General features: G+C 40.0%; 1 protein-coding gene across 2 annotated transcripts; it reads left to right on the top strand.

Annotated features, from left to right (window-relative positions):
• Positions 1-39,187: 39,187 nt before the first annotated feature.
• Positions 39,188-122,908, top strand: CNOT6 (CCR4-NOT transcription complex subunit 6). Of its 2 annotated transcripts, none has more exons than XM_019963697.2 (12): positions 39,188-39,572; positions 58,334-58,447; positions 95,600-95,786; positions 97,743-97,828; positions 109,782-109,871; positions 109,968-110,036; positions 111,309-111,466; positions 112,241-112,395; positions 113,128-113,282; positions 114,177-114,407; positions 116,155-116,357; positions 118,411-122,908. In XM_019963697.2, exons 2-12 carry the CDS (start codon positions 58,336-58,338, stop codon positions 118,621-118,623), a joined length of 1,659 nt encoding a protein of 552 aa, XP_019819256.1. In that variant the 5' UTR covers positions 39,188-39,572; positions 58,334-58,335; the 3' UTR covers positions 118,624-122,908. The 2 variants fall into 2 exon arrangements, with proteins under 2 accessions (XP_019819256.1, XP_019819255.1); XM_019963696.2 differs by having other exon boundaries at positions 109,782-109,886; positions 118,411-122,861.
• The last annotated feature ends 21,271 nt before the right edge of the window (positions 122,909-144,179 follow it).

Here is a 144,179-nt window from a genome sequence, read left to right as displayed (position 1 = left end):
TTGTGTAGAGAAGATAAAAAAGTCTGCACTTGCAGTTTATTTCCTCCTGCCGCTTGGGGACCTCTGGCCTTTCTGCCTGTTACCCTCTCACTCTCCATCCCTATAGGAGTCTGTGTTGGCTTCATTCACTCATACCAGCTTCTCCCCTGGGTGGAGACATGACAGCCTCAGTTGTGGGGACAAAGGGAAAGTTACTTTCTGAGCTCTAGGTGAAAAGAGCTCCCATTTATCTAGTTTAGGTGCAAAGTCCCCTCCCCACCACACACACACACTCACATTGCTGCTGCTGCTAAGTTGCTTCAGTCGTGTCGGACTCTGTGCTACCCCAGAGACGGCAGCCCACCAGGCTTCCCCGTCTCTGGGATTCTCCAGGCAAGAACACTGGAATGGGTTGCCATTTCCTTCTCCAATGCATGAAACTGAAGTTGCTCAGTCGTGTCCGACTCTTAGCGACCCCATGGACTGCAGCCTACCAGGCTTCTCCATCCATGGGATTTTCCAGGCAAGAGTACTGGAGTGGGGTGCCATTGCCTTCTCCACTCACACTGCAGACGCCTGCAACTGGGAGTGGGTACTGTTGGCTGAAAAAATATATGCAATCTAACCGTTGAGAGTTAGGTTTATTTAGTGAGAATTATGAGGACTCCGAGCCCAGGAGACAGTATCTTGGGCAACCCCAAAAGATCTGTTGCAGAGGAGGCTGGGAGTGGGGGGTGGGGGTGGGGGGGGGAGAGCCAGGCTATATACAAGTTTGCAACAAGGGACAGGTAACCTGAATATTAAGATTACTATTAATTAAAGAAAATCAGGTGTCTCGCACAAAGAGATTTAGCATTCTTCATGTTTGGGAAGATGCAAGTATCCAGGCCTACTGAAATCATTCTTTCATATGCTTCTCAGCTATATGGGGCTAAATCCTGCTTTTCAATTATTTACGTCTGAATTCCTCATTTACCATAAGGGGTGGCAGAGGTGGTGGATGGCTGCCTCTGGAGTCCCCCCAGATCCTCAGTGCTTACTGGGGAGGAAGTAGTTAAGGGCTGTTGAATAGCTGGTATTGTTCCTCCTGAGCTCAGAAATTTGCATTTGGAAGGCTGGAATCCCTGATAGCTGTGACATGGCTTGTTCACTGGTAAAGCAGAAAATATTTCATTTCACAGAAATTTTCACTTCACAGTCCCTCCCAATGGTCAGATGTTCGACCATATTGGGAGACATTTCATGACCATTTGTTGTTGTTGCTCTTCCCATGGTCCTAGGAGGCTCATCCCAGATCAGGTGAAAGCTCTCATTGATATGTCACCCTGGGTGTTAATTTCTGGATTAGGCCCATTGATAGATCATAAAAGATTCTCTGGATCTTCTATCATCTAACCTAATAGGATCCAGGAGGTATTTCCCTTGTTGCCTCTTCCCATACCTAGAACCAAATTACCCTATGTCATAAATGTGGTCTATTTCTTCAAGATATTTAGCTATCATTAATTTGGCCAGGGGCCTGGTTATACATTGTGTGATACAGGAGACAATAACCCTATGAAACAAGCAGATTACAAGTAATGCAGCTAATAATGTTATTAAAGTTACAAGTAGGGACTTAAGCCATGACCAAACCATCTTCCCAAAAGATCACCAAGGCTACAAAGTGGATTATCTAAGGCGGCAATCTGATTTTTCATGTGAGCCATTAAATATGTTACATTAGGGGGTTCATCTGTTATGTAAACACAATATTCAGTTTGAATTATAGCACAGGTGCCCCTTTGAGATGATTTTGTAAGACAGCTTTTCTCATCACAGAGACCTTCAGAATTTAGTAGGCTCATAGCCTGTTTGGTATCATTTCAGGCCTTTTGAGTGAATTCTGTTAAGGCTTCAATGTGAGAAATAACATCTTCCAATCCTGCTAAAGGCACAAAAATAGCTGCTAAGTGATCATACTGTTACTGAGTCCAAGTTTGCTCCACTCACCACATGACAGACCAGTGAATCCAAGAAATGATGTGTTGAGGCAAGGAATATGACTTTATTCAGAAATCCAGCTGACTTAGAAGATGGCAGACTCATGTCTTAATTGGAAAAGCCCCTGATGCTGGGAAAGATTGAAGGCAGGAGGAGAAGGGGACAAAAGAGGACGAGATGATTGGATGACATCACCAATTCGATGGACATGAGTTTGAGTTAGCTCTGGGAGATGGTGAAGGAAAGGGAAGCTTGGCGTGCTGCAGTCTGTGGGGCCGCAAAGAGTCAGGAAAGCCTGGAGTGCTGCAGTCCGTGGGGTTGCAAAGAGTCAGACATGACTGAACCACTGAACTGAATGTCTCAGAGTAACCATCTTTTGGAGTCTGGATGCCAGGTTCTGTTATAGAGTCAGAGAGAGAGAGAGACAATGAGGGACTGAAGTCAAAAGGCAGAATAGAGGAGAGGCAGTGAAGAAATAAAGTAAAAAAGGTCTGCAGTCTTGCAAAACGTCTCCAGAAAGGGCCAGCCTTTGGAAGCAGTGTATTAATTTCTTCTTTTTGTTGTAGCTATTCACAAGTGGACAGGGTCAGCTCTATGAGCTGAACAAAGGCTCTTTAGCTTAACAATCAGGCAGAGAGGCAGGGTCTTTTGAGGCACGCCAGTATGTATAATTGCAATAACAAAAGCAATGAAAAGCAAGTCAGAGAAAGAGTTTCCAATATGGAGTCAGAATTGGCTTCTCCCTGCAACAATTTCCCACTTTCAAAATCCATTCCACAACCCTGTGGGAAAAAGGGGATGACAGTCATTCTGCTTCAACAGATGGATCTTTCTGGGGGCATCTGCCATTAGTGCCCGTGTTCCAAATGTTAAGATATATACTTAGAAATACTGAACTTCAAACTCAGGAGGCAGCATTTCAAGTCAAGGAATTTAGTTCTTTCCTGTGTGTGGGAAGATGCAAGAGTGAGAACTCATTAAAATCATTCTCCTGGTGTATACCTAGCTACCTGAGGCCTGGAGCCCTGTATTCTCAGAGTTCTCTCTGTGCTCACCATCGAGAGTGGCTGCGGTCTGATGGCCGCTGGCAGGTAGACCTTCCTCTGCACTTGCCAGCTCACACTGGAGAGCTGGAATTGCTGATTCCATTTTTCAGCTCTTCCCATCATGGTCAGGAGTTTGACCATTATTTGGGAGATATTTCATGATCAACTTTTGTCCCATGGTGCTGACAAGTTCATCCCAGTTCAGGCAAAATTCTTGGTATGCCATTCCAGGTGTTAAGCTTTGGACCAAACTCCATCAATAATTAAAATTCTCTGGATTCTGTCTAACTATAATCCAGGAGATATTTTCCTTGTTCCTTCTTCCTATGCCTACAATCACACTATTACAATTATTTTATGTCATAAATTTGATTTCCTAAAAATGTTTAGCTATAGAAGTTTTGTTGGAGGCCTGATTACACATTGGTTACTGCAAGAGACAACTAATTAGAATATAAGTAATGCAGTTAGTAGCGTTGACAATGACATAGAGCAGAAGGAAGACAAAAAGCACAATTTGAAAACAAAGAACAAATTTAAATAATGATTAGTGTAACTAATTGCAATACAGTCACGATAATCAAGTGACCAAAGGAACCCCAACTGATTTAATGAGCTACCTACATTTCCATTGTACCAGCCATGCATATTTATGCATGGCTTAATCTTATGAAAGTGAAAGTGGAGAGTGAAAAAGTTGGCTTAAAGCTCAACATTCAGAAAACGAAGATCATGGCATCTAGTCCCATCACTTCATGGCAAATAGATGGGGAAACAGTGGAAACAGTGTCAGACTTTATTTTGGGGGACTCCAAAATCACTGCAGATAGTGACTGCAGCCATGAAATTAAAAGACGCTTGCTCCTTGGAAGGAAAGTTATGACCAACCTAGATAGCATATTCAAAAGCAGAGACATTACTTTGCCAACAAAGGTCCGTCTAGTCAAGGCTATGGTTTTTCCTGTGGTCATGTATGGATGTGAGAGTTGGACTGTGAAGAAAGCTGAGCACTGAAGAATTGATGCTTTTGAGCTGTGGTGTTGGAGAAGACTCTTGAGAGTCCCTTGGACTGCAAGGAGATCCAACCAGTCCATTCTGAAGGAGATCAGCCCTGGGTGTTCTTTGGAAGGAATGATGCTAAAGCTGAAACTTCAGTACTTTGGCTACCTGATGTGAAGAGTTGACTTATTGGAAAAGACTCTGATGCTGGAAGGGATAGGGGGCAGGAGGAGAAGGGGACGACAGAGGATGAGATGGCTGGATGGCATCACAGACTCGATGGACGTGAGTTTGGGTGAACTCCAGGAGTTGGTGATGGACAGGGAGGCCTGGTGTGCTGCGATTATGGGGTCGCAAAGAATTGGACACAACTGAGCGACTGAACTGAACTGAATCTTTGAGATAAGCATATGTTACTGGCAGGATTAATCAGGTAGACAGAAGAAGATAAATGCTACATTTCTGCTCATGAAAGGCATAATCTACCAAACTACTGCAAGTTATAAATAGTTGAAGGAGAAGGTTCTTCTTACACCTAGAAAACACAGATTTAAACCAGTAATTTTTACATAGAAACCATAAAAGTTATAAACATATTCACTAGTTAATTCAGTTATTTTGTTAGTCTTTGTGAAGCCATCAGATTTCACATTAGAATCTTTTAATTTCTTACCCAGTTCAGAATTATGGCCTGAAAGTCAGAAACTTGCATTTATTCAAAGGTCCTTTTTATAAATCTTGAAGAGGAGACATTTTTGCAGAGACCTTAGAGAGAACCATAACTGTCTATAAAAGACTTAAGAAGGCACATTTAAATCTGATTACAGTGCAATTGACAAAACAAACTGGTTGCTGCTGTGTCATATAACACTTTCAGAAAACAACTAGAATTATGACTGATAATATTCTACTAGGACATATCAGATTTTTAGGAACTCCATATGATCTCTAGAATATCTGTATCATTTACCACAGAATATAACTTAAAACATTACTCATTTGACAACACTCCCCTTATATTATAACATACCAAGTGAACCTAATTAGTTTAATATCTCCTTTTGGGGTGTTTCAGGGTCCTTATGAAGCACCCTGAAGCTGAAACTCCAAACTTTGGCCACCTGATGCGAAGAACTGACTCATTGGAAAAGACCCTGATGCTGAGAAAGATTGAAGGCAGGAGGAGAAGGGGACGACAGAGGATAAGATGGTTGGATGGCATCACTGACTCAATGGACATGAATTTGAGCAGGCTCTGGGAGTTGGTGATGGACAGGGAAGCCTGGCATGCTGCAGTGCAAGGGTCTCAAAGAGTCAGTCACAAGTGACTGAACTGAATTGAACTGATGAAGCACCCTAAAGTTAGATAGAGGTCAAAGGAATTTTATTAAAATTGAATTGGGAAGCCTTGTCAAAAGAACACTTAAAAAAAATTTTAAAAATACAACAGGACCATAGGTCACTGTGAAACTTAGCCTAAGTGATAATTAAAGATTTCAAAGGCAAATACAGATTGCTTAAAAGGTAAATAAACAAAATCTGTTATAAAAGGCAGTTTAGCATTTTCAGAAAACTTGTCTGTTTTAATAGAGAGAAAAGCCAAATTTATATTTTGCACTAGCTTAATTTTAAGGTTCATTTACTCAATTAAATTTGTTTTAAACTTAGTCAGTCCTAACTGATCATATACAAAACCCTTTTGGGGTTCTATTTTCCATAAACCTTTCATTATTTAACATACTTTAGCACAATTTTAATTTTTAAGTTGTAGAATATCTAAAGATCATTAAACATATTTCTAAAGGTACACGCAAAACTCTTGTCTCATTTGTACTTTCTTTCCTCAAAAGTTTCTTCACACTGAGTTACTTTCCCTGCTGACAAATTTGTAACAGATGTAATACCTTATTTACCTCATGTTAAACCTAGGCACAATTAAAGTACTATACTTAATATTATATTTAATATGTTGATGACTCACAACATGTCTATATTATATATAATTAGATCAACAAGCTTAAACATTAATAAAATGAAAGTGAAAGTCTCTCAGTCGTGTCCAACACTTTGCAACTCTGTGAGCTATACAGCCATGAAATTGAAAGATGTTTACTCCTTGGAAGGAAAGTTATGACCAACCTAGATAGCATATTGAAAAGCAGAGACATTACTTTGCCAACAAAGGTTCTAGTCAAGGCTATGGTTTTTCCAGTGGTCATGTATGGATGTGAGAGTTGGACTGTGAAGAAGGCTGAACGTCGAAGAATTGATGCTTTTGAACTGTGGTGTTGAAGACTCTTGAGAGTCCCTTGGACTGCAAGGAGATCCAACCAGTCCATTCTGAAGGAGATCAGCCCTGGGATTTCTTTGGAAGGAATGATGCTAAAGCTGAAACTCCAGTACTTTGGCCACCTCATGTGAAGAGTTGACTCATTGGAAAAGACTTTGATGCTGGGAGGGATTGAGGGCAGGAGGAGAAGGGGACGACAGAGGATGAGATGGCTGGACGGCATCACTGACTCTATGGACGTGAGTCTGGGTGAACTCCAGGAGTTGGTAATGGACAGGGAGGCCTGGCGTGCTGCGATTCATGGGATCGCAAAGAGTCGGACACGACTGAGTGACTGAACTGACTGACGGAACTGACTGAGCTATACAGTCCATGAAATTCTCCAGACTAGAATACTGGAGTGGGTAGCCATTCCCTTTTCCAGGGGATCTTTCCAACCCAGGGATCGAACACAGGTCTCCTGCATTGCAGGTGGTTTCTTTACCAGCTGAGGCACGAGGGAAGCCTTAAATATTAATGCCAGGTACTAATTTGATGTTAAATATTTCCAAGTTCATGTGAGCCCGAAACTCATTTTGTTGGGGCCAGTGTGAGTAAAGCAGGAGAGACACCATCGTGAAGCCTGTCATCCATCTTAAAGACAGGATGTGAACTGGGCCTGAACCCTGCCCAAGAGTGAGGAAACCATTGCTAATGAATACCAGGTCTCCTGGAGACTTCCCTCCCTACAGATGGCAAACAGAGATTGTAGTTGAGGTCTGGCTGCCCCTATTAGATTAACCATGGAGACATCCCCCCTTGATGTATAATCATTGTCCCCCCATCACCAGCCTTAACTGTTTGTTCTCCTAGCACCCACTTGTTGTAAAACTCAATCATATACAACATACACAAAGAGTTTGCTAACACGTAACCAGTCACATAGCAGGGGGCGTGGGGGAGCAGGAAGTGGGGGCGGGTATAGAACTGGGCCTTTCAGAAACACCAGGGTCCTTGTTGGGTACTGATTTTCCTTGGACCTGCAGGCATAATAAACTGTACTCCATTGTCTTGAATGTCCTCTGAGGTGTGTTTTGTGACTCCAGATTCCACAACATTTCAACTTCTCTTTTATTTAGAATTGTTTGGTTTGTAAGCACTTATTACTTTTATTTAAGCTAATTAAATAGAGCTCTTTTACAAATCAACCATGACAGTGCTATCCAAAGACAAAGACGCATACAAATACAGGGAGGCCTCAATTCTTCTTTCAAGATTTCAGTCCTGAATCAGGTATAGCAATGTAAACCCATCAGTTTACAAAAGAGGTTGGGTTAAAATTGGGTTCTGACAGTTGGAACAAATCAAACTCACTTGGCTAGATAGCTAAATATTTACCAAAAAAAGCAATTTCTAATTACCTTGGACAAGCCAATTCTAAAGTACTTTACCCTATCTAAAATTTGCATTTTAAAAAGACAGCAGAGATAAAGGTTCCTGAGAAGATCAGATAGGACATTTGCATCTCAAAGATACAGACAAGTTTTTCCTGCTGTTGTTCATTTGTTTAGTCTGTTCAACTCTTTGCAACCCCGTGGACTATATCCCGCCAGGCTCCTCTGGGCATGAGATTTTCCTGTCAGGCATACTAGAGTGGGTTGTCATTTCCTTCCCCAAGGGATCTTCCCAACCCAAGGATCAAACCTGAATCTCTTTTAAGTCTCCTGCATTGCAGGCAGATTCTTCAGCACTGGGCCACCAGGGAAGCCCAAGTTCTTCCTAAGATGACTTTGTTACCCTTTGTTTAATATCTACAAGCCTCTTAATATAAACAAAGGAAGGTTTGGGGAGTAGTAAAAGGATTTTTGGAGCCACCCTTCTGGTCTTGTAAAGACTACATTTGTAAAAACAAGGACAATTTTGTTTTTCCTTTTTGTTTTGAAAGAATTGGGTGGCTACTTTAAAACTGAAGGACTGGCATAACCATTTACCTATGTTGAAAAATTTTACTTTTCCTTCTTTGGCTTAGGGGAGAAGGCCTCTTGGGAAGACTAAGAGGCAACACCTTGGCTCCTGTAAATCAATCTGGACTTAAAGGGAAAGAGGTGAAGGTAACAGGATTCTTCAGACTGAAGAATCCACCTCATAGTCCTGCTGGGAAGGCAGTGACCAGGAAAGTGGGCTTGAACCAGTATGTGCCTGACACAGTGCACGGAGTTTTCTTGTTGGGACAGATGCTCTAAGAGCCTGGTCTGTTCTGTGACCCTCTTATCCTGTCATGTTACTACTGCTGCTAAGTCACTTCAGTCGTGTCCGACTCTGTGTGACCCCATAGATGGTAGCCCACCAGGCTCCCCTGTCCCTGGGATTCTCCAGGCAAGAACACTGGAGTGGGTTGCCATTTCCTTCTCCAATACATGAAAGTGAAAAGTGAAAGTGAAGTTGCTCAGTCGTATCTGACTCAGCGACCCCATGGACTGCAGCCTACCAGGCTCCTCCATCCATGGGATTTTCCAGGCAAGAGTACTGTCATGGGAGTCTTCAAATGGCAGGCGCCCTAATGGCTTTTAAGTGTCTGACCCCATGACCTCACCATATTGATTGGCCTGGTCCTCAGTTTAAGGGAGGAAGAGGAAAGGAGAGCCCTCACCCACTTGGGTGGCAGCTACCAGGGCACAGTGGGCTGTGAGCCTTTAGAACACACAGGAGAGTAACCTCAGCCAGAGTTCTTCAGTCACTCCCACAGCTACTCACCTGTTCACAGAGGGTCTAAAGAAGAAAGAAACAAACTGTAGAGGAAGCCTTAGAGGAAACAGTTAGTACCAGATGTCCATGCATCACCAAAGTAGCCAGAATAAACCAGAACCTCGCCAGCCAGAAAGTCACATTAACTAACATGATTTCCCAGGCTCATTAGACTTGTGACCTTTCTCTAAAAGGTTGGAGTTTTCCTTCACAAGGGAAGCTCTCTAAACTGGAGCTGAAACTCCCCATTGTCAAATTTAACAGGGACTCCTGTAGGGGAAATTAGAATCAAATGTTTCAAGTCCAGGCGAGCCTGTAGGGTTATTCATTATCACAGTGTTCCTCTACTTTGCAAGGTGCTTCTAATTGTGAGACTGTAACATGCACTCCAAAGAGCTTTCCTTTCAGTTCAGTACAGTTCAGTCGCTCAGTCGTGTCCGACTCTTTGCGACCCCATGAATCGCAGCACGCCAGGCTTCCCTGTCCATCACCATCTCCTGGAGTTCACTCAAACTCATGTCTATCGAGTCGGTGATGCCATCCACCCATCTCATCCTCTGTCGTCCCCTTCTCCTCCTGCCCCCAATCCCTCCCAGCATCAGAGTCTTTTCCAATGAGTCAACTCTTTGCATGAGGTGGCCAAAGTACTGGAGTTTCAGGTTTAACATCATTCCTTCCAAAGAACACCCAGGGCTGAGCTCCTTCAGAATGGACTGTTTGGATCTCCTTGCAGTCCAAGGGACTCTTAAGAGTCTTCTCCAACACTACAGTTCAAAAGCATCAATTCTTCGGCACTCAGCTTTCTTCACAGTCCAATTGTCACATCCATACATGACCACAGGAAAAACCATAGCCTTGACTAGACGAACCTTTGTTGGCAAAGTAATGTCTCTGCTCTTCAATATGCTATGTATGTTGGTCATAACTTTCCTTCCAAGTAGTAAGCGTCTTTTAATTTCATGGCTGCAGTCACCATCTGTCATGATTTTGGAGCCCTAAAAATTAAAGTCTGACACTGTTTCCACTGTTTCCCCATCTATTTCCCATGAAGTGATGGGACCAGATGCCATGATCTTAGTTTTCTGAATCTTGAGCTTTAAGCCAACTTTTTCACTCTCCTCTTTCACTTTCATCAAGAGGCTTTTTAGTTCCTCTTCACTTTCTGCCATAATGGTGGTGTCATCCGCATATCTGAGGTTATTATTTCTCCCAGCAATCTTGATTCCAGCTTGTGCTGCTTCCAGCCTAGCGTTTCTCATGATGTATTCTGCATATAAGTTAAATAAACAGGGTGACAATATACAGCCTTGATATGCTACTTTTCCTATTTGGAACCAGTCTGTTGTTCCATGTCCAGTTCTAACTGTTGCTTCCTGACCTGCATATAGGTTTCTCAAGAGGCAGGTCAGGTGGTCTGGTATTCCCATCTCTTGAAGAATTTTTCACAGTTTATTATGATCCACACAGTCAAAGGCTTTGACATAGTCAATAAAGCAGAAATAGATGTTTTTCTGGAACTCTCTTGCTTTTTCAATGATCCAGCAGATGTTGGCAATTTGATCTCTGGTTCCTCTGCCTTTCCTAAAACCAGCTTGAACATCCGGAAGTTCACGGTTCATGTACTGCTGAAGCCTGGCTTGGAGAATTTTGAGCATGACTTTACTAGCGTGTGAAATAAGTGCAATTGTGTGGTAGTTTGAGCATTCTTTGGCATTGCCTTTCTTTGGGATTGGAATGAAAACTGACCTTTTCAAGTCCTGTGGCCACTGCTGAGTTTTCCAAATTTGCTGGCATATTGAGTGCAGCACTTTCACAGCATCATCTTTCAGGATTTGAAAGAGCTCAACTGGAATTCCATCATCTCCACTAGCTCTGTTCATAGTGATGCTTTCTAAGGCCCACTTACCTTCACATTCTAGGATGTCTGGCTCTAGGTGAGTGATCATGATTATCTTGGTCATGAAGATCTTTTTTGTACAGTTCTGTGTATTCTTGCCACCTCTTCTTAATATCTTCTGCTTCTGTTAGGTCCATACCATTTCTGTCCTTTATCGTGCCCATCTTTGCATGAAATGTTCCCTTGGTATCTCTAATTTTCTTGAGGAGATCTCTAGTCTTTCCCATTCTGTTGTTTTCCTCTATTTCTTTGCATTGATCGCTGAGGAAGACTTTCTTATCTCTTCTTGCTATTCTTTGGAACTCTGCATTCAGATGCTTGTATCTTTCCTTTTCTCCTCTGCTTTTCACTTCTCTTCTTTTCACAACTATTTGTAAGGCCTCCCCAGACAGCCATTTTGTTTTTTTGCATTTCTTTTCCATGGGCATGGTCTTGATCCCTGTCTCCTGTACAATGTCATGAACCTCATTCCATAGTTCATCAGGCACTCTATCTATCAGACCTAGTCCCTTAAATGTATTTCTCACTTCCACTGTACAATCATAAGGGATTTGATTTAGGTCATACCTGAATGGTCTAGTGGTTTTCCCTACTTTCTTCAATTTAAGTCTGAATTTGGCAATAAGGAGCTCATGATCTGAGCCATCGTCAGCTCCTGGTCTTGTTTTTGCTGATTTACAGAGCTTCTCCATCCTTGGCTGCAAAGAATATAATCAATCTGATCTTGGTGTTGACCATCTGGTGATGTCCATGTGTAGAGTCTTCTCTTGTGTTGTTGGAAGAGGGTGTTTGCTATGACCAGTGCGTTCTCTTGGCAAAACTCTATTAAACTTTGCCCTGCTTCATTCCGCATTCCAAGGCCAAATTTGCCTGTTACTCCAGGTGTTTCTTGACTTCCTACTTTTGCGTTCCAGTCCCCTATAATGAAAAGGACATCTTTTTTGGGTGTTAGTTCTAAAAGGTCTTGTAGGTCTTCATAGAACTGTTCAACTTCAGCTTCTTCAGTGTTACTGGTCGGGGCATAGACTTGGATTACTGTGATATTGAATGGTTTGCCTTGGAAACGAACAGAGATCATTCTGTCGTTTTTGAGATTGCATCCAAGTACTGCATTTCAGATTCTTTTGTTGACCATGATGGCCACTCCATTTCTTCTAAGGGATTCCTGCCTGCAGTAGTAGATATAATGGTCATCTGTGTTAAATCCACCCATTCCAGTCCATTTTAGTTTGCTGAGTCCTAGAATGTCGACGTTCACTCTTGCCATCTCCTGTTTGACCACTTCCAATTTGCCTTGATTCATGGACCTAACATTCCAGGTTCCTACACAGTATTGCCCTTTACAACATCGGACCTTGCTTCTATCACCAGTCACATCCACAACTGGGTATTGTTTTTGCTTTGGCTCCATCCCTTCATTCTTTCTGGAGTTATTTCTCCACTGATCTCCAGTAGCATATTGGGCACCTACCGACCTGGGGAGTTCCTCTTTCAGTATCCTATCATTTTGCCTTTTCATACCGTTCATGGGGTTCTCAAGGCAAGAATACTAAAGTGGTTTGCCATTCCCTTCTCCAGTGGACCACATTCTGTCAGACCTCTCCACCATTACCCACCCATCTTAGTTTCATTGAGTTAGACAAGGCTGTGGTCCTAGTGTGATTAGACTGACTAGTTTTCTGTGAGTATGGTTTCAGTGTGTCTGCCCTCTGATGCCCTCTTGCAACACCTACCGTCTTACTTGGGATTCTCTTACCTTGGACTAGGGGTGTCTCCTCATCTTCGCCCCTCCTGACCTTGAATGTGGAGTAGCTCCTCTAGGCCCTCCTGCGCCCGCACAGCCACGGCTCCTTGGACTTTGGGTAGCTCCTCCTGGCTGCGGCCCCTGGCCTCAGGTGGTGGGTAGCTCCTCTCCACTGCTCCTGTGCTGTCGCAGCCTGGCAGTCTCGGCTGCCGCCCCTGACCTTGGATGCGGGGTTGCTCCTCCCAGCCACTCCTGACCTCAGATGCAGGGTAGCTCCTCTCGGCCACTGCCCCTGACCTCGGAGGCGGGATAGCTCCTCCCGGCCGCCACCCCTGACCTCGGATGTGGGGTAGCTACTCTCGGCCGTTCCTGCGCTGTCACAGCTTGGCACTCTCGGCCGCTGTTCCTGACTTGGACGTGGGGTAGCTCCTCCCGGCCGCTGCCTCTGACCTCGGACATGGGGTAGCTCCTCTTGGCCGTTCCTGCGCCATCACAGCCTGGCATTCTCGGCCATTGTCCCTGACCTCGGACGTAGGGTAGCTCCTCTTGGCCGCCGCCCCTCGGGCATGGGGTCCTCTCGGCTTCTACCCCTGACCTTAGACGTGGGGTGTTGGAGTTTTCTCTCTGGGACTTGGAAAAGGCGAACCTGAAAGAACAACACTTGGACAGTCTCTGCAAGGACTGACAAGTTTATTTTTGCAGTAGAGCCTTTTTATAGGAACAAGGAACAAAGAGCTTAGAGCATACGGCCAGCAGAGCACTTACAAGGCTAAGACATAATCAGTAAAAGATACTTCAAGGAACAGCACATTCTTAACCACCCATGTGTTTATCCATGACCCATTTTCTCAAGCAACATCTTTAATGTTTAATTGTTAAATCTTGGCAGGGAGCATAGCCAAAGGCAGGAAATGTTTTTCAGCTATCAGAACATAATGCCTGGGTACTTCTGGCCCTTTGCCATTTTCCCAAGGACCTTCTCCTTCAAGGCTATTTTGCACTGTGCCTCCCAACATGGGGTATCTCCCTCCTCTCGGCCGCGCTTTAGTGCCATCACAGCTTTCCTTTAGGATAGATGAAATATGTCCCATTTTTATAAGTGTCATAATATTAAAACAGAAAAGATATAGGCAAATTTCAACCAAAACCAGCACAAATAAATTGTATCAATGCTCAGATGATCTGATTCCCAACTCAGGTAAATAAATTTACCTTACAAAAATGAACTAGTTTCAACTAGGGTAGGCTTACCCCCATAAGAACTTTTCCAATGAACGAATTCCAACTCAGATAGTCCAACATCTCCCCCATCCAACAGGGTAGCCCGACCAAATTGGCTTGTCCTGTAAAAGAAAAAGCCCAAGTTGAGGGTGAAAGATGTTCTTGGTGTGCACACCAGAGTGATCTACCCTACAGAATCAAGCCCATCAACTCATAACACAAAAAGCACACACAAAACCACAAGCAAATGAACTGCTATTGTATTGGGTAGATTTATTCTAAAAATAAGTTTTTTCAGTTCTGTTTCACAACTGCCAAGCACTGGGACAGTTGGCATTGTTTCAGGGAACCTTGAAAGAAAGATCCTCAGGACAAATGGTCCCAACAGCTGCTTAGGGCCGTGTCTCAATACTTCCTAATAGGGGCTGGCTAGCCATGAGCAGCAAGGCTCCTGAGTTGGCTCACCAAACTTGTTACCAAGTCCAAGCTCACTCTGCTTGTTGCACGATAGGCCAGTGAGATGTTGAGGCAAGGAATGTGACCTGAGAATCCTGAGAAGAGGAACATGAGCCCCTGAGTACTTGGGAAGCAGATGCTGACCAGGGACAAGGACAGATGCGGAACCAAAAGTCATGAATGACATCACTCCTAGTCCTCTGCCCCACTTGGTCCTGGCAGTGAGGTGGGCTTTAATCCTTGCTGCTCTAATGAGGAGACAGAGGGGCTCAGTCCTAAACAGACCCATCCCCTAGAAGGCTACTCCCCGGGCCCAGAGATTTGTCTCTTTTGTTCCCAGAAGTGTCCTGAGTACCCACTGCAGGGCCTGGCACAGGATGGACCACTCATCAATACTTGTGGAACCAGGGGAATACTTGCTGGTCACTAAGCAACCACTCTGAAGGGACAGGTGAGTCTCCTTTGGGGTGGCCCCAAGGCTATAATGTGGCTACTGCATTGTCTTTACAAGGAGACTGTATTAAGCATCAGAGATACCCAGGAGTGGGAATAGCTGTGAGGACCAGGCCTTTCTCCTTTTCCCATTATGGCCCTAAGGGCAGGATCCAGCCTGATTGGGCTCCTGCACCCACTAACTCCAAGGGATGGGGTGAGCCTGAATGTTTGTTGAATGGACAGTCCTTCAGACCCTAGGAAAGCTGGTTTATGCAGGAAAGCATCAAGGCTGTATACCCAATCTCAGTCCCCTCCCCACCACTGCCTTCAGCAGCAGGTCTGGGCACCAGCAAGAGTGGAAACCCTGGAACCTTAACTCTGTGAAGACTCCCTGGACCTCCCTAGCACTCTCCTCAGGTGTTCTGGTCCTATCAGCAACTCTCCTCATTTCTGGGCTCAGGCCCATGACTCCTCCTGCCAATCTTTAACATCTGTCTCACATCCACACTTCTGAAGCCACCCTTATGCCCACTCAGCTGGATTCCCACAGCTGTGCTCCATGCTCCCAGCAGGACATCAAAGCTCTGGCTTCAGCCACTGGACTCTGAGCCCTGCTGTGCAACTCCAGGAAGAGGTGGAAACCAGTGCTCTCTGGGTCCAAGATGAAAGACACGAGTTGCTTGCATCAGTTGAAACCTGAGGGTGGGCTACAGGCATCCCTTGGCCAGGGGCTGGTCCCATCTCCAGGTCCACGCATCTCCTCAGGTTCTCCTGCCTTCTTCCAGCTCTGTGCTGACTCTCAGGAAGGTCCCAGCACTTCAGACTTCCACGTGCCCAGCTTAACAAACCTACAGGAAATAGTCCCTACAAAAGTCTTCAGATAGTGTCCTCTCATTCTGGGTTCAACGGCTGCCCACCTCAGAACCAGTAGCTTTGTCAAGGAATGGAATTCTCTAAATCAGTCTTTGGGCCTTGGCCCTGTGCTTAGAGTGGAGGTGCTGGGAGAGGTAATCTTGCTTGGACCCCATATACTGAGAGTGGGGCAGGGGAGATCTCCAAGGAAAACCTACGAAAAGAAAGGTGGATGCTGAGTGGGCAGAAACAGCCAAGAGCTGTTTCACCAAAACACATTGGTGTCCGCTGTGTCCTCCAGTGGCACCCCTCAGCACGCCTCATGTCTCTACTGCTGATGCTGCCCAGACATGGCTATGGAGCTGTGTCTGGCCACTGGATATGCCATTTGGGCTTCAGGGCCTCTCTTCTTTGTTCCCTCTGCATGCAAGCACCTGCCCCAGTCCCAGCCCAATAGGCCCTTTTGTGGGGAATAGCCTGAACCAGCTGAGTCCTGCAGTGGAACCCTCCCCACATTCCCCATTGGAAGAGTCAGTGAGGAGCATCAGGGCAGGGAAACATGCCTGACACTTAATATTCTAGAGGACCGAGTCCCAGCCTCTCTGATCTCTAAATGGAGATTAGTGGCCCAGGAGTTATCAACTGAATTCCACTCAGAGGCCTTTGTGGCTTCTTGGGTCTGGCATGGTCACCTGATGTTTGAGGCCCCCTATGTTCACATTCCCAAACCCTTCTACTCATTACCACGATTCTGTCTTTAAGGATGAGGATATCTTCTTAAATTAAGGGTGAGGATAGCTGTGGGAGGATTATTCTTTGCAGAATAAGTCATTCTTGAATATAAGCTGGCCAATGTGTCTCCCAGGCAGTGCTTCTAATGAGGCAGTAAGCTTGGAGAACATGCCTTAGACATCCCTAGATGAGCTACTCCAGGTTGGAGTGGTTTAGGCAAACCAGATTATTGTTTTCAGGGACATAAACAGTGGTTCCTAAAGGTCATCCACAAGTAGAGGGTCCTCTGGAGTCTGGAGCAGAGGTAAGGGGTGAGAATGGTCCGACTGAATTCAATGACTGAATTCAGGGGCTGACCCAGCTCCTCCTTCCACAAGCTTCTTGCACCATCTCCCCACAACACCTGTTAAGAACACAGCGGTGAGGGGCAGGCCTGCTCAGGGCCTTGCCTCTTGCCCTCTGACAGGGCTAGGAGGGACAGCATTTGCTTTGGCTTCATTGGCTGATCAACACCCAACTCAAACCTGTACATTCAGAGTGTCAGGCCTATTCCACTCAGAAGAGAGCAACAGTGAGGGTGGAGAGAGTTCCCCAGTCCTTCCCTTGGTGGGACTGTACCTGATCCTTTCTGAGAGCAAGAGAACCTGGAGGGCTTGGAGCATATCAGATCTAACAGTATGTGTGCATGGGGCTCCTGGCAGCCCTTGAGCACTGGGAACTTAGCCAAGGCACAAAGGGAAGACTTGGCACAAAGCCCCAAATTGATGAATGAAGTTCTGCATAAGGCCCAACATTGTCCATTCCAAGTACTATCTTAAGTGGCACAGACAACTGAGTTCAGTCCGGAGGAGAGCACTAGCGGGTGGGGCTCATCCAGGAAGCTCCTCAGAGAAAGAAGCCTGAAGTTAAGAGAAAGGGGAGCAGCAGGCAGTGTGTGTGGGTGAGGTCACAGTGGTGAGAAGGTAACAGGCAGGAAGGCCAAGGGTCTACAAACAGAAGAAATAGGCTGCAGGTGTCAGACATTTTTTATCTCTCCCTTAAGCTGCAGGAGGAAACAAACTACAAGTGTCAATTTTTTTTCCTTCTCTATACAAAATTAAAAGGAGGTTTCTCTTAAAATTCTGTGTTGCCGTGATGACACCTGGTTCCACCTGAACTTAACTTTTCTCAAACCTTGAACTAACCAATGTGTTTTTCTTATAGAAATGTTTTTCTTAACCTATGTTAATGAAACTACCTATTTTCTTTGGAATTTGCCTTTCTTCAAAATCATTCCACCTAAGACTAACTTTTTTTTCTTTTCTCAAACCCTGGGCTGATAATAGCTCAGCCAACCAGTATTCATATCAATTGTTTTATGGCTGGGGGATGACACACCTCGTGCCATGCTATGTCAAAAATGCATATTGTGGGAGAGGGGCCTGGTGAAACTCCCTCAGCCTTAAGGTGTCTTTCCTATCTGATTAATAGCTTTCTAACAGACATAAACGGAGAAGGCAATGGCACTCCACTCCAGTACTCTTGCCTGGAAAATCCAGTGGATGGAGGAGCCTGGTAGGCTGCAGTCCATGGGGTCGCTAAGAGTCGGACATGACTGAGCAACTTCATTTTCACTTTTATGTATTGGAGAAGGAAATGGCAACCCACTCCAGTGTTCTTGCCTGGAGAATCCCAGGGACGCGGGAGCCTGGTGGGCTGCCATCTATCAGGTCGCACAGAGTCGGACACGACTGAAGCGACTTAGCAGCAGCAGCAGCAGCAGCAACAGACATAAAACATCTGTCTAAAGACTAAGGGCAGCACCCTGCTAAGGGGGGCACTCTTTCTGCCCTCTTCTGATGTCTATGTCAAAAGCTTTGTCTATCTCTTTTATAATTTAATAAAACTTTGTCACACAAAAGCTCTGAGCAACCAAGCCTTGTCACTGGCCCCGGACTGAATTCCTCTGCTCTGGAGGCCAAGAATCCCGGTGTCTTTCACAGCTCAGCAACAACCTTACAGTGGTACTGGGAGGCAAGAAACGGTGACTCAGGTTAGCAGCAGTAACAATCTTGGAACTCCCCAGGGTTTTCCAGAAGTCAGGGAGCAAGGGTGGAAAGGGTTATCCCTCCTGTCTTGTTTTTCCTGCACCAGCTCCAGCTAGGAAGCTCTGGGCAGATACCCAGGGGCAGCTGGCACACTCTGCTTTTAGCAGAGATTCGAGGTGGGCTGGGAGGACTAATAGGAGGGAGGAGGGCCCGGGGCCCTGAGCCAAGGCCCCGCCCTGCACTCAAGATAAGAATTCAGAGAGCTAAGGGGAGAGGGTGACAAAGGGGGCCAGCCCATCCAGCTATTGTGCAAGAAGAAAGGAATGTTTCTGGTCAAATTTCAAGGCTTGTGGAAACTGTTTACTGGTCCTGGGTTAGCTCCAGCAGACCCCCTCCCCACTGACCTAGATCTGAAGTATGGAAGATAAGGGAAGCATTTCTCATTGTCAGGGAGAAGAGATTCTCATCCCAGTTTACAGACAAGAACATTGGAACTCAAGGAGTTGATAAAGCAGCCAAAGGGTCAGGCAAGTGGGAGCAGGCTGGGAGAAGCCCAGGGTTTCTAACTGCTGACACTGGGCTGTGGAAGGAGGGGCTGGATGGGCTTATGCTGGGAAAGGGCAGACCTCTGGGGCAGTTGTGATTACTGACTTGGAGAACAGGAGGGTGAGAGTTGGGAAGACTGACAGGAGTCAGGTTCAGAAGCCAAGGCAATCTTGGGTCAGCAGGGGCAGAGCCATACTGTGGACTGATCCAAAGGGTATGGTCAGGTCAGGAGGCAGGGCATCAGGAGCGGCCCAGGAGTATCACTTGGATCCTACTCAGAGGCCTCGGGGCTTCCTGGACCCAGCATAGTCACCCAGTGTTTTTGTGTTCACATTCCTGAACGCTTCTAGTCAATCCCATGATTCTGTCTTTCGATAGGTCTGTCTTTTATCTCACCGTAAGCGCTTTCAGTCCCATCTCACGATTGACTGCCTGAACTAGTCTGTACTTACAAACTGCAGCTTACCAAAATTCTGAGCTTCTGCCCCCACTTCCAGTTTTATCTCACAAACGCCTTCCAGGAAGCACTCCTGCACCCGGAATTTCTCTGGGTCCTGGAACATATCAGTGAATCACTCAACACTGGCAGAAAAACTAGTGTGTGTCAGACACTCAGGGAGAAAAGAGTACCCACCATCCTCACTTCTTGGAGCTGACATCGTTGAGAAGACAGCCAGCCAGGGGAAGAAGCAAATACACAATGGCAGCTTTGACATGGACTAGTGAAGGGAATGATCAGTGTGTTGAGAATGGAGATGAGAGGGGAGGCCTCTCTGAGGTGGGGAGGCAACCTGCTGGCATTCCTGCGTGGACCTGAGATGGAGCAGGAGGGCAGGAGGCTGGCGCTGCCTGTGGGGGATAGAGGCCCCGGCAGAGTGGACAGATTGTGTGCACTGAGGGCCTGATGGCAGGTTTGGGCTTTGCTCTTAGGTCCATAGGAAACTACCATAAACTCCTGGGAAGTGTGTAATAATGATAATAACCAATTTGAATTTGGGAAACTTCTCTGCCTGCTGTTGTGGGATGAACTGGAGAGTTCAAGGTTGGATCCTGGGACATATTTGAGGCCATGGAAGTCGTCTGGTTCAAGATGATATTCTTGGACCAGGGTGGTCGCAGTAGAAATAAGAAATAAATGGATTTGGGAAGCAAATCCTTCACTGCTACCCACCCTTCCAGACGGATTTCATTTGTACTGGGGACAGCCATCGCAGGTATGTTCCCAGTTCCCAAACCAAGCACTTCTTGCCAGATCTGGACCAACTCCCAAGCTCCTTCCAAACACTTCACCTCAGGGTCCTCAGGCACCCCAAATCCCATAGGGCCAAACGAAACGTACATATCTCCCACCCTTCCCTCAACCCCTGATTGCCCCTGGCTCCTGTTTCTCCTCCTGCATACTCTATCAGAGCAATGTCACAACAGTCACCACTCTAGACCAGGGCCTTCAGACTTGAAGGTACATGTGTGTGTGCGTGTTCAGTCGCTTTAGTTGTATCCGACTCTTTGTGACCCTATGGACTGTAGCCCATCAGGCTCCTTCTCTAGGCAAGAATACTGGAGTGGGTTGCCATGCCATCCTCCAGGGATTCCTGGCCCAGGGATCAAACATGAGTCTCCTGCAATTGCTAAATTGCAGGCAGATTCTTTACTGCTGTTTACAGCATCAGACCTTGCTTCTATCACCAGTCATATCCACAGCTGGGTATTGTTTGTGCTTTGGCTCCATCCCTTCATTCTTTCTGGAGTTATTTCTCCACTGATCTCCAGTAGCATATTGGGCACCTAGTGACCTGGGAGTTCCTTTTTCAGTATCCTATCATTTTGCCTTTTCATACCGTTCATGGGGTTCTCAAGGCAAGAATACCAAAGTGGTTTGCCATTCCCTTCTCCAGTGGACCACATTCTGTGAGGAAATGGAAAAGTTCAGTTTTCATTCCAATCCCAAAGAAAGGCAATGCCAAAGAATGCTCAAACTACCACACAGTTGCACTCATCTCACACGCTAGTAAAGTAATGCTCAAAATTCTCCAAGCCAGGGTTGAGCAATACGTGAACCATGAACTTCCAGATGTTCAAGCTGGTTTTAGGAAAGGCAGAGGAACCAGAGATCAAATTGCCAACATCCCCGGATCATTGAAAAAGCAAGAGAGTTCCAGAAAAACATCTATTTCTGCTTTATTGACTATGCCAAAGCCTTTGACTTTGTGGATCACAATAAACTGTGGAAAATTCTTCAAGAGATGGGAATACCAGACCACCTGACCTGCCTCTTGAGAAACCTGTATGCAGGTCAGGAAGCAACAGTTAGAACCAGACATGGAATAACAGACTGGTTCCAAATAGGAAAAGGAGTACGTCAAGGCTGTATATTGTCACCCTGTTTATTTAACTTTTATGCAGAGTATATCATGAGAAATGCTGAGCTGGAAGAAGCACAAGCTGGAATCAAGATTGCCGGGAGAAATATCAATAACCTCAGATATGCAGATGACACCACCCTTATGGAAGAAAGTGAAGAAGAACTAAAGAGCTTCTTGATGAAAGTGAAAGAGGAGAGTGAAAAAGTTGGCTTAAAGCTCAAGATTCAGAAAACTAAGATCATGGCATCTGGTCCCATCACTTCATGGGAAATAGATGGGGAAACAGTGGAAACAGTGTCAGACTTTACTTTTTTGGGCTCCAAATCATTTCAGATGGTGATTGCAGCCATGAAATTAAAAGACACTTACTCCTTGGAAGGGAAGTTATGACCAACCTAGATAGCATATTCAAAAGCAGAGACATTACTTTGCCAACAAAGGTCTGTCTAGTCAAGGCTATGGTTTTTCCAGTGGTCATGTATGGATGTGAGAGTTGGACTGTGAAGAAAGCTGAGCACCAAAGAACTGATGCTTTTGAAGTGTGGTGTTGGAGAAGACTCTTGAGAGTCCTTTGGACTGCAAGGAGATCCAACCAGTCCATTCTAAAGGAGATCAGTCCTGGGGGTTCATTGGAGGGACTGATGCTGAAGCTGAAACTCCAATACTTTGGCCACCTCATGCAAAGAGTTGACTCATTGGAAAAGACTCTGATGCTGGGAGGGATTGGGGGCAGAAGGAGAAGGGGACAACAGAGGATGAGATGGCTGGATGGCATCACCGACTCGATGGACATGAGTTTGAGTGAACTCTGGGAGTTGGTGATGGACAGGGAGGCCTGGCGTGCTGCAATTCATGGGGTTGCAAAGAGTCGGACATGACTGAGCGACTGAACTGAACTGAACTCTTTACTGCTGAGCCACCAGGGAAGTCCAAGGTACACATAAACCACCCAAATACAGGTACTGATTCAGCAGGTCTGGAAGGTCCAAAATTTCGAATTTTTGATAAGCCCCCAGAATGTGGCTTGTGGTCTTCCCTCTCCCTCACCCACCCACCTCCACATCCTATATACTTTTTGAATCTGCCGTCTCCTTTCTTCCTACCACACCTACTTTCAGGTCCCATGATCGCTAACTTGGGCTGTTTCAACACCTGCTGATCACTCTTCCTTAGGTTCATGTTGCTAAGGGGTGTCCCCAGGAGAAATCAAATGTTCCATGAGAAGTACTACTTGGTCAGGCATCTTGACCACAATTGCCAACAGGGTTCTTGCCAAGGGCAGGCTGCAGAGTTGAAGATGTTCCTCACCACCAACTCTGAGCAAGGCTGGAGGCTGTGCACAGAGTGGAGTCCTGCAGGGGCATCAAGATCCAAGCCAGCAAACGGGCTTGAACGGAGTCATCCCATCAACCCTGGGACCCATCGGACAGTGGACCCAAAGGTCCTGGGCTAAGGAAGGACACTACATAATGATCAAGTGATCAACCCAAGAAGAAGATATAACCATTGTAACTATTTATGCACCCAACATACGAGGTTCTTAGTACAAAGGTAAATACTAATAGCCATAAAAGGGGAAATCAATAGTAACACAATAAGAGTAGGGGACTTTAACATTTCACTTACACCAATGGATAGATCATCCAGATAGAAAATTAATAAGGAAACAAAGAGTCACATTTTGGGACAGCAAATTTTGCTCTTTTATGATATATGGACACACTGCACAGGAAACATCCCTAGGTCCTCCATAAACTAGTAGTGAAAGTTAATGATGTTTCTGGCATTATCATCTTTCACTTGATTTATGATAATTTTACAGGATAGATTTAAAGCAAAATTTTTTATTTTACTTTTTAATCCTAGCAAATTTTTAAATAAGAGATTATATTAGATGACAATACATTTTGGTTTTTTCTCTTTTTTAAATTTTTATTGGAGTATAGTTGCTTTACAATGTTGGGTTAGTTTCTGTTGTACAGCACAGTGGATCAGTTATACATATACATATATATATAGCTAATCTTTTTTAGATTCCCTTCCCATTTAGGTCACCACAGAGTACTGAGTTCCTTGTGCTATACAGTAGCTTCTCATTAGTTATCCTTTTACATATAACAGTATATATATGTCAACCCCAATTTCCCAGTTCATCCCACCCCCTCTTCTCCCCTTGGCAACTGTCAATTTGTATTCTACATCTGTGACTCTGTTTCTGCTTTGTAAATAAGTTCATCTCTACCAGTTCTCTAGATTCCACATATAAGAGATATTATATGATATTTGTCTTTCTCTTTCTGACTTACTTCATTCTGTATGATAATCTCAGTATGGAATTGGCATTCTTTTATTCCTTTGAACAAAATAAAATTCCATTGTATATATGTACCACATCTTCTCTATCCATTCCTTTGTAAATTATAATACATTTTGAATTGGGGAAAGAAAAGAATTAAAAACCCCAAACTTCTATCAGTCTCCTCAAAATAAAAAAATATATAAAATTATATAAATATAGGTTAACTCTTCCCACTATGTAAATTGATGCTGCTGTTTGAAAGGCTTGAAAATTATTTTTCAAGTTTTTAACGTCCATCTCAATCCCTCAATAAAGTATAACTATATTTTCTGAATGCTAGTTTCTGGGAAGGCTTCCTTGGTAGCTCAGCTGGTGAGGAATCTGCCTGCAATGCAGGAGATCCCAGTTTGATTCCTGGGTTAGGAAGATCCCCTGGAGAAGTGATAGGCCGCTGCTGCTGCTACTTCTGCTGCTAACTCGCTTCAGTCGTGTCCGACTCTGTGCGACCCCATAGCCGGCAGCCCACCAAGCTCCCCCATGCCTGGGATTCTCCAGGCAAGAACACTGGAGTGGGTTGAAGTGATAGGCTACACACTCCATATTCTTGGGCCTTCCCGGTGGCTCAGGCAGTAAAGAATCTGCCCGCAATGCGGGAGACCTAGGTTCGACCCCTGGGTTGGGAAGATTCCCTGGAGAAGGGAAAGGCTACCCACTCCAGTATTCTTGCCTGGAGAATCCTCATGGATAGAGGAGCCTGGAGGGCTACAGTCCATGGGATCTCAAAGAATCGGACACGACTGAGCGACCGAGCACAGTTTCTGGGAGAGAAACTACTCCACGTGCTCAATCAGCGGGTCTCAGATTTTCATAGTGTGTGCTAAAAATCACTTGTTAAAATGCAGATACCCTAGCCCCAATAGAGACTGTGATTCTGTCTCCTCTGGGGAATTAATATTTTATAAGAAAAAAACAACAAACCAAAAAAACCGTTCAGGAGACAAAGATGCGCATTCAACTTTGGTTCTGGCTGCTTTTCTTCCCTGATGCAAATGGCCCCACCTGGCGGTCTTAAGGTGAATTACAGGCACTCCTAAAGGAAGGTTACCAGACGAAAGGTTACCCTTTCTAGGGCAGGGTACAGGCTCAGGACATACAGTATCTCTTCTAATTTTCCTCAGAACTCCTTTCATGAGATAGCCTCATCCAATATCACTGATGGAAAAACTGAGACTCAGTAAGTAGAGGTGACTTGCCTTATTGATTGCTTTGCAGTTTCTACAAATATCATTAAGCCTGAAACTAATATAATGTTATTTGTTAATTATACCTCAATAAAAGTAAAGAGGAAAAAGAAAAGGGAGTATTGACAGTTAAAGGTTTCCACAGAGAAATGGGGAGTGGGTGAATTGGGTTGCAGCAGAACCTCCTGAGGTCCTCAAGGTCACCCAGCCCAAAGGGAGTTCAGGAACTATTGCCAGCTGCCCAGGGGGCCCAAAAGTACCAGGCTTGCCAAGGCCAGGGGCACCTACTCTCTCCCAGGACAGCTCTGTGGTGGCAGCTACTAGCCAGCAACCCTGCCTGGTTTTTCTTCCCTGTACATGCAAACAGAAGAACAAGAGCCATTTGGCACTTAAGGAAAGACTAATAGAATCCCCATATTGCATATTTTACCCTCACCTAAATGATGTCCACAGGCTTCCCTGATGACTCAGACAGTAAAGAGTCTGCATGCAATGCAGGAGACCTGGGTTTATTCCCTGGGTTGGGAAGTTCCCCTGGAGAAGGGAATGGCTACCCACTCCTGTACTCTTGCCTGGGAAATCCCATGGATAGAGGAGCCTGGCAGGCTACTGGGGGTTGCAAAGAATCAGACACAACTGACTAACACTTTCATTTTTTTTTCCAAATACATCCACAACTTGCTTTTTCTTTCTGTGTGTTTTTTCAGATTCTGTTGCTGTTTAGTCGCTAAGTCATGTCTGACTCTTTGCAATCCCATGGACTGTAGCCCACAAGGCTTCTTTGTCCATGGGATTTCCTAGACAAGAACACTGGAGTGGGTTGCCATTTCCTCCTCCAGCAGATCTTCCTGACCCAGGGATTGAACAGATGCTTGAGAGGTGGATTCTTTACCACTGACCTTCCTCTTGAGAAACCTGTATGCAGGTCGGGAAGCAACAGTTAGAACTGGACATGGAACAACAGACTGGTTTCAAATAGGAAAAGGAGTACATCAAGGCTGTATATTGTCACCCTGCTTATTAACTTATATGCAGAGTGTATCATGAGAAAGACTGGGCTGGAAGAAGCACAAGCTGGAATCAAGATTGCTGGGAGAAATATCAATAATATGATATTTAATATCATCATAATATCAAAATTATAATATCAAATATCTCAGATATGCAGATGACACCCTTATGGAAGAAAGTGAAGAAGAACTAAAGAGCCTCTTGATGAAAGTAAAAAAGGAGAGTGAAAAAGTTGGCTTAAAGCTCAAGATTCAGAAAACTAAGATCATGGCATCTGGTCCCATCACTTCATGGCAAATAGATGGGGAAACAGTGGAAACAGTGGCTGACTTTATTTTTCTGGGCTCTAAAATCACTGCAGATGGTGACTGTAGCCATAAAATTAAAAGACGTTTACTCCTTGGAAGGAAAGTTATGACCAAACTAGAGAGCATATTGAAAAGCAGAGACATTACTTTGCCAACAAAGGTCTGTCTAGTCAAGGCTATGGTTTTTCCAGTAGTCATGTATAGATGTCAGAGTCGGACTATAAAGAAAGCTGAGTGCCGAAGAATTGATGCCTTTGAACTGTGGTGTTGGAGAAGACTCTTGAGAGTCCCTTGGACTGCAAGGAGATCCAACCAGTCCATCCTAAAGGAGATCAGTCCTGAATGTTCATTGGAAGGACTGATTTTGAAGCTGAAACTCCAATACTTTGGCCACCTGATGTGAAGAGCTGACTCATTTGAAAAGACCCTGATGCTGGCAAAGATTGAGGACAGGAGGAGAAGGGGATGACAGAGCATGAGATGGCTGGATGGCATCACCAACTCGATGGACATGAGTCTGAGTGAACTCTGGGAGTTGGTGATGGACAGGGAGGCCTGGCGTGCTGCAATTCATGGGGTTGCAAAGAGTTGGACATGACTGAGTGATTGAACTGAACTGAGCCACCTAGGAAGCCCTCTTTGAGATGTATTCATTGTAAATAAATCAAGTAGTTAAAATTTTCAAAATTCCTATGTATGCATGTTTCTCAATTTATTAAATGACATGTAGGTTGATTTGGTATGGCTTTGTTCTGGTTACTATAATTACAAATAATGCTTAATAGCCCTGTGGCTTTGAAAAGTTACTTCGAACCTCTCTGAGCTTTTGTTTACAGAAGCTCAGTTTACAGATATTGATCTGTAAAATCAGGGTAACATTAGGTTTGCAATTAGGAGTAAATGAATTCATAAATGTAAACAGCATGTCTCAATCAGGATAATTTTGTGCCCAGGGAAAATTTGGCATTGTCTGGAGACAATTTTGGTTGTGACAACTTGGGGAAGAGGCTGCAGCTGTTACTGGAAGGTAGGTTAGAGACTAATGTTACTCTGGTAGGCAGAGGCCAGGGATCCTACATTGTACAAGACAGCCCCCATGCACAAAGAATTATCCAGCCCAATATATCAGTAGTGCTCAAGTTGAGACATCCTGGAATAGTGCATGGTACAAAAAAAGCACTCAGTAAACATTAGTTTTGAATTGGTGTTGGAGAATACTCTTGAGAGTCCCCTGGACTACAAGGAGATCACACCAGTCAATCCTAAAGGAAATCAGTCTTGAATATTCATTGGAAGGACTGATGTTGAAGCTGAAACTCCAATACTTTGGTCACCTGATGCGAAGTACTGACTCATTGGAAAAGACCCTGATGCTGGGAAAGACTGAAAGCGGGAGGAGAAGGGGTCGACAGAGGATGAGATGGTTGGATGGCATCACCGACTCAATGGACGTGAGTTTGAGCAAGCTCTGCAAATTGGTGATGGACAGGGAAGCCTGGCGTGCTGCAGTCCATGGGGTTGCAAAGAGTTGGACATGACTGAGCAACTGAACTGAACTGAAACATTAGTTATTTTTCAAGAGCAGCAGTGAAGATTCTCTTATTTTCTGTATACAAGCATAAGAATCTCTCATAGAAATAATCACTGCCTACAAATACTCATAGAACATTTACCAAAATTATTTTACTCAGCCATAAAGAGCACCTCAGCAAATTCTGCTGCTAAGTAATTTCAGTCGTGTCCGACTCTGTGTGACCCCATAGACGGCAGCCTACCAGGCTCCCCCTCCCTGGGATTCTCCAGGTAAGAACACTGGAGTGGGTTGCCACTTCCTTCTCCAATGCATGAAAGTGAAAAGTGAAAGTGAAGACGCTCAGTCGTATCCGACTTTCAGCGACCCCATGGACTGCAGCCTTCCTACATCCATGGGATTTTCCAGGCAAGAGTACTGGAGTGGGGTGCCATTGCCTTCTCCGCAGCAAATTCTAGAATATAGCAATTGTGCAGAATATTTTCTTACCAAGAAGCAGTAATAGGGAATTCAACTACAGAAGGAGAGCTTCTTCCTGCCCCACCATTACCTCTCACACATACTAGAATTCCAAGGCCACAAGAATTTTTAAATTTTGTAAGTAGCTCTTTTTAAAAAGAGTGACATAGAGTGAAATATTAATTTATAAAGTACTATCAATAATATATCATATATTAAAAGCTATTGAGCATAACCAAAAGAAAATGCAGGAATAAAACACACCACAATCTTATGAAATTTTATAAAATAAACATTTTTTAACTTTTTAATTGAAGTATAGTTGATTTGCAATATCACATTAAGTTTCAAGTGTACAGCACAACAATTCCACTATATACGTGTGTGTGTGTGTGTGTGTGTGTGTGTGTGTGTGTGTGTGTGTGTATATATATATATATACTCTTTTTCAGATTCTTTTCCCTATAAGTTATTATATGATATTGAGTATAGTTTCCTGTGCTATACAGTAGGTCCCTGTTGGTTCCACACTTGGTTTTGATGTAACAAATGTTATCTTTCTTCTTCCCCTTCTTTTCTCCTTCTCCTCCTCCTTCTTCTCCACCACTGCTGACACCATCGCCACCACCACCATCACTCAGCCCCATCCTGGGCTACACACTTCCATGTGTTGCTTCTTAACCGTTTTCACTGCAACTCCAAGAGGGAGAATTATTATTTTATAGAGGCAGAAACTGAGGCACAGAGAGGCAAAGCCATCCACCAAAGGTCCTAGAGTCCCAGTGTGGTTGGGACTAGAGGGCAGCAAGTGAGCTGAGTCATACATGTGGAGGGTCTGCTTTGGGCTTGATTGAATGAAACAAAGAAAATTCAAAATAAATGAGTTAAGCATTCACTTCTATAAAGATAATAAGTAGTAAATACCAAGATAGTAAGAAGAGGAAATTAATAACAATAAAAAATGAAATAAGAAACAAAAACAGCCCCAATAAATACATATTTTTGTAGCCCACCAAGTTCCTCTGTCCTAGGGATTTTCCAGGCAAGAATACTGGAACAGGTTACCATTTCCTACTTCAGGGGATCTTCCTGACCCAGGGATCAAACCTGAGTCTCTTGTGTCTCCTGCATTGGCAGGTGGGTTCTTTACCACTAGCACCACCTTGGAAGAGAGGTAAGAAACCCACAAAACAAAAATGCAGAGAAGAGGGGGGAAAACTTTCTGTTTTGGAGTACTTCCATGGTAGTCCAGTGGCTAAGACTCTGCACTCCCGATGCAGGGGGCCCAGGTTCGTTCCCTGGCCCAGGATCTATATCCCGCATACCGTAACTAAGACATGACACAGCCACATAAATAAATATATTAAAAAGTTTGGAAGCTAGAAAGCAGATATTGACACATAACTGACTTAGACTCCAGATAATCCACATAATAAGCCAATGAGGAAAGCTGAGAAACTCAATTAAAACCTTGGATTAAACCCCTGAACCACAACCTGAACCACGTGATCCACCAGCAGCCACAGAGCAGCAAAGTCCCTGGCTACCACAGTTCTCACTCCAAAAACAGTGCATGGGTGGTGGTGGTATCTGCCTGCAGCAGCAGCCAAGTCTCGGAGTGTCCCAAATCGCACAGTATAATCAGGGACTAGCAGGCCCTGCAATGGCACCAGCAGGAAAAATGCTATGCTTCCCTGACTTTCAACAGTGGCCAAAGGAAATCCAGCCCCAGTATCTTCTGCTGTAGACATCAGTTCAGTTCAGTCACTCAGTCGTGTCCGACTCTTTGCAACCCCATGAATTGCAGCACGCCAGGCCTCCCTGTCCATCACCAACTCCCGGAGTTCACTCAAACCCATGTCCATCGAGTCGGTGATGCCATCCAGCCATCTCATCCTCTGTCGTCCCCTTTTCCTCCTGCCCCCAATCCCTCCCAGCATCAGAGTCTTTTCCGGTGAGTCAACTCTTTGCATGAGGTGGCTAAAGTACTGGAGTTTCAGCTTTAGCATCATTCCTTCCAAAGAACACCTTGATCTGATCTCCTTTAGAATGGATTGGTTGGATCTCCTTAGACTGTGAAGAAAGCTGAGCACCGAAGAATTGATGCTTTTGAGCTGTGGTGTTGGAGAAGACTCTTGAGAGTCCTTTGCAGTCCAGGACCCAAGGGACTCTCAAGAGTCTTCTCCAACACCACACTTACAAGACTGGAGCAGTCTGTGGCTCAGATCATGAACTCCTTATTGCCAAATTCAGACTTCAGCTGAAGAAAGTAGGGAAAACCACTAGGCCATTCAGGTATGACCTAAATGAAATCCCTTATGATTATACAATAGAAGTGATGAATAGATTCAAGGGATTAGATATAATAGAATGCCTGAAGAACTAGGGACAGAGATTTGTAACACTGTACAGGAGGCAGTGAACAAAACCATCCCCAAGAAGAAATACAAGGCAAAATGGTTGTCTGAGGAGGCCTTACAAATAGTTGAGAAAAGAAAAGAAGCAAAAAGCAAAGAAAAGGAAAGATATACCCATCTGAATGCAGAGTTCCAAAGAATAGCAAGGAGCGATAAGAAAGCCTTCCTCAGTGATTAGTGCAAAGAAATAGAGGAAAACAATAGAATGGGAAAAACCAGAGATCTCCTCCGGAGAAGGCAAGGGGAAACCACTCCAGTAGTTTTGCCTGGAAAATCCCATGGGCGGAGGAGCCTGGTAGGCTGCAGTCCATGGGGTCGCTAAGAGTTGGACATGACTGAGCAACTTCACTTTCACTTTTCCTTTTTACGCATTGGAGAAGGAAATGGCAACCCATTCCAGTGTTCTTGCCTGGAGAATCCCAGGGACGGGGGAGCCTGGTGGGCTGCCATCTATGGGGTTGCACAGAGCTGGACACGACTGAAGCAACTTAGCAGCAGCAGCAGCAGCAGAGATCTCTTCAAGAAAATCAGAGATACCAAGGGAATATTTCATGCAAAGATGGGCACAATAAAGGACAGAAATGGTATGGACCTAACAGAAGCAGAAGATATTAAGAAAAGGTGGCAAGAATACACAGAAAAACTACACACTAAAGGTCTTAATGATCCAGTTAACCATGATGGTTATGATAGTTAACTGCGATCACTCATCTAGAGCCAGACATTCCGGAGTGTGATGTCAAGTGGTCCTTAGGAAGCATCACAATGAACAAAGCTAGTGCATGTGATGCAATTCCAGTTGAGCAATTTCAAATCCTAAAAGATGATGTTGTGAAAGTGCTGTACTCAATATGCCAGCAAATTTGGAAAACTCAGCAGTGGCCACAGGACTGGAAAAGACAGTTTGCATTCCAATCCCAAAGAAAGGCAACGTCAAAGAATGTTCAAAATACTGCACAATGCACCCATCTCACACGCTAGTATAGTAATGCTCAAAATTGTCCAAGCCAGGCTTCAACAGTTCAACCATGAACTTCCAGATGTTCAAGCTGGACTTAGAAAAGACAGAGGAACCAGAGATCAAATTGCCAACATCCACTGGATCATCAATAAAGCAAGAGAGTTCCAGGAAAACATCTACTTCTGCTTTATTGACTACACCAAAGCCTTTGAATGTGTGGATCACAACAAACTGTGGAAGATTCTTCAAGAGATGGGAATACCAGACCACCTTACCTGCCTCCTGAGAAATGTGTATGCAGGTCAAAAACCAACAGTTAGAACTGGACATGGAACAATGGACTGGTTCCAAATTGGGAAAGGAGTACATCAAGGCTGTATATTGTCACCTTGCTTATTTAACTTACAAGCAGAGTATATCATATGAAATGCCAGACAGGATAAAGGACAAGCTAGAATTAAGATTATAGGGAGAAATATCAATAACCTCAGATATGCAGATGACACCACCCTTATGGCAGAAAGTGAAGAGGAAGTAAAGAGCCTCTTGATGAAAGTGAAAGAGGAGAGTGAAAAAACTGGCTTAAAACTCAACATTCAAAAAATTAAGATCATGGCATCTGGTCCCACCACTTCATGGCAAATAGATGGGGAAACAATGGAAACAGTGACAGACTTTATTTTCTTGGACTCCAAAATCACTGCAGATGGTGACTGCAGCCATGAAATTAAAAGACGTTTACTCCTTGGAAGAAAAGCTATGACAAACTTAGACAGCATATTAAAAAGCAGAGACATTACCAACAAAGGTCTGTATAGTCAAACTATGGTTTTTCCAGTAGTCATGTATGGATGTGAGAGTTGGACCATAAAGAAAAGTTGAGCACCAAAGAATTGATGCTTTTGAACACTGGTGTTGGATAAGACTCTTAAGAGCCTTTTGGACTGCAAGGAGATCAAACCAGCCCATCCTAAAGGAAACCAGTCCTGAATATTCATTGGATAGATTGATGCTGAAGCTGAAGCTCTAATACTTTGGCCACTGATGCGAAGAGCTGACTCATTGGAAAAGACCCTGATGCCGGGAAAGATTGAAGACAGGAAGAGAAGAGGACAATAGAGGATGAGATGGTTGGATAGCATCACCAACTTGATGGACATGAGTTTGAGCAAGCTCCAGGATTTGGTGATGGACAGGGAATCCTGCTGTGCTGCAGTCCATGGGGGGTCACAAAAAGTCAGACACTAATGAGTGACTGAACTAAATTGAACTGGCATAAAAACACTTCAACAATCAATTACAAATTGTCTCAAAACACATGAAAAAAGTTTCAGCAAAGAAAAACATTTATAAAAAAAGAATCAAATGAAAACTGTAGAACTGAAAAATACAACATCCAAAATTTAAAACCTCACTGAATAAACACAACAGTAGGTTGGAGACGACAGAAGACAGAATCATTGAACTTGAAGACAATCTGAACTACAGAGAATAGACTGAAAAATAATAAACAGAGACTCAGGGACCTGTGGGTCTATAATAAAGGATCCATATAATCAGGGTTAGAGGAGCAGAGGAACATGTGGGACCAAAAAGATAATCAAAGAAATAATGGTTGAAAATCTCCCAACCTTGGTGAAAGACATAAACCTACAGTTTCAAGATTCAGAGAGAATCCCAAACATGAGAAACATGAATAAATCCACATCAGGACACATCACAATTATACTTCTGTAAACTAAAAACAAAGGGAAAAAATTGAAAAAGCTAGAGAGAAATAATGTACTATTTACAAAGCAACAGCAATTCAAATAACAGTGGCTTTCTGATTTCTCTTCTGAAACCATGGGGCCAGAAGGAAGTGGCATAACATTTTTCAAGTGCTGAATGAAAAACTGTAAACTCTGAAGTGTAAATCTGTTGAAACTATCCTTCATAAAAGAGAAGGCAATAAAAACATTCTCAGATAAAGGACTTCTAAGAGAATGTACTGCCAGCAGATCTATTCTTAAAGAATGGCTAAAGGGAATTCACTAGAAAGAAAGGAACTCATGACAGAAGAGACTGGGCCCTCAGAAAAGAAAGAAGAATGATACAATTAGTAAACAGAAGTAAACACAACAGATTATCCATTACCGCATGAGTTTAATTATATTTTATGGATGAAGCCAAAAGGTGCTATAACATTTAATGTATTGACAGTATAACTTTAACGGGGGTGCTTTCCTGGTGGCTCAGCTGGTAAAGAACCCACCTGCCAATGCAGGATATGCAAGAGATGTGAGTTTGATCTTTAGGTTGGGAAGATTCCCTGGAGAAGGAAATGGCAATCTTCTCAAGTATTCTTGCCCGGAAAATTCCATGGACAGAGGAGCCTGCCAGGCTATAGTCCAGGGGGTCAAAAAGACTTGACTCATTGGAAAAGACTCTGATGCTGGGAGGGATTGGGGGCAGGAGGAGAAGGGGTCAACAGAGGATGAGATGGCTGGATGGCATCACCGACTCAATGGACATGAGTTTGAGTGAACTCCTGGAGTTGGTGATGGACAGGGAGGCCTGGCGTGCTGCGATTCATGGGGTCGCAAAGAATCAGACACGACTGAGCGACTGAACTGAACTAGGCTGGTCATAACTTTTCTTCCAAGGAGCAAGCATCTTTTAATTTCATGGCTGCAGTCACCATCTGCAGTGATTTTGGAGCCTGCAAAAATGAAGTCTGACACTGTTTCCACTGTTTCCCCATCTGTTTGCCATGAAGTGATGGGACCAGATGCCATGCATGACCTTAGTTTTCTGAATGTTGAGCTTTAAGCCAATATTTTCACTCTCCTCTTTCACTTTCATCAAGAGGCTCTTTAGTTCTTCATCACTTTCTGCCGTAAGGGTGGTGTCATCTGCATATCTGAGGTTATTGGTATTTCTCCTGGCAATCTTGATTCCAGCTTATGCTTCATCCAGCCCAGCGTTTTTCATGTTGTACTGTGCATATAAGTTAAATAAGCAGGGTGACAATATACAGCCTTGACGTGAAAGTGAAGTCGCTCAGTCGGGTCTGACTCTTTGCGACCCCGTGGACTGTAGCCCACCACGCTCCTCTGTCCATGGGATTTTCCAGGCAGGAGAACTGGAGTGGAGTACTGGAGTTGCTATTTCCTTCTCCAGAGGATCTTCCCGACCCAGGGATCGAACCTAGGTCTCCCACATTGTAAGCAAGATGCTTTACCGTTTGAGCCACCAGCGAAGTCCTCCTTTTCCTATTTGGAACCAGTCTGTTGTTCCATATTCCATGTCCAGTTCTCACTGTTGCTTCCTGACCTGCATACAGATTTCTCAAGAGGCAGGTCAGGTGGTCTGGTATTCCCATATTTTAAGAATTTTCCACAAACTGTGGAAGAGTGGATTAAAAAATAACAACTCAACTCTATGTTCTTTATAAGAACCAATGCAAAGTTTGTAAAGTTTGTAAAGTTAAAAAATAAAGTAAAATTAAAAAAAATATATTCACTTCAAACATGATGACAGGGGTAGCTTCAAAGTAAAAAGATGGAAAAAATATCTCCAAACCCAGATGGCTTCACTGGAGTATTTTACCAAACATTCAAAGAATTAATAAATGATTTTAACCTATTTCAGAAAATAAGAGAGGAAGGACGCCTTCCAACTAATTTTATGAGCCTATACTATTCTGATCCCCAAATCAGACAAAAATAGCACAACAAAGAAAACCACAGACCATTATCCCTCATAAATTTAGATGCAAAAATCCTCAGAAAAATTTAGCAAATTAAAGAACATATTAAAAGATGATATACCACAACCAAGTGGGGTTTATCTTTCCAGTTATAAAGGTTGGTTACATATTTCACAACCAAGACTGAAGGTCATATGAACATTTCAAATTACACAGGAGAAACATTTGACTAAATTCAACAAGTTCATCATTCATGATAAAAATTCTATGGAATAAAAAGGGACTTAATCTCATAAAGAACATTTACAAAGCCAATAGAGAACATCATACTTAATGGTGTGACTTTCCCCATGAGACTGAGAAAAGAAGGCAACAATATCTGCTTTCACCGCTCCTACTCAACATAATACTGGAATTTCTAAACACTGTCACAAGTCAGTTCAGTTCAGTTCAGTCGCTCAGTCGTGACTCTTTGCAACCCCATGAATCGCAGCACACCAGGCCTCCCTGTCCATCACCATCTCCCGGAGTTCACTCAGACTCACGTCCATCGAGTCGGTGATGCCATCCAGCCATCTCATCCTCTGTTGTCCTTTTCTCCTCCTGCCCCCAATCCCTCCCAGCATCAGAGTCTTTTCCAATGAGTCAACTCTTCGCATGAGGTGGCCAAAGTACTGGAGTTTCAGCTTTAGCATCATTCAGACAAGGAAATGCAAAAAAAAAAAAAAAAAAAGAAGAAGAAGAAGACATCCAGAGTGGAAAGAAAGAAATAAAACTTTCTCTACTTGCAGACAACATGCTTGTTTATGTTGTAAACGCCAAGGAATGTATAAAAATCATCTAGAATTAATAAGTGAGTTCAGAAAGATGGCAGGATACAAAGTTACTGTGCAAATGTATTTCTATACGCTGATGACATTCAAGTGGAAACCAAAACTAAAGATACCACCTAGAATTGCTCCAAAGAAATGAAACAGGTATAAATCTAACAACACATGCCCAAGATCAATATGGTAAAATTTATGAAATACTGATAAAGAGACATAACTTGTTCAAGATTTGAAAGATTCAACATAGCAAAGATGCTAATTCTTCTCAAACTCATTCACAGATTTACCACAATCCTCAACGAAATCTCAACAAGATCTCTTTTTATAAATATAGAACGGCTTATTCAAAATTTTAGATGGAAAGGCCCTAAAACAGCCAAAACAAATTAAAAAAAGAAAAGCGGGAGTCATCATTCTTTTAAATGTGAAGCGTTTGCTACTAGCTACAATAATATTAATAATATCATATTAGCAGAGGGATAGTCATATAGATTAATGGAACAGATAGAAAATGAAGAAATAGATCTATACAAATTTGTTCATCTACTTTTAACAAAGGAAAAAAATCATTCCAGTGAGAGAGAGAGAGGGTTTTCAGTAAATGGTGCTGAAGTAGGTACCTATAGCAAAAACAAAAAACCTTAAACTAATCCTTCAACTTTATACAAATTTTAACTCAAAATGGTGAGTTTTTACAAGTATGTAAAATGTAGAACTTCTAAAAAAAATATGATAAAATAGTCAAGACCTATTAGGCAAAGAGTTCTTAACCAAAAGTATGATTCATAAAAGGAAAACTTGATTAATTGAAACTTATACATTCTAAAACTTTTGCTCAGCAATTGACCCCATTAATGAATATGAAAAGACAAATTATGGACTAGGAAATATTTGCAAATCACATATTTGACAGAGGATTTGTGTGTGGAATTTACAAAGAACATCTCAAACTCAAGATTTAAAAAGACAAACAATCTAACTTTTAAAACAGGCAAAAAATATGCATAGATGTTTTATGAAATAAGATATGCATATGGAAAATAAGCACATGAAAAGACATTCAACATCATTAGGAAAATGCCAAATAAAACTGCATATCAAATAGAACTACATACCATTCATAATTACAGAAATAAATACAGTAATAACACAAATGGCGGTGAGGATGTGGAGAAACTGGATCCATGATAAATTGCTGCTGGGACTGTAAAATAATACAGAGTAATATAATTTTTGTAAATGCTATCTTGACCCCTTTTTGATGCCCTGGCTAGAGGTTGGTCAGTTTTCCTTCTTGAGCACCCAATTAAGCCCAAACTCCCAACTATTGATTTACTGGGCTCTCATACTCCTAGCCATTATTTGTTGTTTTTGATGTCAGTCACTAAGTCATGTCCGACTCTTTGCGACCCCATAAACTGCAGCAGGCTAGGCTCCCCTGTTCTTCACTATCTCCCAGAGTTTGCTCAAATTCATGTCCACCGAGTTGGTGATGCCCCTTCTCCTTATGCCTTTAATCTTCCCCAGTATCAAGGTCTTTTCCATGAGTTGGCTCTTCACATCAGGTGGCCAAAGTATTGGAGCTTCAGCATCAGTCCTTCCAAGGAATATTCAGTCTTGCTTTCCTTTTAGGATTGACTGGTTTGATCTCCTTGCAGTCCAAGGGACTCTCAACTGTCTTCTCCAGCAGCACAATTCGAAGCAGCAATTTTTCAGCGCTCAACCTTCTTTATGTTCCAACTCTCACATCTGTACACAACTGGGAAAAACCATAGCTTTGCCTACAGGGATCTTTGTCAGCATGTGATGTCTCTGCTTTTTAATATGCTATCTAGTTTTGTCATAGCTTTTCTTCCAAGGAGCAGGTATCTTTTAATTTCATGACTGCAGTCACCATCCACAGTGATTTCGGAGTCCAAGAAAATAAAATCTGTTCCTGCAGCCACTTTTACCCCTTCTATTTGCCATGAAGTGATGGGACCAGATGCCATGATCTTCGTTTACTGAAGGTTGAGTTTTAAGCCAGCTTTTTCACTCTCTTCTTTCACCCTCATCAAGAGGCTCTTTAGTTCCTCTTCACTTTGTGCCATTAGAAGGGTATCATTTGCATATCTGAGGTTGTTGATATAGCTCCAGCAACCTCGATTCCAGTTTGTGAGTCATCCAGCCCAGCGTTTCACATGATATATACTCTGCAAATAAGTTAAAGAAGAGGGTGACAATACACAGCCTTGTCCTACGCCTTTCCCAATTTTGACCCAGTCCGTTGCTCCATGCATCTTTATTGGATTTTAACAGTCTGCAGGACGTGCCTCTCGCCCCTGTGCTGTGACCTTACTCCTGGCAGGCTGGAGCCTGATTCTTCTCTCGGCCCTGGTTGGAGCACAGGGCCTTGACCACTAGTTAACTAATGCACCTTCATGCAAACATCATCTATCAGCTCAGTCCTTTCTCTGCTCATTTTCAACCACCTTAATAGAACATCTTGATCTTTGAACACAGCTCAGGACAGTTACATCCGGCTAGGATCCCACCACCAGAATTGTCCTTGAATTTACTGGACTGAACGACCATTTATGGACTGAAACGGGCCATTAACTATTATTTTCTGTATATCTGAGGCCAGAAGAATCATTCACGACTAAATGTCTTGTCTTTATAGAAATCAACATACTGGCTAAGCGCTAAAGTCTGAAAGCTTGTCCTGTTTCCAAGTAACTGACAGGCCAAATGAAAGAGAGGGACAAAAATGAACAGCCTGAGACAAAAAAAGAAGAAGAAGAAGAAGAAGAAGAAGAAGAAGAAGAAGAAGAAGAAGAAGAAGAAGAAGAAGAAAGAGTTAGTTGGAAAGAGTAGGAGCGTCAAGAAGATGATAAAGTAGAAACGACAGGCAGTAACAAGCGAAGAGAGCGAGAAGAGGAGAACTCAGACCCTGAGAGGCGGGCACTCATCACTGAGCCCCAGGGCCCGGGATAGGGAAGAGAAAAGGCGGGGCCTGCGGAAACTGCGAGCGGAGAGCGACCGCCCCGGATGCTGAGTGGTCGCGCCCTGCGGCGGTGGCCAATGGGCGCCCGGGATGTTGGAGCGGCAGCGTCAGTCGCGGCGCTCTCTCGCTCGCTCGCCGCAGAGGGGGTGAGCTGGGGGAGGGGGACGGCGGCCGCCGCCATGATGCTTGTTTGCTTTCAATGAAAACAAGGGGGACGCGGAGGAGGAGGAGGCGGCGGCGTCGGTGGCGGCGGCGTCGGCTGCGCGGAGGCGAAGGCAGCGGTGGGTGCAGCGAAAAGGGAGAGGCCGGAGGCCGAGAGGCCGAGAGGGCGTAGTGGCGGCCCGTCGAGGAGGCTGAAGCGGGCGGCTGACGCGGTGGATCTCGGAGGGGGAACAAAGAGCGGCGGCTAAGGCGGCAGAGGAGCGGCGACGGCGGCGCTGCAGCTGCGGGCGGGACTGGTATGGTGGTTCCACAGGTCAGACCCCGCTGCACTCACAGGGAGGAGGCGGCGGCAGCGGCGGAAGAAGGCGGCGCACCCCAAGAGGTGAGCGACACCGGCCCGAGGCCCAGCCGGGCGCTGCTCCTCGCACTGGCGGCGCACGGGCCGCTCTCAGTCGTGTCCCGGGGACCGTAGCGCGGGGCACTCTAGCGAGAGCACCTTAAGTTTTGTGGGCGGCGGGCCTGCAGCTTGGAGGAGATGCCGACTGTTGAGGGGTCCCTAGATGCGCATCTGTCGCGACCCCGCTGATTCCGGGACCGCGCCCCCGCGCAGAGTACGGGGCTGAGGGGTGTTGATTGACGGCGGGGGTGGGGGCGCGCAGAGGGGCGCCGGGGTTGGGGGGAATGCCCTGGCTCTCGACTCTGGCTCTGGCCACTCGCAGGAGGAGAGTTGATGTCTGGGACTCTGGGCCAGGATGGGTGGCAACTTTGGAGAAGAGGCAGTGTGGGATTGCGCGAAGTGTAGTATGGAACTTCGCAGTTAACCGCAGAGCGGGAAACTGTTTGCCCCAAATGTGTTTAAAATTAAGTTTTAGGCAATTATTTTTTGGGGGGGGGCGGGGAATGGATTGGGAGGATGGGAATGACATGGTTAAAGAAGCCCTGAGCAGCAGATGGAGAGATTAGGATATTGCTGAGGACTCAGAGATACAGTTACTTGAAGCTTTTATGTTTAATAACCTAAATCTTATCTTTCCTCCTTTTTTCTAACTACCAGTAATTATTTTCTCCGGAAACTTTTTTCCTTTTGACTCTTCTCCTTCTATCCCTTTCTTGAAGAGTTTGCTAAGCAATACCTGTAATCGTTTCTTGAACTGTTAACTGTAAAAGACCGCGTTGTGAATGGTTATTTTGCTTGTCCTTTTTGGATGTGTTATTGTGCTAAACTGACGTTTAAATAATCTCCTTGAATGTGAGTTACCATACTTATTTCCAGGTGGATTGCCCCATTAGTGGTAGTCCAGAATCTTCTTGCCTCTTTGTATCTGGGGATTTTAATTTTGGGGAGGAAGAGAGTGAATATGAACAAGTGAAATATAAAATGGCATTTAATTACACTTTGTGTCTTTCTGAATGCACTAGAGTTTATCATCCCAAAACAGTTTTGTAGGCTATAGGAGCTATGTCCATTGATCAAAAGGGTTTGAAGGCTTGTTTTGTAATTGCTATCAGGGTAATTATTACAGTCTTTAGAATATGATGACTTTTAGAATAAAAATTGCTTAATATTTTTAGATCAGTGATCTGGTCCAGTCGACTTTAAACAAAAATTTTTTTGAATAGCTACTAATGAGGAAACAAACTTAGAAAGGTTAAAGCGACTTGCCCAAGATATTACAGTTAAGAGGGAAAGGACTAGGTTTTGTGTAAGTGTGAGAGCACATGAGAGTGATGTACTTGCCAAAGATTAGTTCTTTGGGGAGGGCAGAGTGTGTTTTAATAAATGGAAGTTATTTGAGGTAGTTGAGTCTGATCAGTTTCAGTAGGTGAAAAAGATACTTAATGAAGTGGTCAAAAAGGGAGGATGTGACAAAAGACAAAGTTTCTTGTGAAGCTAAGAAGATTTTGCATAGTTTCAGAAGTGTCTTCATCAGTGGTAGTGTGTTAATAGATTAAGAAGCTCTTCTGAATGCTTATTTGTTTGTAGGGATTTTTAGTTTTCTTAGACCTTGGTGGCAAGGTAAAACTTTTCAGACTCTTGAATAGACATGAAGTTGGTTATAGAACTTAGTCCTGACTACAGATATTGGCATTTGCTTCTGTACTTGTGGTTTATAAATAATGTATTTTGGTTAGTGTTTAGGCATTCCACTGTGCCCACATTAGCCTTTTTTTAATGTTCTTTAAAGCATAAACCTTTTTCATGTTGCAGTGCAGCAGAAAGGGGTAATGTGTAAGGCATACTGGAATAAATGGTCAGGGCTGCTCACAACTTGTAGCTTTTGGGTCATAAAGCATGAAGACTCTTTAGCACCCTTGTAACTTTCTCATACTTAAGGTGCACTGGTTGAAAAACTGCTTTTAAAGTGTTTATTTGCATATAAGGTGGGGGCTCATTTAGGCTGCCTTAATCTTACCCTTCTCTGGGCTTTACCTCTCCCTCATCCATTTTAATTTTCTTGGTTACTAATGTGCAAGGAATAGTATATGCTGGACATAGTGTTGGACCCTGAGAATTAAAAAGTGAATAATAGTTGCTGTCTTCTTGTTGCTGTAGTCTTAGTAGGTGTAGAGAGCTGTGGGAGAATAGGAGAGAATGATTAAATTTGTAGAAGGTGTGGGAGCAGTTTACAGAAAATAACATGGAATTAGGTTTGTCAAACTGGGGAGACGGGTCTTTTCAAACGTAAGGAACTCTGGGTGCACTGAGGCGCCAAATGTTGGGGTAAGGCCAGTGGTGACATGTTACTGAAAAGGAGAGTGACGAGATGAGCCTGCAAAGGTATGTCCATCCTAGATTTTGAAGAACCATGCTTATTAAGCTAAAAGTGAGGTTTATATCTTTATCCTATAGGAAAGGAAAGAGCAAAATATTTTTCAGAGGGGAGCAATGTGATTTAGAGATCATTTAGGCATCAGTGTGGACAACTAAGTGGAGGCCTTACATATAAGAAAGTCACATTTGAGATACTGTGAAGTTAGTGAATCTGAATCTGTTTTAAACTTAGATATATAGGGTATTTTGTTTCTGTGATCCCTTTTGTAGTGGGCTTGAGGACTCGGTTCAGTTGCTCTGTAATAACAGGGTAATTTAAAATGTTTTGAAGATTAAGAGCAATGAAAACAATGAAACCCATATAGTGTTACTGTAGGTAGGCATTCAGGCTTTCAGAACTTGTCTTCTCAGTTAGGCTGAGGCAGATTGTAGTAGTTAAGCTGGAAAAATCAAGCCTTTGCCCACCAGAAGTGAGAGCCACCAAGCTCAAAGGTTATGGCTATCCTGATGGTCTGTGAGGATATGGACTGTAAACATTTTGTGAAATTGGGTGGAGGACAGAGTTTTCCCTTCTGTATGGTGGTGGTGGTTTAGTTTCTAAGTTGTGTCTGACTCTTGAGACCCCATGGACTGGGGTTCCTGCCAGGTTCCTCTGGGATTTTCCCAAGCAAGAATACCTGAATGGATTGGCATTCCTTTCTCCAGGGAATCTTCCCAACCCAGGGTTTGAACCCAAGTCTTCTGCATTGGCAGGTGGATTCTGAGCCACCAGGGAAGCCCAGAGCAACATATAGGTTCCTAAAAGTCACCATGGTAGGCAGAATTGTGCAGTAAAAACTATAGGCCTTTTGGGAAAAATGGTGCTGGGACACAACAGTCAGAACATTGTCAGTGACTTTATTTTTTTAAAAAGGAACCTGATAAAAATGGTAGCATAGTTTTAATCCTAAATGATTAAGGAATACATAAATACCACAGGTGCTGGAGAAGACTCTTCAGAGTCCTTTGGACAGCAAGGAGATCAAACCAGTCAATCCTAAAGGAAATCAACTCTGAATATAGATGGGAAGGACTGATGCTGAAGCTGAAGCTCCAATGTGAAGCTGATGTGAAGAGCTGCCTCACTGTGAAAAGACCCTGATGCTGGGAAAGATTGAGGGCAGGAGGAGAAGGGGACGACAGAGGAGATGGTTGGATGTCATCACCAACTCGATGGACAAGAGTTTGACCAAACTCCTGGAGATAATGAAGGACAGGGAAGCCTGGGGTGCTGCAGTCCATGGGGCTGCAAAGAGTTGGACACAGCAGCTGAACAAATACCATGATAAATGTGACACTTTACCTTGAAAAAGACCTGGTTTGCTTGTGGAAATGGGCATCAGAAGGGTTGCTGCTTGTGAGTTATTGTAAGGTGATGGAAAGAGGGTTACCTGAAATCAAATGGAATGTTATAATAACACCAGATGTGGATGGGTGTGGCTCAGCATATGTGTACACACAGACTGAACTGATGGAGCTGATAGGTGTTTTCAGGTGTGTGTATTTTGTAAATTTCTATGTAGCTCTGTTCAGCCAGGGGCAGGTTTCTGCCTTTTTCAAGTGTTTTTCTCAGACAAAATCGTATGTAAGCAAATGGCAATTTTGTGTTATGCTCAAATTTTCTAATATATTAGTTACGTTGGAACAGATTATTTTCAGAATAAAGGATACAGCAGAACTAATTACGCTTCAACATAGCATTTTAAAGTAGTGCTAAAACTCAATTCCAAAAATACCTGAAACACGCTATTTTAGACTTGATACTGTAATCGGGATGGTTGGAAAGCGTCACCGACTCTGGACATGAATTTGAGCCAACTCTGGGAGATAGAAGAGACTGGAGGAGCCTGGTGTGCTGCAGTTTATGGGGTCAAAAAGAGTCAAGACTTAGCGACTGAATAACAACAACAGTAGTAGGGCTTATGCTCTTGTATTTCAAGTGGGCTTATAATGGTGCAGAGAGAAAAACAAATGAACCAATAAAGCGCTCATCAAGTTACATGAGGAGTACACACAGTATTTGGGGGATGCTAAAGAAGGAACAGAGGCTTCCCTGGTGGCTCAGATGGTAGAGAATCTGAAATGCAGGAGACCTGGGTTCAGTCCTTGGGTTGGGAGGATTCCCCTGGAGAAGGGAATGGCTACCCACTCCAGTATTCTTACATGGAGAATTTCATGGACAGAGGAACCTGGCCAGCCGCAGTCCATGGGGTCGCAAGAGCTGGACGTGACTTAGCAACTAAATCACCACCGCCAAAGAAGGAGCATCTAATTCTGCTTTGGAAACGGGGGAATTCATCTCAGAGGTCTTTGGGCTGAATTTTGAAAGTTGAATAGAGATTTGTTAGACTGAGTGGAGGCATTTCAGTGGGAAGAAAGAGTATGTGCGAAAACAAGTTACGTACAACTTGGACTGTGAAACAGGTTGCAAAGATGTAAGGGACAGGAGGAGTTGCCAGAAATAGTCTATGAATGGTCTTAGGCTCTTTCTTAAAGTGTTGGGATGTAAGTTTGTATATAATAGGGATTCATTGAGAGTTTAGGTGGATGGGGTGGGGAAGTTGTATGTGTGATATACTTTTTCAGGAGACATAGTAAAAATGTGAAGGCTTGACGAAGAGGGTCAAGAAACTGGGGTCAGAAAGTCCTTAGGACTTCACTTAAGTCCTTATGAGAGAAATACTCTAGAATTGTTAAAGCCTTCATGATTTATATGGTCAGCATTTTTTGAATGATTTTCTGTCTTAGTTTTCAGGGGGAAAAAGGACTAGAAGGTCAAAATTGATTTCTAGTATACTAGAACTTCCCACAATGATTGTATGTATGACTTAGCAGCTAGAATAAATGTTGAATGTCTCAAAAGGCCAAAATTGCAGTGAGATATGGTGTGGTCACTCACGTAGAGCCTGACATCCTGGAGTCTGAAATCAAGTAGGCCATAGGAAGCGTTACTACAAACAAGGCTAGTGGAGGTGATGGAATTCCAGATGAGCTATTTCACATCCTAAAAGATGCTGTGAAAGTGCTGCACTCAATAAGCCAGCTAATTTGGAAGACTCAGCAGTGCTCACAGGCCTGGAAGAGGTCAGTTTTCATTCCAATCCCAAAGAAGGACAGTGCCAAACAATGTTCAGACTACTGTACAATTGAGCTCATTTCACAATGCTGTTAAGATGTTGCTCTATATCCTTCAAGCAGGAACTTCAGATGGACAAGGTGGATTTAGAAAAGGCAGAGGAACTAGATATCAAGTTGCTGACATTTGTTGGATCATAGGGAAAGGAAGGGAATTCCAGAAAAACATCTAGTTCTTCTTCATTGACTATGCTAAAGCTTTTGACTGTGTGGATCACAGCAACTGTGGAAAATTCTGAAAGAGATGGGAATACTAGACCCCCTTACCTGCCTCCTGAGAAACCTGTATGCAGGTCAAGAAGCAACAGAATCTTACATGGAACAACTGACTGACTGCAAATTGGGAAAGGAGTATGACAAGTCTGTATATTGTCACCCTGATTATTTAACTTATATGCAGAGTAAGTACATCGTGCAAAATGCCAGGTTGGATGAATCCCAAGCTGGAATCAAGATTACAGGGAGAAATAGCAACAACCTCAGATACACTGATGATACCACTCTCATGGCAGAAAGTGAAGAGGGCTATAGAGCCTCTTGATGAGGGTAAGAAGAGAGTGAAAAAGCTGGCTTAACACTCAGCATTCAATAAGCAAAGATCTTGGCATCTGGTCCCATCACTTCATGGCAAATAGAAGGGAAAAAAGTGGAAGCAGTGATAGGTTTTATTTTCTTGGGCTCCAGAATCACTGTGGATGGTGACTGCAGCCATGAAATTAAAAGATACTTGCTCCTTGGAAGGAAAACTATGACAAACTTAGACAGCATTTTAAAAAGCAAAAATATGTTGCCAACCTAAAGTCCATATAGTTAAAGCTATGGTTTTTCCAGTAGCCATGTATGAATGTGAGAGTTGGACCATAAAGAAGGCTGAGTGCTGAAGAATTGATGCCTTTGAATTATGGTGCTGGAGAGTCCCTTGGACCACAAGCTGTTCAAACCAGTCAGTCCTAAAGGAAATGAACCCTGAGTATTCACTGGAAGGACTGATGTTGAAGCTGAAGCTCTATCTTCAGCTAGAGCTTTGGCCTCCTGATTCAAAGAGCAGACTCATTAGAAAAGCACCTGCTGCTGGGAGAGACTGAAGGCAAAAAGAGAAGAGGGCAGCAGAAGAGATGGATAGAGAGCATCACTGAGTCAGTGGACATGAATTTGAGCAAACTCTGGGAAATAGGGAAGGATAGGGAAGTCTGGCGTGCTGCAGTCCATGGGGTCACAAAGAGTTGGTTGTGATTTAGTGAATGAAAGACAACAAAAAGGGGTAGCTATAATAATGTGATCGTAAGAGAGGAAAGAGCAATTAGATGATTGAAAATCTGGCCAAAGATAAGAGATGAAAAGGTTTCTGTTGGCAGCCATCATTGTTGGATTGGTTGTTGCTTGTCCTATGCTAAGAGAAAAGATTTAGATTTAGTACTGGTGGTTGGCTCTCCTTACCTTTTTGATCTCAGTGATGTTTCACCACCCAAATTTTGACTCAACGCCCTTCATATTAGTTGGCATTCAGCTTTGTTGATTAGATCATAAATCGTGATTGTCTTAATATATTCTCTTGCTCTGTACTTCATATTTGACTTAAAATATAGAAATTAAGATTTCTACACTGAGAAATATTTGTATTTTAAATTGAAATTTGTGGATGACCTGTATTTAGTGTACCTTTGTAGTTATATTTTGAATTGATTTATTGAGTTGAATTTGCTAGTATTTGTCCATTTTTGACCTTCAAAATTGGTAGTTTCCTGTGGTGTTGCAGTACACTCTCGCTTCTCTCTGTATTTTATATTCAATCATGTTATTAGGCACAGGCACATGGTTAGAACTGCATTTTATCAGCAGTCTGTCATGGTGGTTAGTGGTTTAGTTGCTAAGTTGTGTCCGACTCTTGAGACCCCATGGATTGTAGCCTGCCAGGCTCTCCTGTCCATGGAATTCTCCAGGCAAGAATGCTGAAATGGATTGCCATTTCCTTCTCCAGGGGATCTTCCTAACCCAGGGATCAAACCTACACCTCCAGCATTGCAGGCAGATTCTTTACTGCTGAGCCACCAGGGAATCCCCCTTAATAGCAGTCTAGTAAACTCTTATAGGCAGTTGGTTATTGACTGGGCACTGCAGATGCAGACGGGTATGCCAGTCTTCTCCTTTGAGAAATTAGACTACTACGTCTGCTGTTTGACTCTGTATTTGGAGGATTATTTTATCATAATTTAAAAATCTTTTTTGCAGAGGTTTTACTGGTTGTAAGTTTTAGTTAAACCAATATGAACTTAAAATGAGAAGTGTTAGTTGGTCAGTCATGTCTGACTCTTTGCAACCCAATGGACTGTAGCCTGCCAAACTTCTCTATCCATGGAATTTCCCAGGCAAGAATACTGATGTGGATTTCCATTCCCTCCTTAAATTTATTTTTATTCTCCATGAGAAAAGGATTTAAGGAATTGAGATTTTGGGACGCAGGAGAAGGTAGTTACTGAAACCTTAAATTTTTAGAAATACCACTGCAATGTTCTTTGCCTTTTTCATTCTCATCCTCTTATGAGTATACTGTGCAGTTTTTCATAGACTAACAAATGTGTATGATATCTGATTAATTGAATTCAGAGTAGACAGGCTGTCTTCCAGCATGTTAGACCTTAAAGATTTGTAAAAATGTAAGACAGTGTCACTCTTCTTGCAAAATTTTGCTTTGTTTTTGAAAGTAGTTACTCTTCATTAAAATGCTGTGGTTAACATGTGCTAGGTTTATTATATTTAGTGAGTTAATACATGCCGGAGTCCAGCTCAAGCAGCCAGGGAATCAGCCTGAAGAGATGAGTGGTGTCGGCGGAAAATGATGCAGCCTCCAACCCACTCCAGTGTTCTTGCCTGGAGAATCCCAGGGACGGGGGAGCCTGGTGGGCTGCCGTCTATGGGGTCACACAGAGTCGGACACGACTGAAGTGACTTAGCAGCAGTAGCAGCTGACTCAAGGTGCGGGACTGCATGTTTATTTCAAGCTTCAGGTTTTCTTTTATACTTTGACAAAAGCATTAGGTCAGAGGTTTGACATTTTCAGTTCCTCTTCACCCAGATTATTGTCTCATTGTTGTCCTTCAAACAGAGTTCCTGATTACATTATAACTCATGCTTATGTCTGGGCTGCATACCACATTCCTCAGTTTATTTCTTATCTTTCTAAATCCTGCTTGCCCCTAGTATCTTAAGCTCACTATCTCCTAAAAAGGCTTATAGCTATCTCTAAAATTCCTAATCCCTACAAGCTATAGTAAAATATGCTAACACTACAACATTCCTTAAACTTTTAGCTTCTAACTATTCTTAATTATTCCTAAACCCTAAACTCTGCAGACTTCCTTTGCCATAAACATTCCCCTCACAAACAGGTCTTAGATAACAATCCTTCCCATGGCCTCGAGCTGCAGCCTGCGTGCTCATCCTGGAACGTTCTTTGTAAAGATCCTTGAATGAATGTCAATAGTTACTTTATAGATTATTTTCTGGGCACAACTGCAGAAGGCTTTATGCTTTCTCATGCTTCTCTCAAGAACAATAAGCACCTTAACATTCTTTCCAGCCAACTCAACCGAAGAAAGGAAAAAACAAGTCAGAATCACAAGGCCTAACTCCTTCATCCTGGGACCGTGCCTGCGGGACAAGGAGAGGGGGTTGGGGCCATGCCTCCATTTTGTCAGTAATGCCTAACATGGCTCCCGACAAATACACTTTTAAATTCCTTAGTTCTTATTTCTAATACAGTAAATATTGATAGATAGAACTCACATACAAAAGGTCTTTGAGGTACTTGAGTATAAGGATCCTGAGATGATAGCATTTGAGATCTGCTGGAGAAGGCAATGGCACCCCACTCCAGTACTCTTGCCTGGAAAATTGCATGGACAGAGGAGCCCGGTAGGCTACAGTCCATGGGGTTGCTAAGAGTCAGACACGACTGAGCTACTTCACTTTCACTTTTCACTTTCATGCACTGGAGAAGGAAATGGCAACCCACTTCAGTGTTCTTGCCTGGAGAATCCCAGGGATGGGGGAGCCTGGTGGTCTACCGTCTATGGGGTCGCACAGGGTCGGACACGACTGAAGCGACTTAGCAGCAGCAGCAGCAGCAGTCTTAAGTATTAGGCAGAGTTTGGGAGTAGAGAATATGAGTGAAGAGTGGTTTGTAAAGATGATATATCTGAGAAGGCAACTCAAGGACTCATGGTCTTAGTAACATAATATTTGAAGAATGAACCCAGAAGATCTTGGTTTCATCAGTGACAGAATTCTAGAGTTGTATGAGGCATTGGTGTACCGCTTGCAACTATATTGTCCCAGGTTCAAATCCTAGCTCTACTATTAGGTTGGTGCAGACACAATTGCGGTTTCAGACTGTGAATCATTGTAACTAGGCTGAAACACAAATCTTTATTAATCAAAACTGTTGACCACTTCTGGCTGCAGGCCTTGCAGTTTTTGGTACATCTCATTGATTTGTTGAGCATACTTCTCAGATGTAATGGTTTTGCCCTGATTCAGAAAGCTGTAGTGGATCAGACTGGCAGCAGACCACCAAGTTTGGCTTTGGGAGAAGCTTTGGAGCTTTTTGGTTCAACCACTGTTGCCAGTTGTTGTCTAAAATCCACGTTTCGTTGCATGTTACAATCTGATTGAGAAATGGTTCATTGTTGTGTAGAATAAGAGAAGATGACACTTCAAAACAATGATTTTTTTTTAAAATTTTCGGTCAGCTCATGACCCACTTAACCAAGCTTTTTCACCTTTCCAATTGCATCACACACTGAATGACTGTAGAAAGCTGGACATTGAAGTCTTTGGCAACTTCTTGTGTAGTTGTAAGAGGATCAGCTTTGATGATGGCTTTCAGTTGGTCGCTGTTAACTTCTGATGGCTGCCCACCACGCTCCTCATCGTCAAGGCTCTCGTCTCCTTTGCAGAACTTCTTGAACCACCACTGCACTGTATGTTCATTAGCAGATCCCCAGGCCAAATGTGTTGTTGATGTTGAGAGTTGTCTCCCCTGCTTTACAACCCGTTTGAACTTGAAGAAGAAAATCGCTCAAATTTGCTTTTTGTCTAACATCTTTTCCATAATCTAAAATAAATATAAAATACATAGAAAGTAATGTCAAGAGCACGGGAAAAAAAGGCAAGAAATGTGTATTAAAATGATGTATAACATAATCACATTTATTTAAGAATGTATTCCAATATCAAACAGCAAATTTCAACAGTGCTAAAACTGCGATTACTTTTGCACCAACCTAATACTAACCAAGTGTGTGTGACTTTGGGCAAGTTACTTAAATGTAAGAGCCTCAGTTTCCTCATCAAAAGTAAAAAGAGGATAGCGCCTACTTCATGGGCTGCTATGAGAATTAAATCGAGATAATACAAGGAAATTATTGCATAATGGTTGAAAGCCAGACTGTTGGATCAGATTTGAGTTAAAGTCTCAGTTGTGCCACTAGTACCTGTGATCTAGACAAGTGACTCTCTGACCCTTCCTTTCTTTATGTATGAAGAGAAGTAGTATTTATTTCTAGGAGTTGTGAGGATTAAATGACATAATGTATGTGAAGGGGCAGCCAGTTGGTGAGTGCTCAGAACGTGTTAGCTGTTATATGCCCTGTGCAGAGTGTGGCAGACAGGCACCCAGCAGTTTTGTCATTACTGCCACCTGTTTGAGGTTTGCTCTCATTTTGCTCTAGTATGTCACTAAGATTATACAGTTTTTACCTTTAAGTTTGGGCTTTCCTGGTGGCTCAGTGGTAAAGAATCTGCCTGCCAGTTCAGGAGATGTGGGTTTGATTCCTGGGTTGGAAAGTCTCCTGGAGAAGGAAATGGCAGCCTACTCCAGGGCTGTAGCCTGTTCCCATGGACAGAGGAACCTGGCAGGCTACAGTCCATGGGATCGCAAAAGAGTAGGACACAACTTAGCAACTAAACAACAACATTGACTGAGCACCTACTATTTGCCAGGCTCTGAAAATATAAAACTATTTAAAATGTAAGTGCAAGGATCCTATAGTAGAGTAGGTGAATGAGATGTAAAAAAAATCAAGGTGGGGTTAAAGAGGCAACATTAGAAATACCTTCAAGGTTCAGAATAGCTCAAAGCAGGAAATTATAGACTCCTGTGTTGGTGAGGGATAGGGAAGGAGTCCTAAATTAATGTTTGTAAAAAGAAAGGTTTGTAGTGTGATTACACTGTTGTAAGGTTTTTGTTTGCAACTCCCTCCCCCAACCCCGTAGATTAAGATCCAAGATCATGTACATGTTTCCTGCTTATTTTTTCCCAGCACCTGACAGAGTGCTTGAAACAGAAGCAGAAGGTGCTTAGTAAATATTTGTTGAATGAATGATTCTGTAAAGAAAGCTTCCTTAAGGAAGCATGATTCAGTTGTATTGAATTGCCCTTTTTTTTTTATTATTATTTTTAGTTTTCTTTGAAAACCTGATTTTGAGTTTGAAGGAAAGAATGTTTAGACCACTTTATTAGTGTAACATGCTAGGTCTGACACAGGACGCTGGGAGATAACAATTGGACTGATAAATGCTGAGTAAATGTGTGGTGTGCAGAGGAAAGAGGAGTGGATTTGTGCCTTTGTTGGGAAGGGCTTACAGGGGCTCTGATGTTAACTTGAGTTGCTGTGAAGGGGATGAGTAGGAGTTTCGAGTGAAGGTTGTCTGGTGAAAGGATTAGGATGTATCATTGAAAGATTGTCTTCGAAGTAGGTATGCTTTGATCAACTTCGGACTTGATAGAATGATGCACATGTAAGTGGCTGAAGATGAGTGAGAAAATAGTGCCCTAAATCCAGGTCGTAAAGGACTTTGATGTTAGGGTTTTAACTAACTAGGTAGGCAGAAAGGGCCATGTTAGAGTTTTAAGCAGGAGAGTTACATGGGCAGGCATCAATCAGGAAGATATAGAGAAGGTTGTTTAAAAGTTGTAGCTGATAAATGAGGGTGTGAATTAACTTTAATAGCTGTAAAAATGGAAAAGACAGGTTTAGAAGTCCTGAAGAGGTAAAAATTAGTTGGATTTAGTGAAAGATTTGTTAACACCTAGTGAAAATTTGGATTGGAAAAAGTCAATGGGCACCAAGGCTGGTGGCACTACCTTTTGTATATTCCCGAGCTTATAGTTCTTTGAGGAGCCTGATCAATAAATAAAAGGGTCTTTTTTTGAGAAATGAGTCTATTTCTCCTTTTTTCCCTTGCCTGCCTTTCCTCTGCCCCACTCACTCTTTTTCTTTGTGTTTCTGAAAGAAGTAAAACACCAAGAATGGAGGAGAAAATGTAACAAACAAGAAAGGAAAAGAACTTACCTTTTTGTCTTGTCAGTTAAGATTGGCTGTAATTTGAAATTGGTCATTTGTAGTGATATGGATGAACCTAGAGTATGTCATACAGAGTGAAGTAAGTCAGAAAGAGAAAAACAAATATATATTAACACACACACACACACACACACACACATATATGGAATCTAGAAAAATGGTACTGATGAACGTATTTGCAGGACAGGACTAGAAACACAGACCCAGGCAATGGACTTGTGGATGTGGGGAAACAGATAGTGGGACACGTTGAGAGAGCAGCACTCACATACATACACGGCCGTGTGTGAAATAGATGCTAATGGGAGCTGCTGTGGAGCACAGGAAGCTATGCTCCATGTTCTGTGATGACCTAGGGAGTGGGGCTGGGGGCTGCGATGGAGGCTCAAGAGGGAGGGGATCTATGTATGCTTACATCTGATTCATGTTGCTGTAGAGCAGAAACTGATGCATTATAAAGCAATCATACTCTAATTAAAATATAAAAAAATTGGCTATGACTCAAACTTATTTCCCTTGGGAAAAAAATCTGGCCATTACAATTAAATTATTTAACTTTAGAGTGTCTTTTAACAAGTTTTTATACATTGCTGCAATAAAATCTCATAATAATTTATTAATATTTCAAAATATGAACTAGGTATTAAATGTTTCTCCAGCTGTCTGCAGAATGTTGTTGTGGATTTGTGGATCATTCATTACATCTCATTATATACATCTCTTCATTCTCTTCAAATCTGTAATAGTTCTGACCCCAGTTTGTTGAAGGTAGCAGACCAGTTATCCTGGAGAAAGTCCTTCATTGCAGTTGCTGCTTTGGTGTCATCTAGCCAGTTGCTCTGGGCTTCCCTGGTAGCTCTGCTGGTAAAGAATCCACCTGCAATGCAGGAGACGCCAGTTTGATTCCTGGGTCAGAAGTTCCCCTGGACAAGGGATAGGCTATTTACTCCAGTGTTCTTGGGCTTCCCTGGGGGCTGAGACTGTAAAGAATCCACCTGCATTGCAGGAGACCTGGGTTCGATCCCTGGGTTGGGAAGATCCCGTGGAGGAGGAAATTGCAACCCACTCCAGTATTCTTGCCTGGAAATCCCCATGGACAGAGGTGCCTGGTGGGGTACAGTCCATGGGGTTGCAAAGAGTCGAACGTAACTAAGCACAGCACAGCACAGCCAGTTCCTCCAGTTCTGAAAAGGGTAAACATTATTGGTGTGTATTTCATATTCTGTCAGATCAAAAGACCCACAGTGTCTGGTTCTGCCCCTTACTAGTGTTGAGAAGATTGATGAAGAGGTAATAGTTTATTCCTCTGTTGAACATTTTCTACCTTATAATCAAAAAACAACCTGGGTGGTGGTGTTACCTTAGCATTATGCCAGTGCCAGTGATTCATCCCAAGGTTTTAACTCAGTTTATAAGTCTTTGTTTTAGAAAGGCTCATTGGGAATTGTGAAATGATATTGTTTTTATTTTTTCATACTTCATTTATTGTCTTTCTTTTGTAAAATAGGACTTTTTTTCACCTGGGCCATTTGATGACTGAAATAGAGTACCCATTGAAAGGATAGATGCTTAAATCTTTTTATTTAGTACTAAATTTCTTAGTTTGGAAGCTGCCTCAAATGGTGTTTGACTTGCAGTTAGGGTCCCCCACCGGACCCCTTCCCCTCTCCTCCTCCCTCCACTTCTCTGTTACCCTTTCTCCTGTGTATTTTTAAGCCATTTCATAAAATCTTTAATAATGTAAGCGTATCTTTCTGTCTGGTAAATAATGTCCTGTATTTCTTCAAGGTAAATAATTATTTTATTCTAAGATAATGAAAAACCATTTCTCTGAGGTCTAGATCAGGGACAGATTTTATGCTGCCAGGATCAGTAATGATGTTTGGCATTGGATTGGGGGAGTTGAAGATTGACTAGTCTGGGGTTATATACATGCTGACTCTGGCCTAGCTATTTTTTAAAAGTCTTGTAATTTTCCTTGGCAGTTTTCCAGTCAGTTTTGAAAACCTTTTACTCTTTTCAGATAGTAATCTGCAGCGACATACTGTATTTTTTAGAGAGCAAGAGCTGCTTGTTGATTTCAAGGCCTGAGGAAAAATCCTGAATTGTTGGTGTTCTTATGTCCTTTTTACTACCTAGTTTCCAATACTGTGTTCTGTTGGACTCCAAGAAAAATGGGTGGAATTGCTTAGTGGGCAGATACGCTTCTCAGAAGGGCTTAATTGTCCAGTTTGCTACCATTTCTTTTATTCTCTCATGTTCTTTTCGCACTCTTGGGGATTTGGAAAATAAAGACTGTGCCTCTTTCAAGTTTAGAGTGATGTGCTGTCTCTTAAATTTTAAGACAACCCATCACATGTCTTGAAAACTCAGAAAGGGAGTGGCTGGCTGCCTAGGCAGAAATCATGACTCTTGATGGAATGACCCCAGGTCTAAGACCTGGATTTCAGGTTTCAGTCCGGTAATACTTTTATTTATTCTCTGAAGCATGAACTCTGGACATTGATTCACACTAACTAAGCTTGCATGAGATTGGTAAATCAGTCTTCTGAACTTTCACTAAGTCAAATGATTTAATAACTCAAAGGGAACCCTCTTACACTGTTGGTGGGAACGCAAACTGTGGAGAACAGTGTGGAGATTCCTTAAAAAACTGAGAATAGAACTGTCATACAAACCAACAATCTCACTGCTGGGCATACACACTGAGGAAACCAGAATTAAGAGACACATGTACCCAAGTGTTCATTGCAGCGCTGTTTACAATAGCTGGGACATGGAAGCAACCTTGATGTCCATTGACAGATGAATGAATAAGGAAGATGTGGTACATATACACAATGGAATATTGCTCAGCTATAAAAAGGCACACATTTGAGTTATTTCTAATGAGGTGGATGAAATTGGAGCCTAATATATGAAGTGGAGTAAGAAAGAGAAACACCAATACCGTATATTAACACATACATATGGAATTTAAAAAGACGGTGATGATGATCCTATATGCAAGGCAGCAAAAGAGACAGATGTAAAGAACAGACTTTTAGAAGAAGGGGAGGGTGGGATGAATTGAGAGAATAGTATTGAAACATGTATATTACCATATGTGAAATAGATGACCAGTGCAAGTTCAGTGCATGAAGCAGGGCACTCAAAGCCAGTGCTCTGGGACAACCCAGAGGGATGGGTTGGGGAGGGAGAGGGAGTGGTTCAAGATGGGGGGACACATGTGCACCCATGGCTGATTCATATCAATGTATGGCAGAAACCATCACAATATTGTAAAATAATTATCCTCCAATTACAGTATATTAGTTTAAAAAAATAGCTCATAGGACCAAAATACTAACCTTAGCTGAACACAGCAGCTTATCATTAAATTCTATTTGGAAAGCCAGTGAAGATCAGATGGTTGCTTTGTAAGTAAAATCTAGTCAGAACAGTGGCATTTGAGTGATCATAAGGACTCGTAAGGGATGTTGTCATTAAGCTCTGGTCGCCTTACACAGTGTTTTGTTATTACTGGTATATTCATATGATTCACAGTAGGCACTTGCTTTGCCAGCTTGTCCTCTAGATGGAATAGGAACAGTTCTTGACAGTATAGGTCTTTGTTAGGTATGTTTTGTATTAGTCTAAAAACTTCAGTCATTTCTATTCTGGAGAAATCAACATGTAGGAGAACAGTTTTATTAACAATATTTAACAAAACAAAAACTAGATATTCTGTTTCTTGTGCAGGTGGTTAGTCTCACTATTTACTTACCTTTTTCAAAAAGGGATTACTTACCTCTTCCTGTGTTTTGACTACATAGTCAAAACCATCTTTGTGTTTGAAAAATAGCTCTAGTTCTCATCAGTACAGAAGCGGCATAACATAATGAAAGTAGCTTTAGCCCTTTTCTAATTTTTTTACTGTGTAAAATATACATAACATAAAGTTTACCATGTTAACCATTTTTAAGTGTAGCATTCAGTGTTATTAGATACATTGATGATGTTATGCGGCCATCACCATCATCCTTCTTTGCAACTCTTTTCTTTTTGTAAAACTAAAACCTCAAACCCATTTAGCAGTAACTCCATTTGAGGTAAGTAATTGCTGACTGGCTCACTTTAACTTCATATGATAGTGGGTTTTTCTCCAGCTTTGTTTAGCTGTGTAAGGTATCCAGAGTAGGTGTTCAATTCAGTTGCTCAGTTGTGTCCGACTCTTTGCTACCCCATGAACTGGAGCACGCCAGGCTTTCCGATCTATCACTGTCTCCTGGAGCTCGCTCAAACTTCTGTCCATCGAGTTGGAGATGCCATCCAACCATCTCATCCTCTGTCATCCCCTTCTCCTCCTGCCTTCAATCTTTTCCAGCATCAGAGTCTTTCCCAATGAGTCAGTTCTTCGCATCAGGTGACCAAAGTATTAGAGCTTCAGCGTCAGTCCTTCCAATGAATATTCAGGATTGATTTCCTTTAGGATTGACTGGTTTGATCTCCTTGCAGTCCAAGGGACTCTCAAAGAGTCTTCTCCAACACCACAGTTCAAAAGCATCAATTCTCTGGTGCTCAGCTTTCTTTATGGTCCAGCTCTCACATCCATACGTGACTACTGGAAAGACCGTAGCTTTGATTAGACGGATCCTTGTTGGCAAAGTAATGTCTCTGCTTTTTAATATGAATTTTAAAATAACCACAAGCAAAATGAACAGTAGTCCCAGTATCAGCTTAGATATAATTCTTCCAGTTTGTCTGATTCTCATAAATGTTTTTTACATTTAATTTGGTCACATTAGACCCAGATGAGGTTTATACATTACATCTGATTGCTGTGCCTCATAAGTCATTTAATATCAGTTTCCTTTTCATATAATTTATTTGTTGAGGAAATTGGGCCTTCTGTCATGTAGAACTTTCTGTTGTCTGCATCTGGCTGGCTGTATTCTTGTGGCATTATTTTAATAGTTAAGAAAAAATTTTTTTACTCATAGTAAAATATACATAGCAAAATATGCTATCTTAATAATCATTTTAAGTGTGCAGTTCAGTAGTGTTAAGTGTATTCACATTATTGTGTCTTATGTTACTTTTACCATATTCCTCCGTCTCCTTACTTGGTATAAACTGGTTCCAGATCTAGAGAGGCTTATTTGATTCAAGTTCAGTCTTGTAATTTTTTTTTTGGATGAAGGGGCAAGAGTGTACATAGTATTGACATATAAGTCTAGTTGTCCTGAGATTGATCCTTGGGTTGAGGTCTTACAGCCTGATCTATTTAAATTTTTTCCATTGGACATTTTTCACCTGATTCCTTTATTAGCCATTAACGGTCATCCGTTTTTTTCATTAGAGGTTGTGAAATAGTGGTTTTTCTAATTACGTAACTTTCTTCATTTATTAGCTAGAATTCTGTTAAGAACATTTCCTCAACTAGTTTCTGCCAGAAATGCTGGATAAATACTTGATTCTTTCCCTTTATTTTCCAACTTCAGGTGACAGGTTTTTTTTTTTTCTTCCATCAGAGTTTTGGAGTCATAGAGTTTAAAATTGATTCGTAGTCTTCCTTTTGTTGTTCAGATTGTCTTATCTTGGCCAGTGGGACCTCTTCAGGCTAACTCCTATGCCCTTCACAGCTAGAGCATCTTTCTTAGTGTCCAGGCTTGTTTATATTTTTCCAATCCCATTCTTGAAATCTTCCATTTCTTTTAGGAGTTCCTAGTTTGTTTTGGTGGGAAATTGTGTTTAGAGATCATAATATGGATGTCTACTTTTAAAAAAGATGTTATTTTCAGTTATTTGACTCTTTCAAATATTGATTGGTTTCTTTTCTTGATTCAACAGGCATGCCCAAAGAAAAATACGAGCCCCCTGACCCTCGGAGGATGTACACAATTATGTCCTCTGAGGAAGCAGCAAATGGAAAGAAATCTCATTGGGTGGAGCTTGAAATAAGTGGTAAGACATACACGGCTAAATTTATGGTTTGGAAGTTAAGATCTAGTAATGCCAGTACACAGGGAAGCAATGCTGTATTTTACCAATGCTGATTTGTCTTAGAAGCTGAAATGTTCAGTAGGAAAAACATGGTTTGAGTCAAAGTTCAGAACCCATTCATTGCTTATTTTCTCACTGTCAGTGTCCTTTTATAAAATCAAGATGATAATATCAAAGATGAAATGAAAATAGCATATGTAGTGATTAGTATACAAAGGTTTGTCCTGTTCCTTAATTCTCTGATGACGTAGGGTAGGGATTTTTGTGTTATCCAGTTACAGGTTTCCAATGAGGTGGGGAATGCCTGTTTGGCTGTAGATTCTGGGATAGATTTGTTTCTCCTTATTTTCTGAATTTGTGTTTCAGTCTGAGTCTCTGGGGACAGCCTTGTTCAGAAACACAAAATCTTGAAAGAGTTTGAAGCAGCTCTCAGGATTCCCTTCTGCCTTTAATGCAAGTCTTCAAAAATATGGCCAAGGGGCGTGATTGCTTCTTAAGGCAACCAGGGCTAAAGAAATTTTGTGTTCATGTTGGCCTAACATGCCTCCTCATGCTTTCCTTCTAGTTTTTCTTGACTGTTGCTTTCTGAAATAATATTGACCAAATTGTCTTTTCTTTCACCTGGCTGCCCTTGATATTTTTAAAAGTTTAATGCAACAAACATACTGAGTATATGCTATGTGTAAAACATTTTCCAGGTGCTGTACTAGGCATATGTGAGATATATAGATGGGGGGGAAGGTCTGTTTCATTCTGACGCTTTTGACATATTACTGGGCGAGAGGAAGGGACTGTGCCAGTGTGAGTAACTAATAGACAAAATACAGCTGTGAAGTCTAAGTAGAAAAGCGCTGTACAGAAAGCAGAAGGAGGTAGTGACAGTAGCATCTCTCCCCTGTCAGCTCCGAAGTTCTGATTAACTATTGAGTAAACCTAAGCACCTTCATGCAGCCTTGGTAGAGGTTGGTACCTATATGGGTCTCTCCTGTTTTCCCTCTTCCAGTTTCTGGAGTGCTGGTGTAGAGTGGTGGGAGAGTGAAATTTCTCTCTTCTTTTGGCTGTCCTGTCAAATTTGATTTTCTCTGTCAGAGAGCCTTTGAAGCATAGGCAATTACCGTTCCAACTTCCCCTTTTAATTTCTGCAGGGTTGGTATTTAACTATATTTTTCTTTTTTCAGTCTGTATTAGCAGTTTTTGAATTACAAGTCGTTTGCTTCTAGGAAATTTGGATAATCTATAAAGTGCACTTAGGTTAGTGAGGTTATATCTCTGAGGTAAAGGGGATTTTTCTCTGTCTGCTCACTCTACCTTATGTTTGGAACTCAGTGGCAATTTGGAGTCATTGTTCTCTGCTTACTCTGAACTTTGGGAAGAGATCTGTGTAGAAGATAGGAATGAAAAGGAGAGATTTTTCCTTTAAAATAGCATTCTTAACAGTTTTATCTTTACCAAGTGTTGTGGAGGATAAGCTGTTGATTGAATAGGTCTGGTGGAATAAGACCTTGTAATTAACAAAACCACTATCAGGAAGGTCACTTTATTATCTTAATACATGAATATAAACTCCAGTGTGTAGAAATTTTCAAGACTGAATTCATTTCATGCTAAGATTAGAGTTATTTCAAGGCTAGAGTTATCCTGTATATTATATACTCTAGCATTCCTTAAGATCTGTGATACAAAATTCTAGGGATCTGAGGTCACTGAATTCTGGACCTGAAGTAATCTCATATATTCTTCTGGTTCTAGGGAGATGAGTGGTTAGATCTTGTGCCATTGGAGGTAGCCAGATAATCCAAATGGCTGTTAGTCATTTACTTTTTTAAAGAAGGCCATTTTTTTAATGGTAAAATCAAACACAGATAAAGAAAACCCCAGAAGCATATTAGTGAATTATTTTAAGGCCAGAAGCCTAGTAATACCCAGGTCAAGAATTAGAAGTTTTCTGATCAGTCCAATAGGCATGAAACGCATGTGGCTACTGAGCATTTGAAATGTGCTTAGATTAGTCCAGGGCTTCCCTCAGTGGCTCAGTGGCAAAGAATCCTCCTGCCAGTGCAGGGGCCATGGTTTCCATCCTTGGTTTGGGAAGATCTCACATGCCTTGGAACACCTAAGCCCTTACACCACAACTGGTGGCCTGTGCTCTAGAACGCATGCTCTGCAACAGGAGAAGCCATCACAATGAAAAGCCTCTGCTTGCAGCAACTAGAGAAAGCCCATGTGCAGCAACGAAGATCTAGCACAACCAAAAATAAATAAAAAATCTGAAAAAGAAATGTCCTTAGTCCAAACTAGGATGTAGTCCAAGTATAAAACATATGCCTGATTTCAGAGAATTATAAAAAAGAGATGTAAAACCCTTTGTTAATAACTTGATATTAATGAAATAAATGTTTTAGATATAGAGGATTAAATATTATATTACAGTTTAAAAAAAAGGAATTAGAAGTTTTTCACTTTTCCCAGAACCCCTTCCACACCACAGCCAAACACAATCCCTTCCCCACTCCCCAAAAGTAACTGTTACTCTAACTTTTATAGTAATCACTTCTTTTATTTCCTTAGGGCTTGCCTGGTAGCTCAGATGGTAAAGAATCCGCCTGCAATGCGGGAGACCTAGGTTTGATCCCTGTGTTGGGAAGATTTCCTGGAGGAGGGCATGGCAGTATGGCAATACATTTCCAGTATTCTTGCCTGGAGAATCCCCATGGATGAGGAGCCTGGCGGGGTTGCACAGAGTTGGACACGACTGATAACTAAACACAAGTGTTAAGAGTTTAGTGCTCAATTTACATGTTCCCTGTCCATCCTTTTCGTTACAATTTATCTGTTGAACTTCTTATTACCCTGCAGTATGTATTCTCCTGCATGCAGTTCAACATGTTTTTCATCCATATTTGCAAGTAGGATGCAGAGACTTGATCAAGAGTTGGATTTAAGACCCTTGACAGGACTGAAGACTGCGTTATGTGTGTGGTATTATTCTTTTTCTTTAGGAGGCACATAAGATAAAAAAGCCTTCTTTTCTACTGATGTTCAGTGCCTAGAGCCATTAATTTTTTGAAGGTTGCAAAATAGTGATACTCTTTTTTTTTTTTTAATTAGATGAGCTGTATCTGTTAAGAGATACTTTCCCTCATCTTAAAATTTTATTTTATTTTATCTTGGGCTTCCCAGGTGGTGCTAGTGGTAAAGAACCCTCCTGCCAATGCAGGAGACACAAGCAATGCTTGATCCTGGGTTGGGAAGATCCGCTGGAGGAGGGCATGGCGACCACTCCAGTATTCTTGCTTGGAGGATCCCATGGACAGAGGAGCCTGGCAGGCTGCAGTCCACAGGCTCGCAAAGAGTCGGACACGACTGAGTGACCTATGATGCACACAGTTGATTTATTCCCTCATTTATTAATTGATTGCTCAAGATATAAATTTGTATAGGAGAGGTAGAAAAGAATGCTTCTTTCTTTCCTTTTATTTACGAGTTTTCAGGATAACCTGTTGTCCTTTGAAGGTGACCAATCAGATTTTTAAAGTTTCATTTTTAAAGTATCCAGTGGTTTAAGAATCCAACTTCCAATTCAGGGAATTCAGGTTTGATCCTTGGTCCAGGAACTAGGATCTCACATGCTGCAGGGTGACTAAGGCCTTGTGCCACAACTACTGAGCTGATGTGCCACAACTGGAGAAGCCCCCGTGCCACAAGGAATAATCCCACGCCTCAGCTGAGGCCCTACCGATCCAAAAATAATTAAAGAAATAAAGTATTTTACTATTATATTTGGGTTTCAAACATATGCTGTGAGTTGTCATTATTCCTCTTTATTTTATTGCTTAAAATTGTCCTGTTTTGCCGTAGGCTTGATGGCAGTCAGATTTCTTTTCATTATTCAGTTCAGTTCAGTTTCCCAGTCGTGTCCTACTCTTTGTGACCCCGGGGACTGCAGCACGCCAGGCTTCCCCATCCATCACCAACTCCTGGAGCTTGCTCAGACACGTCCATCGAGTTGGTGATGCCATCCAACCTTGTCCTCCTTCGTCCCTTTCTCCTTCTGCCTTCAATCTTTCCCAGCAACAGGGTCCTTTCTAAGGAGTTGGTTCTTCGTATCAGGTGGCCTGAGTATTGGAACTTCATCCTCAGCATCAGTCCTTCCAATGAATATTCAGGACTGATTTCCTTTAGGATTGACTGGTTTGATCTTGCAGTCCAAGGGACTCTCGAGAGTCTTCTCCACCCTCACAGTTCAAAAGCATCAATTCTTTGGTGCTCAGCTTTCTTTATAGTTCATTATTATTTTCTCTTTTTTGCTTAGATGCTCAAAGAATTTTTTCCCTTTAAAGTCAGTAATTTTTACTTGAATATATTTTGGTATTGGTTGTTCTACTTTGATATTCTTAGGTATAGTATGCTCTTTCAATGTGTAGTTTGAGTTTTTTCTCTTTTAATTTCAGGGAAGTTTCCTTGAAATTAAAATAGCTTGAATAGCTTTAGTGTTTGTTCTGAGTCCTTTCTTCACTTTTTCTTTCAGAGAGGTTTATTCTCTGAATTTGAATATTTACATACTTGTCTCAGAATCACTTTAAAGACAGAGCACAGTAGGTTCACTCCCTTACTGTTGTACCATTCTTTTACATGTACAGTCAGACAGTCGTTCAGCCACCATCACACTTACAATATGGAATGATTTCATCACTGCAGAAAACTTCACCCTGTTCCATTTTAGGCAGACTGTCCCCCCACTTTCGGCCCCTGGAAACTACTGAGTTTTAATTTTTTTTTTTTTTTTTTGACTAAACTGTTTTAGGTTCATAGCACCTTTGATGTAAAGTACAGTGTGTGATCCTTCCACTGTCAACATCCCCCACCAGAGTGGTGCATTTGTTACATCCATGAATCTGCTTTCGCACCCCCAAGTTCATAGTTTACTTTAGAGTTCACTCTTGATATTGTAGATTTTTGGGGTTTAGACAAACATATAATTAAATGTATCCATCACTGTCATATCATACAGAGGAGTATAACTGCCCCGAGAGTCCTCTGTGCTCTCCCTGTTCGTTCCTGCTTCACTCTGCCTGAACCCTGATCTTTTTACTCTCGCCATTGTTTTGCCTTTTCTATCCTTGGGATCAAACAGTGTGTAGACTTCTTAGATTGGGTTCTTTGACTTAGTAATATGCATTTAAGTTCCTCCATGTGTTTTCAGGGCTTGATACTTCATATATTTTTAGTGCTAAGTGATATTCCATTGTCTAGATATATCACAGTTTATCCATTCACTTACTGAAGGACATCTTGATTATTTCCAAGTTTTGGCAATTATGAATAAAGCTGCTACAGATGTCCACATGCAGGTTTTTGTGTGTTTGATGTAGGTTTTCAGCTCCTGGGTAAATGGCAAGGCGCGTGATGGTGAGAATGTTTAATTTTGTTAAAAAAAAAAAAAAAAAAAAAGCCAGACTATTCCAAAATGGCTATTATTTGGCATTTCCACTAGCAGTGAATGAGAGTTCCTATTGCTCTATATCCTCTCCAGCATTTGACATTGTTCTGGGTTTTGCCCATTATAATGGGTATGTATAGTGGTATCTCATTGTTATTTTAATTTTCATTTCCCTGATGATAAATGATTAAGAGCATCTTTTCATATACTTATTTACTATGGACATATCTTCATTGGCAAGGTGGTGTCTGTTCAGTTCACCCCCCCAGTTTTTTTTTTTTAGATTTTTTTAAAAATTATTTTTAATTGGAGGATAATTGCTTTAGAATATTATGTTGGTCTCTGCCATACATCAACATGAATCAGCCATAGGTATACATACATCTTCTCTCTCTTGAACCTCCCTCCCACCTCCCACCCCATCCTGCCCCTGCATCATACAGCAAATTTCCATTGGCTGTCTGTTTTACATTATGGTAATATATGTGTGTTCATACTACACTCTCAATTCATCCCACCCTCTCCTTCCTCCACTGAGTTCATAAGTCTTTTCTCTGTCTGCAGTCCTTTGCTGCCCTGCAAATAGGTTTATCAGTACCAGACTTAGCAGCAGTAGCAGCGTATATACACATTAATTACAATACTCTTTCTGTCTTCATTCTATATAAAAAGTTCTAGATTCAGTCATTAGGACTGATTCAAGTGTGTTCTTTTCTATGGCTGAGTAAAATGTCATTTAATTTAGATGACCATTACATTACTACTGTAGGCATGAATCCCTTAGAAGAAATGGAGTAGCCCTCATTGTCAACAAAAGAGTCTGAAATGCAGTTTTTGGGTACAGTCTCAAAAATGACAGAATGATCCTGTTCATTTACAAGGCAAACCATTCAATACCATAGTAATCTAAGTCTGTCCCCCAACCACTAATGCTGAAGAAGCTGGAGTTGAACGGATCTATGAAGAACTAAAAGACCTCCTAGAACTAACACCAAAAAAAAGATGTCCTTTTCGTCACAGGGGACTAGAATGCAAAAGTAGAAAGTCAAGAGATACCTGGACTAACTGGCAAATTTGGCCTTTGAGTACAAAATGAGGCAGGCAAGGGCTCACAGTTTTGCCAAGAGAACAGACTGTTCATAGCAGACACCCTCTTGCAACAATACAAGAAACAACTCTATGCATAGACATCACCAGATGGTCCATACCAAAATCAGATTGCTTATACATTTTGCAGCTGAAGATGGAGAAGCTCTATACAGTCAGCAAAAACAAGACCTGGAGCTGACTGTGGCTCAGATCATGAGCTCCTTATTGCCAAATTCAGACTTAAGTTCAAGAAAGTAGGGAAAACCATAAGACCATTCAGGTATGACCTAAATCAAGTCACTTGTGATTATACAGTAGAAGTGACAAATAAATTCAAGGGATTAGATCTTATAGAGGGCCTGAAGAAATACAGATGGAGGTTCATAACATTGTCTAGGAGGTGGTGATTAAGACCATCCTCAAGAAAAAGAACTGCAAACAGGCAAAATGGTTCTCTGAGGAGGGCTTACAAATAGAAGAGAAGCGAAAGGCAAAGGAGAAAAGGAAAGATGTATCCATCTGAATGCCGAGTTCCGAAGAATAGCAAGGAGAGATAAGAAAGCCTTCCTCGGTGGTCAGTGCAAAGAAATAGAGGAAAACAATAGAATGGGAAAGACTAGAGATCTCTTCAAGAAAATCAGAGATACCAAAGGAACATTTCATGCGAAGATGGGCTTGATAAAGGACAGAAATGGTATGGACCTAACAGAAGCAGAAGATATTAAGACGTGGCAAGAATACACAGAAGAATTGTACAAAAAAAGATCTGAATGATGCGGATAACCATGATGGTGTGACGACTCATGTAGAGCCAGACACCCTGGAGTGCAAAGTCAAATGGGCTTTAGGAAGCATCACTATGAACAAAGCTAGTGGAGGTGATGGAATTTCAGCAGAGATATTTCAAATCCTAAAGGATGATGCTGTGAAAGTGTTGCACTCAATATGCCAGCAAATTTGGAAAAATTTGGAAGTGGCCACAGGACTGGGAAAGGTCAGGTTTCATTGTAGTCCCAAAGAAAGGCAATGCCAGAGAATGTTCAAACTACCACATAATTACACTCCTCTTATGTGCTAGCAAAGTAATGCTGAAAATTCTCCAAGCCAGACTTCAACAGTACATGAACTGAGAACTTACAGGTGTTTAAGCTGGGTTTACAAAAGACAGAGGAACCAGAGATCAAATGGCCAACATCCATTGGATGATAGAAAAAATCAGAGAATTCCAGCAAAATATCTGCTTCATTGACTACACTAAAGCCTTTGACTGTGGGGATCACAACAAACTGTGGAAGATTCTTCAAAAGAAGGGAATACCAGACCACCTTACTTGCCTCCTGAGATACCTGTATGCAGGTCAGGAAGCAACAGTTAGAACTGTACATGAAACAGTGGACTGGTTTCAAATTGGGAAAGCAATATGTCAAGGCTATATATTGTCACCCTGCTTATTTAACTTATGTGCAGAGTACATTGTGCAAAATGCTGGGCTGAATGAAGCTCAAGCTGGAATCAAGATTGCTGGGAGAAATATCAATAACCTCAGATATGTAGATGACACCATCCTTATGGCAGAAAGTGAAGAGGAACTAAAGAGCTTCTTAGTGAAAGAGGAGAGTGAAAAAACTGGCTTAAAACTCAACATTCAAAAACAAAGATCATGGCATCTGGTCTCATCACTTCATGGCAGATAGATGGGGAAACAATGGAAACAGTGATAGACTTTATTTTTGGGGGCTCCAAAATCAGTGGAGCTGGTGAGTGCAGTCATGAGATTAAAACATGCTTGCTCCTTAGAAGGAAAGCTATGACCAACCTAAATAGCATATTAAAAAGCAGAGAGATTACTTTGCTGACAAAGGTTCGTATAGTTGAAACTATGGTTTTTCCAGTAGTCATGTACAGATGGGGAACTGGACCATAATGCTGAGTGCTGAAGAATTGATACTTTTGAACTGTGGTATTGGAGAAGACTCTTGAGAGTTCCATGGAACACAGGCAGATCCAACCAGTCCATCCAAAAGGAAATCAGTCCTGAATATTCATTTGAAGGACTGATGCTAAAGCTGAACCTCCAATACTTTGGCTACATGTGAAGTAGTGAAGTGAAATCTCTCAGTCATGTCCAACTCCTTTGCGACCCCAGGGACAGTAGCCTGCACCAGGCTCCTCCGTCCATGGGATTTTCTAGGCAGGAGTACTGGAGTGGGTTGCCATTTCCTTCTCCAGGGAAGAACTGTCTAATTGGAAAAGACTCTGATACTGGAAATGCTTGAAGGCAGGAGTAGAAGGGGACGACAGAGGATGAGATGGCTGAATGGCATCACTGACTCAATGGACATGAACTTGAGTAAACTCCGGGAGTTGGTGACGGACAGGGAGGCCTGGCGTGCTGCGATTCATGGGGTCGCAGAGTCGGACACGACTGGGCGACTGAACTGAACTGAAAATGTCATTGTGTATATGTACCACAACAACTTCTTTATCCATTCATCTGTTGATGAACATCTAGGTTGCTTCTATGTTCATGTTGTTGTTTTACAGTCACTAAGTTATATCTGACTCTTTGTGATCCCATGGACTGCAGCATGCCAGGCTTCCCTGTCCTTTACTATCTCCTGGAGTTTGCTCAAACTCATGTTCATTGAGTCAGTGATGCCATCCAACCATTTCATCCTCTGTCTCCCCCTTCTCCTCCTGCCCTCAATCTTTCCCAGGATCAGGGTCTTTTCCAATGAGTCAGGTGTTTGCATCAGGTCACCAGAGAATGGGAGCTTTAACTTAAGGTTTGCATGGGTCCTTTTAATGAATATTCAGGGTTGATTTCCTTTAGGATTGAGTGGTTTGATCTCCCTGCTGTCCAAGGGACTCTCAAGAGTCTTCTCCAACACCACAGTTAGAAAGCATGAGTTCTTTGGCACTCAGCCTTCTTTTTGGTCCTGCTACTGAGTCCAGGCTAAATCTGTTCATAGCAAGTCAGTGAAAATCAGATGAGGTGTTGGGACCAGGAAGATGGGTGCCTCCTGCCTCAAAAAAAACTGTCATGTTGGGGCCTGGATGTCAGATTCTTTTATGGATCAGGGATGAGGGGAAGTGAGGAAACAAAGTAAAAAGATCATTTCATTCCTGCAAATATCTCTTAGAATGGCAATACTCAGGTAGGGGGATATATTAGTTTCACTTTTTCACAGTCATTTCATGGGTAGTATGAAATGGAATATTGCCTGTCATACAACAAAGATGCCACATTTATCTGTGATTCCAGCCTCTCGAATTGTGAATTTCTGGGGCGAGCCTGTGAGCAGAAAATGAAGGATGCCTCGTGCCGTGCCTCATGCTGAGCCATTTGCCACACAAATGATTTAAGTTGTCACAGTCCTTCACAGGTGGGCTGGGTCAGGTTATCTTCCTGAGGCACACCATTGTGTATGCTTAATAACAAAAAGGGTTAAAGTCACAGAAGCTGTTCTAGTGTAAATTCAAAATTAACCCTTCTTGGTTACAGTCCAACTCTAGTATCATTACGTGACTGCTGGTTTGACGATCCAGACCTTGTCAACAAAGTAGTGTCTCTCCTTTTTTAATACGCTGTCTAGGTGTGTAACAGTTTTCCTTCCAAGGGCCAAGTGTTTTTAATTTCATGGTTGCAGTGATTTTGGAGCCCAAGAAAATAGTCTGTCATTGTGTCTGTTTTTCTTCCTGTCTATTTTCTATGAAGTGATGGGACTGGATGCCATGATCTTAGTTTTTTGAATGTTGAGTTTTAAGCCAGCTTTTTCACTGTCCTCTTTCACCTTCACAAGAGGGTCTTTAGTTTCTCTTCCATGTCCTAGCTATATACAATAGTGCTGCAGCAAACATTGGGATACATGCGTCTCCTTCATTTATGAAAGAGAATATGCCCAGTAGAGGGATTGTTGGGTCATATGGTGTGTTTTACTCCTAGTTTTTTTAAAGGAATCTCCCTGTTCTCTTACTGTTCTCCATAGTGGCTGTATAAGTTTATATTCCCACCAACAGTGCAAGAGAGTTTCCTTTTCTCCACTCCCTCTCGAGTATTTATTGTTTGTGGATTTTTTGATGATGGCCATTCTGACCAGTGTGAGGTGGTCAGTGTAGTTTTGATTTGCATTTCTGAAGGAGATCAGCCCTGGGATTTCTTTGGAAGGAATGATGCTAAAGCTGAAACTCCAGTACTTTGGCCACCTCATGCGAAGAGTTGACTCATTGGGAAAGACTCTGATGCTGGGAGGGATTGGGGGCAGGAGGAGAAGGGGATGACAGAGGATGAGATGGCTGGATGGCATCACTGACTCGATAGATGTGAGTCTGAGTGAACTCCGGGAGTTGGTGATGGACAGGGAGGCCTGGCCTGCTGCGATTCATGGGGTCACAGAGTCGGACACGACTGCGACTGAACTGAACTGAATACTGCTTGATGTTGAGCATCTTTTCATGTGTCTGTATGTCTTCTTTGGAGAAATGTCTGTTTAGGTCTTCTGCCCATTTTTTGATTGGGTTGTTGGTTTTCCTGATGTTGAGCTGTATGAGCTTTTTACATATTCTGGAGATTAATGATTTGTCAGTTGTTACTTTTGCAATTATTTTCTCCCATTCTGATCTTTTAATTTTGTTTATTGTTTCCTTTGCTCTGCAGAAACTTTTAAGTTTAATTAATTCCCATTTGTTTATTTTTGTTTTTATTTCCGTTACTCTAGGAGGTGGGTCAAAGAGGATCTTGCTGTGATGTATGTCAGAGAATGTATTGCCTGTGTTTTCCTCTAAGAGGTTTATAGTTTCTGGTTTTACATCTAGGTCTTTAATCCATTTTGAGTTTATTTTTCCGTATGGTGTTAGGAAGTGTTCTTGTTTCATTCTTTTACATGTAGCTGTCCAGTTTTCCCAGCACCTCTTATTGAAGAGACTTTGCCCATTTTTTCATTGAGTTGTTTTCCTGTTGAGTTTTAAGAGTTCTTTGTATAAATAACAGTCCCTTATCAGCTATATCTTTGCAAGTGTTTTCTCCCAGTCTGGCTTGTCTTTTCATTCTCTTAACAGTCTTCATTGAGCAGAAGTTATTTTAATGAAGTCCAGTTTATTCTTTCTTTCACAGATTGTGCTTTTGGTATTATGTGTAGTCACTGGAGAAGAGTGAAACAGAGACCAGAAAGAGACGCCATAAGTGCCAATAGACCCACATAAATATGCAGTCAGTGCAGACTCAAAACCATGTGGGTTTTCTCCTGTGTTGTTTTCCAGGAGCTTTATGGTTTTATGTTTTATGTTTAGTTCTAGGATCCATTTTGAGTCCGTTTTTATGAAGAGTGTGAGGTTGGATTTTGTTTTACTCGTGGATGTTCCAGCACCTTTCATTGAAATGACTTTTCTCTATAGTATTGCCCTTGCTCCTTTGTCAGAGATCAGTTGACTGTATTTATGTGCATCTGTTTCTGGTTTCTTGTTCATTCTTTTGCCAATACCACAGTCTTGATTACTGTAACTTTGTAGTATTGAAGTCAGGTAGCATCCAAATTTTATTCTTCAGTTTTGTGTTGGCTATTCTGTATCTTTTCCTCCTCTGTATAAACTTTAGGATTAGTTTGTCAGTATGCACAGAGTAACTTAATTGGCATTTAGAAGTCTTATTTATGTTCATTTATCATTTCTTAATACCTTTCCAATCATTTTGAAATTGTAGGTGATAGTTTTGGGGTGTGTTTGGTATGTTTTTGTTGTCTATAGGGAGTTTTTCCTGCTCCTTGTATATATGTTTTCCTGTTCCTTATATATGTTTTTCTTATATAATTTTTAGAACTATATGACAACTTTTATAGGATTTGACCTTTTAACTTCTGTTCATTTTTATTTAAATTTAATTTTTATGAACTTTTAGGTGTGCTTCAGGATAGTTTTTCTAATTTTAGGGCTCCTTCTCCTGTGTTTTTTGTTTGCAGAGTGTTCACAATTGTGGTAATGTATTTTATTTTCTGAAACTTTCTGGTTCTGTTCCCTTCTTTCATTTTTATCTGGACTTTTCCCCCCTTTATCTCTTTTATACCGTCCTACTTTATTTTATTTCCTATTTTTTTGAGTTTTTTTTTCTTTTTTCTCAGTCTGGGGCCTTGGCTGGTCAGTTTGGAGAAATTCTGGGACCCAGGCTACTGTGAAATGAAGTTATCTCCTGCCATATCAATAAACAAGAAATGTCACAGCCATCAGCAATTTCGGGCCTCCACATGTGAGTGAGGGCTCTCAAAACGGAACACAGGGCAATCCAGCACAAGTTGCCACCTTTCCCCTGCCCCGTGTGGTGATTGCTGAGGCGCTCAGAGGAATGGAGGCAGCAGCCATCCCCACTCCTTAAGGTGAAGGTGGTGAACAAGGCATTAAAGATGTAAGCAATCAGGAAACTGGATTTGGCCCCAGATAGCTGAGATGCATATGACAGGAATGAATTCAGTGAGCCCAGAAGCTTGCATCTTCCCTTACACAGAGGAATAGCAAATTCCTTAACTCAGTATCTGAGTTTCCTTACCTCGCAGTAATCTTTGATGTTCAGACTGCCTGCTCTCTTTGTTGCAAACTTTGTTGCAAACTGACTCCCCCTTCAGTGTCCTCTTCAGATCTCCAGAGCTTTCAATCTGTGTAGTCTCTCCTCTTTGGGGCTTTGCCTTGTCACCTATAGTCACCTTGGCATCTTTGGACTCCCAGCATCATCTCTTCAATTTACATAATGTTGCCATACTCCATTTGGCAATGTACTGCTCCTTGTACTACTTTGGAAACTGTAGCCATAAAGTGGAACAGACTTAAGGGCTCACCTTGTTTTCCGTCTCATCAGTGATCACTGTCCTGTGTTGCCTATTGTCTGTCCAGTGCCTTAAACTCAATATTTCATATATTTGTCCGGTTTTTTAGTTGCTTTAGGTGGGAGGGTAAATCCAGTTCATGTTACTCTATCTTGCTGAAAATTAAGTCTGTCAGTTTTTTTCTTTTTTTCTGTTTAAGATTGTGTTTGGTAACTCCAGTATCTAAATCTCCTGGGCATTCTGTTTTGTTGTTTCTCTTTTTCTTCTGTTTTTCATTTGTTTGGTCTGGTAATTTTTATTAAATAATAGGAATTATATGTTAAATGGTAGAATACTTTGATGGTCTGAATGGTATTCTCTTTCTTAGGAGTGAATTTTCCTTTTTGTTTGTCAGACAGTTCTGTAAGGAGTGACCTTAATCTAATCAGGGATTCATTCATCTCATTTAAACTTGGTGTTGGCAGGGGTTTTAAGAGTTGACTTACTGCAGAGTCACCCCTATTCCATTTATAGATGCCAGCTGGAATCTTGATGGTTAACAAAATCAAATTCCTTGGTGGTTCAATTGCTGTTTTGCGTTCCCAGCTGTGTAAGAGGACTTAACGTTGTGCTCAACACTTCACCCTCCTGGCCCCAACTTTCATTTCATCTGCTTGCTTCTGCTGCTTGTGATTCAATGCATTCCTTTAGAAGTAATGTGGTGGGATGTGTCTCACTCATTACTTCTATATTTGCTTCCCTTTTCTCCAGGTTCTTTGTCTCTCATGTCTTGCTGCCTCTATAGTCCTCCATTTCTTTTGAACTCATTTGTGGTGGTTTTCCTCTTTTTTTACTTAGTTTTTCTTTTGCCCAGCGGGATTATTGGTCAGCAACAAATGACTCTCATTATAGTGTTGGAAATGCTCTCAAACGGTGTTGCAGGAATAAAACAGACAATTGAAAATGGCTCCGCAAGGTAGTCTTTACTTCTGCAGAAGGATGTGCTACAGACTCAGGTCTGGGAGCAAGCACACCAAATGGGAAGTCCACTTGGTCTGTTCCTAAGATGCAGATTGCCTCCCCTGGCTCCTCATAGATTGAGGACCACAGAGTTTTACAGTCTTTCCCAGACATTGCCTAAGTTTTTTATTGGACAATTGATAACTGTTTTCCCCACCCTTTTAGTTCTTTGCACATGTCCAGGGTAAAGCCTGCAAACTTAGCCTGCCAAAATGTTCTTATGAGGAAAGAGAATCAGGACATGAAAAGAGCAAAGGATTGATACCTAGCCACCATTTAGGAGTCTTATTCACAAGCTGGCTATATACCTTTCTGTTCAACTATTCTAAGAGTGAATCACTTCTTTATTTCTTATACCTTCTCCTTTGATAGAAAAGACTATAAAGTAAAAAGTGAAGTTGCTCAGTTGTGTCTGACTCTTTGTGACCCCATGGACTGTAGCCCCACCAGGCTCCTCCATCCATGGAATTTTCTAGGCAAGAGTACTGGAGTGGGTTGCCATTTCCTTCTCCAGGGAATCTTCCTGACAAAGGCATCAAACCCAGGTCTCCCTCATTGTGGGTGAAGGCTTTACCATCTGAGCCACCAGGGAATCCCAGAAAAGACCATATCTTTCTTAAATAATTGGAAACAAATAACAGATGTGTACTAATTTGAAAATTCTGCTTAAAGAATCTGCAGATACCAAATTTCTTTTCCTGTTCCTCATTTGGTGGTGGTCTTACTGTTTTTTCATTGTGTGGGGTAACACTGGTTACCTGTTTTTAGGTACATCTGTAGCCCAGAATAACTGCTTATTCCAGGCTTTTGAGGTAGCAGTGTAGGGCAAGGACAGTATACTGATCAGAGCTGCTCCCAGGAATCTTCCAGTAAGTAGAGCCTTAAATCTGCACTCCTTGGTAGTCGCACTCCTTGGTAGTCATTAAATGATCTTAGAACTAGGTGACCTGGCTGTAGGTTACATATCAGTCTTAACTACTATGTGACATTTTCCAGCATTTTGAAAGCTTGAGTTTATCACAAAGTTAATCTCTATTCAGACTTAACTGTTTTCCACTGGAAAGTGATAGACCATGTCTCCCAAATTCTGAATCAAATATTTCTGATTAAAAAAATTTTTTTTTAAATATTGTTTTTGGTTCTTTGATAATGTGGTAAGTAACTTCAGAGTCAGGTAGCTTTCATTATGTTATCAGCTTGTGCATGCCCACCCTCTGGACAACCCTGGTGTCTGCTGTATGGAAGTTCATAGTGGGGATGGGTAAACAGGAGAGGAGGGAGACCCAAGGAGATACAGCAGATACTGAATGTTGGCTCTGAGGCCATCATTAGAATCACTTATATGTCACTCATTCATTTATTGAAACTTTGGTGGGACAGAAGATTTCAGTAATCCAGCAGACTGTAGGAAGAAATTCCTTCAAGAAGGTACTTAATCAAACCTTGATAAATACAAGGGAGAAAGCTTGAACTGTTTGTCATTTTTAAGATTGTCTTAACCAGGAATCACAGAAAGCATCCTTAAAATAGCTGACTTTCGAGTTAATGATATTAGGAGAGGGTGGAGTTAACATCTTAGGAAGAGGGGACATGGAGAATATAAAGTACCATGGAAGTCTCTCATCCCCTTGTTACACTTCCTAGCAATCACAGGCACGTGACCATTCACATACAGCTTTATTAATTTCTTTTGCATGCTTTTAGAGTCCCTTTATGTATATATAAAATAAATTCTTGTTCCATCCCTTATTTTTAACTCAAAAGGTGTTGTACATTATATACAAATCTGCACTGGGCTCTTTCTTTAAACGTAACATGTTTTAGAGAGATTTCTTAACATGTATATAGATAACTCTCCTGTATGTTTTAAACTCCATATATTCTGTCACATGTATACTGTAATTTCATTGGTACAGTACTGATGTCTGACAAGCAGTGCTGTAGTAAATAAACTTGTAGGTGATTTTGTATTTCTGCTAATAAATCTATAAGTCAGAGGGTATATGCATTTATAGTTTTGACAGATGTAATGTAATGATTGGATGGGAAGAAGAATAAAACAATGATTTCTTACTATTTTACTATAGGGAGTCAAGTGTAAAAGTGAAGCATGCAGTTAAAACTGTAAAGAATAAGCTTTAATGTTTTTTAGAACTTAGCTTAACCAGAGAGGGATTTTAGAAAATCTTCTGTAGCAAAAGAAAACAAAATTTGAAGGTCTGTATTCCCATTATTTTTTCATTTTTTCTTTTATTAAATCAAATTTAAAGAAGCTTTCAGTCCATTTTCATTGCTTTTTATATTAACATATTAATGTGATACAATGGTAGTCATGCTAGGTGATAGAATTTTGGTTTTTTAAAAATGATGCTGTGTTACCACGTGGTAGAGCTACTTAGTGTTAGTTCAGTTCAGTCACTCTGTTGTGTCTGCCTCTTTGCAACACCATGGACTGTAGCTCTTAGTGTTAGAGCCAGACTAGAACGTAAGTCCCCTGACTTGAATGCATCATTCTTTTCTACATCACACTGTGGTGGTCATTTTATTTTCAACTAACATTTTCACCTTTCTCTCAATTTTTGTGTTTTTCCTAATACTTAGTTTTAGTCTTCCCATTCTCAAGTTCTAGGCTTTTTACTTTGAGCTATAATCTTTTGCTTAAATCAGATCTGTTTAATTTGAACAAGCTGCATCTTTTTGTTGCTATTAGGACATGAAAATGGCAACCCACTCCGGTGTTCTTGCCTGGAGAATCCCAGGGATGGCGGAGCCTGGTGGGCTGCTGTCTTTGGGGTCGCACAGAGTCGGACACGACTGAAGTGACTTAGCAGCAGCGGGACATGAATTCCTTCCCACAAGAGTTCAGCAATGTGTATATATACCTTGGCGATTGCGGTTTCCTTTATGAATTGAAATTTTTGTTAACTCAAATGCTTGGTGCATGAAGTTCATTTTCTCCCTCGCCAATCCTACTATTTTTAAACTAAGCATTATTACTGTACTTAATCTGCCAAGTGTTTTCCTTAGCACCCTTTGTGTATTTTAATCTGGTCTCTTTCCTTCCTTTTAATCCAATTTGCAAATCTTAAAACTGAATCTTCCTTTTGTAAGCTTGCAGTCTCCCTTGCTAGAAGCCTGAAATCCTAGTCTTGAACTTCAACAGGAGTTTTGACTGGAGAAAAATTTAAATTACCACTGTTTCCAATTATAGTTGATTCTCATTATTCACTGTAGTCATGTTCTATATAACTACCTGAATTAGCAAATACTGAACTGTTACTGTCAGATGAAATCGTTAGGTTCCTAACAACCTTTGGTGGTAATATTTCTGTCAGTTGTGATACATAAGCTGTTTGACATGTGTTTCTATTTAAAGACAACTTATTTAATGTATGTTGTCACTCATTAAACTCATGACCAGCAACACTGTAACTTGTGCCTGAAGGAAGCTTATCTAAGGCATATCACACAGCCTTGTGTTTAGCACTACACTTAGGGGCTGTTATCACTCATAAAGCAAAAAAATGCAAAAACTGGCAACAAATAGTGAAAAAGATAACTTGTTTACATTGTGAGAGCAGCAACAAGAAAGAGTATTACCTGTTGGACCTCAGCTGGAACCTTGGGCAACTCCAGTTTTTACTACTCTGTGCTTATTTGTGAATGACTATGAAATTGTAAGAATTGATTTGGCAGTTAGAAATAAATTTGAAGTGAAGTGAAATGAAAGTTGCTCAATTGTGTCCATCTCTTTGCAACTCCATGGAGTGGGTAGCCTTTCCCTTCTCCAGGGGATCTTCCCAACCCACGGTTTGAACCTAGGTCTCCCACACTGCAGGTGGATTCTTTACCAGCTGAGCCACCAGGGAAGCCCAAGAATACTGGAGTGGGTAGCTTATCCCTTCTGCAGTGGATCTTCCTGACCCAGGAATCGAATCAGGGTCCTTTCCATTGCAGGCAGATTCTTTACCACCTGAGCTATCAGGGAAGCCCAGGGAATAGGCAGATTTGCAAATACAGAATCCAGGAGTAATGAAGATCAGCTGTAATTCCCGATACTAGAGTTTCAGAGATTTAGTCAAGATTTCTTCCTTGTTTTATCTCAATCTGCAAATGGGAGATAGTGATTTCTCTATAGATAATCCTAATTATAACACCCAAAAAAGATGTCCTTTTCATTATAGGGGACTGGACTGCAAAAGTAGGAAGTCAAGAAACACCTGGAGTAACAGGCAAATTTGGCCTTGGAGTACGGAATGAAGCAGGGCAAAGGCTAATAGAGTTTTGCCAAGAGAACGCACTGGTCATAGCAAACACTCTCTTCCAACAACACAAGAGAAGACTCTACACATGGACATCACCAGATGGTCAACACCGAAGATGGAGAAGCTCTCTACAGTCAGCAAAAACAAGACCAGGAGATGACTGTGGCTCAGATCATGAACTCCTTATTGCCAAATTCAGACTGAAATTGAAGAAAGTAGGGAAAACCACTAGACTGTTCAGGTATGACCTAAATCAAATCCCTTATGATTATACAGTGGAAGTGAGAAATAGATATAAGGGGCTAGATATGATAGAGTGCCTGGTGAACTATGGATGGACGTTTGTGACATTGTACAGGAGACAGAGATCAAGACCATCCCCATGGAAAAGAAATGCAAAAAAGCAAAATGGCTCTCTGGGGAGGCCTTACAAATAGCTGTGAAAAGAAGAGAAGCGAAAAGCAAAGGAGAAAGGAAAGATATAAGCATCTGAATGCAGAGTTCCAAAGAATAGCAAGGAGAGATAAGAAAGCCTTCTTCAGCGATCAATGCAAAGAAAGAGGAAAACAACAGAATGGTAAAGACTAGAGATCTCTTCAAAAAAATTAGAGATACCAGGGGAACATTTCATGCAAAGATGGGCTCAATAAAGGACAGAAATGGTATGGACCTAACAGAAGCAGAAGATATTAAGAAGAGATGGCAAGAATACATAGGAGAACTATACAAAAAAGAGCTTCATGACCCAGATAATCATGAGGATGTGATCACTGACCTAGAGCCAGACATCCTGGAATGTGAAGTCAAGTGGGCCTTAGAAAGCATCACTACGAACAAAACTAGTGGATGTGATGGAATTCCAGTTGAGCTATTTCAAATCCTGAAAGATGAAGCTGTGAAAGTACTCCACTTAATATGCCAGCAAATTTGGAAAACTCAGCAGTGGCCACAGGACTGGAAAAGGTCAGTTTTCATTCCAATCCCAAAGAAAGGCAATGCCAAAGAATGCTCAAACTACTGCACACTTGCACTCATCTCACACGCTAGTAAAGAAATGCTTAAAATTCTCCAAGCCAGGCTTCAGTAATATGTGAACCATGAACTTGCAGATGTTCAAGCTGGTTTTAGAAAAGGCCTAGGAACCAGAGATCAGATTGCCAACATCCACTGGATCATCGAATAAGCAAGAGAGTTCCAGAAAAACATCTATTTCTGCTTTATTGACTATGCCAAAGCCTTTGACAGTGTGGATCACAATACACTGTGGAGAATTCTGAAAGAGATGGGAATACCAGACCACCTGACCTGCCTCTTGAGAAACCTATATGCAGGTCAGAAAGCAACAGTTAGAACTGGACATGGAACAACAGACTGGTTCCAAATAGGAAAAGGAGTACGTCAAGGCTGTATATTGTCACCCTGCTTATTTAACTTACAACATGAGAAACGCTGGGCTGGAAGAAGCGCAAGCTGGAATCAAGATTGCCGGGAGAAATATCACTAACCTCAGATATGTAGATAACACCACACTTATGGCAGAAAGTGAAGAGGAACTAAAGAGCCTCTTGATGAAAGTGAAAGAGGAGAGTGAAAAAGTTGGCCTAAAGCTCAACATTTAGACAACTAAGATCATGGCATCTGGTCCCATCACTTCATGGCAAATAGATGGGGAAACAGTGGAAACAGTATCAGACTTTATTTTTTTGGGCTCCAAAATCACTGCAGGTGGTGACTGCAGCTATGAAATTAAAAGATGCTTATTCCTTGGAAGAAAAGTTACAACCAACCTAGATAGCATATTCAAAACCAGAAACATTTGGCCAACAAAGGTCCGTCTAGTCAAGGCTATGGTTTTTCCAGTGGTCATGTATGGATGTGAGAGTTGGACTGGGAAGAAAGCTGAGCGCCAAAGAACTGATGCTTTTGAACTGTGGTGTTGGAGAAGACTCTTGAGAGTCCCTTGGACTGCAAGGAGATCCAGCCAGTCCATTCTGAAGGAGATTAGCCCTGGGATTTCTTTGGAAGGACTGATGTTGAAGCTGAAACTCCCAATACTTTGGCCACCTCATGTGAAGAGTTAACTCATTGGAAAAGACCCTGATGCTGGGAGGGATTGGGGGCAGGAGGAAAAGGGGATGACAGAGGATGAGATGGCTGGATGGCGTCACCGACTCGATGGACATGAGTTTGGGTAAACTCTGGGATTTGGTGATGGACAGGAAGGCCTGACGTGCTGCACTTCTCGGGGTTGCAAAGAGTCAGACACGGCTGAGCAACTGAACTGAACTGAATTATACCTAATCTGTTTGCTAATCATCCCTTTGATTTCAGGGAGCACCAGTGAGATTCTTTCTGTTTCTTGGTATTTAGCAATTAAGAATTCTGGACACTTTAGAATGAATTTGCCTATCAAAACAGGGCTCTTAACTTAGACCAGGATAATCCCAGCGTTTCTGAAGTCACTATAAACTGCTTAAAATGGAATGCAAATTTTTGAGTGCTCATGAATATGTTTAGTTTTTATAGAGAAATAAATAGATATCATCAGAACCTCAGAAAGTCTGTATTCTTCTTTGACCTCTATCAGAAAATTAGGAACCTTAGTTTCTTGAATAGCCTAGTTCTGTCAGTAGAGATTTATCTTTCTCTATAGTGTTACATTCTTTTGCTTTTATAACTGTTGATCTTTTAAACCAACATCTTTTCCCAAATGGAGTACTGTAATGTTTTGAAATTTGCTTTTTTCCTCTTTATGTTGACCATCTTTCCATATCATTGTATATAGCTCTACTACATTCTCTTTAATAGCTGCAGAATATCATTGTGTATATGAGTCATAATTTAAGTATACTGTATTAATGATCATTGGTTATTTCACATTTTTCCCTACTACCAATAGTATATATTTCTTGGCATTCTTGAATATATTTTTATAAGATAAACCTCTAATTGTAGAATTGTGATAGGGCAAAGAATATTCAAAGTTAAATTTTAGTAGCTGTTATTACAAGATTGGTTTAAAATATGGTTGTATGTTTCCCATAATGAATGTGTTTTTCCCTCTTAGCCTTGCCAGTACTGGGTATTAATCTTCTTACTTCGCTATTTGCATTGGTAGCAATGTTTTATTTAGATTTGCATCTCTTTTATTACTGAAATGAACTTTGTAAAATGACTGACCCTTTGTTTTTTATTAAGTTACTTGTTCTTATCTGTTGTTCATTTTCCTATTGCTGATTGCTATTTTGATTATGGAGCTCACATAAAAAAATCCTGAAGTTGGGAACTTTGTCTTATTACCATTCTGTTGCCATGCCACACTAGTCACTAAATGTTGGCTGAATTAGTGAATGTTGTCTCTTTAGCTGCCAAACACGTTGGCAACTCCACCATATACAGTTGAGCCTTGAACTTGCCTGTTTGAACTGCATAGGCCCACTTAGGTGCAGATTTTTTTCAATAATGTGTACTACAGTACTGCACCATCTAAGGTTGGTTGAATCTGAACAGAACTGCATATTAAGAGGACTGGCTGTAAGTTATGTGTGGGGAACTCTGCATTGTTCAAAGATCAACTGTAGAGGTTATCTCTTCACTTACTTAGGACTCCTTTCATTTTTTTTTAGCATTCTTTTGTAGTTCTTAGTATACTTGGATTCTGCACTTTTTTTTTTTTTTGGTCAAATTTGTCCCTAAGTGTTAACATAAGTTTGATAGATAATAATATATAACTGTGGATAATTCTTCAAGAGAAAGGAATACCAGACCACGTTACCTGAGAAACCTGTATGCAGGTCAAGAAGCAACAGTTAGAACCAGACAACAGACTGGTTCCAAATTGGGAAAGGAGTATGTCAAGGCTGTATATTGTCACCCTCCTTATTTAACTTATATGCAGAGATCATCATGCGAAATGCCGGGCTGAATGAATCACAAGCTGGAATCAAGTGTGCCAGGAGAAATATCAAAAAACTCAGATATGCAGATGACACCACCCTCCCTTATGGCAGAAAGTGAAGAAGAACTAGAGAGCATCTTGATGAAGGTGAAAGAGGAGAGTGAAAAAGCTGGCTTACAACTCAACATTCAAAAAACTAAGATCATGGCATCCGGTCTCATCACTTCATGGCAAATAGATGGGGAAACAATGGAAGTGATGGACTTTCTTTTCTTGAGCTTCAAAATCACTGCAGATGGTGGCTGCAGCCATGAAATTAAAAGAGGCTTGTTCCCTGGAAGAAAAGCTATGACCAACTTAGTAGCATATTAAAAAGCAGAGACATTACTTTGCTGAGAAAGGTCTGTCTAATCAGAGCTGTGGTTTTTCCAGTAGTCATGTATGGATGGGAGAGTTGGACCATATAGAAAGCTGAGCGCTGAAGAATTGATACTGTTGAACTGTGGTGTTGGAGGAGACTCTTGAGAGTCCATTGGACAGCAAGGAGATCAAACCAGTCATTCCTAAAGGAAATCAATCCTGAATATTCGTTGGAAGGGCTGATGGCTGAAATTGAAGCCCCAGTCCTTTGGCCACCTGATGCAAAGAGCTGACTCATTAGAAAAGACCCTGATGCTGGGAAAGATTGAAAGCAGGAGGAAAAAGGGATAACAGAGGATGAGATGGTTGGATGGCATCACTGACTCAATGGACATGAGTTTGAGCAAGCTCCGGGAGTTGGTAATGGACAGGGAAGCGTTGCCATGCTGCAGGCTGCTGTGGGGTCGCAAAAAGTTGGACACGACCTAGCGACTGAACTGAACTGAATTGTAAATGCTACAATTTTAAAATTTCAATTCCTCATTGTTTATTGCTAGCATACAGATACACAGTAGATATTTTTGTATATTGATCTTTGCTGTACAACTTTGCTAAACTCACTACTGGTAGCATTTTCATAGATTCCATAGGATTTTTTTACATAGATGATTTGATATTTGCAAATAAAGATTTTTATATCTGCCTTTTTAATTTCTCTTGTCTTGGAATAGCTAGAACCTACAATATAATGTTGAATGGTAGTGGTGAGAGTAGATATATTTGCTTTGTTTCTGACCTTAGGGAAAGAATTTATTTCTTTATCACTACGCTTTTTGTAGATGCCCTTCATCAAGATTGAGGAAGTTCTTAGCTTATTGAGCATTTAAAAATTTTTTTCGTGTATAAGGGGATTTATTTTTATTAAAATTTAAAAAAATTCATATGTTTATAGAGGTTACATGCTGTTTACAGTTATTGTATGATATTGGCTGTAATCTCTGTGTTGTGCAGTCCATCCTTGTGACCTTTCACACAGAAGTTTGTGCCTCTCACCCCAGTATTGCCCTCCCTTCCCACTGGTAGCTGCTAGCTTGTTCTCTGAATCTGTGAATGTACCACCTTTTAGTTATTACACTAGTTATATTTTTTTAGATTCCACATATAAGTGATACTGTACAGTATTTGTTTTTCTCTGTCTGACTTAGCTCACTTAGCTCAATACCCTCAAAGTCCATCCATGTTGTTGCAAATGGCAGAATTCATTAATGGCTGAGTGGTATTTCACTATATATATATATATTTATCCATTCATCAATTGATGGACACTTAGGTTTCTTCTGTATCTTAGCAGTTGTAAATAATGCTGCTATAAAGATTGGAAAACATGTATCTTTTGGAATTCGTGTTTTTGTTTCTTTTGGATATATATCCAGGAATGGAATTCTGGGTCCTATGGCAGTTCTATATTTAATTTTTTGAGAAACCTCATATGCGTGTTCACAGTGGCTATATCAGTTTACATTTATACAGCATTGTAGAAGGGTACCTTTTGCTCCTCATCCTCACCAACATTTCTTATTTGTGTTCTTTTCAGGGATAGCCATTCTGACAGGTGTAAGGTGTTATTTCATTGTGGTTTCAAGAAGAAATAAATGAATTATTCTGAAGATAGTTATCCCATTTTCTGAAACATGACATGATGGGGAATTCATAATTCAATAGTCAATCATTTTTAAAAGGTAATGAATACAGCTGACCATAACAGTATGCCCCTTCATCTTTTAAATTTGGCTGACTTTTCTCATTTCACACTATCTGTCCCTTACTAATCAGATAATGTAGTTAATTTTCAAATAAATCCACTTAAACCTATCTTATTTTTCCTTTTATGCTCAGTCTTTGCCCCATTAGAAATATTTGAGGGACTTCCCTGGTGGTCCACTGGTTAAGACTCCATGTTTCCAATACATGGAACTCAGGTTCAGTCCCTGGTTGGGGAACTAAGCTCCAACATGCAATGCAGTGCAGCCAAAAAAAGAGAGAGAGAAGGAACGAAATATTTGAAATGAATATTAAAGAAGGGAAAATGTAAGACTGTAAGACATGGGAAAGTTGAGACTAGTCTTATTGGACAGCTTCCTTTTAAATACCCAATCAAATCCTACATTAAAATGTGCTTCCAACTGCTCTGGTCTGAATATGTATTTCCCTAAATTCATATATTCATCCAACCAGTCCATTCTAAAGGAGATCAGTCCTGGGTGTTCTTTGCAAGGAATGATGCTAAAGCTGAAACTCCAGTAATTTGGCCACCTCATGTGAAGAGTTGACTCATGGGAAAAGACTCTGATGCTGGGAGGGATTGGGGGCAGGAGGAGAAGGGGACGACAGAGGATGAGATGGCTGGATGGCATCACCGACTCGATGGACATGAGTTTGAGTTAACTCTGGGAGTTGGTGATGGACAGGGAGGCCTGGCGTGCTGCAGTTCATGGGGTCGCAAAGAGTCGGACACAACTGAGCAACTGAACTGAACTGAATGATGAGTAATGTTGAGCTTCTTTTCATGTACCTGTTGGCCATCTGTATTTCCTCTTTTGAAAACTGTCTATTCAGTTCTGCCCATTTTTTAATCAGGTTGGGTTTTTTTTTTTTGGCTGCACTGGGTCTTTGCTGCTACCCACGAGCTTCCTCTAGTTGTAATGGGTGGGGCCGTTCTCCACTTGGTGCGTGGGCTTCTCGTGGTGGTGGCTTCCCATGTTGCAGAGCACAGTCTCTAGTGCACACAGACTTTAGTAGTTGTGGTGTGTGGGCTTAATTGCCCCGAGGCACGTGGACTCGTCCCAGACTAGGGATCAAACCCAAGTCTCCTGCACTGGCAGGTGGATTTTTCAACCACTCGACCATCAGGGAAGTCCTGGTTGGTTGTTTTTTTGATACTGAGTTGTATGAACTGTTGAATATGTTGATGTTAATGTTAATATTATGTTGACAGGCCATAACATTTGCAAATATTTCCTCCCATCGAGTAGGTTTTTTGTTTGGTCAGTGGTTTCCTTTGCTGTGCAAAAGCTACTTAAGTTTAATTAGATTGCATTTGTTTATTTTTGCTTTTATTTACTTTGAGACAAATCCAAAATAAAAATTATTGTTGTGATTTATGTCAAAGAGTGTCCTGCCTATATTTTCCTCTGGGAGTTTTTCAGTATCTGGTCTTAAATTTATTTATTTATTTTTTTAAATTTTATTTTATTTTTTAACTTTACAATATTGTATTGGTTTTGCCATATATCGAAATGAATCCGCCACAAGTATACATGTGTTCCCCATCCTGAACCCTCCTCCCTCCTCCCTCCTGATACCATCCCTCTGGGTCGTCCCAGTGCACCAGCCCCAAGCATCCAGTATCGTGCATCGAACCTGGATTGGTGACTCGTTTCATATATGATATTATACATATTTCAGTGCCATTCTCCCAAATCATCCCACCCTCTCCCTCTCCCACAGAGTCCAAAAGACTGTTCTATATATCAGTGTCTCTTTTGCTGTCTCGTATACAGGGTTAATGTTAACCATCTTTCTAAATTCCATATATATGCGTTAGTATAAGATCATGGCATCCGGTCCCACCACTTCATGGGAAATAGATGGGGAAACAGTGGATACAGTGTCAGACTTTATTTTTCTGGGCTCCAAAATCACTGCAGATGGTGACTGCAGCCATGAAATTAAAAGATGCTTACTCCTTGGAAGGAAAGTTATGACCAACCTAGATAGCATATTGAAAAGCAGAGACATTACTTTGCCAACAAAGGTTCGTCTAGTCAAGGCTATGTTTTTTCCAGTGGTCATGTATGGATATGAGAGTTGGACTGTGAAGAAGGCTGAGCGCCGAAGAATTGATGCCTTTGAACTGTGGTGTTGGAGAAGACTCTTGAGAGTCCCTTGGACTGCAAGGAGATCCAACCAGTCCATTCTGAAGGAGATCAGCCCTGGGATTTCTTTGGAAGGAATGATGCTAAAGCTGAAACTCCAGTACTTTGGCTACCTCATGCGAAGAGTTGACTCATTGGAAAAGACTCTGATGCTGGGAGGGATTGGGAGCAGGAGGAGAAGGGGACGACAGAGGATGAGATGGCTGGATGGCGTCACTGACTTGATGGACGTGAGTCTGAGTGAACTCCGGGAGTTGGTGATGGACAGGGAGGCCTGGCGTGCTGCGATTCATGGGGTCGCAAAGAGTCGGACACGACTGAGCGACTGATCTGATCTGATCTGATCTGATACTGTATTGGTGTTTTTCTTTCTGGCTTACTTCACTCTGTATAATAGGCTCCAGTTTCATCCACCTCATTAGAACTGATTCAGATGTATTCTTTTTAATGGCTAAGTAATACTCCATTGTGTATATGTACCATAGCTTTCTTATCCAAATCTATTTTGAGTTTATTTTTGTACATGGTGTTAAAGAATGTTCTAACTTCACTTATTTACATGTAGCTCTCTAGTTTCCCCAGCACCATTTATTGAAGAGATTGTCTTTTCTCTGTTGTATACTCTTTGACAGAGAAGGCCTCCTTTGTCATAGGTTGACCATGAGTGTCAGAGATTGATATAGATTGTCATGAGTGTCATAGATTGTCATGTCATAGATTGACATAGATTGTCATGAGTGTCATAGATTGTCATGAGTGTCATAGATTGACATAGATTGTCATGAGTGTTATAGATTGTCATGAGTGTTATAGATTGTCATGAGTGTCATAGATTGACAGAGCTTGTCATGAGTGTCATAGATTGACTTAGATTATCATGAGTGTCATAGCTTGTCATGAGTGTCATAGGTTGACATAGCTTGTCATGAGTGTCAGATTGACAAAGATTGTCATGAGTATCATAGATTGTCATGAGTGTCAGATTGACATAGATTGTCATGAGTGTCAGACTGACATAGCTTGTCATGAGTGTGATAAATTGACATAGTCATGAGTGTCATAGATTGACATAGATTGTCATGAGTGTCATAGATTGTCATGAGCGTCAGATTGACATAGATTGTCATGAGTGTGCCGCTTTATTTCTGGACTTTCTGTCCTGTCCTGTTTTTGTGCCGCTACCATACTGTTTTGAGTCCTGTGCAGTAGGACTAAAGTCTGGGAGTATAATTCCTCCTGCTTTGTTTTTCTTTCTCAAGATTGTTTTGACTATTTGAGAGTCTTTTCGGTTTTGATACAAATGAAAATTTCTTTGTTCCACTTCTGTGAAAAATGCCATTGGTAATTTGGTAGGGATGCATTCAATCTGTTGATTGCCTTGGATAGTATCATTTTAGCAATACTGATTCTTCTAATCCAAGAACATAATATACATTTCTGTCTACTTGTATCTTCAATTTCTTTCATCTTTAATTCAAGATTATTTAATTATAAAGCTGGATAACTGGAAAAGAATTTTCCATTAAAAATAGTTTCAGAGCTAGAAAGTAATATAATGGTTAACAGGTTATGACTTTAGTACAGTGACGTGATTGAACAGAAATGGCTTGAATCTTCTGGATGCATTAATCTACATTTGCTGTTGGTTCAGAAATTTACAAATAAATTTCAAAATAAATTATGATTCATCTTGATTTTTCTTTCCAAATCCACAAAATAAAGGTTTTCCTGATTACCAGTTTATCATGCAAGAGACAAGTAAATCTCATGGCACTACCCAGAAATGTGTACACCTTAGGAACTTCACAGCAACTGGCTTCTTAACAGGAAGACAGTGAGAGTCTGATAGTTTCTGGAGTAGTCTTTTGCCTCCTTAGGTAGGTTTACTCCTAGGTATTTTATTATTTCTGAATAAAAATAAATGGGATTCTTTCTTTAATTTCTTTCTGATAGTTTGCTTTTAGTGTATAGAAATGCAGCAGATTTCTGTATATTAACTTTATATCCTGCAAGTTTACTGAATTCATGAATGAACTCTAGTAGTTTTCTGGTGGTGTCCTTAGGATTTTCTGTGTATAGTTATGTCATCTGCAAAATAGTGACAATTTATTTCTTCTTTCCTAATTTGGTTCCTTGTATTTCTTTTTCTTGTCTGATTGCTGTGGCTAGGACCTGCAACAAGACTGTGTTGAATGAAAGTGGGAAGAGTGGGCTTCCTTGTCTTGTTCCTGATCTTAGAGCCATACTCCCCCACCTTTTTGGCACCAGGGTTGGTTTGATGGAAGATAATTTTTCCCAGACCAGGAGATTGAGGGAGATGGTTTCAGGGGGATTCAGGTGCATTGCATTTACTTTGCATTTTATGTCTATTATTATTACATTATGATGCAGAGTGAAATAATTACACAGCTTGCCATAATGCAGAATCAGTGGGAGTCCTGAGCTTGTTTTCCTGCAACTAGATGGTGCCATCTGGAATGATGGGAGACAGTGATGCCCACCGTGTGTTGCTTGTGTCCAGTCTACTCTAATCTCGTTTCAGTTGCTGTCACTGCAGAAAACCCCTTTTTACAAAGATAGGATGTTGGAAATGGAAGCAGGCTTTTCAGTGCTTTTGTGGCCATCTCAGGCTATTCCACCTTGATTTTAATCCAGAATGTATGGAGATTTGAACGTGTCTCAAACATACTTTAAAGGCCAAATCGTTTGCTCTCTCAAGCAGTTGATCCTTTTCTAGCAAGGACAAAGTCGTTTCACCTGTCTTATTCACAGATGGGTTGTGGATCTATTCCTTCCCAGTTCAGGGTCTTTTGTGGTTGGGAAGTAATTCTCAAACTTACTTGAAAGCTGAGACAGGTGATCATGCACCAGCTGGGAGAAAGAAGGCCCTGGCTCAGTCTCTTTGAAAATCTCTGCCAATGTTTGAAACATGTCAGAAATCCCCATGTTCAGTTGTCATCCCCATCATTCCAGTTTGGTGTTGAATGCAACCACTTTTTGCCATTTCATACTGTTCCTGGGGTTCTCAAGCCAAGAATACTGAAGTGGTTTGCCATTCCCTTCTCCATTGGACCATATTTTGTCAGAATTCTCCACCCTGACCCATCTGTCTTGGTTGGCCCTATGTGGCATGGCTCATTCATTGAGTTAGACAAGGCTGTGATCCATGTGATCAGTTTGGTTAGTTTTCTGTGATTGTGGTTTTCATTCTTTCTGCCCTCTAATGGATAAGGATAAGAGGCTTATGGAAGCTTCCTGATGGGAGAGACTGATGTGGGATAAACTGGGTCTTGTTCTGGTGGGCAAGGCCATGCCCAGTAAATGTTTAATCCGATTTTCTGTTGATGGGTGCGGGTGTATTCCCTCCCTATTGTTTGGACTGAGGCCAAACTATGGTGGGGTTAATGGTGACCTCCTGCAAAAGGACTTAAGCCAGCACTGTAGTATTCAGTGCCCCTGACCCCATAGCAGGCCACTGTCAACCCACGCCTCCGCCGGAGACTCCTGGACACTCACAGATAAGTCTGGCTCAGTCTCTTGTGGGGACACTGCTCCTTTCTCCTGGGTCCTGGTGCGCACCAGGTTTTGTTTGTGCCCTCCAAGAGTCTGTTTCCTCAGTCTTGTGGAAGTTCTGTAATCAAATCCCACTGGTCTCCAAAGTCAGATTCCCTGGGGATTTTCAGTCCCTTTGCTGGATCCCCAGGTTGGGAACTCTGTTGTGGGTCCTGGAACTTTCTTAACACTGCAAGGATTTCTTTGGTGTAATTGTTCTGCAGTTTGTGGGTCGTCTGCTCGGTGGCTGTATGGTGGGACTAATGGCGACCTCCTCCAAGAGGGCTTATGCCACATGCCATGTGTCCCAGGTCTGCTGCAGCCAGAGCCCCTGTCCCTGCAGCAGGCCACTGCTGACCTGTGCCTCGGCAGGAGACACTCAGACACTCAAAAGAAGGTCTGGCTCAGTCTCACTGGGGTCTCTGGGTCCTGGTGCACACAAGGTTTAGTTTGAGCCCTCCAAGAGTCTCTGGTGGGTTTGGGGTTTGATTCTAAATGCAGTTTCACCCCTCCTACCATCTTGTTGGGGCTTCTCCTTTGCCCTTGGACCTGGAGTATCTTATTTTGGTAGGATCCAATGTTCTCCTGTTGAAAGGCAGAAGAACCAGAGATCAAATTGCCAATATCCATTGGATCATAGGAAAAGCAAGAGAGTTCAGAAAAACATCTGCTTTATCGACTGTGCCAAAGCCTTTGACTGTGTGGATCACAACAAACTGTGGAAAAAGAGATGGGAATACCAAACCACCTTATCTGTCCCCTGAGAAATCTCTGTGCAGGTCAAGAAGCAATAGTCAGAACCGGACATGAACAACAGACTGGTTCCAAATTGGGAAAGAAGTAGGTCAAGACTGTATATTGTCACCCTCCTTATTTAACTTATATGCAGAGAACGTCATGCGAAGTGCTGGGCTGGATGAAGCATAAGCTGGAATCAAGATTGCCAGGAGAAATATCAATAACCTCAGACATGCAGATGACTCCACCCTTATGGGAAAAAAAGAAAGCGAAGAGGAACTAAATAAAGAGCCTCTTGCTGAAGGTGAAGTAGAGTGAAAAAGCTGGCTTAAAGTTCAACATTCAGAAAATTAAGATCATGGCATCCAGTCCCATCACTTCATGGCAAATAGATGGGGAAACAGTGGAAACAGTGACAGACTTTATTCTTTTTGGGTTCCAAAATCCCTGCAGGTGGTGACTTCAGCATGAAATTAAAAGATGCTTTCTCCTTGGAAGAAAAGCTACAACAAACCTAGTCAGCATATTAAAAAGCAGAGACATTACTTTGCTGACAAAGGTCCATCTAATAAAAGCTATAGTTTTTCCAGTAGTCAGGTACAGATATGAGAGTTGGACCAAAAAGAAGGCTGAGTGCCGAAGAATTGATGCTTTTGAAGTGTAGTGTTGGAGAAGACTGTTCAGAGTCCCTTGGACCGCAAGGAGATCAAAGCAGTCAATTGTAAAGGAAATCAGTCCTGAATATTCATTGGAAGGACTGATGCTGAAGCTGAAGCTCCAGTACTTTGGCCAACTCATGTGAAGAACTGACTGACTGGAAAAGACCCTGATGCTGGGGAAGATTGAAGGCAGGAAGAGAAGGGGATGACAGAGGATGAGATGGTTGGATGGCATCATGGACCTAATGGACATGAGTTTGAGCAAGTTCCAGGAGTTGGTGATGGACAGGGAAGCCTGGAGTGCTGCAGTCCATGGGATCACAAAGAGTTGGACATGACTGAGCATCTGAACTGAACTGAAAGAAACCAACAAGCCACCTAGTCATGGCAACCACTCTGTCCATGCATATACAGACACAAAATGACCAATTCTGTTTCTCTGATGTGTAATCATTTTTGAATAGTTCTGCAGCTGTGATGTTGTTGCCACAAAAGTGTATATAACATACCCTCATGCACGTATCACACAGAGACAAGCACTTTTGTCCTTTTGTGAACATCATAGACTTTCAACCTGGGTTGCGTGCAACAGTGACTTACTGATCCTTTCTAATAATGGTGCTGTTTAATCCATTCGTCTACTTATGTCGTTAGCCTAAAGAGGAACTCGTGTCACCTTTTGAACTGCAGCATCTCCTAAAAGTTCATTATAAGTGAACTTTAGCAGCAGTCAGGATCAACTCTTCACCAATAGTAAAGGGCTTTTAGTTTTAGCAATGCAGTTAGCCACTAAGAATGATGCTCTCAGTGCAGACACATTTGATGATGTGGTGGCCTTCAGTAATTGCTTCTGTTTTTCATATTTGCATGTTTATTTTTTAACTCTAAAGCCTTGTTGTTTAATGAAGTATGCTTGGTCTCCATATGGTGAAGCAGTTCTCATGGCTTCATGGCTTCTTGGATAACTGGTTGCCACATATTACATAAAGTGGCCTTGGAGAATGTGAATCACTTGTTGCAATGAACCCCTAATTTAAATAGGACTCTGGTATTTAAAATACAGCTTTCTTTTTGTTAGTAGTCTTGGAGTCTTCTGCTCTCTCATCATGGGTCTTTCGCTTTGTTCAAAGACACTCTCTAGCAACGTTTGTGTTTTACTCATTTTGGCTGGGATTACCTTGTGGGCTTACCAAAACTGACTGAGACAGTATGCAGTGCAGGAAAGAGGCACAGATGGAAGTGGTAAAGAAGATAATGGGTGGGCCACTCATGGACTAAAATAGTGTCGAATTCTGACTTAAAGCCTGCCACCAGATGCAGCTGTACAATTGAAGTATGTCAACTTACTTGCAACTGTAAACCCTGACACCAGATGCTGCTTAACTGTCTCTTGCCACTCACTGATAGGGATTTGATAGGAGTCTGCAAGCAGTTGATTTATTATAGTCTCTGAGAGTCAAACCTCTCTGCTGATGATAATGTGTATTTGCAGCTGCTCTTCAGTGCCAGCATCAGTGCCTCAGCTCCACCTCAGACTCTCATAAGGAGCTCAGAGTGTAGATCCCTTGCATGTAGTTAACAGTAGGGTTCATGCTGCTATGAGAATCTAATGCCACTGCTGATCTAATAGGAGGTGGAACTCAGATGGTGTTGTCAGCAATGGGGAGAGGTTGTAAATACAGATGAAGCTTTCCTTGCTACCCCAGCCATTCATCTGTGCAACCCAGTTCCTAACAGGCCATGGACCAGTGTGAAGATTGGGGATCCCTATCTTAGAGGGAATGCTTGCAGGTTTTCATAGTTAAGTATGATGCTAGCTGGAGAGAACCCACAATCTCTGGAGAGATTTTTTGTCATAAATGGATTTGAATTTTATCAGAAGTGTTTTTGCATCTGTTGAGATAATCCGATGACTTTGTAAAAGATTCATTCATTGATTCATTCATTTTTGGCTCTGCTGGGTCTTCATTGCTGCATACGGGCTTTCTCCAGTTAACTGTGAGTGGGGTCTGCTGTTCATTGTGCTCGGCTTCTCATTGTGGTAGCTTCTTCTGTTGCACAGGCTCTGGGATGTGTGGGCTTCGTCGGTTGCTGTTCTCAGGCTCTAGAGCACAGGCTCTGCAGTTGTAGCACACGGGCTCTTTTGCTCTGAGGCATGTGGGGTCTTCCAGGACCAGGGAATATTCCTGTACTCTTGAATGTTTATTCTACTGCTGTCAGATGGAATGTTCTGTATGTTTATCAACTAAGTCAGTTTGTCTAATGTGTCATTCAAAGTCTTTGTTTCCTTACTGATTTTCTCTCTGATGCCTTGTCAGTTGTTACTGTTGGTTTCTCCTTTTATGTCTGTTGACACATTATCCACCAGGGGAATTTTTACACAAACTAACGCCTGTGGCTGGTGATTTGTTATGTAAGTGAATGTTGACATGCTCATGTTTGAGTAAATACTAACAAGTTTTTTTTTTTGCACTTAATGTATTTATTTGAAACTTTGTACATGTGTTTCTAAAGCCTTCTCATATTTTGTTAGCATGTGATAGACAGTACATCAGGCATCTCTGTGCAGAGGAACAGAACATCTGTTACAAATATGCCGTTTCATTGTGCTTTCCCTGGGAAGCGCAGACTCTCCACTTTCTGGCAGGATTCTTTTTTAGTCCTGTGGGTATTATTTCCTCTAGAACATGTTCTTTTATTTTACCTGATAGTTAACAAGGTGGATCTTTGAAGGGGGCTCTTTTTCAAATGAGAAATTTTGTGATATGTCATTTCTGATAGTTTTACAGTAATAAACTTGTGTTTATAATATTTAGAAGGTTGACAAAATCTTAACGGAGCAAAATGTGAATGATAATGACAACCACAAGTTGTATAATGAACCCTTGATAAGTTTTAAGTTCTAACAACTTCGCACAGTGATGTTAATTGTACCACTCTCTAAAACTATTGATCTCCCTGGTCAATAACGCACAGGTAACAAAAGACATATTAATGTGTCATTGGTCAATACTGTGTTAGTATTTGCGTTATGTATTGAGGTGCTCCTGTGTTGGGTGCATATATGTTTACAATTGTTATAAATATTCCTGGATTGATACTTTAATCATTATGTGGTGTCCTTTTTTGTCTTTTCTAACAGTCTGTATTTTAAAGGTGATTTTTCTTTTTTTGGTATGATAAAAGTATTACTACTCTGGCTTTCTTTTGGTTTCCATTTTGCATACACTTCCTTTTTTCATTCAATCACTTTGTGTGTATCATTAGTTCTGAAATGAGTGTCTTGTAGGTAGTATATTTATGGGTACTGTTTCTGCTTCCATTCATCCACTCTTATCTTTTGGTTGGAACATTAGTCCATTTACATTTAAGGTAATTATTGATTTATATATAATCAGTATTACCATTTTGCTCATGGTTTTGTTGTTTTTTAGGTCTTTTTGCCCTGCTTTTATTCTTTGTGATTTGATGACTGTCTTTAGTGTTGTTTCAGTTACTTCCTTTTTTTTGTGTATATCTATTTATACTTGGTTTGCAGTTAACCGTGAGGTTTTTATATAACAGTCTTCATTTGGCCCCAGTAGCTCAGCAGTAAAGAATCTGTTGGAGATGCAGGAGACACAGGTTTGATCCCTGGATCAGGAAGATCCCTTAGAAAAGGAATGGCAATCCACTTCAATATTCTTGCTGGGAAAATCCCAAAGACAGAGGAGCCTGGCAGGCTATTTAGTCTATGGGGTCGCTGTAATTTTTAAAAATTATTTTTAAAATAAAAATGAAAATTTTTAGTTTGTGCTGAAAAATCAACTGATAGGAGAGGTTTTTAAAAGTCAGAAATGGATACTGATTTTGTCAAATGCTTTCTTTTCTGAGAAAACATTTTTTAAATTATATTTTTAAAATGTTCAACAAACCTAGCATTTTCTGGCACAAATCTTACTTGGTCATTATCCCTTTTAATGTATTGTTGGATTTGTTTTTGTTAAATTCACATTTATGTTCATGAGGATGTTGTTTTGTAGTTTTCTTGTCCTAGTGTTGTGTGGTTTTGGTATCAGGATGGTGTTGACCTCATAATGAGTAGGAAAGTATCCTTTTCAGTTTTCTGGATGAATTTGTATAGAATTGTTTTTAATTCTTCTTTGAATGTTTGGTAATATTCACCAGTGAACCCATCTGGTTCCAAAATACTCTTTATGGAAAAGCTTTTTAGATACATTCATAATGTGCATTTGTCACTACCATCCATCTCCATAGCTCTTTTCATCTTGTAGTTTGCCTTCACTTTTGACAATATCTCTCTGGGTTGCTAGATCGTTGCATTAATGTGGGAATTTTTCTGCCTATGTGTTTGTGTGTCTGTCTGTCTCTCTTTTGGTGGCGGCTATAATTGGTAACAGTATAATTCACACAGTTCACCCACTTAAAGTACAAATTCAGTAATTTGTATATATTTTGTTGTGCACCCCTTACCATAGTTAATCTGAGAACATTTTCATGGTTCCCAGAAGAAACCCTGAATACACTAGCAGTCATTCTCCATCTCCTCTTAACCATGTGTTCAACTTGAAAAGTTCAATATGAGCGTCTGTGCTGTCTTGTTCAGCTGTCTAGCTTTTGACAGTATGGAATATAATTAAAGTGACTTTTAACATCTCTACTAGTTGTATCATTGTTATCTCTTGTGGACTGGTCTTAATTGACTGATTTACAGTCTCTTTGTGTACCTAGTAATTTTTAATTAGGTGCCAGATATTGTGGATTTTACCTTATTAAGTGCTGTGTGAACCTGAGTGATGTGTGAACCTAGGGATTATTACCTCTGCTCCTTTTGGGTGTTTTTTTCCTCTGGCTCAGGCAGTTTCTCACATGCATCTGCTGATTAGTTGATAACTTGAGGGGGCAAGTCAAATCTCTAAACCTCTTTCTTCATCTTTCTCCTCTCTGGTACTCTGCCTTTATAAATTCTAGTCATCTTGGCTTCCCTGGACGTTCGCTGTGTATCCTGTACTTGGGGGAGATCAGTGTTCTTCCCCTGGAATCCCCTAACTGTGCTGAACTGTTCAAGAAGTAAGCTCAGATAATAGTAGACCTGACTTGTTTGTTTCCCTTCCTTAACGGATCACTCTCCTGCCTTGATTGGTGTCTGATCTCTGAAATTGGTTGATTCATGTATATTAGACTTACTACTATAAATTACTCATACTTTTTCTTTTCATAGCTGAGGCTAATTAAAGGATAAAGTCTTTTAACTATTGTGCTCTTAAAAATAACAATGTAATCTAAACACTGATATATTTCCTTAAATGAGTTGTGGTTAGTTTGCTAAGTGGAGAGTTAATTCTTGTCCCATTTTTTTTCTTTTACAGGAAAAGTAAGAAGCTTAAGCTCATCTTTGTGGTCACTAACTCACTTGACAGCTTTGTATCTGAGTGACAATTCCCTGTCCCGCATTCCTTCAGACATTGCCAAGCTTCACAATCTGGTGTATCTGGACCTGTCCTCTAATAAAATCCGAAGTTTACCAGCAGAACTCGGAAACATGGTATCACTCAGGTATACAGATTCAACTCAGTGCATAGTTGTATACCCTTAAAACAAAATATTGTTATATCGTTAGGAAACACAACTTTGTTAGGAAACACCACTTTGTTAGGAAACAACATTGTGAATTTAATGTTATTTGAACAAAATTAAACATGAGGTTTTAAACAAGAAAGTTTTCTGGGAAAATTGAATGTCAGCTAATAAATCATAAGTCACGTAGATCCATTGCCTAACACTTATTTCATTGCTGTTTTGTATAATATACTTCATATTTGAAACAAAATTTTAAGACAAAGTGGAGCAAACAGATACAAAGTGTTTGTGTTATTCCATATATGCACACACTTGTGACACAGTTGAGGTGCTTTTTCTCCACTAAATTCTGGGGCCCCTTATCCTTAATACAGGATCTAAGAAGTCATTGCCAATTAGTAATATCTTTTTGGCTGTCCCAGGGCTTCTGTGCATGATAGTAACAAAGATGGGACTTGAAAGAAGCTAGAATTAGTGATTGAATGTGGGGGACTGTAGTGTGGAGTATAGGAGGCAGATAGAATGTGGAGTCATACAGAGTTCAGATTAGAAACTTTGTCGTTTAAAAATTGTGTGATTTGGGGCAAGCTTCTTATAACCTTGCTGAGTGTTCCTTCATCTGTGAAGTTGCTGTAATAAGGACCCAGCTGAGATCAGCAGTATTTGGGATACTGACTAAAAAGCTATTAGCAACCCTGTTTGGCAAATACTGTATTAGTAAATGGTGATTCCTGTAACCTCTGTTTTCTAAGATAGATGAGATTTACTCAAGTTGAATATAAAGCCAATTTCTAGCTATTATGTTAATCCTAATGGAAAATCTTGTACCATTTCATATTATCTGCCTTAAAAAAAAAAATTACACTGACTTTTTCTGCTGCTTTCTATCATTTCCTGCATAATAAAAAAAGGTATAAGGACCTTGTGAGAGGTGTTTTTTTTTTTTTTTTTAAACCTCTGTTGTTTCCAGACAGCCCTTTGACAATTTCAGGCTTAATGAGTATATACCATGACTTTTAATCCTCTGAACCAAATTTACTCAAAGGACCTCCTTTCCTATGTGATATATGTGGAAATAACAGGTATTCAGAACAAGTTTTTCTTGTTCATTTTATGGCCTCACCAACCTCTGGTTTTACTCAGTAGTAACCAAGCTTCTTTTAAATTCTAAGAACCAAGGATTTCAGAAGTAGTTCTCATTCACATGTAAAAATTGACAAAACTTACAATTGACAAAAATTATAGGATATTACCATTATCTTCATATTGGATCTTTCTTTTTTTTCCTACTGAAGGTGTCTTTCATAGTTAAATTTTGTATGCAAAACAAATCATTGAAATAATCAGTGGTTATTAATATAGCTGCCATTATTTATAAAGTGAAACAGTAAATTTGGAAAAATATTAATCATAAACTTATTATGCAGCTACCATAAAGTATTTTGTTTCGGCATGATATGATCACTTAAATTCTATTTTCACAGTTTACATGTTAGGCGGGGTTTTCATGTCCACTTTCTGGAATATGTGTGAGAGCCTTCCATCTGTGCTGACCCGGGCAGTCTCTGGACTGTGCCAATTCAGAGTGTGTCACCAGCTTGCAGTGAGATACACAGCATGTATCTGTTGAATCTCATGCTCTTAAAAAATGGGCTTATATTTTGTTGCTCTTTTTCTTTCTCACTTTTACAATAATTGATTTTTTTCCCCCCCTGTGTTTTATAAATGTATGTCTTTGGCAGTTTGTGATTTTTTTTGTTGTGTCTTTTTTTTTTTTTTTAAACCACATGAGAAGCACTGTACTAGACATTAGCTTATAATACTAAATTTGTATTAAGAATTTATATTTTTATATTCCTAGAAATCATATTGTTGATTTTAGCTGTTAAAGTTAATATATCTTTTGACTTCCTGGAATTTTTACATCTACAGGGAACTCCATTTAAATAACAACCTGTTACGAGTTCTACCTTTTGAGCTGGGAAAACTGTTTCAGTTGCAGACTTTAGGCCTGAAAGGTATGACTTCCCGTATTTGTGCTGCTCATGGTTTATATGTATGTCTTTGAGTCTGAAGAAGGCATAAGGGAATCTTTGCCGGGATTTGCAGTTCATTCTTACCCAGAGTGCATCAGTTTGTTAGATGCAGCCCACTAGTTTTTTCTCTTTTTCACTGATAGCTTGTCTGCTAGTCCTTTTATTGTTTTTTCCTCCTAGCCTAGCATTGCTTTTCTTGCCCTTATTTCAGTCACCTCTGTTTTGGTTATACATTCTTGATATCAGACTTTATTTCATCATGCTGTAAAACAGCTTATTTCTTTTTTTAATGTTCAGATCTCAAAAAGCAGAGATTCTTACAAAGTGCAGAAAACAGAAAATTTTGATCCATTTGAATCCTCTAATATAAAGACCAGTATTTAAGCATTTTTTAAAAAATCAAAAAAAAAATTGATTTATAAGGACTTCATTAATATGTTAGAACTTGGGGACATAATTGACGTAGTAAGAAGTATTAAGAAATATTTTTTTAAACCAGCAAGGTTAAAAGTTATATTTTAAGTGTATGTTAATGCCTGTAATTTTTTTTTTAATCACATTATGATTGTTCACTAGTCTTGTACACGTGGCCAGCTTACTCTATAATTGATTCCTAAATAGAGAGCACAGGGAGACTTCCTTCTCCGTCAGGTGGCTGTGGCTCTGCCCTTGTACTGCAAGAGGCCTGCGTTCGGTCTCTGGTTGGAGAACTAAGATCCCACATGCTGTGTGTTGTGCCGCCCCTTCCACCCCAAAATCACATGGTTAGGTCTTCAAGAATTTTACTTATTAAAAATAGTTATAGAATGAGGTTTTGTTTATATAAATCCATGTCATATTATAAAATTAATGTTATTGTTCACAAAAGCAATTGGAAGAAAATAAATAATACCTTTACAAATATATGTAAACCATGTTCTCAACAGACATCACCTTTATAAATGGTTCTTTGGAAAGGTTTTATCTGTATGGTTACACTGGGTGAGGCTTCTTAAAATGGATGTCAGGGAAATGTGAGTTGCAAAAGCCTTTTTCTGTTCTATTTCCCTATGGTAAGTCTGATTTATTCTTATTTTCCTGTTTTTAAATTTGAAAAACAGAAAAATATAAAATGTAGCCAAGTGTAATCCATATAAGGACTACCAGAATTAGCAATATTTTGTCACTTTTGTGTCTTTTTTTTAATGTAAAAGAAATAAAACGTTACAGAATGTTAAGGCCCTCTTCTTTGTTCCTCTTCTAGTCTTTTTCTCCTCTCAGGGGCAGCTACTGTTGTATGTCCTTCTGGTTTAAGGTTTTTTTGTAATCTTATATATATATTTACAAACCTTAGCCTATATTCATTTCTCTAAAGATTTTGCTGTTGTTGTTCAGTCACTAAGTCATGTCTGACTCTTTGCGACCCCATGGACTGCAGCACGCCACGCTTCCCTGTCCTTCACTGTCTCCTGGAGTTTGCTCAAACTCATGTCCATTGAGTCTGTAATACTATCCAACCATCTCATCCTCTAAAGATTACAAACTTTATTTGAGGTTAGGGTCATTGGTCACAGGTTTTACACTGATTTAAGGTATGTAAAAGCCTGTGAAAGTAAATGCTGGGGATGGGTAGGAAAGTCTTTATGGCACCTTCAGTTTTGATTCCTTGGTCTTCCATTTCAGAAAGATCCTTTACCATTTGACACTTGTGCTGTATGATTCTCTCTTGGAAGTATAGTTTCACTGAGGTGTTTGTATGGCTCAGCAATTCTGTTGGACATTGTTACATATCTGTCTATAACAGTAGTCTTTTCACTTAATTTCACTGTTTTAAGACAGATCTCTGTTATTTTCCTGAGCTTTGCAACTTTGCATTGTAATGTTGTGCTAGCTACTAAAAAACAGTTACATTACCCTTTCTCTCTGAAAACTTTCATAATTTCTCATATCACTGTTCATTATTTGAAAGAGAAAATGTATCACTTTGTTCAAAAATCAAGTCTATTTGCCTATATCATCCATTCATACAGAGCCAGAGTATTTCTGCCATGTAAATCGGTTCATAGCATTTTCTTTAAAGTTGTTTGCCTAAGGCTAGCATGTGTCACTTTTTTTTTTTTTTAAGTTTTTCCATGTTCTTCAAAATTGTTCTACTGTGAAAGATAGGACTATAACCTTAGATGCACATTCATTTTTTAAAACAAATTTTGAGGTACTTAAAAGATTCACATGAACCTGTAAGAAATTATGCAGAGAACAATTCATATGCCTTTACCAATTTCCCTCCAGTGATAACATCTTTCAAACCTATAGTACAGCTTCACAACCAGGGTATTGGTTGGGAAGCTCCCCTGGAGAAGGGAATGGCTCTCCATTCCAGTATTCTTGCCTGGAGAATTCCATGGACAGAGGAGCCTGGCGGGCTACAGTCCATGGGGTCACCAAGAGTTGGACACGACTGAGCAACTACACACATATGCACAGTCAAGGTACAGAACGGTTCCATCACCAAAGGATCCCTCCTGTTGCCCTTTAATAGCCACACTTGCTGCTTCTTGCCCCAGTTCACTCCTTAATTTCTTACAACCACTGAAAAAACTTTCTGTAATTTTGTTATTTCAAAAATAATATGTAGAACTTGCTGGTGGCTCAGTGGTACAGAATCTGCCTGCCAGTGCAGGAGACAACAGGTTCGATACCTGATCTGGGAAGATCCCACATGCCTCAGAGCAGTTAAGCCCATGTGCCACAGTTTTGAGCCTGTTTTCTAGAGCCTGCGAGTCTCAGCTCCTGAGCACAAGTGCAACAGCTGCTGAAGCTCAAGCACCCTAGAGGCACTGCTCTGCACAGGAGAAGCCACCGCAATGAGAAACCCGTGCTCCGCAGCTGGAGAACAGCCCCTGCTTTTTGCACCTACAGAAAAGCCTGCACAGCAGTGAAGACCCAGTACAGCCATTAAATTAATTAATTAATTAAATTATTTTTAAAAATACTATGTAAATAGAATTATGCTGTGTCTAACCTTTTGAGATTTTTTTTTTTTAAATTCAGGTTAATTCTTTGGAAAGTCGCCCAGGTTGTTGGGTGTTTGCTTGATTATATTGATGAGTAGTATTCCATAGATATATATCTTCATGGGTTGTTTAACCATCTTACTGGGTGTTTATGGAGGCTCCATTTTGCAGGTCTAGTTGATTAGATCATTGGCTGTTGGTGTTTTGTCCCTTCTGGGGGTGGGACTGAAAGTTCCAACCTTCTAGTCACATAATAGTTCTCTTAGCAATCAGCCCTGTCTTTCAGAGAAATCCAAATATCACCTCATTAACATAAAGCATCTTTATCAATCTCATCACTTAGGAAATTTCAGAAGTTTTAGGATCTGTGTACCAGGAACACCAGACAGAAAGTAAATATATATTTCTTATTGTAAATCATACTATCACACAGGGTATTTTATATAGCAGAAGTCTTAAATTTTGATAAAGTCCAGTTTATCAGTTTTTTTGTTTCTGGAGCTTACTTCTGGTGTCAAGTCTAAGAACTCTTTAAAATAGCTCTACATGCCCAGTTGCTCCAGCACCATTTGTTGAAAAATTTATCCTCCATTGAATTGCTTTTGCACTGTTTTTGTAAATCAGTTGAACATATCTATGTAGATTCTCTTCTTTTCATCAGTCCCTGTGTCTGGCCTTCTGCCAATATCACATAGGTTTTGGAACTTGAAATAGAGTAATAAGTCTTAATAGATAGATTGATTCTTCCTCTGCAGTCTTCTTAAAAATGGTTTTAGCTATTCTAGTTCTTTGGCCTTTCCATATACATTTTAGAATGATTTTGTCTGTGGTTATAAAAAAATATTGCTGGGATTTTGATAACTTGTATCAAATTGGGGAGAACTGACATCTTTACTATGTAGTGTCTTCCAATCAAGGAATGTGCTATATCTTTCCATATATTTAGATCTTCTTTGATCTTTTTCATCAGTGTTGTATAGTTTTTGGTATATAAGTCCTGTAAATATTTTGTTAGACTTAATACTTGTCTTTTTGTTTGAGTGAATATAAATCATAATGTATTTAAATTTTGCTGTCTTTGTGTTCATTCCAATATTTGTGTGGTGTGTTAAGTGGCTTCAGTTGTGTCTGACTCTTTGTGACCCTATGGACTGTGGCCCAGCAGGTTCCTCCGTCCATGGGATTCTCCAGACGAGAATGCTGGAGTGGGTTGTTGCAGTGCCCTCCTCATGTTCATTCCCTGTATATAGAAATATAATGGATTTTTAAAGTTTTATTTTATATCCTTCTACATCATAGAACCCTATTTTAGTTTTAGGAGTTGGTTTTTCTTTTTTTTTTTAATAGGTTATTTGGTAATTACAAATTTTTTTTCTATGTAGAAAATTAGTTACTTGCAAACAGGAACAAGTTTATTTTATTTTTTCTAATATGTATGCTTTCCCCTCCTTTCTCTTGCCTTATGGCACTGACTGACTAGAACTTCCAGCGCTATGTTGAGTAAAAGCTGTGAAAGCAGATATCCCTCCTTTTACTTGATCTTAGAAAGTATTGTTTTCATTTATGAGTATAATGTTAGCAGTAGATATTTTGTAGATTCTCTTTATCAATTTGAGGAAATTTCCTTCTGTCTTTTTTCTGAGCATTTAAAATCATGAATGGGTATTAAATTTTCTCAAATATCTGTTTTATATCAGTTGATATGATGTAAAATGTAATTTTTCTTCTTTAGCTTGGTAACTAATTTTTGAATATGGAACCACGCTTGCATTCCTGGAATAAAATCTGCTTGATCATGATGAATAGTTTATTTATTGCCCATGTGTGTATCCTAATATTTTCTTAAGGATTTTTGACCCTCTATTCATGAGAGATGTTTGTATTTTTGTTTTTTGTTTGCTTTATACTCACCTTGCCTGGTTTTGGTATCAAGGTGATACTCAGTTCAGTTCAGTTGCTCAGTCGTTGTGTCCAACACTTCGTGACCCCATGGACTGCAGCACACCAGGCTTCCTGGTCCATTACCAACTCCCAGAACTTGCTCAAACTCACGCCCATTGAATCAGTGATGGCATCCAACCATCTCATCCTCTGTCGTCCCCTTCTCTTCCTGCCTTCAGTCTTTCCCAGCATCAGGGTCTTTTCCAGTGAGTCAGTTCTTTGTATCAGGTGGGCAAAGTATTGGAGCTTCAGCTTAGCATCAGTCCTGATGAATATTCAGGACTGATTTCCTTTAGGATTGACTAGTTAGATCTCCTTGCAGTCCAGGGGACTCTCAAGAGTCTTCTCTAACACTACAGTTCAAAAGCATCAATTCTTTGGCACTCAGCTTTCTTTATGGTCCAACTCTCACATTCATACATGACTACTGGAAAAACCATAGCTTTGACTGGATGGACCTTTGTTGGCAAAGCAATGTTTCTGCTTTTTAATATGCTGTCTAGGTTGGACATTAACTTTTTTTCCAAGAAGCAGGCATCTTTTAATTTCATGGCTGCAGTCACCATCTGCAGTGATTTTGGAGCCCAAGAAAATAAAATCTGTCACTGTTTCCATTGTGGCCCCATCTGTTTGCCATGAAATGATGGGACTGGATGCCATGATCTTAGTTTTATGAGTGTTGAGTGGTAAGCCAGAGTTTTCAGTCTCTTCTTTCACTTTCATCAAGAGGCTCTTTATTTAGTTCCTCTTTACTTTCTGTCATAAGGATGGTGTCATCGGCATATCTGAAGTTACTGATATTTCTCCTGGCAGTCTTTATTCTAGCTTGTGCTTCATCCAGTCCAGCATTTCACATGATGTACTCTGCATATTAGTTAAATAAACAGGGTGACAATACTCAGTCTTGACATACTAAAATTACACTTGGAGACATTAATACCCCTCTCTCAAAAATTGATAGAACCAGACAAAAGTCCACAAATGCCATCAGTCCAAGAGGTATTAGACAAATATACTGGATATAACTGATATTTATAGACCACCTACCCAATAATAGCAGAATACAACTCCTGTTCAATGCCCAAGGGACAAAAAGGTTCATGCCTGGGCCATAAAACCAAACACCCACAAATTTTAAAGAAAGGACAATAGGAAAATGTAAAATTACACTTGAAAGGACAATAGAGAAATCTAAAATTACACTTGGAGACATTAATACCCCTCTCTCAAAAATATTTTGAGTTTTGTTACTTAATGAGTACAGATTCAGAATTGCCAGTTCTTCTTGAGGATTGGCCCTTTGTCATTACACAAGACCACTCATGCTGTGGTAATTTTCTCTGAAATTTACTGTATTTGATATTGATATAATCACTTCTGCTTTTATTTGATTAATATTTGCATGGTTTTTTTCCCCATCCTTTTCCTTTCAACCTGCTTAGACTGGTATATTTGAAGTGAGTTTCTTGTTTATAGCATATAGTTGGGTCATGTTTTTAAATCCATTCTGCCAATCTCTATGTTTTAATTGGTATATTTAGACCATTTACACTCACTGTAATTATTGATTTATTGGGGCTACAGCTGCCTCTTCATTTTTTGTTTTCTATTTTTTCTCCTTGCTTGGTTTTTTGTTTTCTTTTTCTTGCCTTTCTACGGTTATTTGAGCATCTTTTTATATTACCGTTTTAATTTGTCTAAGAACATTTGAATGATCTATTTGTATATCTTTAGTAGTTGTTCTTTGTTTCTTTGGTATTTAGCTGGAATAAAGATGCTGCTATCTATGAGTTTTGTTTTGTTAGGTTGCCGTTTCCTGGTCCTTCAGCTTTTGTTGGATTTTTTTTTTTTCCTTGTTCCCATTTATATGTTCAAGTTGCTGGCTTTTTCAGTTCTGTATCTGGCGTATGTTAGGCAAATAGTGAATTCAAGGAGTTCTCTACTGTGTTCCTCAGGCCCTGATCATTCTGCCTTCTTAACCACATTTCATTCAGTCTTATGTTTCTTTACAGAGGCTTTAGTTGTTTTTGATAGGAAGAATAGGGAAAAGTATGTTTACTTCATCTCTTCAGAAGCAGCTTCTCTCAACTCACTTTTCTTCCTTAATTTTGAGGGCTCAACATCATGTTTTAATTGCAGAATTGTGTTGTACTTTTTAAGTTTACCCTATGTATATTATTTTTCCAGGCAATGAAAAGCCAGATTAATTATAAATTTAAAGGAATTTCAAAAAAGTACACGTATGTTGTGGGAAATACACCATTTGACTTCATCCATTTATTGTTGTTATTCAGCCACTCATTCATGTCTGATCTTTTGCAACCCCATGGACTGCAGCACACCAGGCTTCCCTGTCCTTTACCATTTCCCAGAGTTTGCTCAAACTCATGTCCATTGAGTCAGTGATGCTATCCCACTATCTTGTCCTCTGTTGTCCCCTTCTCCTGCCTTCACTCTTTCCCAGCATCAGGGTCTTCTCCAGTGAATTGGCTCTCTGCATCAGGTGGCCAAAGAAATGGAGCATCAGCTTCAGCATCAGTCCTTTCAATGAATATTCAGGGTTGATTACCTTTAGGATTGACTAATTTGGTCTCCTTGCTGTCCAAGGGATTCTCAAGAGTCCTCTCCAGCACCACAGTTTGAAAGCATCAATTCTTTGGTGCTCAGCCTTCTTTATGGTCCAACTCTCACATCCATACATGACTGCTCGAAAAATCATAGCTTTGACTAGGCGGACCTTTGTCGGCAAAGTAATGTCTCTGGTTTTTAATGTGCTGTCTAGGTTTGTCATAGGTTTCAAACCTTCCAAGAATCAAGCGTCTTTAAATTTCATGGCTGCAGTCACTGTCTGCAGTGATTTTGGGGCCCAGAGAAAGAAAGTCTGTCAACGTTTCCATTGTTTCCCCATCTATTTGCCATAAGATGATGGGACTGGATGCCATGATCTTAGCTTTTCTTTTTTTTTTTTAATTTTATTTTATTTTTAAACTTTACATAATTGTATTAGTTTTGCCAAATATCAAAATGAATCCGCCACAGGTATACATGTGTTCCCCATCCTGAACCCTCCTCCCTCCTCCCTCCCCATACCATCCCTCTGGTTCGTCCCAGTGCACTAGCCCCAAGCATCCAGTATCGTGCATCGAACCTGGACTGGCATCTCGTTTCATACATGATATTTTACATGTTTCAATGCCATTCTCCCAAATCTTCCCACCCTCTCCCTCTCCCATAGAGTCCATAAGACTTTTCTGAATGTTGAGTTGTAAGCCAGCTTTTTCACTCTCCCCTTTGACCTTCGTCAAGAGGCTCTTTAGTTCCTCTTCCCTTTCTGCCATAAGGGTAGTGTTACGCATATCTGAGGTTATTGGTATTTCTCCTGGCAGTCTTGATTCCAGCTTGTGCTGCATCCAGCCCAACATTTTGCATGATGTACTCTGCATATAAATTAAATAAGCAGAGTGACAGTATACAGCCTTGCCATACTCTTTCCCAGTTTGAAACCAGTTCATTGTTCCATGTCTGGTTCTGACTGTTGCTTCTTGACCTGCATACAGGTTTCACAGGAGACTGGTGAGGTGGTCTGGTATTCACAACTCTTTCAGAATTTTCCACAGTTTGTGTGACCCACATAGTTAAAGGCTTTAGTGTAGTCAGTGAAGCAGAAGTAGATGTTTTTCTGCAATTCTCTTGCTTTTTCTGTGATCCAGTCGATGTTGGCAGTGTGATCTCTGGTTCCCCTGTCTTCTAAATCCAGCTTATACATGTCGAAATTCTTACTTCACATACTGTTGAAACCTAGCTTGGAGGATTTTGAAAATCACCTTGCTAGCATGTGAAATGAGTGCAATTGTGCTGTGGTTGGAACATTCTTTGGCATTGCCCTTCTTTGGGATTTGAATGAAAACTAACCTTTTCCAGTCCTGTGGCCACTGCTGAGTCTTCCAACTCTGCTGGCATATTAAGTGAAGCACTTAAATAGCATAATCTTTTAAGATTTGAAGTAGCTCAGCTGGAATACCATCACTTCCACTAGCTTTGTTCATAGTGATGCTTCCTAAGGCCCACTTAACTTCACAGTCCAGGATGTCTGGCTCCAGGTGACTGATCACACCATCGTGGTTATCTGGGTCATTAAGATCTTTTTTGTATAGTTCTTCTGTGTATTCTTGCCACCTCATCTTAATATCTTAGAAAGTCAGATCCCTGTCCTTCACCATCTCCTGTATTTTGCTCAGATTTATGTCTGTTGTGTCGATATCATCCAACCACGTCATCCTCTGTCACCCCCTTGTCTTCTTGCCGTGGATCTTTCCCAGTGTCAGAATGTTTTCCAATGAGTCAGCTCTTCACTACAGGTGGCCAAAGTATTGGAGCTTCAGCATCAGTCCTTTCAATGAATATTCAGGGTTGGGTTTGATTTCTTTAGGCTTGACTGATTTGATCTCCTTGCAATCCAAGACACTCTCAGGAGTCTTCTCCAACACCACAGTTTGAAAGCATCAATTCTTCAGCACTCCGCCTTCTTGATGATCCAACTCTCTCATCCATACGTGACTCCTAGAGAAACAATAGCTTTGACTATAGGGACCTTTGTTGGCAAAGTGATGTCTCTGCTTTTTAATACACTGTCCAGGTTTGTCATAGCTTTCCTTTCATTGAGTAAGTGTCTTTTAAGTTTCACGACTGCAGTCACTGTCTTCAGTGATTTTTAGAGCCCACGGAAATAAAATCTGTCACTGTTTCCACTTTTTCCCCTTCTGTTTGCCATGAAGTGCTCGGACCTAATGCCATGGTCTTAGTTTGTTTTTGAATGTTGAGTTTTAAGCCAGCCTTTTCACTCTAGTCTTTCACCCTCATCAAGCATCTCTTTAGTTCCTCTTGCTTTCTACTATTAGAGTGGTAACATCTGCAAATCTGAAGTTGTTGATGTTTCTCTTGGCAATCTTGATTTTAGTTTGTGATTCATCCAGCCTGGCATTTCACATGATGTATTCTGTATATAAGTTAAATAAGTAGGGTGGACAGTATTTAGCTTTGACCACCTCCTTTCTCAATTTTGAACCAGTCCATTGTTCCATGTCTGGTTCTGTTACTTCTTGTTGACCTACATGTAGGTTTCTCAGGAGACAGCTAAGGTGGTCTGGTATTCCCATCTCTTTCAGAATTTTCTAGTTTGTTGTGAGCCACACAGTCAAAGGCTTTAGCATAGTCAATGAAGCAAAAGTAGGTATTTTTTCTGGAATTCTCTTGCTTTCTCTGTGATCCATTGGATGTTGGCAATTTGTTCTTTGGTTCCTCTGCCTTTCCTTTTTTATATCCAGCTTTTACATCTGGAAGTTCTTGTTTCACGTACTGCTGAAACCTAGCTTGAAGGATTTTGAGCATAACCTTGCTATCATGTGGTATGAGTGCAGTTGTACAGTAATGGGAACTTTCTTTGGCATTGCCTTTCTTTTGATTTGGAATAAAAATTGACCTTTTCCAGTCCTGTGGCCACTACTGAGTTTTCTGTATTTGCTGACATAGTGAGTTCAGCACTTTCTCAGCATCATCTTTTAGGGTTTTAATTAGCTCAGCTGGAATTCTGTAACCTCAGTAATTGCCTTTAAATATTTTTTACGCTAGAAAGTAGTAAAAAAGATAGTGTTAAGTGTAATCTGGTTAGAATGGGATGCTTACCTGGTACTGAGAAATTTTTAGTTGACTTCATTTTCTCAACACACTCATAGCGTCCTGGTAACTTTCAAGTTATAGCTATCTGTTTCATAGGATTATGACTAAATGAAAATTTCAGGACTCTGGTATCTGTAAAGAACTGTACACATATGTTGTAACTTGTCTTCCTGTAATTAATACTTTGCATTTATAGGAGCACCTTTTACCTTTACAGTTATTAAAGTTGTAGAGATCTTAAAAGCCAACTAATTTAGCTGTTCTTCCCACCCATGTAATCTGGCTTTTTATGAAGGATATTCCACTATCTCACAGGTCAGGGCGTGTTATCTTAAATAGTTCCAGTGCTTACCATCCACTTCTCTTCTGAGCTGGTTTTCTGTTAGATCCTGTCCCTTGTCCTCATTCTGCTTTTTGTGTCTGTTCTTTCACAAGAGAAAAGAATAAATGCAAATTGCTTTTTTTCTCTGTTTGGTGATGATTCTTAAATTCCATACTTAAAAAAAATTTCAAATGACTAAAATGTCTTATTATTTTAAGTGTCTTCAGTCTATAGAATTTACTAGTCTGTCTTAAAATGGAACATGGATAGGAACTTTGGTTTTAAACAGTGTACTGTGTTGTTACTTCTCGTATGTAAGAAACCCTTCTGAGAGATTTCAGACTCTTAACAGTACATGTAAACCATTGCATTTGCTTTCATTTTTGGCACTTATGAAACAGTGATTGAATTTGCTGTTGAAATACTGCTCTGGGGTTTTCCCCCTTTGTTAGTGAGTTAATCTTAAACCAAATCTGTCTCATTTTGCTATTTCATTCTTTAGAATTTTGAAAAATCTAAGTGCTGGACTGCATTTCTCAGTAGGATATTTCCTTATTAACTCTGTAGCATTCTTAAATTATGATTCTCAGGTTGATTATATTGGCTCTCCCCTTTCCTTCTCCTAGTCCTTCTTCCCACTCTTCCCCAATCCCGTTTTACTTGCTTTTGATCATTATGAAAGTGTTGAAGAGGCAGGGTCAAATGCAGAGCACTATTAGATATCTTCTAGATTGACATCAGTCCATTAGTAATCATTTTTGGATACTTCTATGTAATGTGGTATGAATTATTTTTACTCTTCACATCAAAAACTGAAAAAAATATTTTTTCTAGTTTGATATATTGAGTTAATATATATATATATATATTTATATATGTGCTTAATATATACAATTACATAGTTAATACACAAATGATCTGATAGTTTTGGTATATTTTTAAGTTTTAAAATATTTTAATATTTGTCTTTGTTTCATTTTGCCTATTTTAAAAATATTTCCAGGAAATCCACTTACCCAGGACATATTGAACCTCTATCTGGAGCCAGATGGAACAAGAAGGCTACTGAACTATTTGCTTGATAATTTGGCAGGTACTGCAAAAAGAAGTAAGTGGTCATTTGATTAAACCGTTTTTTTAGAAAGACGTCTAAGAATATTGTTTAATTTTGTGTTTTATGTTCAACTAGTTGCAACAGAACAGCCACCTCCAAGATCTTGGATTATGTTACAAGAACCAGACAGAACACGGCCAACTGGTTGGTAACCTGATTTTTTTTTTAATCTTATTTTTACTTTGTCTTTATAAACCTAATAATATTGTTGGTATGCTTTAGATTATGGGCAGTATTACAGTAGAACGCTTAAGATTGATTTGGTTTGAAGATAATAATAATAATAATAATAATAATAATAATAATAAAGGCTTGTGTGAGTGAAGTGGAAGTCGCTCAGTCATGTCTGACTCTGTTCTCATAGACTGTTGCCCGCCAGGCTCCTCTGTCCATGGGGATTCTCCAGGCCAGAATGCTGGAGTGGGTGGCTGTTCCCTCCTCCAGGGGATCTTCCCAATCCAAGGATCGAACCCAAGTCTCCCGCATTGCAGGCGGAATCTTTACTGTCTGAGCCACTAGGGAAACCCTGGTGTAACTGGCCTGTATATAATCATTGTCGAGGAAAGTTTGGTATAAGGCAGTACTTCTCAGCCAGGGGCGGTTTTATCCCCCAGAAGACATTCAGCAGCATCTGGAGATATCTTTTCATTGTCAACAAGTGGTAGATGTGCTCTTGGCATCTTGTGGCTAGAGATCAGAGATGCTGCTGTGCATAGCACAGCCCTCAACAACAAAGAATTACCTACTCATGATGTCCATGGTGCTGCTTTTGAGAAACTCTGCTCTAAAGTATTGATCAAATTCAGTTATAATAAACACACCCAAATCTTTCTATATTGTAATTTCCCAAATTCTACAGTATTCCAGATGTATGATAATACAAAATTATAAGATAGCGAAAACACCTACTTGAGAGAGAAATCAAGCTAATGACCTCTAATTTTTTAAAATTGTATGAAAATAGTTTGGGCACTTCTGTCAGGGGTGCAATGGTGTTCTTCTTTCATGTAAATTAATAGTTGCTTTGTAGAAGAAAAGCAGAGATGGCTGTTAAGAAAAAACTTATGTTTTCTTAGTTAAATGTCAGAGTACATTCTACATTAATAATTGATGAAGTGGTGGAGGGAGCATAGAAATGAGGAGTCTTGGTCTTAGAAGCTGAAGGACTCAAGATCTTAGTCTGTTTCCTTTTGAACCTTCTGTCTGTACTTGTGTAGTGGGAAACACAATTATTATTTATATTTGTTCATATATCTGTTCTTCCTTTATTATCTGACTTATGCCATGTCTGGCATATGGTAGCTTTTCTGTGAATATATTATTGAATAAATAAAATCAAACTTAGTTTTAAGTGAAACAAAATTAATTTTTTTTTTCTGCCACGTGTGTGAATAAGTAAAGTTATCTTTCCTACAGCCTTATTTTCTGTCATGTGCTATAATGTTCTTTGTGATAAATATGCGACCCGGCAGTTATATGGCTACTGTCCATCATGGGCACTAAATTGGGACTACAGGAAAAAGGCCATTATTCAAGAAATCTTGAGTTGCAATGCTGATATCATAAGTCTTCAGGTAAGTCATCAGAAGAATACTTGTTTAAATTGCAGAAATGCCCCTTGATCAAGCAAGGAATAGCTTGAGTATGCATTGGCTTTAGCGGTTCTTAAAATACAGACTTTTCCTGTATTGACTGAATTCCGGGAACATTCACTGCATCCTGTGCTTTTAGCACTGTGCTGCCAAGTTAAGCAAACGGGTTAAGCTGGGTGTTTTGGTGTTTGCTATTACAGCTAAATGTTTACCTGCTCCTCCCTTATGTCCCTCCACACTATTTTTAATTGGGTGGCAATGTTACTGAAACTGTGGCACTGTCAAGGTATAATTTTGCTTTACCACCAGTGGTAATTGAATAATTAGGGCCAAGTGGAAAGAACATTGAATCTGGTAGACAGTAACTGGGTTCTCAGTCCAACCCTCATAATAACACGTGACCTTCGGCAAGTGACTTTCTCTTTGTGGTCTGAAACTTGATCTGTGGAGTTCCTTCTACTGCTCTGATTTTTGTTTACCCCAGTTTTAAAATATAAGAAAATACATATGCATAGGGGTATATGGCTTTCCATTCTTTACTCCTAAACAGCAAAGAGGTACTTTATCAACTGGTACCTGTAAAATGACAAGTAGGTGTTATGATTGATTTCAGATAAATTACATTGAAAAGATGTAATTCTTCATTCTTCAGATCAGTCCTTTGAATTTATTTTAAGATCTCAAACTGTACATATAAAGATAGTGCATATGACTGGATTTTGTCTTATGAAATAACTGCTGTTTACAATTTTTCAGGAAGTTGAAACAGAACAGTATTACAGTTTTTTTCTGGTAGAACTGAAAGAACGTGGCTACAATGGATTCTTTAGTCCTAAATCTAGAGCTAGGACAATGTCAGAACAAGAAAGAAAACATGTTGATGGCTGTGCAATATTCTTTAAAACAGAAAAGTAAGTCATCTTCTTTCTTTCTTCTTTTTTTTTGGGGGGTGGGGGCGTCCATGCCATGTGGGGATCTTAGTTCCCTGACCAGTGATTGAACCTGTTCCCCTGCAGTAGAAGTCAGAGTCCTAACTACTGGACCACCAGGGAATTCCCCAGTCATCTTACTCTTAAAAAGAAAATATTCTCTGTATTTGCAGGATGAGGGTCAAGGGAATGGAAATTAGTTGGCAACTAAGAGAATGAGGCACCATATTATTTCTCAAGAAAACAGTACTGTGATTTAAAGGGTTTTGTTTTGATTCATCAGAAAAAATGTTTTTGGAAGACATGTTGAAAGTTCTGCTATTTTTTCAGGTGTCTTCTAGGGTTTAACTCCAGTTGTTAATTGAAACACTTTGTAATTGCATTCCCTCTGGGATGGTAGAGAGATTCTTAAGCCCATACTTTGGAAAAAAATTATTTTAAAATTGTAAGAGGAAATATTCCAACATGAAACCTAAATAGAAAATGACTGCATTATCTTAAGTTGTAAAAGTTTTTCAAGATGTTATTTGTATCTGTGGCAGACTGAGAGCAACTGAAATGGACATGGGAAGCTTAGTGCTAAGTGTGGAGGATTTTCTATAATGTAATTTACATGTCATCATATCTGTTAAGGAAGTTGGGGGGAAATTGCATTTACCACAAAACGAATGTCTTGGTATTCCCAATTTTATATTTGTGTGTGTTTTGTTTTAGATTTACTTTGGTTCAGAAACACACTGTTGAATTTAATCAACTAGCCATGGCAAATTCAGAAGGGTCTGAAGCCATGCTGAACAGAGTCATGACAAAAGATAACATAGGAGTTGCTGTACTGCTAGAGCTTCGAAAGGAATTGATTGAAATATCATGTGAGTGACCTTTCCACTTCCTGTAAAATTTGGCTTCCAAAATGGAATAAAAGACAGAAAGTGTTTCATATTAATACTCTTGTCTAATGCCTGAAGAAATTCAGAATTTAAATCTTTTCTAAAATCTCATATCCATTTTTCTCTACCACAAAGCTCAAGAAGAGGAAGCATTGCCTAGAAAAATATTTCAAATCTTAAAAGGCATAAAACAAGGTTTTTTTCTGCTTGAGAATTTTTCACATAAAATGCTGAAGTAAATAATTAGTTAAAATAACTGCTCAGAGAGAAGAATTCTGTACACTTAATACAATTTCTTGGAAACAGGGATATTTCTGTGTTGACTTCTCTTCCTGACCTGCTTTTAGTCATTATTTTAAAGGTCTTAAGTCTTGGAGAAATGGACCACTTATTTCAAATTAAATGTATATTTAGAGAGTGATCATCATGCTAAGAACTGAGACTTCCATCACTTGAGGAGCAGTTGGAAATGGGGATATTTAATCTGAGGGATAGAAAAGATGAAAGATGGAACTTAGTGACTGTTTTAAATGTTTTTTAAGAAAAAGGATGTCCGTTTAATTTTGTGATGCTCAGTTTAGGATATCTAGAAGATCAGAAGTTTTAAGGAGCTGGAACTATTTAAAAACCAAGCTGTCCCAAATAGAATGGGCTCTCTTTGTTCAAAGAGTGAATACCCTGTGCTGGAAGTACTCATCTCAGAGGCCAGATGTCTGTTTCTCAGGTTTGTTACAGAGGGTAGATCAGTTTTCAGATGGGAGATTTTCAACCAGATTTTAGCGTTCTTTTTTTATTCCCAGGACTCTGAGATATTACTTGCTTTCAGAGCATGTGACAATATATGGGCTTTGTTTCTTTTCTTTTTATCTAATATAGCTGGAAAGCCACATCTTGGAACAGAAAAGCAGCTTATTCTTGTGGCTAATGCTCATATGCATTGGGACCCTGAATACTCTGATGTGAAGTTGGTTCAAACGATGATGTTCCTCTCAGAAGTGAAGAATATTATTGATAAAGCCTCGAGAAGTCTCCAGTCCAGTGTATTAGGAGAATTTGGAACTATTCCACTAGTGTTATGTGCAGATCTTAATTCTTTGCCGGACTCTGGTAAACAAAACAATGCTATTTTACATAGAACACTTGCTGACTTAAAATGCTTTTGTAATGTGTTGTTTCTGATAATTCCAAATCTAGTCAAAATGAAAATTCAGTTTATAGTGGCCGCTATCAATCAGGTTAAAAAAAATTTTTTTTTTGTGGAGTAGGGAGACCATTTTGAAAATGAAATGGTATTATTACCACTTCATTATAAAATGAAATAGTAAATGGTAATGGTATTATCCTCTGGTACCTCCAGAGGAAGGATGTTAATCATCTTCAGAAAACACATGGGCATATTTTATTATCCTCATGTTATATGTATTGCAGACTCTGAAAAGGTTATTAAGACAGACTCTGGGATTCCAGCATGTGGTAATAAAATCCAGTTTAAATTTGACCATATATCACACAATCTCAAATTTTGGTAGACTTGATTAGAAACATTGTGCTCCTCAGGTGGAATTTGAGATTTTTCTATTTACAGAGGTCAGACAGTGGTTTTAACAAAAAAGGATCAAGAATGTTGATATTTAGTCACAGAATGGAAGAATACACAAAGCCTTATTCTTAAACTTTTCCATGGATAGTACAGTGAGTAACAACCATACTTTCTTGGATACTCAAGAGAACTTTTCCTTGAACTTACTTGCATGCATAAATGCATGCATTCACACACATATACACTTGGAGTAGTTAAATTCAGTGACATATTGCTGCTATCACAACAGATGAAAGAAAAGATAATGAAATTAAATTTATGTTAAAAATCTGTTTTCGGGGAAATAAAGGTGCCAAACATCCACAATTCTTTAGTCCATCTCATCAAAGCCATCTGGGGATTACTGGAAAATTCTTTGCTTTTCATCCTCTTTAGCTACAAAATATGTGAGGGGCAAAGAGAGACTCTTGTCACATGATACAGATCTTAAGACTCATTTCTGTGTTGCATTGCAATAACAAAACACATGGGAAAATGTCTAGTTTTGCTAAGTGATTAAATGAAAGTTAAATATTTGCAGAGCCCACCTTATGCCTGTGTGTGTGCTAAGTCACTTCTGTCATTCCGACTCTGCGATCCCATGGACTGTATCTTTCCAGGCTCCTCTGTCCATGGGATTCTCCAGGCAAGAATACTGGAGTGGGTTGCCACACACTCCTCCAAGGCATCTTCCCAACCTAGGGATTGAACTCAGGTCTCCCGCAGTGCAGGTGGATTTTTTACCATCTGAGCCACCAGGGAAGCCCCCTCTTATGCTTAGCACACTGGAAAAATAGTGTCCAGAGATGGTGAGATGGCTCTGTCATTCTTTCATAATTCATGTATTCATAAGCACCATGAAGCCTAATCTTGGTATTTCATACTAACCCTGAACAGAAGCCTACATACCAAGATGTTGATTGTGGTGTTAATTTTTTTAAAAAAATAGGAATAACATGAATTTTTTTTAAGAAATAGGAAACTGGTTTAACAAATACTATATGTCAGCCCTGTTGTATTACACAATTATTAAAAAAAATAATTGAGATGATGTAAGTTCATATGGTACAGTAAAGTGTAAAATATTCACTATAATTAAAACCATGGAAAAATGTGTTTATACAAGTTTTGGCAAAGGTGGAAAATAGTGAAACATTTTAAAAAGTGAGAATACGTGTGATTTAAAACTTTACTATTGAATTGTCTGTTTAGTTATGTATTGCACATTGTATATTATACTTAACAATGCAGAAAGTACATTTATATTCTTTATAGGTGTTGTAGAATATTTGAGCACTGGTGGAGTAGAAACAAATCATAAAGACTTTAAGGAACTGAGATACAATGAAAGTCTTACAAACTTCAGCTGTAATGGGAAAAATGGGACAACCAATGGAAGGATCACTCATGGCTTCAAGTTAAAGAGTGCCTATGAGAGTGGCCTGATGCCTTACACCAATTACACATTTGATTTTAAGGTGAGTCTTGAGATGAATAAACATTTAAAACTCCATTTTTTTTTTCAAGAGCATTTTATAATTTTGTGATGGCTTTAAATGTTAACACTCAGAATGGAATTAAGCCATCTCGAATTAGCTGACAGCAGTATTCTTACGTAGAATTCCATGTGATTAGAATTCTACCTCTACTTTATAGATATTATTAGAATCATTTCCAGGGTTAGAAATCAGATGAAATAATGATATTAAATCCTGAGTTACCTGTCATCTCTTTAGGGCTTTTTTTTTTTTTTTTAATGGGCTCATTACTAACAGCTGGATATGCAGGACCATTGTATTTTATTTGATGTTAGTTTGATGTTCCATTTCTTTTATTTCATTATAACTGAAACAGTACTATTTGAGAACCAAAATGTAGTTTACTATTAGCTGTTGTAAATTTTTTACTACACATATTGTTTATATGCCTTCTTATACAATTAATGGATTATTACAATATGGGGTTTTTTTCCTTAGTAATTCTCCTCATTTTTATTATCTGTGGTTGTTTAGGACTTGTGTTCAACTGTCCTTTTTTGCTATCTTTTGCATTTTTGCTCTCTTAAATCCTAGTTTTCCATTTCTAACCTGCTGAAAAAATAATCATTCAGGTTAGATTGTCTTTTTTTTTTTTTTTTTTTATCAATGCTACTTTCTCAATTCATCCCACCCTCTCCTTCCCCTTCCTTATTGTCTAATAAGACAATAAATTGTCTTATTAGAATAGTGTAAATACTTGTGTTAACTGTTGCTTAATTTTAGAGGGGAGGGTTATTTAGACTCCTTTGAGAAACTGTTGAAAACTAAAAAAAATTTTTATTTGACTTTTGAGGATCTACAGAACTGTAGATAATGATTTAACACTGGGAAGAGATGAGTATGTATAGTTAAAGAGAGACTAGAGTAGACTGGACAAAACTAACATGTAAATGATGTTAGTAACCAAAGAGGTGGAAAACCATGACAGTATAAGGAACTTAAATGCCAAGGAAAGAAAGCCTTTCTAGGGAAAGAGGAGTGAGTGTTAAGCTTCAGAAAGATTTGCTCAGAGTTGTCTGTAGAGATGGTCAGAGAAACTAGAATATAATGAGTTGAAGAGTAACTGAGCAATGAGAGAGAAAACCAGCTACAGATTTTCGTTTCAAGGAGGTTGATGGCAGGAGAGGAGAGGATGATAACCAAAAGGTGGGAGAGATTAGAGGTGTTTCCCTTCTGACTGCTGTTACTGGTAGAAAGTTGGGAAGAATTTAGAATGTGCTTAAATACTTTGGCCAAGAGCATGTAAAGGACAGACTGTTACAGTTACTGGACAGAGAGGAGCAAACTAAGAGTATCCTAGCTGTGTGCCGGATGCTGTGCCTGCATGCTGTTGAAGGTGTGAAAGGCAGAGATGTGCTTGGCCTTTGTGACATCATGGTCTGGTGGGAACGTAGATCTCAGCCACACAAATGAGTATATAGTTGCACTTTAGGGTATGCATTAGCGAGGGAAAAAATCAGCTGGTAGCTTTAAGTGGATGAGGGTAGGATTCCAGAAGGCCTTGGGAAAGTAATTAAACTTGGCACTTGAAGGTTAAGAAGGATTTAGCCAGGTGACAAGTAGAAGAAAGTGTTCCAGACATGTGCGGAGGCCCTGGAGGAGGATGGAGCTTATCACCTAAAGGAATTGTACCTCAGTTCACACCCTGCTTCCCCAAAAAGGGCTAGTGTGGCAGTGGAATAGTGAGCAAGGAAAAGTGTCACAAATTAAGTTAGGAAAAAGAAGCAGAGGCCATATCATGAAGGATTCTTTAGGTCTCGTTAAAGATTTTGAAACGATCTATATAAGAGGAAGAATGATTACCATCCCTAAGGTTTCTTCATTCTCAATTTGGGGATGCTATTTGATCTGTGTAATAACTGCCATTTTCTACAGGCCAGTAAGTTTCTTTGTTTACCAAACATGACTGGGGATATGTCTTGAAAGTTCTCAGTAGTTCAGTGTCATTTTATGTGTCATTTTCTTATTTTTCTTTTTGCCTTCTGTTTTTCAGGGTATAATTGACTACATCTTCTATTCTAAACCTCAGCTGAACACTTTAGGCATCCTGGGACCTCTGGACCACCATTGGCTAGTTGAGAACAATATCAGCGGCTGCCCACACCCACTCATCCCCTCTGACCACTTCTCACTTTTTGCACAACTGGAGCTCTTACTGCCTTTCCTGCCCCAGGTTAATGGCATTCACCTTCCTGGCAGGAGGTAGTCAAGTACCTTCAGAGGATGACCTCAGTTTTACTCGTAAACTTGTAAAAATTCTGAATATAGGGGAGTGAGGTATGGCCACTTAGATTTGTTTATTTGTTTGTTTTTTCTTAATGATGATTTGAGTTTTCAGTCTGATCATTTGATAAGGATATAGTATGAAAGCCAGGTGCTAGCAAACAAATTCTGAGCCCAGTATGCTTTATATACTGTTAGACAGGGATTGGTGTGTTTGCACCTATCTTTAATTTGTTGCAAATAATTTTCCTGTTTCTTCTATCCAATATAATATTTTCATGCCTTGAAATAGGAAACTGAACAGCATATTCTCTTTGCACAGAAATCTGTAGCACTACTTTTTTGAGGCCAGTAATAACATCCAGAGATCATTCTTCCATACTTTACTCCCTCCTTTTTCAGACTTGTTTGTAAAATATAGAATTTGAATTTAGCCTTTATGATTGTATATGATCCACAGAAGACCTGATTTATGAAATTTTGTACTAAAAAAATCAGATTTGGAAATGATTGTATTGTAATCTAAGGCTAAGGTTTTTTTTACCTGTTTCATGTGTTATAAAGCTTGTAAAAGAAGTTGCAACAGACTTTCTCTGCTGATGATTTGCACTGTTAGGGTTTTGTTAGCCCTTTTGTACTACTTTGTTTTTAAATTGAGAACATTGCTCTTTAAATTTAACTCTGTTTAAAGTTTAGGACATTTGCTTGGACTAGAGACAACTTACCGATGAATTCCTGGATTTTTGCAAAAAACTATTTACCAGGACAGATAATCTGAGTAGTGAATGATCTGAAGGCATTTATGGACTGAATGTGTAATGGTTGATGTATGTACATTCTGATGTTTTTAAATCCTTAACTTTTTTAAGTTAAAAAATTATGGCTGCTTAGGTACAGCTTCTTAACTCCTTTTTGAGACACTTCTTGTCCTATCTCCACTGTGCCTGCCTGAATTTGTTCCCACCAAGCACTGCCTGTGCATGCAGAGAAAATCTGTGCATCCTCTTTTGTATTTTTTAAATACTGTTTAACATTTGTGAGAGTTTTATGAAAATCCTTTTGTATGAGCTGTGGGTTTTTTCCATTGTGAAGCATTGAATATCACATTTTGGAACGTGTTCATAGGGTGGGGAGCCCTGGGTCTTTGTTTGCCAGACCCAAGCACTGCTTCTTGGCGTCATTGCACAGTGCTGTTCGTCACCCAGAGTACTACTATCATGTGAATTCTTTTTGTTTTCCATGTATTCCTTAGTTTCCATGTTTTTAAAAAATCATTCCCTTTTTTTAAAAAAGAAAAAAAGTAATTTTCCGTTTATGAAGCAGTATAAAATAAATGAGATGTATTTTCAAAACAGGTCCCTAAGACAATACTTCAGATCATTTTTAAAGTGACCAAGTCATTTTAATATGTCAACCAAGATAAAAGATATTATACCTTGTTTTTGCCTGTAGTGCCATTAGTAGAATAGAGATTAAAGCCAGCTTTAACTTTGCAAAGTTAACTCCTATATGTTCTGTTCTCATTCATTCATTCTCTCAAAAAACAAATGAATTCAGAGGGAACTTGGTCTAACTGCTTTTGTTTCAGCTGCAGGCAGGGAAGCAAAAGGACACCATGTATCCAGTGAGCATTAAGAAGAGAAATTGTTGAATGTTAATAACAGTTTTTATACAGAGAATGAGTCATTTTGGATAATGACTTAAAATTTTATGAAAAATGTTTAGCACTTAAATGTGCTTATTCTAAGAGAAAATAAAATTACATACTGTTTAAGTAAAAGATTCTTTTTTTTTTTCCTTTAAAAAAAATTCTACAAAAGGTTTTGATCTTGAATCTTTGTCTGGGACCTGGTTTTTCCTTTGAGGTTTGCTTTTTCTTTTTTTTTTTTTTAAAGATTTTGTTGTGATAGTTTTTTATTTTTTGCCTTTCGTTTTAAGTTGTGCTGACACCAAACACATCTGGTTTATAATCAGTACATTGGAAAGCTGGTATTATTGATATAGAACCAATGCATAGCTTTCTTTAGGGTTTCTTTTTGGGTTTTTGTAAAGTGTGAATAAAAGGTGTGTTTACTCATTTTTCCTAAACACTGTGTTGGTAGTGTGCATCATGACAGTTTCCAGCAAAGGCAAGCTGGAGCTGGCTGGACTGAGGAGATGAAGGAAACTGCTTGAGCTTTATGGAAGAAGGGGAGAAGCACTTACTCTGTTTTTAATGGAGGATGTATTCTTTTCATAGATGCTGGAACTAGAGTGCACTTGTTAGATGCTAAAGGTTTGAGCTTTACACAAAATATTTTCATCTGTATTTGTTATTGTCTACAAAATATTTTAATTTGGAACCAGCATACTAAGATATAATGGCTGGTTATGTCTTGAAAATATTTGTTCTTGCCTCTTCTAGGCATACTGCATTCTGTGGGTCAGTTTGAACAGCTTCTCCACCTTATTAGATAGTGATAAATTGAACCAGGATTATAGATTTACAACCATAAGCTTCAAAAGAGAAAAAATAATTTCAGTCTATAGTGAATAAATGATCACACCAAAATAGACTGAAACTTTGGTTAAGCAAGGTTTGTGTTTTAAATATTTTCTGTGTTCTGGATAATTTCCAGTAATCCGTACTCCCTAAAATGCAGTAAAAAACAAAAAAAGAAAAACTAGTAAGTTTTCACAGTATAGGTTTTCTTCAAAAATTCTGTAACAAACATATTTAATGTGGTGTTGCCATAATGTAATTTCAGTGTTCTTACAGGATAAATCCATCTTATGAATATTTTGCAGAAAATTTGGGGTATATTTTCTTTTTAATGATCAGAAATTCAGAGGTGCTCAATTCCTTGTAAAATCTCTTGACATACAGTTTACTGTATTAGTGGCTGATTATTTATGCTTTATGAACTTAAATAATGTTCATGAAAATTAACTTACGGCATAATTTTAAGTTGTAGAAATAAATTGTTGATTGCAACTTAACAGTCCTAGAAGATAAGCAGGGAACAACTCCAAGAAGTGTTTTCTATTTTACTTGATTTAGTGACAACCAGGAAAACTTGAGTTAGCACTTTGAAACCTAAGGACATGATTAAATTGGGTGGAATGCACTTCTAAATGTTGAAATTAAAATTTCAAAGCTCTTCTAAGATGTCAGGTTTTCAATAATAAGTTTTAAGTTTTTGTATTCCACTTTTTACTACTTAAACTTACAGAATTTCCATAGTAACTTTTAAGGTTTGGGGGTTATGCTATATAAGTACAAGAACCATCCTGGGCAAAACAACAATTTACAGCAGATTTGTTCTTTTAATGAAACAATAAGAATACCCAGCAGAGATGCTGCAGAGAATTCAAAGAACCTTTATAGCAATTGTTTATCCCCCACTTGTAAACAGTGTTTTAAGATGTTCACTTTGCTCTCTTCGGTTACATAAATTTTAGTAACCATTCTATTGAAATAGTGTCTAAAATAGAGTATCTAGTCTTTATTCACAGTACATTATATTATGTAATGCACTGGACTAACTTTTGTTTACCATTCATGTAACAAAACCCAGCACGTTATCTGCACTAAACTCAAGGAATGTCCCATTTGCCTAGGCAGCTCTTTAATAAGGGTAATGGGAAACTGAATATGACCTATGGACTGATGGTAACAAGGGCTTTTACTGTTCTTTTCAGTGGAACCTTCATTGTAACTAGCTAGTATTATATTTATATACAGGGTCTCTTTTCTTTACTGATGTATTTTCCTACTCATAGCCAACCAATAAATTCAATTATCTGTTTCAAATATTTTTAAAGTGTAATTTGTATAGCTGTAGTACTGAGGTTTGAGGAGATACACGTTAATCAGCAGACCACCTGTTTAAAATTCTGAGTTCTCTGGAACAGAGTTGTAACTCTTTGAAAGGGAAGAGTGAACAGGGCCCATGATGTGAGAAGATGGTGTGAAATTAAGGATCTCCTTATTGCTGTGTTATCCTGTGTAACACATCTTTGCCAAAGATCAGTTTTATATTTAGGCAACTGATGGTCCTTTTGCATTTAGGTTTTTTGTTGTTGTTACCATATACCTCATAGCATAAGAAATGGGCTCATGTGTCTTTCATCCTTTGGAATGAGCTTGACGTATTTTGAATAAATGCTTTTAAATACAGTAGCAAACATTGTATTGGTGGGGTTATACTAATTAATTAAATGTTTTAATTGTTACATGTATATTTTGTTGTATATATAAACTTTTAAAATGTCTGATTTCTCAACTCTTCAGAGCATTACGTCTATTTACTTTTTAGAAACTACTTCTTTAATAAATAAATGTAAATTTTTATGTAGATGCTGGGAAAAAAATCCTTTAAAAATACAGCACAATTTAGATAAAATGTTTGCTGAGATGTCCAGTTTTTAAAGCAGGCATTTTCTAAATAATCGTTAATATATAATTTTACATCTATAACAGAAGAATTTTGCTAGATATGAAGAAAGATCTCTGGGATTACAAGGTGACTGAAGACCAGTTTCTACAGTTACTTTAGGAACATTAACATTTTAAATCAAATGAGTACGGAGATGTCCATTTTCTCACTTTCTTTGAACTGCACACTTCAAATAACTTGAATCTGTTCAAAAACTACTGAATTATTTTGGGCCTGTCATGAAAAACTTTGTTCACTATACCAACATGACTGTTAAGTGATCCCAAGAGCTCTTACTGCCAGATACTTTTCAGGCTTACCAGTAAAGTGAGTTTAAGCTGTGGGATCTCAGAGCCTGCTTCATTAATTCATTAATTAAAGACTTTTGACTCTCATCCCTGTAGCCCTGGTGATTTTGGTATCTCCCCTTCATGGCAATCCTGCTAGTAACTTTTTTCCCCAAGCTTTGTGTAATTCTTGAAAGTATGGTCCTTGAAAGACATTGAAAAGGGATGCTGCTGTGATCAAATTCAGGCAGAAGAAATCTGCAAAATCGTAGGACTTGCTTTCCTTTTAATATTCATAGTGATGAAGATGTGAGGGGTATGTGCTCACACTCTGAGCTTTATATGGGAAGTAACTTTCTCCTCTCTCCATTAACATGATGCCTCCTAGTGGTGCCTTTGAATAGACCTGATGAGTGGGAGAACTGTGTGTACTTGGTCCCTTTTGATTAATCAATTTTCATTAATCTACTTTTCCTACTATACTGATCAGCGTTACTAGTACTATACTGATCAGTGGGCTTCCCTGTTAGCTAAACGGTGAAGAATCTGCCTGCAACTCAAGAGACCTGGGTTTGATCCCTGGGTCAGGAGGATCCCCTGGAGAAGAGAATGGCAACCCACTCCAGTATCCTTGCCTGGAGAATCCCACGGACAGAAGAGCCTTGCGTGCTATAGTCCATGGGGTCGCAAAGAGTCAGACACGACTGAGTGACTAACACATACATAAATACTGATCAGTACTCATTGAGAATTTCTTCTTTTCAACCCCATGTTTAGATTGGAAATAGAGATTTATGAGACATGTCTTCTGACTTTAAGTTGTTCATGGGTCATTATAATCTAGTGTAATACGTGCTAAAGATATACCAGGTATGAAGGGAGCAAGTCTGTCTACGTGGGTCTATAAAGTCTTCAGAGGTGTCTATAAAGCTGGTTTTAAAGGACTAAGAGCTTGTTTACTGTATGACTAATAGGAGCTGTATTAATTAACATGGTGTATTAATATAGTAGGAGCTGTATTAATTAACATATATTAACATGGTGAGGATCTTTCAGTTGAAAGTGCCCTAGTGTGTTGTCTGGAACACAGTGGGCATCTTTGAACTTTGAAGCATGTACTAAAGTTTGAATTTCATCCTGTAGGTGGTGGTAAAGAGCCACAAAGGGTGTTCAATGGGAGTAGCATTAGCCAATTTGTGTTCTGGAAAGGTCCTAGCAGTACCGTGGAGGGTGGATTAAAACAATTACTGTTAGCTGGTTTTCTTGTGGTCCATTTGTCAGATGATAAACTGAGAAGAGATTGCAGGGCAGTAAGAGTAGAAGGGAGATTTGACATATTTAGGAAATACAATCAGTGAGAAACTTGATCTCTGCCTTGTGGGAGAAAAGACAGGTAAGTGAATTTTGCTCATTCATTCATTATTTCCATTAAAAAAACCCTGACTCAAGATCTCTTACTTCTTTACCACCAAGGCCCTTGTTTTTCAGGCCCTTTACTGGCCTGACAACATTTAGTCAAACATTTTTTTCTCACGTTTCATTTTACTTCATTTCCCAGTATAATTCATTCAGATTTTAGTCTGCAGAAGAGATCCAGTGTGCCTCTACTAGACAGTTAAGTAATTCTGGAAAATAATAGAAGATAACATTTGATGCTAATTTGATTGTTTTAGCTTGTTTCTTCTAGGCTGTTTATGTCCTTGAAAATGCCGTATGTATAAAAAGAGTTTTTTAAATCTAGATTACTAGGTAAGATTATTCTTTAGAAGATGTTTCAGTAGAGGAACCCTTAAATGGGAGGAATCCAGCCATTCTAAACCCACTTGTTTCCCCTCATGCGATGAATTAGACTCTTCAATATGATGCCCTCTAACCACATGGTGTTGGAGCACTTGAAATACGGCTAGTGTGATTGGAGCTGTAAAATGCTTTCTGTTAAGTGAAACTTCATTTTGATAGGACCACATTTCCCTTTATCTCTTGCACTGTGCTTGTTCATCCTACACATAAAACATCACCAGTTGATGTCAAAAAACTGGTTCTGTTCTAATTGTGATTTACTAACCAAAGTAATACGTGTTCATCCAAATGCTTTATGCAAGCAGCACAAGCCACTGTGCCTACGCGAATCACAATTAGTAATTGAGATACCTGTATTCATTTTGATATCATTAAATTATTTTTTCTAGTTCAAAAATAAATATGAACAAATTGCTAAATTTAAAATCAGTTCTACTAATATAGAACTGAGCTAGTACCACAACTGGAAAAGACTGGGAGATGAATTACAGTGAAATAATAATTGTAATTTGTGCACAGAGCAAAAGAAAAACTTTTTATGCAAAAGTAATAAAATGAACAATATTAAGATATATTGTGTTCAAATGCATATTGGGTTTGTTGTTTTAACAGTCAAAAAAGTATGGATGAAATTAATCACCTGAAATCAGAATTAAAAGTCCAACAGAGCAAGAGGTAAGAACTTACATACTTGGCTAGCTAAAAAAGATCTTGTACTCAGGCAGAGAAAACATTTTTTGATGGATTTATGGTTTATAGTATGGAAATCTTGTTGGAAATTGTGGAAAAGACAGTGTTTTACAAAGATGAAATATATTCAGTTAAGCAAGCAGATTACCTATAGACTGTAAGACCTTTCTGATAGTACTAAAGATTAGTTAATTCAAAATTGAAGTATTGGGTTGCCCCAAATGTTTGGGTTTTTCCTTAAGGAATATGTTACGGAAAAACCTGAATGAACTTCTGGGCCAACCCAATGTTTTTTTTAGCTTTAGATGAGCTATGATGTAAAAGACACTGCTCAGTTAACAGTTTGTATGCTTTATCTTAAAGGAGTTCCAAATGTACCCGAAAAAGGTGAATTCTTAGCCTAAAAAAAATCACTTGTGGCATGTTTCTGCAACTTTGACATCTGCTGAAGAATTTTGCTAGATATGAATATAGAGGTTTCTATCACTACAGAAAGTGTTTCTGCTATGTCAGGTCAAAAATCTGGATTTCTTATGACTTTTTTAATAAGCCTGGATTTCTCTTACTGTTTTGTTTCATCTAGTGATGCTTATTGCAAATAAGCTTTCTGAAATAGACTCTTTGAAGAGCGTCACAGTTGTCAAAACTTGATTGGTATGTAGGTTCAAATCCAACTGCCATAACCAGTTTGTGATAAAAGACAATTTAATGATCTTGTCTACCTTAATGCTCATTGGTTGAATTGTTAATTTCTAACAATGATTTATTGTTCTGTTAATCCCAGTTTTGGATTTTCTTGCCAAATATCCAGTAGTCAAAAGCAAAACATGTCAGTATAATACACATTTTCTTGCCTGTATCACAGTATATTAGTAAACCAATACTGAAACTCCAAGGAAAGGAAAAACCTGTCACATTCACAGCCAGGTGCAAAAATCTGTATTGAAGCATGATGATACAGATCAAGAAATGGGAATTGTACATATTTTCTGACATTATTTAAAAATTTTCATTGTAATCAGGCATTTTGTAAATTTGCAACAAAAGCAACCAGAAAACTTTGAAGAACACTGTTGATATTAAATGAGTTTAGAGTTTCTTTACAAATTATGCAAATACCTTTTTAAATTTGATTTAATCTAGAGTTGACAAGGATTGATACTTGAATAGAAAAGTTAAAAATTGATAACCTTTTGCTAAAAAGTTAAATAGGTTCTTCTACAAAATATTTGTTGCTGTGGATCCAAAAAGAAGGTCTTAATGACTTTCAAGTAGTTGATTCAGTTGTGGGAAAATAAGTACATTTCAAGCAATTTGGATATATGAGTCTGCTTAACTATGAACTCAGTTATGAAATGGAGAGCAAAATTTATAAAAATTAAACTGTTACACTGGAAAATACTTAACACAAAAAGGAATAAATGAACAGCAACCCAAAAAAGCATGAGAAGCTGAAAAAAGTAAAATGGTAGACCTAAGTCCAATAATGTTAAATGTGAATGGATTGCTTCTATCAAAACACAGAAGATCAGACTGGATAAAGATAAACATGATCCAACTAATTGCTGTGTATAGGAGACATACTTTAGATTTAAAGATACAAATAGTGAAAGTAAAAGGATGGGGAAAGGTGTCAGGCAGACAGACTATCAGAAAGTTGGAGTGGCTATACTAACATAATAGGCTTAAAAACAAAATATGCTTTTAGAAATAAAAGGAGGCATTTTATAACAATGCGCAGCACCAATGATAAGCAACCTCAAACTACAGGAAACAAACTGACAAAATGGAAGGGAATAATGGACAATTCAACAGTGATAGTTGGACACTTTAATTATTGTTGCTGTTTAATCACTAAGTTTTGTCAGATTCTTTGCAACCCAATGGACTATGCCCCACCAAGTTCCTCTGTCCATGGGGTTTTTCCAGGCAAGAATTCTGGAATGGATTGCCATTTTCTTCTCCAGGGAATTGCAGGGAGATTCTTTACCCCTGAGCTACCAGGGAGGCCCAAACACCTTTAATACCCCACTCCCCAGTGGCTTAGATGGTAAAGGATCTGCCTGCAATGTAGGAGACCTCGGTTTGATCCCTGGATTGGGAAGATCCCCTGGAGAAGGAAATGGCTACCCACCCACTCAAGTATTCTTGCCTAGAGCATTGCCTAGATCACACAGAGTCAGATACGACTGAGCAACTAACACACTGTCAATGGATAGAACCAGGGAGACCAACAAACAGCAGACTCTAAACACTGCAAGGCAACTAGATCTAACAGATACTTGTAGAACACTCCACACCAGAATGCATGTTGTTCCCAAGTGCACGTGGGACTTCAGTATTCCATAGGCTACATCAAAAGCAAGCTTCAAAATTTTAAAAGAACTAAAATGAGAAGTATATTCTCCAATCATAATGAAGTTAGATACTTTGGAAATGTATGGAAATTTGGAAATATATGGAAATTAAACAATACACTCCTAAAAACCAAAGGGTCAAATGAAGAAAGAGAAATTAGCAACACTTTGAAATAAATGAAAAAGGATAACATACCAAACCTGATGGGATGCAGTCAAAGCTTCATAAAGGGAAATTTATAGGTATAAAAGTCTAGATTAAAGAAAAAATAAGAACCCTAACCTTTCAGTTTAAGACACTGGAAAACAAACAGCAAAGTAAACCCCAAGCAAGCATAAGAAACTAATGATTAGAGCAGAAAAGAATGAAATAGAGAATAAGAAGACAAATGAGAAAGGAACCAAAAATGTGGTTCTTTGGGAAGATCAACAAAATTGATCAAAGAACACTCAAATTAGTGAAATCAATAAAGGGGAACATTACTACCAAATTTACAGAATAAAGATTATTATGGAATACTATTGTAAATGAATCAAATAACAGACAAATTCCTAGAAAGACACTATCAAAACCGATTCAAGAAGAAATAGAAAAAGTTGAATAAACTTCAGGAAAGAGATTGAGTTAATAATGAAAAAAAGCTATGAAGAGAAAATCCCAGACAGATGGCTTCACTGGTGAATTTTAAGAAAAGTAACAATTCTTCACAAACTCTTCCAAAATTTGAAGAAGGAACACTTAACTCATGTGAGGCCAATATTACCCTAATACCAAAACCAGACAAAACTATCACAAGGAAAGAAAACCACACGCTAACATCACATAGGAATATAGATAACAAAATTCTTAATCTAGCAAAACAATCCAGCAAAATGTTAAAAGATCATGCACTATGACAAAGTGAGATTTATCCCAGGGATGCAAAGTTGGCTTATGATCCCCAATTAATGTAATAGACTGTAATGCATGCAAAAATGATTACTACAACAAAGCTAATGGAGGTGATGGAATTCCAGCTGAGCTATTTCAAATCCTAAAAGATAATGCTGCAAAAGTGCTGTATTCAATATGCCAGCAAATTTTGGAAAAGAGCAGTGGCCATAGGACTGGAAAGGGTCACTTTTCATTTCAATCCCAAACAAAGGCAATACCAGCTGCACTTATTACACATGCTAGCAAGATAATGCTCAAAATCCTTCAAGATAGGCTTCAGCAGTATGTGAACAAAGAACTGCCAGATGTACAAGCTGGATTTAGAAAAAGCAGAGGAACCAGAGATCAAATTGCCAACATCTGTTGGATCATAGAAAAAGCAGAGGAATCCGCTCCCCCACCCCCAAATCTGCTTCATTAACTATGATAAAGCCTTTGTGTGGATCACAATAAACTGTGGGACGTTCTTAAAAGAGATGGAAATACCAGGCCACCGTGGCTATCTGCCTCCTGAGAAATGTGTATGCATGTCAAGAAACAACAGTTAGACATGGAATGGTGGACTGATTGAAAATTTGGAAAGGAGTACATTGAGGCCATATATTGTCACCCTGCTTGTTAACTTCTATGCAGAGTACATCATGTGAAGTGCTGAGCTGAATGAATCATAAGCCAGAATCAAGATTTCCAGGAGAATTATCAATTGCAGATGACACCATTCTAATGACAGCGAAGAGGAACTAAGGAGCTTCTTGATGAAGGTGAAAGGGATAGTGAAAAAGCTGGCTTAAAACTCATTCAAAAAACAAAGATCATGGCATCTGGTCCCATCATTTCATGGGAAATAGATGGGGAAACAATGGAAACAGTGACAGACTTTATTTTCTTGGGCTCCAAAAGTCACTGCAGATCGTGACTGCAGCCATGAAATTAAAAGATGCTTGCTCCTTGGAAGAAAAGCTATGACAAACTTAGGCAGCATATTAAAAAGCAGAGACATTACTTTGCCAACAAAGGTCCTTCTAGTCAGGGCTGTGGTTTTTCCAGTGGTCATATATGGATGTGAGAGTTGGACCATAAAGAAGGGTGAGTGTCAAAGGAATGATGCTTTTGAACTGTGGTGTTGGAGAAGACTCTGGAGAGTCTCTTGGACAACATGGAGATCAAACTAGTCAATCCTAAAGGAAATCGATCCTGAATATTCATTAAAAGGACTGATGCTGAAGCTGAAGCTCCAGTACTTTGGCCACCTGATGCAAAGAGCTAAATCACTGGAAAAGACCATGATGCTGGTAAAGATTGAGGGTAGGAAGAGAAGGGGGCAATAGAGGTTGAGATAATTGGATGACTTCACTGACTCAATGGACATGAGTTTGAGCAAACTCTTGGAGATAGTGAAAAACAGGGAAACCTAGTGTGCTACCGTTAATGGGTTTGCAAACAATTGGACATAACTGAATAACGATAACAATGTCAAAAGGCAAAGGACAAAATGAGAGGAATAGAATAGGCACAGAAAAATTATTTGACAAAATTTAGACTCTTTCATTGAAAATAACAACAAAAACTGACTCGCCAAACTAGAAATGGAAGAGAACTTCCTCAACCTGATTAAAAGCACTTACAAAGAGGCCACAGCTAACATCTACTTAATGGTGAATGATTGAAGACTTCCCCCTGAAGATCAGGAAGAAAAGAAAAGTCCACTCTTAACACTTCTATTCAGTGTTTTATTAGATGTTCTAGCCCAGGGAAATTAGGTAAGAAAATGAAATAAAAGACATTTTTTATTGTTTGTAATACCATATGGCATGTGTTATTCTTTGGAAAGATCAACAAAATTGATGGGCCTTTAACTATACTGTTAAGAAAAAATAACACTCAAATTACAAAAACCAGAAATGGCTAGATTACTACCAGCCCTACAGAATAAGAAGGATTATTATGGAATCCCATGAACACTGGTATGCTGATGAATCTGGTAATACAAGTGGAATTGATTGGAGAGGAAGAAGTAAAACTATATTTGCGGTAACATAATCTTGTGCATAGAAAATATTAAAACCTGTTAGGACTAACATAAATTCTGCAAGATTACACAATAACAATATCAATATACAAAAATCAATTGTATTTCTACTCACTAGCCATGAACTATTCCAAGTTAAGTATAAACAGTTTTATTTACAATACTTTAAGCAGTAAAATACTTAGGAATAAATGTAACAAATGCACAACTTGCACACTGAGAACTAAAACATTGAAAAGAGACGTAATTAAATGGAAAGTCTTTTCACACGTTGGCTGTGGTGCTTCGTTTTTCATATTCATCCTTAGTTTGCTGCGGAGTTTTAGAGGTAACTTCCCTACTGCTTGCCAGCGCCCTCTCGGCTTATAACCTTTAGGGTTTTGAATGACGTGTTTTGAAAATCTTAATACTGTTAGGATGACAGTACCCCCCAAATTGATCTACAGAGTCATTTCCATCCCTAACAAAATCTTACTGGCTTTTGTTTGTTGCAGAAGTTGACAAACTGATCTTAGAAATTTCTACCAAAACCTGAGAGACCCCAACAGCCAATCTTTAACAAATTTGGAAGACTCAAATTTCTTGATGTCAAAACATATTACTAAGCTACAGTAATCAACACACTGTGGTATTGGCATAAGGAGCGTATATACATCAGTGGGATTGAATTGAGAGTCTAGAAATAAACTCTTCCGTATATGGTCAATTGATTTCAAACAGAGATACCAAGATACCTCAATAGGGAAAAGAATATTGTCTCCAACAAATGATGCTAGACACCCGAATATCTACAAGTAAAAGAATGACGTTAGACTTATAACATACACCATATATTTACAATTAACTGACAAATGTATAACATTAAATGTAAAGGCTGAAACTACAAAAACTGTTAGGAAAACACATAGGTATAAATCTTCATGATATTGGACTAAGGTAGTAATTAACTTAGATAAGACAACTTTTAAAGCACAAGTAACCAAAGACAAAAATAGATAAGCTGAACTTAAAAACTTTTGTGCTTCAAGGGAAAAAGTAAGACAACCCATAGAAAGGGAGAAAATATTTGCAAATCATGTATTTGATGGGTCTAGTCCCCAGAATATATAAAGAACACTTAGCGCTCAACAGTGAAAAGACAGCCCAATCTAAAAATGGTTGAAGGATTTGAATAAACATTTCTCCAATGTAGAGTGACTTCTAAGGGGTATAGTTTCTTTGGGGGCTGATAAAAATGTCCTGAGATTCAGTAGTGGTGATAATTGCACTACTCTGAATATTCTAAAACCTCTGAATTTACTTTAAAAGGGTAATTTTATGGTATATGAATTATCTCAAAAATAATACATGTGTGTTAACTTAAAAAATTACACAGCATGAGAGTTGTGAGTTAAGTTTTATTTGGGCCAAAATGCAGACTGTAACCCAGAGAGAGCACCTCAGAGAGCTCTGAGAAACTGCTCCAAAGAAGCGGGGTGAAGATCAGTATATATGTTGTCTTTTTTTGCTTTTTTTTTGAAGAGGGAGTACATGTAATCAGTCACATTTTTTTTGCGGGGTGGGTGGGGGGCAGGTTTCTGCTAGTTACCATGAAGGATTTTAGTGCTTTTCTAGATATGAGTATAAATAAGAATTGGGTTCATAAAATCAGCTCTTGCAAGTATCTAACTGTCTGAAAACCTGTTCTGCCTGTTTTCCCAGACCACAGAGTGCCTCACTTCTGCTCCTGGTGTTTGAAAATCAGCAGCTGCAGCAACTCATGATGTAATCCTTGTAGATGACAAGTGCCCATTTATAATTGACAGGGTCCCCTCTTGGTCATAAATTATACCATAATTTGTGAGGCATTTCATGACCATTTTGTCCCACAGTGCTAGGAAGGCTCATTTCTAGGTCTGGCAAAGATTTTACTAACTCAGTGTGCTGTTACTGAGCTAGGTCTTATCAAAAGTAACCAAAGGACTCAAGACTGTTACTAATCTCTTATAGTCCAGGAAAAATTCCTTCTTGTTGTGTCTTCCCATAGCTACACTATTGCAATCATTGATCTCATATAAAACTACATATTTCTGTCAGGAGCTCAGTCACACATTTGGTAATGCAAGAAACAACAATTTAATAAAACAGGCAAAGTACAAATAACATCACTAGCAGTATTATTAAAGTCATAAGTAATAATTAAGTGAAGAACTTCCATTAGGTGCTGCCCAGTATATTCTCAGGTTGTCTAAATTAGTCTATTTTATACCTGCCGGGGTCCTGCCCCGGCTGATCCAGGGTATTCGAAGCGGGGACGGCGTCGGCGACCTATTTATTTAAATATTTTATCAAAGATATAAAGAGTAATAGGATGAGGATAGCTCAGTAGGAAAATTCAGTGGAGAAAAGAGGCTGAGTAGCTTGGTTTACGCGGGAGACCAATAAAACTTCAAGACAAGAAGTTTGCACCACTTACGTAGGCCGCAGGCGTCCTTCCGTTCTCCCGAAGGAGAGGAGACACTGAGGCCTCCCCGGTCGGATCTTAGAAGCCCAGGCATAATTAGTAAGCATGGTGGGTTCCGCGCTCCAGATGGAGACTTAACCAGAGTGAGAGAGAGCGCGACATGGGGAGACCAGTATTTCGAGAAACTGATCCCAATTCTTTATTTTCCAGAGTCTGTTTTTATACACTGAGATGTTACGCAAAAGTCACGCGGGCTCAGCAGTCCTGACTTTTATCAAAGTCAGGTGCTTCATACAAATGTATACAGAGGTCTTAGGGGTGTTACATCATCTTCTGGCCAGGGGGGCCTGCTGACAATTTACGACCCTCTCCTTGTGACAGCGGTCAGTCAATCAGGACACTTATTTCTCCAGGGCTGATTATTCTCAAAACAGACGCCACCCAAATAAAGTTACATTCCTACAGGGTGAGGGTGTAGTGGGTTTTAGTTAAGGAAAGAATTTACTTAGCCTAAGGTCTAACGTGATTAGTATCAAAGGTTAATTCTATATATTCATTAATGTGTGTAAGGGCAGGGGATATGGAGACTTAGCAACAAACATTGGCTCAACAAATGAAAAACCCTTCACCAACACAATTTCTAATTAGCCCATTATACTTATACTAATAGTTTTCTAACTTTTCTAAGGAACCTGTTTTTAGAAGGTTTAAAGCATCTTGTGCTGTGAGCGATCACATGTGGCCGGACAAGCCTGTCAGGCAGGCCAGAGAACCTTCAGAGGAGTTTGTAGGTTAAAACACTCTTATCACGCCCAGGAATTATTATAAACTGGAGCTCTAAGTTAACTCCTTCTCCAAAAGAGGTGGTGGGGAACAGCCCCCCGTAAAGTCAGAGGTGTAGGTGAGCACAAAGTAGTAAAGTAGGCAGGCTCTGGTTATGGGGGTAGACGCTCGAGGATTTCCAGGGGGACTCCTGAGGCTCGATCCCGCCTTTGCGTATGTCGAGCCTCCTTCCTCATGACCTTTGCCATGGGCGGAGTACCTCACTCTGGCCCCCAACATATACCAGTCTTTTTCTTTAGAGGAAATTATATATTGGTCCTGTCCATCAGTTTTCAAGGTGGCACAGTGGTAAAGAATCCACCACCCAGTGCAGGAGGTGCAAGAGATGTGGGTTCAACCCCTGGGTCCAGAAGATCCCCTGGACTAGGAAATGGCAACTCTCTTCAGTATTCTTGCCTGGAAAATTCCATGAACAGGAGAGTCTGTGGCTTACAGTCCATGGGGTCACAAAGAGTTGGACATGACTGAGCGTGCGCGCACACACACTGTCCATATGGCTCGCAGTCTTGTTTCCTAGTGTTATTGAACTGGTTATCCTCAGCACAATTTCATTATTCCCAAGATAAAGGGGGGTCTTAAAACTTAAGTGAACACAGCTTGATTTTAACCACATAAATCCATCCCATAATTGTGGGAGGTTTTATTCCTTGGCTGAACTTTTGCTTGCTGTTCAATCAGCTTGAGTAACTAGAAGAAAATTCACATCTATTGCCAGGGTCAGAGCAGGTATTATTAATTGGCCAGGTAAGAGGGTCCAAATCAGTAATACCAAGAATGGTCTGAATAGGACTGAGCTTTGTTTCTTTTAAAACAATTTCCTAAGGGCTATCCAATCAGAGCCTTGGAGGGGAAAAATCCACCAAAATAACCCCAAAGTATTAGACATAGGTAATTGACCACAAACACAACAATTGAATTGATTTTTAAAATTAGCATAGGGTTTTGTCCATGACAGAAAACATTTAATTTATATGGAAAGGTCTAAGAAGTCAAGGGAGAAGGCACTGGCACCCCACTCCAGTACTCTTGCCTGGAAAATCCTATGGACGGAGGAGCCTGGTAGGCTGTAGTCCATGGGGTCGCAAAGAGTCGGACATGACTGAGTGACTTCACTTTCACTTTTCACTTTCATGCTTTGGAGAAGGAAATGGCAACCCACTCCAGTGTTCTTGCCTGGAGAATCCTAGGGATGGGGAAGCCTGGTAGTCTGCTGTCTATGGGGTAGCCAGAGTTGGACATGCAATGGCACCCCACTCCAGTACTCTTGCCTGGAAAATCCCATGGACGGAGGAGCCTGGTGGGCTACAGTCCATGGGGTCGCAAAGAGTCCGACATGACTGAGCGACTTCACTTTCACTTTTCACTTTCATGCATTGGAGAAGGAAATGGCAACCCACTCCAGTGTTCCTGCCTGGAGAATCCTAGGGACGGGGGAGCCTGGTGGGCTGCCGTCTGTGGGGTCGCACAGAGTCGGACACGACTGAAGTGACTTAGCAGCAGCAGCAAGAAGTCAAGAAAACATTAGAAATGATCATGCAAGTCATGTCCAGCATCTTGGGTAAGCTGTCTAATTCTGACATCTCATTTCAGGTGGAAGTACAGTTTCTTCAGTTTGAGCATTGTTTTAAGGTGAGTTTGAGGTTATCAGTCCTTCCTATAGAACAGTACAGTGCAGGGATCCTGTTGAGGGCCTTTGTATCTGGGTTGTGGTGAGTCTATTAAATGATGCCTTTTCCAATATACATAATTTCCTGGTTGAATGTTGTAGAGCATCTGATCTTCATCCAGAAATTACTAAGATAAGCTTCAGAAATATTTTTTAATGAATCAGTTAAACTTTACATTAATGGAGCATAACAACAAGGAATTATCCGGAAAGTGAATCTTAGTAATACAGACCTCCATTAAATTGGAAATAAGTATTTATTGAAACATCTTTTTCTCTCTAAAATCACCTGCATCTCTACCAAATATATCCAAATTAAAGACTAATATGTTTGTAAAATACGTCTAGTGTCAAAAAACTTGGCCTGATAATTTATATAACTATAATTCATCATACAGGCCTTTTGCTTTCCTGAAACTTTTATGAGGAGTCTCAGACTGAACTTTTAAAATATCACTCAGAGCTAAGAAAGTCATGCCAATGGCTTATCACAGATCCCACCTAACAGATTTAGGTGAATTCCTTCCTTTTCAAGGTCCCCAAAATACCTTGAGGGACTTCCCTCGTGTCTCAGTGGTAAAGAATCTGCTTGCCAAGTGGGAGATATGGATTCGATATTTGGATCAGGACTATGCCCTGGAGAAAGAAATGGAAGCCCACTCCAGTATTCTTGCCTGGGAAATCTCGTGGACAGGCAGGCAGGTTACAGTTCATGGGGTCGCAAAAAAGTTGGACATGACTTTAGCGACTAAATAGCAACAATAACAAAATACCTTGAGGTTTCGGTACCTGCTAGTGAGGTAGTCTTGACAATTTATCTGATAAACCTGCCAGGGCCTAAGAGTTTAAAAATCTCTGGAGGGAACAGATAGAGAAAAAACATTTCAATTCTGCTTACAAATGTATAATTTACCAAATTACTGTGAGTCATAATTAGTTTGAGGGTAAAGTTTCCTTATACATAGAAAAAATTTAAACCAGATAGAAACCGTAAGAATTATAACCGTATTCACCAGTTCACTCAGTCTTATGTAACTAACTCTCTTAGCTAACAGTTTATGAAGCCATCAGGTTCTCATTAGGATTTTTAATTTTCTTAACTAGTTCAGCATTATGGTCTAAAAGTCAGAAACTTGTATTTATCCAAAAGTTCTTTCTGTTAATCTTGGAGGGGAAAAATTTTCCCAAAGGCTTTATAATAAAACCACAACTGCCTATAATGACAAAGACTTAAGACATTTAAAATCTGATCGCAATGCAATTGACAGAGAGACTTGATCACTGCTGTGACATATAGCACTTTAATAACTAGAATTATGACCTATAGCATTTACAAGGATATGTCAGATCTTTAGAAATTCCATATAATCTCTAAAATGTCTATATTAATAAGCATTTATCCTCAATATAACCTGAGAAGATTACTCATTTAACAATACTTCCAGGTAATTTAACATATCAAATACAACTAATTAATATCTCTCTTTGGGATGTTTCAGGGGCCCTTTGAAGCATCCTAAAGTTAGCAAGAGGGCAAAGGACTTCATTAAATTTTGATTTAGGAAGTTTTGTCAGTAAATATCAAAAGGGTTTAGAATAATAGTCAGATAGGATTATATGTCACTGTGAAAAATAGTTGTTCACTTAGCAAAATAACAAAAGATTTCAAAGCAAGGACAGAATAGATCACTTAAAGGGCAAACAACTTAAAATCAGTTATCAAAGGCAGTTTAGCATCTTAGTAAAACTTATCCTCTTAACAGAGAGAAAAGTGAAGTTCAAGCTTTATACAGCTTACTTTACTTTTTTTAACCTATCAGTAATTATTTTTTTTGCATTTTTAAACAATTATTTAATTTAATTGGAGGATAATTACTTAACAATATTGTGAGGGGTTTTGTGATACATCAATATGAATTGGCCATAGGCATACATTTGTCCCCTGCACCCTGTACCATCCTCCCAACTCCCTCCCTACCCCATCCCTCTAGGTTGTTACAGAGCAATGGCTTTGTTTGCCCTGTGTCATACGTCAGACTCCCAATAGTTGTCTATTTTGCATACAGTAATATATATGTTTCGATGCTATTCTCTCAAATCATCCCACCTTCTCCTCACACTAAGTCCAAAAGTGTTCTTTACATCTGTGTCTCCTTTGCTGGCCTTGCACATAGGGTTGTGAGTATGATCTTTCTAGATTCCATATATATGCATTAATATATGATATTTGTCTTTCTCTTTCGGATGTACTTCACTTCGTATAATAGGCTCTAGTTTCATCTACCTCATTAGAACTGACTCAGGTGCATACCTTTTTATAGCTGAGTAATATTCCACTGTGTATATGTACCACAACTTACTTATCCATTCATCTGCTGATGGGCATCTAGGTTGCTTCCATGTCCTGCTGCTACTGCTAAGTCACTTCAGTCGTGTCCGACTTTGTGCGACCCCATAGACGGCAGCCCACCTGGCTCCCCCGTCCCTGGGATTCTCCAGGCAAGAACATTGGAGTGGGTTGCCATTTCCTTCTCCATGCCCTAAGTACTGTAAATAGTACTGCAGTGAATATTGGGGGACATGTGTCTTTTTCAATCTTGGTTTCTTTAGGGCATATGCCCAGTAGTGGAATTGCTAGGTCATTTGGTATTTTTATTCCTAGTTTTTAAAGGAATCTCCATATTGTTCTCCATAGTAGTTGTATCAGTTTGCATTCCCACCAACAGTTTAAGAGGATTCCATTTTCTCCAGCATTTACTGTTTGTAGGCTTTTTGATGATGACCATTCTGACCAGTGTGAGATGATACCTTGTTGTGGTTTTGATATGCATTTCTCAAATAATGAGTGATGTTGAGCATCTCTTCATGTGTTTATTAGTCATCTGTATGCCTTCTTTGGAGAAATACCTGTTTAGGTCTTCTGTCCACTTTTTGATTGCATTGTTTGTTTTTCTGGTTTTCAGCCACATGAACTACTTATATATTTTGGAGATTAATCCTTTATCAGTTGTTTCACTTACTATTATTTTCTCCCCTCCTGAGGTTTGTCTTTGCACCTTGTTTATAGTTTCCCTTGCTCTGCAAAAGCTTGTAAGTTTAACTGCGTCCTACCTATTTAGTTTTGCTTTTATTTCCATTTCTCTAGGAGATTTGTCATAGAGGATCTTGCTGTGATTTATGTCAGAGAGTGTTCTGCCTATGTTTTCCTCTAAGAATTTTATTGTTTCTGGGCTTATATTTAGCTCTTTAATCCATTTTGTTTGTTTTTGTGTATGGTGTTAGAAGTGTTCTAATTTTACTCTCTTACATGTAGTTGTCCAGTTTTCCTAGCACCACTTGCTAAAGAGACTGTCTTTTTCTCCATTGTATATTTTTGCTCCTTTGTCAAAGGTGTCCAAAGGTGTGTGGATTTATCTCTGGACTTCCTGTCTTGTTCCAATGGCCTATATTTCTATTTTTGTGTCACTACCATACTGTCTTAATGACTGTTGCTCTGCAGTATAGTTTGAAGTTGGGAAGGTTGATTCCTCCAGTTCCTTTCTTCTTTCTCAAGATTGCTTTGGCTATTCAGGGTCTTTTGTGTTTCCAAACAAATTGTGAAATTATCTATTCTAGTTCTGTGAAAAATACTGTTGGTAGTTTGATAGGGATTGCATTGAATCTATAGATTGCTTTGGGTAGTGTAGTCATTTTCACTATATCGATTCTTCCAATCCAATGCTGGCCAGAAGAGAATGGTGGGATATACTTAAAGTGATGAAAAACCTGCAATCAGGATTTCTCTACCTAGCAAGCATCTCATTCAGATTTGATGGAGAAATCAAAAGTTTTGCAGGTGAGCAAAAGCTAAGAGATTTCAGCACCACCAATCCAGCTCTTCAATAAATAGTAAAAGAACTTCTCTAGACAGGAAACACAGAAAAAGCCCTTAAGCAAACCCCAAACAATAAAGTAAATGGTAAGGGATCATACTTATCAATAATTACCTTAAACATAAATGGGTTAAATGCTCCAACCAAAAGACATAGACTGGCTGAATGGATACAAAAACAAGACCACTATATATGCTATCTACAAGAGACCCACCTCAAAGCTAGGGACCCATACAGACTGAAAGTGAGGGCCTGGAAAAAGATATTCCATGCAAAAAGAGACTAAAAGAAAGTAGGAGTAGCAATACTCTTATTAGATAAAATAGACTTTAAAATAAAGACTGCTATAAGAGACAAAGGACATTACATAATGATCAAGGGATCAATCCAAGAAGAAGGCATAACAATTATTAGTATATTTGCACCCAGCATAGGAGCACCTCAGCACATAAGGCAAATGCTAACAACTATTAAAGGGGAAGTCAACAGTAATACAATAATAGTAGGGGACTATCATACTCCACGCACACCAAGGGACAGATCATCCAGACAGAAAATTAACAAGGAAACAGAAGTTTAAATGATACATTGGACCAGTTGGACCTAACCAACATCTACAGGGCATTTCACCTCAAAACAATGGAGTTCACCTTTTTCTCAAGTGTACATGGAACATTCTCCAGGATAGATCACATCCTGGCCCACAAATCAAGCCTTGGTGAATTTTAAAACACTGAAATCAGTTCAAGCATCTTTTCTGATCACACACTGTAAGATTAGGTATCAACTACAGAAAAAAAAAATTTTATAGAAACACAAGCACATGGAGGTTAAACAACATGCTTCTGAATAACCAACAGATCACTGCAGAAATAAAAAAGGAAATCAAACTATGCCTAGAAACATGACAACCCAAAGCCTATGGGATTCAGTAAAAGCAGTGCTAAGAGGGAAGTTCATACCAATACAAGCCTGCCCCAAGAAACAAGAGAGACATCAAATATAAACCTAACCTTACACCTAAAGCACATAGAAAAAGAAGAACAAAAACCTACAAAGTTAGTAGAAGAAAAGAAATCATAAAGATTAGAGCAAAAATAAAGGAAAAAGAAATGAAGGGAACTATAGCAAAGATCAGTAAAAACTAATAGCTGGTTCTTTGAGAAGATAAATGAAATAGACAAACCATTAGCCAGACTCATCAAAAAAAAAAAAAAATGAGAAGACTCAAATCAATAAAATTAAAAATGAAAAAGGAGAAGTTACAACAGACAACACAAATACAAAGGATCATAAGAGACTACTATGAGCAACCATATGCCAATAAAATGTGCACTTAATTGGCATAACTGAAGGTTCATAATTGTTGTAGGTACCCCATTTTTTCTTAATGATTGTGAAAAATTGGTCAGCCAGTGTAATAAGGACATTTTTATATAACTCTGACCAACTTAGACTGTCTTTTGACTAGAGTAGCCAAATACTCATCTAGGTCCAAATCCTCCATCTAAGAGGTGTAGTTAAGCAAAAGATCACTTTGGTGGTTAGAAAATGATTTAAATGTCAAGTCAGAATATTGCTTTAAAGTTTTCTCAAGCATTTCACCATAGTTCAGAATTGATTCATCTGATCTTTTCTTGCACTGTTGAATCTGTCCAATCTACATTTTTTGAAAAAGCTCTGGGATAAGTTTGAGTAATTTCTGTGCTCAGTTCAGTTGAGTCGCTCAGTCGTGTCCGACTCTTTGTGACCCCATGAATTGCAGCACGCCAGGCCTCTCTGTCCATCACCAACTCCCGGAGTTCACTCAGACTTACATCCATCAAGTTGGTGATGCCATCCAGCCATCTCATCTTCTGTCATCCCCTTCTCCTCCTGCCCCAACCCCTCCCAGCATCAGAGTCTTTTCCAATGAGTCAACTCTTCGCATAAGGTGGCCAAAGTACTGGAGTTTCAGCTTTAGCATCATTCCTTACAAAGAACACCCAGGGCTGATCTCCTTTAGAATGGACTGGTTGGATCTCCTTGCAGTCCAAGGGACTCTCAAGAGTCTTCTCCAACACCACAGTTCAAAAGCATCAGTTCTTCGGCACTCAGCTTTCTTCACAGTCCAACTCTCACATCCATACATGACCACTGGAAAAACCATAGCCTTGACTAGACGGACCTTTGTTGGCAAAGTAATGTCTCTGCTTTTGAATATGCTATCTAGGTTGGTCATAACTTCCCTTCCAAGGAGTAAGCTGCTTCTAATTTCATGGCTGCAGTCACCATCTGCAGTGATTTTGGAGCCCCCCAAAATAAAGTCTGACACTGTTTCCCCATCTATTTGCCATGAAGTGATGGGACCAGATGCCATGATCTTTGTTTTCTGAATGTTGAGCTTTAAGCCAACTTTTTCACTCTCCTCTTTCACCTTCGTCAAGAGGCTTTTGAGTTCCTCTTCACTTTCTGCCATAAGGGTGGTGTCATCTGCATATCTGAGGTTATTGATATTTCTCCTGGCAATCTTGATTCCAGCTTGTGCTTCTTCCAGCCCAGCATTTCTCATGATGTACTCTGCATATAAGTTAAATAAGCAGGGTGACAGTATACAGCCTTGACGAACTCCTTTTCCTATTTGGAACCAGTCTGTTGTTCCATGTCGAGTTCTAACTGTTGCTTCCTGACGTGCATATAGGTTTCTCAAGAGGCAGGTCAGGTGGTCTGGTATTCCCATCTCTTTCAGAATTTTCCACAGTTTATTGTGATCCACACAGTCAAAGGCTAATTCCTTGCATTTAGTGCAAGCCTGTTGTTCAAAATACATTAAGGGATTGTCCCCACCTGCTTTCTTTATTCATTCCCTTGCTTTGTTTTCAGAAACTAACAACTGTATTAATTGATATATTAATAGATTTGAATACCCAGGGTCATAGGACTGGGTGGTTAACTCAAATTCCTTAGAAAATTGCAATGCATCCTGACTTAGCTAAGGCTAAGCTCTAGGTTCTGTTTGGGTCCAGGGTATGTACATAAGGACTAAGGACAGGTCACCTCTTCCTATGATGGGCTTCTCCTTAAAGGGAGAAATCACTTCTGATTTTTTAAATCCTCTTTTGCTGGAGAAAGGGGAGCAGCAGGAGGCTGAAGAGTTGGAGGAGAAAAAAAAGATAGTGTCTGGGCCAGGCAATTCAAATAGAAGAAGATACATGGGAGAAACAGACAGAGAGTACTTCTAGTGACCTTTTAAAATTCTGATATAGTTTCAAGCAATCTTGTTGTTTTCTACAAAGAAGTTACTCCGTCATTTCCTCTTTTAGAAACTTCTAAATATAAATAAAAATACCAATCCATTCAGTATGTTGATCTTATGGCCAGCATTATCTAATGTATGTGTAAAAATATCAATTTTGGAATATCAAAAGAACATCAATTTGACCATTTTAGGTTGACATTTTCTTTAGTATAATTTTCCCAATTAACTAGGTACTTGCAAGTATGAGTTTTGTATGTTCATAATCCTGGCCAAGGTGTGTTTTAGAGGTTGACTTCTGATGGCCCTTATTTCTGTGTTTGAGAGGTGCTATTTCCCATTTTAAAATTGGATTTGTCAGGGATAAAATTTACTAGTGAAATTGTGTGGTGGACCAGCTTGTGAGCTTATCTCCTCTAGTCATCACTCTCTATAGAGTCATTTCAGCCCTCTTACATGTCTTGGTTTTTCCCTCGGCAGCTTAAGACCAGCATGGGTGATTGGATCATTGAATGCAATATTAGTTGTGATCCCCGATGAGCAAGTGTTTTAGTTAATGAGTGGGTTTCCCTGTGGGACCACTACACAGTATGGGGACTCTGCCTCCACCACTCCTGTAAATTTTTCAGTTGCCTGAGAAAGCCAGAACCTGCTGAGAGTCTTGTCACTTTTCTTCAGAGCAAAGTTCTCATATCTTCCCAAATCTTGACAAATTCTATTAAGGCAGCTGAATTGAGGAAGACTGCCAAATCAGCCTTTTACCTAACCACTCAGTCAAGACTGTCTCCCACAACTTAGAAAACTCTGAAATCTTTCAATCAAGGCTGTCCCCCCAGTATCTTTTACCTGGTGGGTATTCCCTGGTAACTTTCAATTAGCACCCACCCCCACACCCCCCGCAGTTTCCACTGGAAAGATTCACCAGTATCTTTCAACTGGCTCCCTCTCCCCAGTATCTTTCAACT

Source organism: Bos indicus, chromosome 7 (genome assembly GCF_029378745.1).
Source record: "Bos indicus isolate NIAB-ARS_2022 breed Sahiwal x Tharparkar chromosome 7, NIAB-ARS_B.indTharparkar_mat_pri_1.0, whole genome shotgun sequence".
NCBI classification, from domain to species: Eukaryota; Metazoa; Chordata; class Mammalia; order Artiodactyla; family Bovidae; genus Bos; species Bos indicus.
This window is presented reverse-complemented; position numbering and strand designations above follow the sequence as displayed.

Coding starts and splice junctions, on each gene's coding strand:
- CNOT6 (XM_019963696.2), top strand. CDS start 58,336: ATGCCCAAAGAAAAATACGAGCCCCCTGACCCTCGGAGGATGTACACA. Junction 113,283..114,176: donor GGAATTGATTGAAATATCAT/GTGAGTGACCTT, acceptor TATCTAATATAG/CTGGAAAGCCACATCTTGGA. Junction 114,408..116,154: donor TAATTCTTTGCCGGACTCTG/GTAAACAAAACA, acceptor TATTCTTTATAG/GTGTTGTAGAATATTTGAGC.